The 144,179-nt window shown below is 38.7% G+C and overlaps 5 protein-coding genes and 1 long non-coding RNA gene across 6 annotated transcripts; 2 read left to right on the forward strand and 4 right to left on the reverse strand.

The window, feature by feature from the left end:
* Positions 1-6,302: 6,302 nt before the first annotated feature.
* Positions 6,303-46,193, reverse strand: pip4p1a (phosphatidylinositol-4,5-bisphosphate 4-phosphatase 1a). Its single transcript, XM_041803294.1, has 7 exons — positions 46,029-46,193; positions 44,399-44,592; positions 32,490-32,596; positions 28,956-29,061; positions 22,077-22,129; positions 19,351-19,441; positions 6,303-13,262 (listed from the first exon to the last, which is right to left on the reverse strand). Exons 1-7 carry the CDS (start codon positions 46,144-46,146, stop codon positions 13,119-13,121), a joined length of 813 nt encoding a protein of 270 aa, XP_041659228.1. The 5' UTR covers positions 46,147-46,193; the 3' UTR covers positions 6,303-13,118.
* A 2,548-nt stretch (positions 46,194-48,741) lies between these two features.
* Positions 48,742-54,293, reverse strand: dnaaf6 (dynein axonemal assembly factor 6). The gene is made up of 6 exons (XM_041803781.1): positions 54,046-54,293; positions 53,645-53,711; positions 53,433-53,538; positions 52,840-52,936; positions 49,129-49,214; positions 48,742-48,935 (listed from the first exon to the last, which is right to left on the reverse strand). The coding sequence occupies exons 1-6, from the start codon at positions 54,136-54,138 to the stop codon at positions 48,809-48,811; spliced, it is 576 nt and encodes a 191-aa protein (XP_041659715.1). The 5' UTR covers positions 54,139-54,293; the 3' UTR covers positions 48,742-48,808.
* Positions 54,294-58,097: 3,804 nt separating this feature from the next.
* Positions 58,098-58,979, forward strand: LOC121520371 (MICOS complex subunit MIC26-like). The gene has a single exon (XM_041803780.1). The coding sequence runs from the start codon at positions 58,142-58,144 to the stop codon at positions 58,724-58,726; it is 585 nt and encodes a 194-aa protein (XP_041659714.1). The 5' UTR covers positions 58,098-58,141; the 3' UTR covers positions 58,727-58,979.
* Positions 58,980-60,792: 1,813 nt separating this feature from the next.
* Positions 60,793-67,729, reverse strand: eif3f (eukaryotic translation initiation factor 3, subunit F). Its single transcript, XM_041803689.1, has 8 exons — positions 67,575-67,729; positions 67,067-67,137; positions 65,808-65,887; positions 64,952-65,089; positions 64,779-64,870; positions 61,641-61,777; positions 61,382-61,495; positions 60,793-60,948 (listed from the first exon to the last, which is right to left on the reverse strand). The coding sequence occupies exons 1-8, from the start codon at positions 67,684-67,686 to the stop codon at positions 60,871-60,873; spliced, it is 822 nt and encodes a 273-aa protein (XP_041659623.1). The 5' UTR covers positions 67,687-67,729; the 3' UTR covers positions 60,793-60,870.
* Positions 67,730-73,667: 5,938 nt separating this feature from the next.
* kcnj9 (potassium inwardly rectifying channel subfamily J member 9) lies at positions 73,668-98,595 on the forward strand. The gene is made up of 8 exons (XM_041804358.1): positions 73,668-74,059; positions 78,239-78,659; positions 82,170-82,383; positions 85,216-85,417; positions 87,630-87,822; positions 88,069-88,266; positions 93,767-93,897; positions 97,146-98,595. Exons 2-8 carry the CDS (start codon positions 78,359-78,361, stop codon positions 97,410-97,412), a joined length of 1,506 nt encoding a protein of 501 aa, XP_041660292.1. The 5' UTR covers positions 73,668-74,059; positions 78,239-78,358; the 3' UTR covers positions 97,413-98,595.
* On the reverse strand, positions 97,325-101,437 carry LOC121520753. Its single transcript, XR_005992798.1, has 3 exons — positions 101,334-101,437; positions 98,068-98,100; positions 97,325-97,408 (listed from the first exon to the last, which is right to left on the reverse strand). It is a non-coding gene; the product is annotated as an uncharacterized LOC121520753 (long non-coding RNA).
* Between the last annotated feature and the right edge of the window lie 42,742 nt (positions 101,438-144,179).

Genomic DNA, 144,179 nt, shown 5'->3' on the forward strand with positions numbered 1-144,179 from the left:
GTGACTCACATTTATCATGTTACTCACATTTATCCTGTTACTTACATTATCCTGTTACTTTCATCCTGTTACTCACATTTATTCTGTTACTCACCTTCATCCTGTAACTCACCTTAATCCTGTTACTCATCTTTATCTTGTTACTCACCTTCATCCTGTGACTCACCTTTGTCCTGTAACTCACCTTCATCCTGTTACTCACCTTCATCCTGTTACTCACCATTGTCGTTGCTCACCTTTATCCTGTTACTCACCTTCATCCTGTTACCCACCTTTGTCCTGTGACTCCCCTTTGTCTCGTTACTCACCTTTGTCCCGTTACTCACCTTTGTCCAGTTTCTCACCTTCATCCTGTTACTCACCTTTATCCTGTTATTCACCTTTATCTTGTTACTCACCTTTGTCCTGTTAATCACCTTTATCCTGTTACTGACCTTTGTCCCGTTACTCAGCTTTATCTTGTTACTCACCCTTGTCCTGTTACTCACCTTCATCCTGTTACTCACCTTTGTCCTGTTACTCACCTTTGTCCTGTTACTCACCTTTTTCCTGTTTTTCACCTTCATCCTGTTACTCATCTTCATTCTGTTACTCACCGTTGTCCTGTTACTCACCTTTGTCCTGTTACTTACCTTTGTCCCGTTACTCACCTTTGTCCCGTTACTCACCTTCATCCTGTTACTCATCTATATCCTGTTACTCACCTTCATCCTGTTACTCACTTTCATCCTATTTTTCACCTTCATCCTGTTACTTACCTTTTTCCTGTTACTCACCTTTATCTTGTTACTCACCCTTGTCCTGTTACTCAGCTTCATCCTGTTACTCACCTTTGTCCTGTTACTCACCTTTGTCCCGTTACTCAGCTTTGTCCTGCTACTCACCTTTTTCCTGTTTCTCACCATCATCCTGTTACTCACCTTCATCCTGTTACTCATCTTTGTCCTGTTACTCACCTTCATCCTGTTACTCACCTTTGTCGTGTTACTCACCTTCATCCTGTTACTCACCTTTTTTCTGTTACTCACCTTTTTCCTGTTACTCACCTTCATCCTGTTACTAGCCTTTGTCCTGTCACTCATCTTTATGCTGTTACTCACCTTCATCCTGTTACTCACCTTTTTTCTGTTACTCACCTTTTTCCTGTTACTCACCTTCATCCTGTTACTAGCCTTTGTCCTGTTACTCACCTTTGTCCTGTTACTAACCTTTATGCTGTTACTCACCTTCATCCTGTTACTCACCTTTGTTCTGTTACTCACCTTTGTCCTGTCACTCACCTTCATCCTGTTACTCACCTTTTTCCTGTTACTCACCTTTATCTTGTTACTCACCCTTGTCCTGTTACTCAGCTTCATCCTGTTACTCACCATTGTCCTGTTACTCACCTTTGTCCTGTTACTCACCTTTATCCTGTTACTCACCTTTGTCCTGTAACTCACCTTCATCCTGTCACTCACCTTCATCCTGTTACTCACCTTTTTCCTGTGACTCACCTTTATCGTGTTACTCACCCTTGTCCTGTTACTCAGCTTCATCCTGTTACTCACCATTGTCCTGTTACTCACCTTTGTCCTGTTACTCACCTTTATACTGTTACTCACCTTTGTCGTGTTACTCACCTTCATCCTGTTACTCACCCCTGTCCTGTTATTCACCTTCATCATGTTACTCAACTTTGTTCTGTTACTCACCTTCATCCTGTTACTCACCTTTGTCCTGTCACTCACCTTTATGCTGCAACTCACCTTCAACCTGTTACTAACCTTTGTCCTGTTACTCACCTTTGTCCTGTTACTTACCTTTATGCTGTTACTCACCTTTGTCCTGTTACTCACCTTTGTCCCATTACTCACCTTCATCCTGTTACTCACCTTTGTTCTGTTACTCACCTTCATCCTGTTACTCACCTTTGTCCTGTTACGCACCTTCACCCTGTTACTTACCTTTGTCCTGTTACTCACCTTTTTTCTGTTACTCACCTTCATCCTGTTATTCACCTTTTTTCTGTTACTCATGTTTGTCCTGTTACTCACCTTCATCCTGTTACTAACCTTCATCCTGTTACTCACCCTTGTCCTGTTACTTACCTTCATCCTGTTACTCACCTTCATCCTGTTACTCACCTTTGTTCTGTTACTCACCCTTGTCCTGTTATTCACCTTCATCCTGTTACTCACCTTTGTCCTGTTACTCGCCTTTGTCCTGTTACTCGCCTTTGTCCTTTTACCTTCATCCTGTTACTCAACTTCATCCTGTTACTCACCTTCATCCTGTTACTCACCTTTGTCCTGTTACTCACCTTCATTCTGTTACTCGCCTTTGTCCTTTTACCTTCATCCTGTTACTCACCTTTGTCCTGTCACTCACCTTAATCCTGTTACTCACCTTTTTCCTGTTACTCACCTTTATCTTGTTACTCACCCTTGTCCTGTTACTCAGCTTCATCCTGTTACTCACCATTGTCCTGTTTCTCACCTTTGTCCTTTTACTCACCTTTGTCCTGTTACTCACCTTTGTCCTGTTACTCACCTTAATCCTGTCACTCCCCTTCATCCTGTTACTCACCCTTGTCCTGTTATTCACCTTTGTCGTGTTACTCACCTTCATCCTGTTACTCACCCCTGTCCTGTTATTCACCTTCATCATGTTACTCAACTTTATACTGTTACTCACCTTTGTCCTGTTACTTACCTTCATCCTGTTACTCACCCCTGTCCTGTTATTCACCTTCATCCTGTTATTCACCTTTGTCCTGTTACTTACCTTTATGCTGTTACTCACCTTTGTCCTGTTACTCACCTTTGTCCCATTACTCACCTTCATCCTGTTACTCATCTTTGTTCTGTTACTCACCTTCATCCTGTTACTCACCTTTGTCCTGTTACTCACCTTCATCCTGTTACTTACCTTTGTCCTGTTACTCACCTTTTTTCTGTTACTCACCTTCATCCTGTTACTCACCTTTTTTCTGTTACTCACGTTTGTCCTGTTACTCACCTTCATCCTGTTACTCACCTTCATCCTGTTACTCACCCTTGTCCTGTTACTTACCTTTATCCTGTTACTCACCTTCATCCTGTTACTCACCTTCATCCTGTTACTCACCTTTGTTCTGTTACTCACCCTTGTCCTGTTATTCACCTTCATCCTGTTACTCACCTTTGTCCTGTTACTTACCCTCATCCTGTTACTCACCTTTGTCCTGTTACGTACCCTCATCCTGTTACTCACATTTATTTTGGTACTCACCTTCATCCTGTTATTTACCCTTGTCCTGTTACTCAGCTTCATCCTGTTACTCACCTTTGTCCTATTACTCACATCTGTCATGTTACTCACCTTCATCCTGTTACTCACCTTTGTCCTGTTACTTACCCTCATCCTGTAATTTACCTTCATCCTGTTACTCACATTTATCCTGTTACTCACCTTTGTACTGTTACTCACCTCTATCCTGTTCCTCACCTTCATCCTGTTACTCACCTCTATCCTGTTACTCACCTTTGTCCTGTTACTCACCTTCATCTTAGGATGGCAGCTTGCTGGGATTGGTTTAGTTGGGCACCCAACATGCCTGCAAGACTTAGGGCACCACCTCCAGGATGACCTCCCACGGGCTCAGCTGCTTGATGGCTGGAGCCTCCCGTAGCTGCTCCACCAGGATCTTGGACTACTTGCATGCCTGGCTTAGGATCTTTTCGTATCAGTAGGAGAGAGGGATGTTTTCTAGAGAGTCCAGCAGATTTTTGGACTTGGAACTACACATCCCTCTTCTGCATGGAGGTATTTACCTCCCAGACCACTTTGAGGAGGTGTTTGACGCCCTTCTCGTCAAAATCCTCCATCTCAAACTCCCAGAGCTGGACTCGCAGTGACTGCTTGTTGTCCTCAAATAACAGGTCAGTCATTGACTCACCCATGAGCTGAGTCGGAAGCTGGCCCTCCCGCTGCATTCTTAAAAGCTCGGTGACCAAAGCGACCTTCGCTTTAAAGAACTGGACCTGCCAGCAGATTTGCATGGCACGATCGTAGATTGGGGTGTCAAACAAAACCCTGATGGGTTTATAGAGTCCTTTACTCCCCTTGATAAACTCTATGTCAAATCAAATTCTTGATCTCAGACCGATGGGTTTGAAGCTCCAGGGTCTACTGAACAAATGTCTTGTCACCATGGCAACACAACATGAAAGATTAACAGCAGGTAGATTATTAACCCTAGTTTAAAACCCTCGGTTATTGGCCCTAATAATGATAATATCTGCCCCTGGAACAGACCTACACACAATATTAAAGCACTTTGGATGGACAGTTCTCCACAGTGAATATGAAACGTGAGATTTTTTTTTGTCCCAACACAAAAATGGGGTGAATCTTTGATCGATCAAACATTGGCCCTGGTCCACTGTCATCAATAACAGTCAGTCAGTTAGTTTGTCAGGGGCAGAAACAAACACTTCAAGTGCTGCCTGCAAGAAATTTTTTGGCAAACATTTTGCCTAATGAATTCTAACATCCTGAGTTAATACACAATGCAGTTTTTTTAAATGATAATTTAATTTATTATGGGAAAAGGCGCTATAAACCTTCAATCAGATTTTGGAGCAGGGTGTGCATTAATATCAGAAGCCTTGAAATAAATAAGCTCATAGAACAAGTTTACAGACAGGCTCACCTCTCTACGCTGTACTTAGAGGAAATTTATCTGTACATGATATAATTAGTTGTTCGATTACTAAAACTGTCTGTAAATTGTTTCTGCTTCTGAACAATGAAACTACTCTGCTGCAGTGCCTACACTGCATGTTTGGCATTGAGATATTTTGATATTTAGCACAAAATTAGTGCAAGATATTTAATCCTGCTGTTAGACAGAGCAGGATCAGACATTCCTTTAGTATTTTATTGATTTCTTTGATTTCTCCTTTGAAAGAGATAGAACAAGCGCATATGGATGACAGACTGTCATTACCCATGGTGATTTGATGAAAATAACACAACATGGCTCATGAAATAATTTGATTTGCATGTAAAAGAGTGTAAAGAACACTGTAGATCAGGCCTATTCAATCAGCAGCCCGGGGGACACATGCAGCCCAGAACCACCAACCCCCAAGTGGCCAAGCCTGTGGTCATGCCAGATATGCAGAGAGCAACCTGTTTCGCAAATTTTCATAAATTCCCACAGTATTACCATCCATGAATGCAACACTTCGCGTAGCCTAGGAACAGTCTACCTACAATGTGCTGCGTTGTTTAGAAGCATGGCCAGCAATGCTGACAGAAGTAGCCCAAAAATACAGAGTACAAAACATGTCCTTTTCAGCTGTAGCTATTTGCAAATTTAGTTTTGATGCATTCTAAGATATGCCTGGGTAACGTGAGCAAAATTATTAATAGAATTTCATTTGATTTTTCATTCTATTTATGTATTTCATTTTTATTCAAGTGAAAAAAAAAACATTTCTACTACCTCAGGTTATGTTTTTATGCACCTTTTTGTGTGCTTTTGTCATGTTGCCAAATTTAAAAGGGAGACTTCATGAAATAGATCTGTATTAGTTCAAAACCAGCTGCTTAGTGGGCACTGAACATGTCTGGCTGGGCAACATTTCTTGATTTTGAAATTTGGCCAAGTTTAATTTGTAATTGAATTGCCCTGCTCTAAGAGTTAAGGATGTAAGGTACAAGGTTTTAATAGGGAGGTCGAGAGATGGTTGAGCTTGCTAGAAGTAATACAAGAATGTTTGTATGGAGAAATAGGCACAAGTTAAGGCACAAGTTTTAGATTTCACTTTACAGGGGCTTTAAGAGAAACTAATAAACACTAAAACAATTTGGTTCAAGAACAAATTGTTGAAGTGTCAAGCTTCTGCTGCTCAAAGTAGAGGCCAATAACTCTGCTTAATGCTAACCTGACCAAACTGACCTTTGAAAACTTCATTTAAGTACATAAATTGGTAATTTCAGCACTTCAAATTGGGCTGTGGAGGTGCAGCACAAAAAGGAGGTTTGGAAATACTGTTGTACACACTCAAACTGCAGATGGCACAGCTGCAGGACAGAAGCAGCATACAAAATATGGAAAAAGAGAGAAGCTCCACTCGCTGAATATTTCAAGCTCCCATAATATTTATGATGAAACAGTTTGACCTTCAAGATCTTTCCCCGGCAGGTTTACTTCAACATGTTGCATCATTAAATTAAAGGTTTTGTAACATTAATATTTGAAGTTCTTCCTCACTACGAATCCTGTGTTGGTAAATAAGAAAGCAGTCACATGAAGTGTTTTGTACATCATCATGTCTTTATTTGTGTGTAAACAAACTCTGAAAAGAGCATCAGCCAGGTTCTTGATTATTGGCGATAACATGATTCATTTCATTTGCAGTCATGGATAAAACATGATCACTCTACAGCAGAAAAAAGGTCTACTTAATGTATCAGACAAAACACACAGTGAATATTTGCACATATATTTCATGTCAACATGGCCAATAGAAATGGCAATCCTGGATCACTTTTTGCCCTTTACAATAAGAGCAGTCCTTCTGAACTGCAAACAGGCACCTGTAGATGAATATATTAGGTTTAATCTACATTTTTATTCTCAGTGGCATTGGGAGAATGTAAGCGCTGATGTTTTGCAAGAAAGCACCCTTGAATTGTTCCAACTGAAGCATTTTTACTTGCTTTGGCCTTATGTAGGTAAAATAATTAGCCTTGATTTTGTCTTCAGTTGTGCTGTGCAAAAACCCATCTTTGTGTTTGTTCTGAAAACACTTGTAAATAAGTCATGTCCTACAATCTTTTTCAAACGCGGCTCCATCAAAGCCTCAAAAATCAATTTAATGGTTACCTTAACCTAGCAGATCACTGTAATTATTTGGGTAGTTGAAAAAAGCTTTGTCAAGTCTTGAGGTGAGGGAAATATTCTCACTTCATATCAGGAAAGATTCTAGGACTCTATGGATGACTTATTTGTCATAGTGGCCTTTTTTGCAGCATGTATAATAAATAACATGACACTTCCATACAAACTGTCTGCAACCCCAGTCCAGTCTAGCAAAGTAACTTTATCTCATCTTACTTGGTGTTTGCAGTGTTCCTCACTACTGTATAAGGTGCTGGGTGTGTGTTTGTGTATGTGTGAGAGAGAAATGTAACTGTGATTTGTTCGTTATGTTTTGTCGTTGTGAGTATCTTGATGTGTTCGTGATTGTGGTTAAGATTTGGACACGACTGCGTCCAGAGGCTTATTAGGTTAGTAGTTCAAAGAATCATTAAATATGTAACAGGTGAAGATTTGCAAAAATAACCTTCTTAAAAACAAGTAAAAGGTCCGCAGCGATCACAGCAGTAGTGTTAAGAACTGAGTGCAACATAATTCGCTTAGTCACTTCCATTGTACATAAACAACAAATATATTTACAATCAAAACAAAATATATGTAATTCATAAAAGAAATGGAACCACATTCAGAACCACAGACGAGCCATTGTGGGACTTAGACTGAGTGAGAATGTAAAGTGTAGTGTGTTACTGACCTACTCTGACTGGCATTAGGCTTTGTGAAGTAAGCCAAGTTCTCCTTTACAAATACTTAACTGGCCTTAAGTGTTAATGCTCCATCTGAAACCCACTGATATCAAAGCTCAGCACCAGCCTCCCTCTTCAATGACAAAAAGCAGACCAGTTTCACCATGAATGGTCCCAAAAGAGAATAAAATACTGACAGCCTAATTCATGGAAGGATTGTGCAGCCCTTACATCTGCTAAACCTGTGCAAATGAATCAAAACACAATCCAAATTCATGCAAATGGTTAAATGCCCCTAACTGCATCACACAGCAAACAGCTTCTCTGAGTGTTTAAATTAACCATAATGCAGTCAAAAATTCCCTCCTTTTGATGAAAATTAGTCTCATAGGAAGGTGCATGTAATTTACAGATACAAGGGCTAATAGTCACACAAATTGAGTGAAAAAAATTGTGCAGTTTCCACTAATTCAAGGCGAGTTGGTGGTAACTGTGCCACAGTATTTGTAATAGATGGCACACACAAACTTCCCAGTGATTAGGGAACAATTCTGCCGGTCTGTAGCTGTTATGCATGATTAGTAGGCATTTAAGTTGTCCTTGCTTGCTCCACTGATTTAAAAGCTGTTCTTTAAAGGTGCAGTGTGTAATATTAGTAATATTAGTGACATCTAACTGTTAATTCCAGATTGTGATGCTCTTTTCTGTCCTCTGAAACAAACTACCTGCTGACCTACTGAAACAGTTCTTTCAAAAGTGGCCTTAAAACAAGCCTTTGCCTGTCAGTTTATCTTTGTGTGCAGAACTATGCATGGATTTGAGTGTGCCTCTTTGTAGGAGACTCCAGCATTATTATGAAAAATGCTATACAGATTGGTGCATGGTATGTCTAAGCTCATTAATTATTATGCCTGTTTTTTTGTTTTGTTTTTCTCAAGTAATTTGTGTATCTTTGTTTCTGTTTTCATCTTCTGTAAAGCCCATTGAGTTTACATTTGTTAAAAAATGTGCTATATAAATAAAATTGAATTGAATTTCTCTGGTGGAAACTGTTGCAACCTGTGGAGTTTTGGAAATAATTTGTTTTGCTTTATCTTTACCAAGTTTGTTCTGCCAATTGCTACAAGGCTAAATATTACACACTGCACTTTAAATGGTGAAATTTTGGCCTCACAATTAAATTGAAAAAGGTTCCCTAGACACACAGATGGTGCTCAGACGGATAACAATGCAGCTCTTTCTGCAGAGCAAAGTTGCAGATAGCCTCTCTCCATTTAGATGCAAAGAAGAACAAACTAAACAAATCAGAACCTCTTGGTCTTGCACCTAAATACTATTAGGAGCTAATTGTTTTGTAAATTAGACTTTGGCAGATCACTGATGCAGTTTTGGATATATTTAAGGCTGCAATTCATTCTTAGAGAGTTGCACTAATATGTGCTTTTATATAAAGCTGCTTGATTATGGCAATAATCACAGTCTCAGGGATTTGTTTGTCACTGAGATCATGATTATAATATACAGTATACCACTTTGTGGAATAATTTAAAATGCTAAAATAAATCTGTTGTGTTTCTTTGAGTAGCAGCCACGTAAACAATCCATATTGACTTGAATTGTTCTGGGTCCAACTCCTCATGACCAGAGGTTTTATTTGACTGAGTTTATCTAACCTTTCTGCAAACCAGCTCCCTTTTAACCATCTGCTTTGGCTCTCTCACTTTTCAAACTAACTTGAGCACATGAAGTTGCGCTCTGCTCCTCACTTAATTTAAAGTGAGAGCCATGTTTGGTGGAAGTGGCAGGGTACACACTGTGCTGTAAAGGAAGGAGGGTGTGCTCCTTTTACCCCACATGAAAAATTCTATGATCTAAGAGAGCGCAACAGAGCATAGTGATCATTTAATCACAATTATCCTGTTCTTATATCATGGAAATTCAAAATCGTGACTAATTAAAACTAAATTAATCACCTAGCACTGCTTTCATACTTTGACCATGCCATCCCAACATTTTAGGGTTGCTACCAGAAGCTGTAAAAGCTTAAAGTATTTGTAAACTTAGAGTAGCTTTGTTTAACTGTAGCCGACGAACCAGGCCTGAGAATTTAGCAAAATTCTCTCTCAAGGCAGAAGGGTTTAGTTGGATAAAAACTTACAACAAATAGCACCAACGGCAACTCCACAACACGTCTCATACTTGCAGGAAGATATTGACTGTAGCCTCCAAAAGCCTGCATGTTTTTGTTTTATATTTTGGTGTTTTGGGAAGCTGAGCTGAACGAGATCAACTCAGGTCAAACCGTATTGATGCGTGAAAGAGTGTAAACCTGCCTCTTGAAAATGGGAGCGAGGATTATGCTGCATTTTGGAGTGTCCGTATGATATGTAAATTAGAGACTGAAGTTTTCATGGAGGTAAAATTGGAAAATGAATGAGAAAATAAAATTTTGAAAAAGTAAACCTGTTGGCTACAGTTCGGATCAAAGCAGAAAAAAGCTTCAGATGTGGTTATACTCTTCTACGACCGGCACAAAATCTCCAACTTTCATGCAGAGTGGCATGCATGTCACTTCACACTCCACTAGAATAAGGACAAGAGAACGGAGAAAATCTGTTTGCGAGTTTGTCTTTGGAGAGGGAGGCTGGAGTGTCTTTGACAAACTGGATACTGAGCTGTTGCAACTCTAAAAGAGCATCCTTCTTTTGTTGTGAGCTGTATGTATTCATATGTGTGTGTATATGTGTGTATGTTGAATCCTTCTATCACACCTCCTTTTAAGGCTTTCAAGCTGCTTTGGATCAAAGTCAGTCCCAGGGGATAATTCAGCATAAACATTGAGTTCAGAGACATCATAGCCTACCTTCACGTAGTGCTGAATTCAATTTTTCAGACACATTTCAACACACTTGATCTTCTGATTCACCAAAGGAGGCAGATGTCCCTCGAGCCGAGATAATATTTTACTGGCATCATTTTTTAAAACTTCATCACCGCTGTCAAAAAATAATTTGTTTCTAGGTTTGAAAAATGTTAAATGCTCAAATACTAAACCTAACATCAGATTAGGATTGAGGAGAGTGTTGTTAATAAAACAAGGGTGGTTTTCAAGTCTAAGACTGAACCTTCAGCCCTCGTCTTAGAAGTTGCAGGAGTGCAACAGATGTGCATGGAAGCCCATTTCTGCCACTAAATAGAGGAAAAATAAGGTATGCAAAGATGAAAAAAAAAATAAACATACAATTTTTATGACACACTTATGAGATCGTAAGTCAAAATTATAAGATAAAAAGTCATAGTTTCAAGATTAAAATATTAATAATTATGAGATGAAAAGTAATCTATGGGATGCCAGTAATGTCAGTAATGAGATTAATGTACTAATTATGGAAAAAAAATCAAAATTAAGAGATGAGGGGTTTAAATTTTGAGATGAACAGTCGTAGTTATGTGATATCAGATTAATATTACGATAGTGATTCATAATTGTAAGAGAAAATGCCCCTTGTAAGATGAAGTAGAAACTATGAGATACTAAAACAGAATCATGAGAAATAAAGTTAAAGTTTTGAGATAGCAAGTAAAAATGATGAGCTGAACTGTAATCATGGGGGGGAAGTAGGCAAAATATGAGAAACAGTTCTAATTTTTTAAAGAGGTCAAAAGTATGAGGTAAAAAGTCATATATGAGATAGGCACTAATAATTTGAGTTTAAATTTTGTGATTATGTAAAAAAAGACAATGTTGGGATAAAAAGTTGAAACAATAACAAAGTTATTATAATAACTGTGGTAATTATGGAGTAAAAAAGGAGAAATCATTAGATAAAGCATCCAAAAGTGGGAGATAAAAATTGAAATTATGACTTATTTCTAACAATCTCATAATTTTGATTTTTTTCTATCATACTTATGACTTTTAAGTTTATAATTTAGTATTTTTACCCAAAAATGTTTTCAAGTTATGATGTAATCATGACTTACCATTTCATAATTTTCATGTTTTATCCCATGATTTCAACTCCTGTTCTTTTTATTAGCTTTTAATCTCAATTTATCCTGTTAATTGTGAAACAAAAAGGTGAAATTATGAGATAGAAGGTCAAAGTTCTAAGATAAAAACATCAGAACCGTCTGATAAAACATGAAATTTTAAGACTTATTTCTATGTATCTTATCATTTTTTAATTATGATATAAAAATGTCTTACCATCTCAAAATGTTCATATCCCATGATTTCAACATCTCATATTTTTGCATTTTTTCATCTAATTTTGGCTTTTGTTAATTATGGGGTATGAACAGTGAAATTGTGAGATGTCAAAATTGAGAGATAAAATGCTTAAATTATGAAACGTATTTCTAACTGTTTCATAATTTGGATTTTTCCCATCATAATTATTCATTTTATGTGAAAACTTTAATTTTTTTCTAAAACTTATTTTAAACTAATTATGGCATGACTTACCATATCCCAATTTTCATCTTTTATCCTATAATTTTGACGTATCTCATAATAATGACGTTTTTAAACATCAATTCTGACTTTTTATTCCCATAATCGTGACTTTTTCCCCAAAAATATGCCTTTTTATTAGGGCAGTTAATGTTAGCGAGTAATCGCTCAAGATTAGTCAGGAAATCTTAATGTGTAAAAAAAAATAAATCAATTATCACACGAACAGATCTGACCACAACTTCCTCCCATAGTCCTCCAACTAAGTGTCTGGGGTCAAAGAGGTGAAAGCGGTGAGTAAGGAGATAGACCCCGGTCTGCTTAATGGCAAATTTCAATTAAAAAAAGTGTTTCGGAAAAAAACAGAAGGTTGTAAAGTTTGCATTTTTATGGATATTATTGCTTAGTGAATTAAGACATTCTAATTTAAAAACCATTACAACTAAGCTGATACGCTGAATAATGTTTAAAAAATTAGTTTACCTACTTGTAGCTATTTTATTCTTGCATGCAAGTTAATGGTAGTGTTTTAAATATATGATTAATCACAACATATTTATGTGATTAACTAATTAATGATCTTAATCAATAGTAGCAATACTTTTACTGCAATAGTAGGACTTTTAATCTTATCATTTTTGCCTTTTCTTCTATCATTAGGGATTTCCTGTGTCATATTTTTGACTTACGATCTCAGAACTTTGATACTTTAATATTTTTTTATCTTTAAATGACAGAAATGGGCTTCCATAGATGTGCCAAAGACTAAATCAAAAATGTATGGAGAGCGCAGGGGGAAAGAGAGGAAGAAAATCTGTTATAGTGTTAAAATGAACCCCACACTGGCCACGAGATTAGAACAGAGAAACAGTACATTAGGCTATACGCGTCGTCATCATAATTACTGATAGATATATAGCAGTCGCAGCCATCGCCGTCCAGTTTGAGAAACACGTTTGACTAAAAGGGAAGGGACAGGAGGAGGAGAACTTTTTCTTTCTGGCGTTGGATTTAAATAAATATTCTGTTTTTTTTTTTTGTTTTTTTTTTGTTTTTTCTTTAAAGCCATCTTTCCTCCTGCCTGGCGGATAAGGAACACGGTGCAGAAGGGTTTGAAAGGGCTCTATGTGAAGTTCTGGAGGGGCTGGCTGACCCTCATGCAGGCCCAGTAGAAAGCTCGAGCCATGGTGACGATGACCAGAAGCAGCAGCACGGCCCAAGAGGCGTAGATCCCCTGGTAGGTCTGAGCCTGCACCCATGTTCCAGCCTGAAGAGAGACGGCACAACAGAGGAGGTTTTAGAAAATCAGATGCTGCTTAAAGAGCCTTTAAAGGATTTATGAGCATCTTCGGAGTGTGTTGTGGTGATTATAATGAGACAGCTCAAGCCCAATCAGGCGTAGGAAACCAGAGAGCTAAAGCTACAATTAGGCTGGAAAATGTTTTATGTATTCATGTGTGACCCACTTAAGACTGTTGCAAAATCTTGCTGAGTATTTGTTGTAAAAGATCAACCAGTCTGATTTTATTTAAAGGATTACAGGATTTTTAAATAAAACAAACTCACTTCAGAGATGTTGTTGTGTATCTATAATCCCTGAATAATCCACCTGCTCAAGACGGATGCAGTGACACTGAATTTCACTGTTTAACTGAAAAACTTTCACGGACGAGTACATGTTCATAGCTTTAGAAGTGACTGAGGGGCAAGAGGGAAAATAGCTCTCCCATCAAGTATTGAGTGTGCAGCTGCTCAGAAGAAAATTATTTAATGAAGATGGTAAAAGTGACTTTGAAAGAACCCGCTGGGATTTTCAGAGAATATGGAAATATGAGTTTCTGTTTCAAAGTCACAACAGTGGAGCAAAGCTAATACGGGTTTTAAGAGTTGAAAGGAAATCATAACATTTGATTTGGGATTGTTTTTTTTTTTTTTTTTTGGAGCATATTGTACAGATGTCAAGATCAGGCCTGTCATGGTTCAGATAAATGAACTCAGACAGAGCAGTATCAATAAAATCAAACAATACCAATGCATGTTCTGATGCCCCAGCAACAAAATGAAAGTCCTAGGCACCCAATATTGGGTAAAAATGTTTTTTTTTTTTTTTTTAATCTTAAGGTAAAAATATGTGAGAAGATAAAAACCAAATCACAACATCCCAAGAAGACAACATCACACCAAAGCAAGTCTATAAAAATGAGTTTAAGAAGAGATTTAAAAGAAGTGGCAGATTCTGCATGCCTCATCTTAGGTCTCTCTAAAGTCGAGGGACCCTGATGGAAAACGCTAACCTTGCAAAGCAGATGGATATGCCGTTTCCGTGTTTCTCACTGGCGAATCCATCTTGCAAAGCTCCCGTCTGAACCATTTGGGCTCGGTTAGAAAGTGACAGTACCAATCAGCGACGAGGGGCAGTACCTTCAGGTGTGGCAAAGTTGTGATGTAAGCAAGCAGCAACAAGAGGCCGATGCCATTATGGCAGAGGACATTAGTGTGGATGCTGCTAAAGCGCCAGTTTTTTTTTGTTTTTGTTTTTTTAAAGGTTTATTTTTGGGCATTTTGTGCCTTTATTTGACAGAGGAGAGGACAGTGGATAGAGTCGGAAACAGGGAGGAGACATGCGGTGGGGGGCCTCAGGCTGGATTCGAGCCCGGGCCACCTGCGCCCCCTAAAGTGCCAGTTTTATCAGAACTTGACAACATTTCTTCGTTAAAAGAAGAACAAAGAACAGCAGCGAGTTGTTTTCTTTTCAAAAACAACAAAAGTTGTGTACTGACATGTCTACGGTTGCCATGGTTTGCATTATGCAGTTCCCTATGGAGTTCAGTCCTCAGTAGCTGCACACGCGCACCTCGGTAGCGGCTACGACGTCACGTGTTTTGTTGCCCAGATTGGCCTGTAAAGATGTGACAGACAGAACGTTCAACCAATCACCCTCTGAGTTTTTTTTTAATCAAACGCTCTGCCCTTTCTCAAACGCTGTTTATCAAAGGTTTCCCAGATGGTTGTGTGAAACACATCCATCTGGCATTGTCAGGTTAGGAAAACGCTTGTTCATCTTTAGTTTCAAGTCTTAACTTTGGAACAACCAGGCAGCCTCCACCTGAGAACTGAGGGCTGATAGGGGATCAGTAATACTGTTATATAACTAGGAGCCAGACCCTTCAGTGCTTTAAAAGTATTGAGTAAAATCTTAAATGCAATTCTAATTCTAAACTAATGGGAAGCCTATGTCAAGAAGCTAAAATTGGGGTAATGTGATGTTGTCTGCTATCACGTTCTGCATTTTAGACAGGTTGGAGGTGAGAGAGGGATTAAACCAAAGAGTGGTGAGTTACAGTAGTGATTGGAGATGGTACACAACTGATGGAAGCAAGCTTTTACAACTATTTTCTGTGTTGTTCATATGAGACTTTTTATCAAACTGGACCCCTAAATTTCTGGCAGTGGGTTCGATACTTGCTGCTGGGGGCCAAGATATTGATAGAAGGGGAAAAGTGAGGATTTAACAATATAATTTCAGTCTAAGTTTTTAAGCTGCAAGAAGTTTGGCCCCATCCAACAGTTAATATCACTTAGTCTATGACAGCAGCTAGGCTTCTAGGGCCCTCAGGTTCAGGGGCAGGTGTATCTGTGTGTCATCTGCATAACAGTGATAGGAGACTTTGTGATACTGAATTATTTAGCCAAGAGGCAGAAAATAAATAAAAAAGTAGGACCTATAAGCAAACCTTACGATACACCACAGGTAATGGTAGAAGTAGAGGAGTGGTTACCTAGAGTGACGGCAAAAGTTCACTCTAAAAGATTGACATGTGTCAGCATCAAGCCTTCATCAGGAAGTCTAACAAACAGAAACCAGGCAGCGGCAGGTTCTTCTAGAGTGGTATTCAGCCAACAGAACCAACAGATCAAGCACCACTTTAAAATAACCTACTGCTTCGTTGTTTCCGTTTGACTTCCAGGTGGAAGCTTGACAGCTAAACGCAACAAAGTGTGCCTTTAGGATCTTCACAATCATGTCGTGAAAATAAAAGCAGAGAGTACCTTGGAGTTGTTTCTTGTTCATAGACAACATTAACATTCCTTAAACATGCTCTCCATTGAGTCCATAAAGCACTCTTGTCTGCAGTTTTTTTGGGTAATATCCTTTTTTTAATCATCAAAAATTGCTGTTAAAGTCCTGACAACAGAGCATTAAAATTGCACCACTGCAGGTGTGAAATTTCAGGACTTGTATCATCTCTCTGTCTGCAAATTTTGAGTGTATGGCAATTATTTTTTCTTTAATTGGATAATGTAAAAAAGACATCCAAACAAAACTGACTGTATGCAAAGACCTGAAGCACTGGAGTTAAGTGACCACTAAAACCTTTACCCTTAATCCACAACCTGTGTAAAATAAAACCAATGACAGTGAGTGCTGATTTGTCAACAACATGAAATAATTTCACAATCCTTTACTAGACGGCCTATATGATCTCCATTCATAAAAACAAAAGCATCAGTCCAAAGAAACTCATCATATACAGTGCTTAACAAATTTATTAGACCACCCTAACCCTAACCCTAACCAAAGTAAGGTTTATGCCACAGCTGCCCTAAATAAACAGCATTGGTAATTACCAAAATCATTTTTTATGTTTCTGCAATGGTTAATACACCAATATGTAGAAGCTCTTTAACCCAAATGATATTTTTAATGCTAAAATATAATTATTGTTGTTATCCATGAATTTTCATATTTACTGATTTACAAAAAAACTGAAAAAATAGTAAAGCACATTAATATTTATTGATTATTATGTCAAATTATAGTTATTTACTTGCATTCCTGAAGAGAAAAATTAGTTTTAGTGCTTGAATGTTATGCTTGATTAATTTCTGACTTCTCTGAGAAGCCCAATGAGCCGGCTCAAATTTGGGTGAATTGAGTTTGAAATCCCTCATTCCTGTTCAAAATGGTTAAACATGGAGCGCTTACTGAATATGAAAGAGTCCGCATAAAAGCACTTCATGATGCTGGATGGTCTTTGAGACAAATATGACAGGTGGTCTAACAAATTTGTTAAGCACTGTATTTCTGAGGGATGTAATCAACCACAGAGAATACACTACTGACAGCAAACAGGTGCTAAAACTCTCAACATCTTTCAAGTTATACCACCTTTTCAACACCACGGGCATGACAACCGCATTTACCTACAACTTTACACATACTAAAAGATGGGTAGAAGAATTAATTTTAACTTAGGACTGCATTTGAACGATCTAACTCTTTCATAGGTTAGATCTTGTGTTCAAACTTGGCTATGTTTGGGCTTACACAAATTTAGAACAACCCACAGCAGGATTTGCCATTCAGATAGAGTTCTGAGTTCGGTTCTGAGTACAGGTACATTTCTATGTGATCGGTCACACAAAACATTGATGCTTCATGTTATTTTTCAAAGAAAAGAGGAACAGGCAGCCGAATCCAACCATCAAAACAGCTTGCGCAGGCTAAAAATATTAAATATGCTTAGAAATGTATACTTCATCCTTAAGTTGAATTCCTGCTGCTTCTTGTGTAAGTGATGTGTAAAGTTTTAATGACTCAGGCTGCTCGCAGGGACCATAACATTTTAACTGGCATCTTTAAGCTCATGCTGCTCGGCTGGGGACACGCCACAGCTGCTGCAGTGATGAATGTATTTAACGGATTCAATCCTTAACCACCTCTATGTTCCGTTGAACCCCTCATTAGTTATTCATTAAGTAATTTACATTTGATTGATTGTTTTTTGCCGATAAAGTTCATTGATGCAGGAATGAGATTAAACTATAACACTGTACTCTTGTGCCAATTTAAATCATTAAAAAACATCCTTTATATTAACATAAGCTGCTTTATGTTGTGACATTAATTGCCACGATGCCAGCATTATGCAATGCTGACAATACTGTGTACTTATTCTCTGCACATTGCTTACTGCTCTCCATGCTGGTGGGCACGTATTCCTTCAGTGTTCAGTGAGTGTAGTCTGTCAAGTGCTGTTTCATGTTCATCTTGCACCCTCTGCTGTTTCTAAAGAGGAATGTATCAACCCTCTGCTTCCTTCTATAAATCCACATCTTCTTCTAGACTTCTGTTCCTTGTTATATTATACTCATTTATAAAACCAAGGTGTTTTTTGAGAGATAACTCCATTCTTACACTACTTACGTCAGCCATTTATAAATAAGCAGCTGGAAACTGAATTGTTCCATGCATTAAGAGCTTTTTAAAACCAGAAAAAAAGGAAACAAAAGGTCAAAACTAGCCAAGATTTATATAATCTATTGTGTTGTTTAGTGGGTGTAGGAGCTGCTGTTGCAGCCTGAGCTCTGCTTACAGTCCAAGAAGGCCCTGTTTTGTTTTATTTCTTACAGACAAATAGAGGCACGTCAGCCAGTGTCTAAGGAACAGATGTGAGGTGAACACCCACAATGTTAAGTAAGCAGCAGCAAAAGGAGAGAGTGTAATTACACAGCTTTTTTCTCTTGTTATATCAGACTAGACTAGATCCAGTCGGCTTCCAGGGAAGCACCCAGAAAATGTCAAATCCAAACCACCAGCTGCTGTATCCTCTGTACTACAAACACAATTAAAAATCAGAATATTAAGTTGTACAATTTAGTCAACCCAAGCACAGAGCTGTTGCCACAAACTGTCTAGGAAGACAATGGCTAAGTGGCTTGTAGGATCCAAATTATTACATCTACGTCTTTAGACAGCACTTCTAGGTAATTTTGTTCACCTTGTCCAAACAATATTTGAATGTTTCACAGGCACCTTCAATGGTGGATTAATTGGTAATATGTTCACGAGTTAATTAGTAACATGTTCATGAGTCACCAAATCTATTTTCAGCCATCAGATCTAAAAGTAATGTGATTTTATTTCTTACCAGGAGAGAAAAGAAAATCTTTTGTCTTCCATTTGACAAGACATCTAGGAGGGATACTCTGGGGTATTAAGTTGGATCGTCTGTCCAGTCTTTTATGGCAAACAGACAACAATCCATTCCTATTTTATTAAGTTTATCAATACATAATTCTTTGTCTCCTGACGGAGGTGAGTTAATTTAGAACATTACAGCTTGTTAGCACTTGCATCAAAGTTAAACAATTACAAATTCAGGCTGTTGGAAAAGATTTTTTCTCCTATGGGATACCCTATGATGCAACACTGACTGGATTTATATCTTAATACAGTTAAATGTGTTATAGCTACATCTGTTTTTGTGGGCACAAATTTAGAGCAGGTGATCATATGATCAAGGTTTTATATAAGTTGGATGTCAGTGAGATAGCCTGGATTGGAAACTTACTATCAGCCCCGCAGTGGAGATGACAAATAGCAAGCAGAGTAGAAAACACCACAAGCTCCGCCTCCTGGGATACCTCTGACCAATGGAAGAGCTGCAGGATTGACAAAGAACAGAAATCGTTTTCATTTAAAAAATGCACAACTTGGTGATATGACTATGTCCTTCTAAACCTTTAACAAAGCATGCATTTTGACTCATTATTGACTGGCAAAGTGAGCCATAAAAACTGCATGTCAATTTTTATGCTGAAATGTCATAATTACTTCTAAAAATACTATTCCTTTATAAGTCAGATCTCACAAACCTCAAATATTAGAGAAATTCTTCATTTTTATAACTGTAAAGAACGTGCTGTATACGCTCCCCTTCCCCTGTCATTGCCATGGAATACTAGATGGTTCCTTAAAGACTGCCTCATAACAGGCAGCTGCCTTTCTGTTGCTGTATCTTTCTTAGGTTTTGTGCTGCTACTTCTGATAAGCCACGATTATACTCTGCCACAAGTTCAATCACCCAAGAGATTCTTTACTTCTCGTTTTGAATCGAGGACTCTTTTCAATAAAAAACAGCACTCCATAAGGACAATTTTACTAAACAGTAAACGGACAGTTTAAGTTTCATAAATGAATTTCTCACAATGAGGGAGAAAAGTTGTTAAAGGGCTCTCCCCGGTGCTGCAAGCTTCCTAAAATAAAAAAAAATTGCTCAAATGCACAAACAATGAAAGGCACTAGTAAAAGCTTTCCTCCCTTATGAAAAATTCATCAGTGAAACCAAAATGTTGGGTTATTGGTCTGTAAAGATGATTTTAATGAAAAGAGTCTTGTTAACCAGAAGTTAACAGGGGAGATGGGCGGAGCTAAGCAGCCCTGGTCCCTACTCATCATATTTTGTTTTTGTTTTGATTAAAAGCCCTCTGGTGGTGGAATTTACATACAGCCAACAGCTTCAAGGATCTTGTGCAGCCTCAAAGGATGCTTCTCAGAGCATTCAAAAATAATTTTAAAATAGTTTATTTGGTCAAATAAACAACCAGAATTCCCAGTTAACCTGACAAGACATACAAACTGTTCTTCACACCCATCAGCAAAAGCTCATTGATAGTGTTTGGAAGGGCAGATCCTTTCAAGTAACCCCTTAAAAACCTGGGGGCCCACCTGCAGGCCGGCAGAATTATTTTCCAAAATTATTAAGTTATTTAAAAATTGACTATTTATAAGTATGCAACATGCTATATAACACCAGAGAGCTCTGATTCTCAGGATTCTGGCCATGTTAACCATCCCAGGATAAAACTGCCACAGGAGCCACAATTAATGCATTAGCCAGGCTCCAAACAAACAATAATAGAAGTGGCACAGCTCACCATTAGAAGCTTTACAAATCAGAACGCTCCATCAAAAACCATCCTGATGATCAGATAGTGCCCGCATTCTAACCCCAGTCAAATTTTTAGTCAAAAAACATGATTACATCCATACGAATAAGCTGTTGTTCTCAATATTCCACCGTATTTGCTGTAATAATGCATTTTTTCCAGGCAATTATTAGCAATCCTATGTAGAAAAATATCTGCCAACCTCAATCCTTTTTATGAATCTCCAGTTTGATAAACTCTCTTTTCCTCATAAAAACAGGTGTAAAATCCTTATTCTGTTCTTTTTTGAATCAGCCCTGAACCTGAGCTAGTTAAGGCTTCTTGGTTTGGTCCAGTTGAGTTTTCCAGCAAATACCTCCCAGCTACAGTCATCTACAGACCTCTGTTTCACTTCACAAAGTCAGCCAGGAAAAAAAAAAAAAAAAAAAGAAAAAAAAAGAAAATTGTTGTATTTCTCAGTACCAGTAGCAGCTACAATGAATCTGACAGTTAAGAAATAAACTTCAGAGTGTTTCAATTTACCCAGAATTCCAAGGGGTTAAACACTTGGAGGGGGAATAGATGAACTTTCTGTCACATTCATTATGGGCCAATCAGAGCAATAAAAAAAATCATAATTGGTGTGTGGTGCTGCTGAGGTGTAAATTACAAAACCCCATTCTCTAATCAGGAACAAATGTTCAACAGCCGTTCACCTTAAAGCTTTGCAAGATGGAGCCGTCTGATGACAGACATGGAATATGGCCTATCAATCTGCTTTATAAGGTTAATTCTCAGTACCTTAAAACCAAGTAGAATTCTTCATCACAGATTGCATAACTTAAATCTGTGCTTTTCAACTGCAACTTGTCCTATTTTGTTGTTGATGGAAAGTTCCATTAAGTATTACAGATGGCGGTTTAAAATCCTTTAAAGACCAACATTTATATCTGGATATAGCTGCTAATTCACGGCCCCCCACAGCCCCATGAACTTTGCTCACACTGCTAAGAAGCTTACTGAGACAGTGATATAGGAATGTGGTTTACTGTGAAACTCATGGAAAATCCTGATGTTTTAATCCATCTGATCAGAAACCTCATGATGTTGAGAGACACAAGAGTTATGGGAAACATGTTAACACTGTGAGTAAATTGTGTTGCAGCATTCGAGGTCAGAGACAAAGTCACGAAAACAGGACGTCACTTCAGTGTTTGAGCTCTGTCCTTGAGAGAGACCCTGAAGCCGATACTGCTCACTCTTTCACTGAGTAAAGGCTGCAGCTCAAAGCCTGACAATTTAAAACTACAATGTAAACGTGAAGTGGGACTGAAGGAATATAATGGATGAATTGTTTATGGTTACTTACACTTTCCTGCAGTGTGGGCACCTGGCCAGCGTCCGGTCCGTGAACTCTGTCCACTGAAATAACAAAACAGAAGACATGCAACCTTCAGCTTCAGCAGAAAACCAACAATCATGTTTTTCTAAAAGTTTTATAGATAAAGAAACTTCCTTGAACCAATATCACATCCGCAGTACTTCCAATTAATCCGTAATCTGACATAAAACACAATTTTTAAACACATACATGATGACCATCAAAAGAAAGTGTTAAATATTCTGGACATTCTACTGTTCTGTCCAAAGAGCAGTAAAATACTTTCTTACTGGTTTTACAGCTGGAGAATCCTTTACTTCTTGTGTACGTATTAGCATTAGTTGATGTATTTGTACTGGCCTTGAACTATCTGCATTAGTGCTCTGATTGGAGGGGTTGGGTTGGTTTATGTTGGCCAAACCAGCATACAAATGTTGAAGAGTAATTATGGTAAAGTCTGAATCAATTCCCACACACAGATGGCTTTCCACGAGTGCCAGCTGTCAGCCAAACAGCTGACTTCTCACTTAATTACAGCCAGCTACTTTTTACCCCTTTTGTTGACTTTAAAAAAAGTTTGACTAACAAGATGCAACTCCATTCTCTTGGACATTTTAGATTTACGTCAACTTGAAAAAGGAACTTTTAACTTTTTTTAAGAATGTTTTTGGCTACTAAAACATAAAATGAAATCTCCTAAATGTGGTGATACCAATTTTTATATACTGTATAGTGTTTGGCTATTATGTAAGATTTGTGGCTTTGGTTTTAAAGTGCTCTTTTGATTTAAAATGATAAACAGTTTTCTCGTGAGATTGTCTTTTTTTTTTTTTTTTTTTAACCAAAAGCTCATTCTGAAAAGAATCATGTAAAAATTAACTAGTCAAATCTTGCACCATCAATAGCTTCATGCATTAAGTAGCTGAATATTTTGTTGATAGTAAGTGATTATGTTGCTCTTTTACATAATCAAATTCACACAACAAATGGCTTAAAAATTCATCTAGCAGCAGGGAATTAACCCTTAATTTCCACATGCTGTGCCTACACAATCTAGCATGCAGTGGTTTTGTTTTGACCTATGGTGCGTGACCTTGTCCAGAGGACCGTTCCTGGAGCACAGCACAGCAGAGTGACTCATAACAGCTACAGATGCAAGGTCAAAAGGTCACAGCAGTGCAGATGGGCTAGTGGCAAGGTCACATGCCTCATGTACATGGGCACCTTGGGTTCAAGTCTGGCCTGTGGCTCCTTTCTTGCATGTCTCACCTCCACTCTCCCATCCCTGATCCCAACTCTATCCCTCGCTCTCCTCTCTAGAAATAAAGGCATAAGGAGCCCAAAAATAGATCCTGAGGGAAAAAAGATCACTGCAGAACTTTAAGTTCACATGGGAAGTCTGTAAACAACTGATTATTTTAACTTTGATTTGACGTTGATTTGTCGTTCATTGCGACATTCCATGATTTCTCTGCCTCTACCATGGTAAGTCCATTAGGAATTTAAACAGTTTATATTTTCTAGGATGTGTGGCTTCATATAAAATTATGTGGTCTCCTACCTCAAAAGTTAACTTTTCTTCATCAATGGCACTGTAGTAACTCTTTGACCCACTGACCAACCAGTAATACATTGCTCGTGCCAAAGGGTGAGCCATAATGTTGATACAGTGATGATTGAGTATCGGGAGTCCATGCATTGTGTTGTATTTTAAATTAACCAGATGGTTTGCACATTTTTCCTGCTGTTTGGATCAATCTGCTTTACACAGATCGATTTGATTTGGCTGCTGCCAGCGCTAAAAACAGACCATGTGCACAACTCTAGCAGAGTAGAGCAACATGGAGTAGAAATGCAAAGATTGTCTAGACAAGGAGCGATTTGCTCAGGAGTGTGCGTCAAGTGTGGCGGAGTATGTGGAAACTTAGGGTTTTCCCAAGGGAGAACCTCCAGAAGACCTCTATCAGAGCTTTTTTGGACCACCCTAGCTGGTTACTTTTCTAGCAGGCTGACTCTATTGTGAAGTGGAAAGCACTGCATTTACTTAGGCAGGCTGCCCAGTTATATTCATGACTGTTAAAGTATACCTGCCAAACATTTTTTGTGACAATGACATGATTGCTATTGCCAGAATGTGCAAGGGAGAGGGAGAGATGGAGAGAAGAGAAAAGTCTGCTGGTAGACCCCAGAGATTCAATTCACAGATTAAGTTGTGATGTCGCATGTTAAAACTGAAGCTTCTTATGCCTTCATTAGACAAAAAAATGTTTCTGCTTGCAGCCAATGATGTCCCACACCCACAGTTTAGGAGGAATGTTGTGACACACATCATCATAAATGAGCCTACACAAGCAGATAACCTAATGTGTTAACACAATATAGAGTAAATACTGGACATGTTTGCATCCAAGTAGTTTTTAAATGTGTGGCTAATAACTATCATCAACAGAGCAGAATCACAAAAACCAAAGCTACAGCATGAGGCAGTATGTGACAAGATGCTGTGACAGGAGAGGTGCAGGTGTGTGAGTGAGTGTATGACAAACGTGGGTGTGAACTCCCAACAGGATTCGTTGAATGAAGAATATGACATATGAGTCATTCCCTGTTAGTGCCATTGCCCAGGTGCAGCATAATTGTGTGGGAAACAGCTGAATGATTCATAAAAAATACCTGTTACATTTTTCCTGCATTAAAGGTCATGCCTTCAAACTGTTTTTATTTTTTAACCACAATTGTATATATGTCATAGTATGTCGTAGTTTAGAGCACTTTGGCAGCCGATCTTAACATATGAGGAAGATAACAGTCTTGAACTAGCTAAATACAGTTTTATGAGTCTGTATGTCACTCACAGCTGCAGACAAGCTGACAAAGTTCATTTTTCAATATGGCAGTGCAAAGCAAAGTATTTTGGCTTAACCATTTTGACTGGTAACCTGACACACCAGATGGGATTGTTTCACACATCCATTTGGAAATCTTTCCATAGACAATGTTTGGGAAAGGGCAGAGCATTTGAAAAAAAACCTCAAAGGGTGACTGGATGAACATGCTGTCTGTCACATCTTTACGGGCCAATCAGAGCAACAACATGTGACGCAGCTGCAACTGATCATCTGCTTTGCAAGGTCATTTGACTGGATGGTCATTCCGACTTTATACGACCAATGAATTCCCATGGGATTTGATGAAATACATGTGGGAAGGGCATATGGGATAAAAAATGTCTTGCTTTGAGCCATATGTGCTCCCACTCAGAAAAGTTGGACAAAAAATCAAAGCTGAGGTCAAAAGCTGATGACCTGAGCAAAAGGAGAGACATACTGAAGCCAGTTTCACACAGTGGGTAGAGGGGGTGCCCATACAAAGGCTATACTCCTTGATACTCTAGTTGCAAGATTGATTCCTGGTCTTGGTGCATATCTTTCCCCCACTCTCTCTTCCTGTCTTCAGCTATGCTATCCAAATAAAAGGCAAAAACATAAAACTGAGGCATGGCATAAAGGTCAACAAGAGCAGTGTTTTATATAAGTGTTTAGACAAGAGTATTACCAGAAAAAACCTTGTTGTTTGATTATTTTGAAAAATATTAACGATCTTGAGGAAAAATATATTAATTCATAGACATAGCCAAAGCAAATGAGTTCCCCAGTGTTTTAATTTCATGTCTGAGAAACAAAGATAAATAGTAAATAAAAAAAAAAATAGTAAAAGCAAATGTTGAAATTCTGTTTTTCAGAGAATCTTCAGGTTTTGGAAGGTTGTTTTCCGACAGTGCTTTTTTAGGCAGCCTTTGGTCTGACTGGGTTAAATTTCTACACAATGCTGATGAAGCTGATGTTCCGCCTTGAAAGATGCATTGTATGTTTGTACCCCAGACTTGAAAGCAGTAATCAATAGACTCAGATGGTACTGATTTCAGCATTTTATAAAGTCGAGAGCTGAGTCTATACGAAAAGTTCTGAATCTCCATTTCTACTTGTTTGTTTAATGTTTCTGCAAACGCAAAATTATGTGGCCAGTATTCTGGCTGAATTACATGTCACATTGTGCCAAGAAATATTGACTGTACCCTGCTGCTGCCTGAACTGATGATGTATTTTTTAAAACTTTCACAACCATTCCAGTCCTGGCCAACAGGCGCTGCATGCTATCCAAAAACTGAGAAAGAGAAATAGTTTCCTCTTGGGGAGTCGACATTTATTCCCTCTCTAACACTGGGGTGTGATACATTTGTATACCCTGCAGAGCTGAATACACAGAGCATGCTGTACATTCTTCTTGTCCTGATAGAAACACTCTGTATGGGAAGCACAGAGAACATTATCACCAGATCTGCGACAAAAGGATCGCTACAACGCCACCCAGGGCACAGATTTGTATTTTCATTCGGCCGCCCTGTCTTCAAGCAGGTAGGAAAGGTCCGACTGAATGCTAAACAGCCCCAACCATCAATCTCACCTCTTTTAGCACTCTATTCTTCTGTGTCTGACTCTGCCGCCCTCCTTTCTTTCACCATATATCCAAACCATCTTTACCTGTCCCACACATTGTTAAAAGGGCAGTAAGTTAAATTTCTCTTCCCCTTTAGCACAAAATGGTCCCAATATATCAGCAGAGAGCTGATAGGGTTATTGATCTGCTCCAGTAACTCAACATTTACTTGGCCTAGTGCTAAGAGGTTTTAGCTTCTCAGTAATTCACTGTTCTGGCTGTGTTACAGTACGTTTCACAACAAAAACCTCAGACCTACTGAAACTGTCACAAGATATTTTAGCCACAAATACAAAGGCTTCACAACAAAGCCAAAAAGGGAAATGTCAAAGCACTTTTATTACTCTGCTACTTCGCATAAGAATACACAAACTATTGATAAACATTTTTATTGGATCCTGGCTTGCTGCAGCAAAGTTCATAAGGGACGGGGATCTTATCTAAAGGCTGGAACAGTATTTGGTATTATTGAATCATCCAACAAATAAAGCCAATACTACGTCGAGCCGTCATTATTTCTCATAGCCGGCAGGGGGTGATGTTGATTTCTATTCAAAAAATGAAAAAAGGCCTGATTGTTCCTAAGCCTATGAGAAAATGACCCTGCTTCTCACCTGACTTATTACACTATTATTTTGTTCATATAGCCAATTATGATCCCACCGATTGAAAAAAAAAAAAAAAAAAAAAAAAAAAGGATTATTAAGTAGGGTATGCTTCAGGGCACAGGTTTGACACCTGTCACTGAGGTCCACAGGCCAAATCCGGCCAACCAGCAGATCTTATCAGGCCTTCGAGGCATTTTGGTGAAAAGAATATTTACTCATTGAAAAATTTCTGACATAAAATTTCACTAATCTTTCATCAACTACGTCTAATTATAGAAAAAGGAAAGCTTAATATGATGCAATAAATTAGTTAAATGTGGCACGTTGGACTCTTTTTCAGCAGAAGTAATATAAAAAAAGATGTGCTGTATAGCGAACACCATACCGCTTCTTTATCACCTCAGCTCAGGAAAGCCCCTGACTGTAAGTGAGGTTGATAGACTGCAAATTATTAAGCAGTAAGAATTATTAAGTAATCCTTTAGTCTTTTTATTGAAGAATTTTACCAGAGCTGAAGAACTAACCACTTGTGCACAGGTGCACTCCTCACTCTCGTCCTAATGGAGCCCAGTCCTGTCCATATTTCTGACTTAACAAATGTGAGAGATTTTTGCCTTGTAAAACGAAGCTCCTTCCCCTGGGCGGGCCACAAAGTGCTGCTCTCCAGATTAAAAAATAAATAAATAAAAAATTGTGCATAAAGAACAGTCTGCCACATATGCGGATAAGATGTGTTCCTGGGTTTATCCCGACTATCTTTATGAGTCATGATGTCAGACTAATATCAACTGAATTTAGTGACATCAAATTTTATGTCAATAGAAAGTAACATTGACTGATCAGATGGCTACATTTACCCTCATTGTGGTGAAAATTTCTTTATAACAAAACATCTAATCCTAATACAGACACAGGCTGTCCAATGGCATGAGAGGTCTGCTTGTTTGGACGAGGAGCGGCGCTAAAAGGTTCCAAAATTCCGCACAGAAGTGGCCGATCAGGCTGCACAGCAGCACACCATTGCAGGGATAAATCTCTTTCTATCTCGTCTTCTCTCCCTTGACTCCATACTGTTAATGCACTGATCCTTGGTCAGGTAAAATAGCCTGGTGTCTCAGACATTGTTTAAACAGGTTGTTGCTATAGCCTTAAATAGCAATTCTTGAGATGAATAATTAAGCCTTAAAAATTCATCATCAATGGATGATAAAAACATTCAAATCTATGAAAAAATATTTTTGCTACACAATGTAAAGAAATAATGTTCATGTCTGACTTGTCCAGATTTATTGCTGTTAAGCCTTCTGCCTAAAGTAGCTAATTAACATTTTTTGTGTTAACATGCAGCACATGCATCTAACTCTTAATAATTTTATTCACTCAATATCTAGCAACTGATACATTTGTTTGGTTGTATAGATGTTACTAAAAAAATAGGTCAGCCCACAGGACGTCTCACTGGAGCAAGGCTGGCCCCAACCAAATATGAGTTTGACACCCCTGCTTTAGGAGGCAGATGCAATGGCATCCAATCAATCAGGATACAGATATAATATTGACCACCTACCCTCTAAACCAACTATGTTCTATTCCGATTTAAAAAATAGTTAAATTTACATTTTTTTGCCAAAAGTGGCACAGCAGATGGAAAACATGCTTTTATTTTTGCACAAAACAAACATGGGGGATTTTTCTACCCATGGAAATCCTATATATCTGGAAGTTTTCAGGAGTTTTGTGTATGTCTGAATGAGTGTTTTACCAGAAAGGTGTTGCTGCAGTGTCCACAGGAGACGCGGGCTCCGGCTGGCTGAGGGTCCGGACTGGCAGGGCCAGGATGAACTGGGCCGAGATTAATTATCCTCTTACTGAGAAAAGACACAAGAAAACACAAGGTCGGCATTTACACCACAGATGACTCAATAAAACATTAGCATAAGTGCAAGCTGACAATCCCCACCTGATGTTGAGAGTTTGATCCTGATTGTGTGGAAAGGCCAGAGGCTTCTCATTACATCTAACACTTCTTTTCCACTGGCAACTTCCTAACACAACTACAGTCGTCCAGAATTACTGATCAGACAGCCGCACAGAGAAGTGTCTGCTTTAGTCAGCATGTCTGGTTTGAATGCAAAACAGAGAAAGCGAATGTGAACTCTCTGGAGCATTTAAATGCAGGAAAATATGCCTTGGAGGAATAAACGGATAACCTTTGGTCAACTTTAATAAAGACAGGAAGGTCAACTGATCGAACAGCTGCAGAATATAAGCAGTCAGCTATGAAGGGAAAGTTTTTCTTTTCTGACAACATATCAAAGTATCTCTTACAACTTTACACAAATCTGTGACGGTGAATCTAAAGACTAACCTCAGTGTTTTCAAATAAAGTCAAACTGCAAAATCTAAGGCTTTTCTTCTTTCCTATAAGCAATATTGAACACAAATAAGCAGTTATGGGATGGATTATTGAATATTTTGAGACATATAGCTTGCTTTGAGTATTTTCTGCAAAATATCTAATTACAAAAGAATCAATGAGCCTTCAGCTTTATGCTATGATCCGCTCTAAAGCTGGCACTGAATTCTGCATATCAGAACATCATGACAAAAGATTTTTATGATGTGCAGTTTAAAATTACACACATTTTCTTAGCAGCAGAAAATTGCCCCTAAAAAAACGATGGCTAAAAATGTTTCTTATGCACATTTTATGCCTCAGGCATAAACAAGGACTCTTATCTGTCTTAGCAATTACACCAGGCTGCAGCAGCGTGATGTTCAGATGAGCTGCCAAGTCATTTTCTGTGACTGACATCAGCCTGTTTTAAATGACAGAAGTCCATACACTTTGGCATCTGTTTAACCTGTGAAAAAGTGTTTTATAGTTTTTCATTTAGCTTCTTCCTAACAGATGGCCTCTGAAAGTTTTCCTTCCTAAATTTATTTGAACTCTTGGCACAAGCTAATGTTTTCTTTATGAGCTGAGGAATGCAAACCCCACAAAGGAGACACTTACTACAACTACTGGAGCTCTTCCAGTTTTACTATCACCTGTTTTTGTTCTTGTGAGACTTTGTGCTCATTCAGCTCTCTGATATTACAATATGAATGAATATGCTACGTGTTGATTTGGTTAGAAGCTACTCTGCAAGAGTGCTGTGAATAATTCACATGCTGAATGATGTTTTTCAGCTTTACAGCCTCTAATAAGCTAAAACACAGAAAAACGTCTTACTATGACTTTTTCTGTGTAAAATTAATCCTGCAAATCATAAAATACACAAAAGTGCAACAACACCACTCTGCTCCACGAGTCTGCTCCTCTTGAATTTAAGCTAACTTTGTTCAGGATGGTCTTGAGCATGCTAACAATGTGCCATTGTGCTTTCTGTCTATCTAGCCCTCTGTACATCCACTGTTAAGGATTAACACTCTGTTAAAACTACAATGAATTTGGAAAAACAGTGGGCACCACTATGGTTAATCATTGCAGATTTACCATATTACAATCATTGCAAGAGCTCTGCCAAATGGTTATACATTTCAACACAAGCAGCCCTACCCTGACATGCCAGATAGACCTTTATGTGCCTATTGTATGGTATTATTTTAAATCCACCTGGGCAACAGCCCACAGTCCATGTGGGGGAAGGAGAGAACCATCCAAAAAATTCTTGAAAGGTGATTGGACAAATGCTCTGTCACATTCATTACAATCCAATCAGAGTAACAAAAATAGATGTAGCTGGTATGTGCAGCTCCTGAAAGTAAAGTACATAAATATGAGCTTGACAGGAAGCAGCTATGGTCTTTTACCATCAGTGGAGCCAGTTGACGAATCAAACTCATGCCCAAGCTGGCTGGGAGACATCTGTTTTCCCTAAAAAAGCTTGCAGTGTGGTTATTTGCTCTGCTTTTAATAAAGAAATTTTTCCCAGTTCTGATAACTGCAGCTATAGCTGCATTCCTGCTTCACCAATGGCCACCATTGATCACTTGCTTGCAGTACAACCAAACGATGTTCATAAGTACCACCTTGTTCTCCTTAAATAACATTCATTGTTCTACCTATTCTCAGCCTGGGCAAAAATGTTTTAAATTGGAGCTTTGCAGGATGGTTTTGCTGGATGACAGACATGAAAATTAGCCAAATCTGGCTTTGCAAGGTTAGAGCAGCCCTGCTTACATCACCTCAGCCTCCCTATCAAGTACAGTACCGACCCAATTTTATCACCACAATTTTAACAGAAAACATGAGATTGTGTCACCCTGGGTGTAGACTTTCAGATGCTGACATATGTTCAACTTTCTCAAGCATGAGATGCGTTGGCACAAACAAGGAGAGAAAAGTGAGACACCCCACCGTGTGTCAGTGTTAATTTTGGAAGCTAAACTTACTTTTTGTCAATTTTTATAGTAAAAAATGTTTTAGTCTAGTCTTCCTCAAGGGAAAAGGCAGTATATGAACATTTCAATCAGATTAGTTTAGCTTAGCTTATTTGACAGGGACCATGCACGACACAACTGTTAAGTCAGAGTTAGTTATAATGCTAATTTCCATCTGTGGTCCTTAAAAGGAAGATGTAAAAACATACAATACAAACCATTACAAACAACATACAAATGCATCACATAATCACAGTTTTAGATGACAAAAGTAATACTGCTGTTTGTATAAAGAAAAGGAAAGGAGTGTGGGCAAGAGAAGTCACTGGACAAAATGTTTCAAGTGAACCTGAAAGACAATAAATGGGTCATTCCAGTAATAATTCTACTCAGCGTTCCAACGCCATCTGTCAATCAAAATGTGAGCTGGCAAGCCCACACAGTCCTGAGAAATGGTCTATACTTCCAGAATAAGCTGCTGTTGAACCGTATTTGATCACAGTTATGAATGTTTATACTCAGATTCTTGTGGATGCTTCATGACACGTCATACTTTGAGAGCAATTTTGATTTTTATACATTTCAAGCCAAGTTCCCAGATACACCCAACATATTTTCCCCCCACATAAACAGACAATACATACTGTGCTATAACGTAAGCTATAGAGACCCCTCCCTTACTGCTGAGGTGAAACGCATGACGTGGCTCTTTTAATGAGGCTGTTATTTCCTCATCCGGCTCGCTGAGCACTGCATGTAAACTGCACTGGGAGCACAGCCTTAATTGAGGGACTGCTGCTCCTATCGCACCTGGTTACCTCTGCTTCATTTTGCTCTCACGCAGACACACAACGCTCTGGCAGCCCTACAGTTAACACACATACAGCCACACGCTTGGAAAATGTCTCACCAATATGGCCGGGGACAGGCGATCCTCTGGGAAGTGACTTTGCAGATGAGCAGACAGTTGCAGGGGCAGCGAACGTACTTCTTCCCTGCTGGGGCATTCTTAATGGGCTGCAGAGGGAAACAGAGGCACACAGGAGGAAGGAGATAAGAAACACGGTATAAGAATAGGAGACGATAACAAGCCAATTATTCCTGACGGACAAGAATTTAACCAATACAAAGTGAGGAAGAGAGGTGTTCTGGGAGTTTTTAAAAGTGGTTCTTCTGCAGTCACAGGTGAAGAAACTTAATTCATGATACTGATTATTGTCCAGATCAGTGGTTCTAGAATGGTCATGGCTCAGGACTCAGTTCTACCTCCTTATAGAGAAATCATGACTAAAATATCTGAAACTTTAATCTCTTTGACTAAAAGTGGTGAATTTTGGACCTTGGATGGAACAAAAGTATAACTAAACAAAGAGAACAAAACAAACATGTTTAAAAAGCACATCATTACATTAGTATGGATGACATGCATGTAGACATTTTATTTGGTGCATTTTGCCATAAAAACATGAAAAAATTGGTACAGTTACATGAGAAAATCAGCTTTGTTATCCGAATACAACAAGATAAATCAATTGAAATCTCAAGAAAATGACCAAAATGTAAACATTACGAAACAAAGTAAATGCAATATGTAGATGTATGGTTGCTTAGGGCTTCTATGGACAGAGAGGCCCACCCACAGAAACTGCAGGGCCCCCAAAGCACCTAGTTAATGGGCTCTCCTTAGATCCATCATCTACACAGCTTATCCTGTCTAGAGTCACAGAGGGCTGGAGCTGATTCCAGCTTTCATTGGGCAAGAGGCGGGGTACACCCTGGACTGGTTGTCAGCCAATCACAGGAAGAGACAAATAACCAATGAATGCTCATAACTACAGCCAATTAAGAGTCAATAATCAGCATATCTTTGGACTGTGGGAGAAAGCCAGAAAACCCATGCATGCACAGTTTGAACATGCAAAACCCACACAGAAAAGTCCTGTCCCACTGGGATTTGAACCAGGAACCTTCTTGTTGTGAGGCAGCAGCACAGCTCAGTCCTGCCTATTTACCCTCTATAACATCAAGAGGATTTACACTCTATAACATCAAGAGGATCAGACCCCACCTGACAGATCATGCTACACAGCTCCTGGTACAGGCACTAGTAATATCACACATTGAGTACTGCAACTTATTACTGGCAGGCCTCCCTGCATGCACAGTTAAACCTCTGCAGATGATCCAGAACGCAGCAGCACATCTGGTCTTCAACCAACCCAAGACAGCTCATGTCATTCCACTGTTCAGCTCTCTGCACTGGCATCAAATTCAAAACTCTAATCATTGGTTACAAAGCCTAAAGTTGCTCCAGTTTACCTAGAATCCCTCTTCCAGGTCTACACAAAAAGCTTCTATACACAATGTGCATAGCCTCTAGCACTGCATGGCAGCACCTTCTGATTGGACTTGGAGCACTTTGTGACACTTACTGATGTTGTTTCCTTTTGACTAGATGTTTGCTTGTGTTGTACTAACTGTCAGATGTAGGTAGCCTCAGACGAAAGGGTCTGCTAGATGACATTCTAACACTGCAACACTGTAACAGCCCTGTGCCAGCCTCCCTCCTCATATATGACCTTCATAATATCAACGCACTGATCAGCAATGTTAATGCTAGAAAGCTATTGACTTTATCCCTCCCTTTTGTAGCCTTTTTTCCTTTTGGAAGGGGGGTTGTTTGTCTTGATTTCTATTTTTTCATTTTTCACATAAAAAGAGTAACATATACCATGACATTATATTATGACATGATGACTAGAGAAGATCTAAATTAAACAAAACAGAAAATCAATCAACCAAAAGCCAACAATAACGAGGAAGAGTGTAGAAAAAACAGTTTACAAGTAAGTATACATATACACCACTACCATTTCTATGTATTAAGAGGCCTTAGGGGACCGCACACATATTTAATTATAGCCTGCCAGGCTACAATGAACTTTCTAATAGTCCCTGAAGTTTACATTTTATCTTCTCTATTTTTAGAAATTGCATGATCTCTAAAATCCCCCTGCCTGGCGGCTGGCGGTCACTCTTCCAATTAAAAAGAATGAAATATCTTGCCAGACATCATAGACTTGCCACAATATTTTTTTTCATGCACATTTGTGCTCTTTGCAGCCTGTTTCATGCACCAACCCACCAGTGCAAAACCACTGGTCAGGAACATTTCAGAGATATGGCTGTATTTATTTAGTAAGGCAATAAAAGCTCACGCTAACACAGCAGGGATCAAGTGCTCGAGCTTTGCAAACAAAAATAAATTTAATCAAAACAGCCCTGGATTTCCATCTTCACCTTTCATTTAAAAATAATAAAACTCTCTTTATCCATTACTCCCCTACTCTACTGCTGAAACCTTGATCCATTCCTTCATGACGATTCAAATTCAACTACAGCAACAGAGTTCCTTTCAGGCACTGTACTCTGACCACATCATCCACTGGCTATCTATCTTATACTGCATGAAGCCCTCCACCCAGTGGAGCCCCGTACCACTCCATCACTCCTTCCCGAAGCCTCTGTTCTTCTGAATTTGTTCACCCCCACGAAGAACCAAGCACTGAACCTGGAGGGACAGTTTTCTCCTTAACTGCACCCCCTCTGTGGATCTTACTCCAAACACAAGTTTAAGACAGAACTGACCACATCAAATTTATAACATTCCTCAAAATTCATCATTTTAACCAAGCTGATAAAAAAATATTAGGTCCATGAAGTTTTAGGAGAGTTGATGAGACTCAGTCCTGACCTACTTGCAGACTTCTACAGTATATCTAAAGATAACCTTTGCACAATGCTGTGTAAGGCATGCATAATATTTATATTAATATTAACATATGAGGATAGAAATTAATGGCTGATTCAAAATTGCCTGATATATGTGAATCAAAAACTTCCATAAGCTTTGTGTTTTGAGGCTGCAGTGTTTTTTTCTGAAAGCTGCACATTACAAAACAGCAATGTCAATCTTATGCCTCTAAGCAGTTGGAGACTTGGAACAAGAACATGACAAAGAGGAGGCAATAGGTAAAAAGCCCCTCTTTGTTTCATGATGAAAAATGGGAAAATTGTAGTTATGAGTAAAACAGGTCTTTTAAATCACCTAACTACTTATGTTACTATCATGCTATCTGGCTGATTAGATATTTGTGTTAGGAGCAGTTGAAACAATATACCAAATAACATTATCAGTGAGTGTATATCACGATTAATCACAAAATTGCTATGCACAATCACGTGCAGTTTCTTTTATACTGGTTCCACATTGTGTGCACAATCAGGGACAATATAAAAGTTACTTTAGAGTTTTAAAAATGCAAAAGGCCTCCTTTTGTGACACGTTACCCCCTGACCACCAAAAAGGGCCTTGATATTTAGATAATCATCACCATATTCTCATAGAAGACCACACTGCACATTACACTCATTGCTTTTAAGTATGGTCTTTTTGATTCACTTCAGTGCGCTTCATGAGACTTTGTGCTAAAATCAGCAGTCAAGGACAATGTTGGAGCTCACACAGAGAGTGGAAACTTTAATGTTAGTTTTCTCCGAGTACAACTAGAGGAATTAGACACCTTCCTCTGGGCTTAATAGAACATCCTGCTGCCCATCCCACTGATGGCTCTCTCGTCTGCATCATTAAACTCTGACTAACCAGATCAGATGGAGTCCTGCGGGTTTCCTGTGCCTTAATCAATTTCACTTTGAAAACCTGTGGGAGTCAAGTTTGTTTCTGCTCAGAGAAGAGTGGTCCAACAACAGGGAGTGAAAAAAATTGCTTTATATTTTTACAATTAGTCACCCTTAGTTAATGCAATTACTGCCACATGGACAACTATCAGTGTTCAAATCTTTTAATGCAGGACAACACTGCAGTCTAGTGGCCTGTTGCTCCAGCTCTGTATAACTTCAGTCTGAAGTTATCATGCAAGATCCACACTAAACTCTCCATTTAAACCAGTTAGTTTGTACCAGATTTATGATGACAGCCATCTGCTGAAGCCATGCTGGGTTTGGAAAGGGGTAGGGGGTTAAGGTCCAAGTCTGTAGTGCAAAAAAGCCTGAGAACAAGTGGTAAAATCACAGCTATCAACAACAATAACAACAGTACTCCATTTAGGGCATACTGAATAAGCGTCATCATATTTGTTGACCTGTGGGTGTTTTCATAGTGCATTTCAGCAACAGCTATGTAACAAAGCACCACTGTCATTCTGCGTTAAGACGTTCATATTAGGAGTTTGCCTGTGCACTTCCACGACAACCCTACAATAAAGCCTTAGGACATACTGTGAGACCCTGATTTTACACATCCCTGTCTATCAATTCACACTGCACGCAATGATGAGAGGGCACGGCACATTTGGAGCTCCACACACAGTTTTACTCACATAAAAAAATTGCGTTTTCTTTCTGGCTTTCATCGTTCTTGTGTTTAGGGCTAGAGATAAATCAATTTTATCAATTAATCGTCCATTTGGAAAATCTAGATTTTCTCTTGAACTTCCTCCATAACTTCTCCCAGGCTTTGCCTAGTTAAGTACAGGACAGACTGGTTAGAAATGCCTGGTCAGAATGAGACACAGTTGGATTATTTGTGCCCTGGCTGGCTTTGTCTCCCTCTCCTCAGCACATTCATAAAAACGCACCTGCCAAATGTTAGGGCATTTTTATTTTCTTTATCCACCTAAAGCTTCCATCAATGAACTATCAACAAGTGGACAATGTCTGTTGTTCTCTGTACTCCTTAAGTTTTACAGTAAAATCTGACACATGTGCTCTGCATTCTGCTCTGTTAGGATTCTTTCTTTACACTCCATGTAAATAGCAAGACTAGTATGTAGGCAGCTCACCCTCCCCTAAAACTACATACTGCATTTATAAAAGACAAGTTTACAGCTTTCAATATATCTCCAAAAAGGGAAATACAGTTCACTTTTGTTCATTATTTTTTGATAAAATGAAGGAAAACATGATCTCAGTTACTTCTAGGAATGCACAGTAGACAGTCTGATGGTTGTTTTATGTTTAGGGCTTTGTTCAAAATGTTGAGGGCCCAGCGGGTCACCTTGAGTGTGTGGCACCCATGCAACCACCTATATCTGATGGTACTGTTGTACATTTTTCAGATATTTACACCGGCTGTAAATATTGTCAGAAATGTAACCCCCATTGAGCCTCCATGACATTCATAGTGAAGACAAAACTTGACAGGGGCATAAAAATCAAGTCTGAAATGGCAGTGTGAATGAGCCCAACCACAGAGAACCAACTTGTCGACAGCTTAAAAACCCTCTGCACCTCCTCATCCCTTAAGTTATCTCCCCAAACATTACACCATTAAGAATAGTACTTTAGGGAGGTAAAAGCAAGGTCCAAGATTAAAGCTGTAACTTCTACCTATGTCAGAACTACTTCAGCTGGAGCAACACCTCAAATATAAGTAGAGCACTTAATTATGTCTCCTGAGAAACATTTGTTCCCTGAAGGATCAAAACGGGTATTAAAAGTGGTATGCTGCAGTTTTAGTGTTTAATGAATAAAGATATGCATCTACAGCCGCCGGATAACAACAAACAAGTGCACAGTCCAAATCAATTAAGTAACAGGCTTAAATTACACTGTAAGCCCAGAATGTGTTTGTGTAGTTAGGGCTTAAGAACTGACCTACAATTTTATGGAGCAATGAGTTCACTGGCCCCAAGTTTAACAAAACTATGAATTACTTTAACAGATAGGGAGGTAATGACATGATTTGCATACTTTTCTTGCTTTTTTTAGGCAGCTGAAGCTCCTGTGTTTGTTTTTACAGCAGCTGTCCTCACACCCATGCAGGTAGAGATGGGGTAATTATGAGTGTCACGTTCCTGTTAACCAGGCAGTCATACTGCAGAATTAAAACAAAAACATTCATTACTAGTGCTGATAACTTGGTATGCAGTGACACATTCAGCTTAAAAGATATTGTTATATGTTTTTAATATTTGTAAATGATTCAATTTTATTTAACCTTTTTATGATTTTCTAATTTACATTAAAAATTAGACAAATATACTTAGAAGACGTAGAAAATAGAGAAAATCTTACTAAATGATGCATAAAAAGGTGTGGAACCACTGTTCTAACTAGGGATGGGGATTGTTAATTTTTATTGATCTTGATACCCTTATTGATACCCCTTATTGATACGAGTCCTTGTCGATACCACCATCGATACTTTTCCATAGTTTGGCGGAAAAACAAAATGGAGACAAATATCTACACTTGAAGCAGTTTTAGCTGAGTAGAACTTGAGTTAAAAAGCTATGATTCAGTCTGTAACATCTATTTCATATCTCTCAAATATAAACACATTCTGCATGCTCACAACTGTATTTATTAAGGTTCCGTGTCAAAAACAAAATTTTCCCATTTTTATGTGACACTTGAACACATCGTAACATATAGTATAAAGTCCTAATGTACCGATTTTACCTGAGCGCATCATATTTCCCATCTTTCAGCTTGTTAAGTTTGCTGACTAACTTCAATTCTGCCGATGCCACCAAGGATTTCTACACTGGATTACTACTTTTACCAAACAGGACTTGCTACAAAGTTTTGGAGCACTTTTCAGCATTTATCTGAGCAGCTGAAGAAGAAAACTGTTCTGAAGCAGCTAAAGAGAGGGATATGGGAGCATGTTACTTCTAGCACAGGCGGATATGATTGCATGCGTCTTGCTGGCAGCGACTTTTTCCTGAAGCCGACAGATGAAGGTACATTCTGGTGATGCACATTATTGATGTGCTTTTAGTTTATGTTCCCCTGGAAAGAACTGATGTATGTTCATGCAGGAAACAGTAGCATATTTTCATCAAATGGATTGAAATTGTTCTTTTTAAATGGTACTGTGAGGTATTGTTACATCCTTACTGATTATTATCCAGCAGCAGCAGTGGACTCTCTCATGTAAATAAGATAATAACAGACTGTGTAACTGTTATGTTGGTGCTTTGCTCCTTCCCTCTGACAGGTGTTACAATCATTCATTCAATTTCATCACAAAATCAAATGTACAGTAAGAGGAAAGTAACTTTTCCCACGACACACACGTACAATGTCTTTAGTGAATAATAACGTCACTTTAAATCTTCAGTCTTGATACATAATCACTATTTCTGCCATCTCAGCTCATCTAGTGTTGCTGCTATTTAGCTGCTCTGCCTCAAGATTATAACCATTAACTGTGAAAAAGACAGAATAGTGATTTCAATTAGTGGCAGTGAAATAGGCATTTAAATTGTTTACTTGTAACAACTCAATGGACTGTCATCGCTCTATGACTGTTGAATTACAGCTTTGGCAGAGCAAAATGTTTTGTCACATTGGGATAAATTTATCAGCCTAATTAACTGAAGGAGAATGACACAGAACGGAGAGTGCCATTAACACAAAATAGACCCAGTAGATCAAACTTATTTACTTTAAATGTCATCCTACAGATATTACACAACTTACTTTGTGTCTTATTCAACTTCGACTAAAAATCTTCCTGTTCAGAGCCAGTACTTAGGTTTTGAAGCATGACAGTGAGATGAACCCTCCATCTGTAAAGTTAACTCTGTGTACATGCATCTAGACTCAATACAACCTCTTCTAAAGTTTTTTTTTCTTTTTACAGATTTCTGGTCTCATTTGCTCACCCTAGACATATTTCTGTACATATGTTCCTCCATCTGTAGATTGCTCATATTTTCACTTTGTACATCTGGACATATTTTCTATTTTTTCTCCCATCTGTGTACCGGTTTGCAGAGCTACTCGTGATGTACATTCAGGGTGGCCTTTTAACCTGTAAATCTGACAGTGGTGGTTTTAAATAACTCTGTTTTTGTCAGCACAGCTCTCTGTATCCCCCCAAAACTGTTTTTTTTTTTTCTTTTTGAAGTCAGTGTCCTTAAAGAGGTGATAAATTCATGTCAATTAAATTAAGCGTCGTGTTAGTTTAATAGAGTGAAAAAAAAATTGGGGGTGATAATGGACAGAAATTTTAAAATGGATCTACAGATAAATGCAGTTGTAAAATCCAGTTTTTATCATCTTCGTCTTTTATCCAAGGTCAAGTCCTTTTTATCTTTCAATGATTTTTAAAGGTTATGCATGCTTTTGTCACAACTCGTCTAGATTATTGTAATGCACTTTGTTTTGGTGCCAGCCAAACCTCTCTTAATCGTTTACAGCTTGTTCAAAATGCTGCAGCTCGTCTTTTAACTGGTCGACGTAAACATGACCACATTTCCCCATTTTAGCATCTCTTAACTGGCTTCCTGTGCGTTTTAGGATTGATTTTAAAATTTTGTTATTAACTTTCAAGTCTCTAAACAGGCTGGCTCCTCCCTATCTTTCTGACCTTTTAAAACCCCACATTTTTGTCTCGGACTCTCAGATCCTCTGATCAGTGTCTTCTGACCGTCCCAAGGTCAAGGTTGAAGCTCAGGTGTGACTGAGCCTTCTCAGTAGCTGTGCCAAAGCTCTGGAACGCTCTTCCTCTTCATGTTAGACTGTCCCCCTCTCTGCCTGTCTTTAAATCAAATTTAAAAACACACTTTTACTCCCTGGCTTTCGGCTCTGCTTGAGAATGTGGCTTTTAATCCTTTCTGTTTTAATTGATCCATTTATCTCCTCCAGTTTTTACTTTTGTCCTGCGTCTGTGTTTTATTGTTTGTTTTATTGTTTTTAATTTTTACTGAACAGCAATTTGGTAAGCATTTTGGTTTTTTTCAATGTTCTTTATGAATAAATTTGGATTGAATTGGATATTGTTGCAGTTCTGCAGCGCGTTTGATTATCTGCTGCAAATCACATCAGTTACAGTAAATTAATTAGTAAGAATATATGGAAACATCAGTCTTTACTGTCAAACTGATATCTACAACAGAAACAAAATAATGTTAGGATCACAACATTCTGACTAGTTTCTGGCATGTTTTCATTCAGGATTTCCCTCCGTCTGCATTACAACTGCTGCTTACACTTCAGTGTAAACCTCATACTGTCTGGTGAAGGGAGCAAGCAAAGTGGTAAACCTGCCAAACAAATCTGCTTGTAACTCCTCTACAGAGGGTGTTAATCTGTACTGCACTCATCATCATCTTTTTTATTTTTGTCTAGCAATTTGATGAAATTGGTTATCAGAATCAAATTCAAGAGGATGTTTACTCTTGTGCTTACTCTATAATATATGTTGCTGATGTCCACCTCAGAGGGCCAAAACTTTGTTTGGTGGAGCATAAGGGTGACGCTCAAAGTCCAGTTTTTGGACTGGTATTAGTATGCTTAAACAAGTCACACTTTCTTTGCTCTGGCACAGATAAAAAAGGTGTGCTTCGGCATGTTATAACTGATTATGCATACACAAGCACGGCTGGACATGACATACAGTCGATACGAGTGTTCCTCTTAACAAACATTTTAGACTTTGGCATAGTGTTAGAGGATTGTACCTGACAAAAAGACTCAAAATAAGCCACAGAGACAGTAATTAATGCCATGTTGCCTGTGTATTTCTCCATTGTGTTGACTCTGTGAGACCATGTGTCTTATAAGCTGTGAGTTTCATTTTACAACATAATGACGTTTTGTGCTCAGGTGTTGTTGGGTTTAACCAGATAGACTGTTCCATATATCCATTGCATGGATGTATTTAACATTCATTAGGAAAACCTCCCATACAAAGCATTTGAGAAGGGCAGAACTTTTCAAAAAATTCTTGGTAGATAAAGGTTTTGTCTGTAACATTCATTACGTGCAAATCAGAGCGACAAGACAAGATGGAGTAGAAGGCATGTGTGGTTGAAACATGAGCTTGACAAACAGGCGCTGCTGTAGTTTATGATCAGTGGAGATTGTCAACGGATAAAATTAATCCTGAGGCCAGTTGGGAGAAATGATAAAACATCTTCTCTGCTGAGAAAAACTTTTAGTGTAGCTTGTTGCTCTTGTTTTAATAAAGAAATGTGGGCTAGTTATGATAAAACTGCCACTATAACTATAACTACATCTAAGCTTACCACTACACCTTTGGCAGCAACTGCTACCCTCTCCCAGTACAACTCAACCTGACTACAGCTACAGTCTGTTCTCCTCTTATGACGCTGATTGGTTGGGTCCGATTTTGGACCTGGCACAATCGTTTCAGACTGGATGGATTTTCCAGACATGATGACAGACATGGACTCTGGCCAATCCAACTGCTGTGCAAGGTTAGGCCGGGCTTTGAGCAATGTGAGTGCAGGCCAGCAGAGGGCTGAGAAATAGAGACACTCGTGCGTCAGCAAAGTACAGTACAGGGCAACTAGCCTGAGTGTGAGTGGGCCTTTCAACAACACTGTGATCAGACTTTAAAACACAGTAATGGACTTGTATCAAGAAAACAAAGCAATAAAATAATGACTAGAGATGCAAGGATTGTGAAAATCAGGGCAGAAACGGATGACTAAAATGAGAATTTAGCAGATTTCAAAGATTTCTTCATTACTTTTTTGGTGCAACACTCAAAGTATATCATTAAATCAAATCAGAGTTTACCAAACAGGTCATGTTTTGTGCTGTAAAAAATCTCTAATTTCATTCAGCAGATAGATATACCAGATACTTGTCAAACATGGATTGGACACAAAAGACAAATACTGATAACTGATATCTGTTCATGCCACATAAATTGGCTGGTGGCCGATGTTTGTAAAAAAAAAGGTTGATATTGGTCAATACCAGTGTTAAACCCATGCATATGTGCATCCCCAATAATGACCCGATATAACCTTTTCATAATTCCTAACAGGAGGCAAAATCCTATTATTTGCCCTAAGACTTGTCCACACTTTCTACACTTCTGGAATGTTTTTGCAATTCCATATTAGGTGCAATGTTTATAATACAAACAGACTGGCCATCATGACTGTCATGATGTTGATACAATACACAAGGTACATTTGATTGTGTGGTTGACCTTAAGTTTGAACTACTTTCTAGCAGAAAGTTTTCAAAGGGAAGGGATCATAAGGACTGTACTTTGCCTCACTGTTAGTTTGGTGGATTATTCTGATTAATAGGGATAATGAAGCTGAAGACTAGGTGTGCTGAATTTATTATAACTTGCAGCAATGACATGAAAAATACCCTGGCTCAAGTTCAAGTCCGGCCTACAGCTACTGTCTTGCATGTCTCTCCCCCACCCTCTTATCCCCGTTTCCAACTCTTTCTACCATTCTCCTCTATAAATAAAGACATGAAATGCCCCCAAATTAAATTTGAAAAAACAAAAAAACAAAACAGAATCTAGTGTTTAACATGGTATATTTCAAAAACTGAAATAATATGACCGAAAAACTGTTTTCGCAGAGAAAGAGGAATGTATATCTGGGAAGAATATTCCAGGGAGGTCACAAGTGGGTGGTAAAACTGGTCCATGATATCACAGTCACCTGCGCCCTTCCCATCAATACAAGCATATCAAAGTGGTCACCTGAAATGCTGACTAAGTCTGCAGAAGAACTACAGTATGTATCTCATCATTTACTCCAGTTCACAAAAGACTTCTATTGTCAGGTGCTCTACTGTTTTGGAAATTCTATCGACATACTGTTGATTGGAAATGTAAAATACATGCTATGACTACCTGTCGTCCAAAAGTCAAATGAAAAACAAGGGAAAAAAAGACTATTGTAAAATGTTTTTAGCTAAATTGAACTTCATTGAGTGTGGGTGTCTGCCAAATACTGACAGTGGTGTGTGTTGAATGTGGCTGCACTGATTTCCCTAAACACCTACCGTAGCTTCATTGCAAACCCCGCACTTCACCACGTGCTGGTGGATCTTGCCCTCTACAGAAATCAGGCTCTGGCACACTCTGCAGCTGATAACCGGGGCGCTGCCACTCTCTGGGGAGGTGAGCGGGGAGTAGGGTGGAGGGTCTTCCCCTAGGAGCACTGAGGGCTGGGTGGGGCTGGGGAAGGGAGGGAAGCCTGCACGTTTAGGGAGACAAAAGGGGATAATTATTAGTAATTAAGCAAGAGAACAAATGAGAATCAAATTAATTTTTGAGGAAACAGTCACAAGAGTTTTGTAATGGGCTGAAAAAAATCCACAATACCCATGACAAGAAACCTCAACGTTGTGATTAACAAGATAATAAGATTTGGTCTCGAGTTCAACTGAAAGGAGCTTTAGGAGGAAAAACTCTCCTGGAATGCAGAGCTGGGTTAGTCCCAAGCAATAAGAGTCTTGTGAGAAACAGAAATCAGAGGAAGGACAGATTAATCGAGAAATCTATTACAAAATACAGTACAGACTGCTCTACATTTCTAGTACGCAAGATAATTAACTGTTGATAGCAGGTTATGGGAGTAAAACACAATTAGTAATGATATCTCATGCCTTTTCCATTAATGTATTACACATAATCCCTCCCTGTGTGTGCTGTCATTGGTTGCAGCTCTCTAGTGGAGCATCCCTCAGCAGCCTCCGTGGTGGATTTCCCATCAGTCAATCAAATCAGGTGTTCCTCTGATGCTAGCTAGCTAAACCTTACAGTTACAGAGCAAATAGTGCAGCGCCTAGTGTTTGAAATATAGAAAATGAGTCGAGTTGGAACATGTAAAAAAATTACATTAAGACTTTTATGAAGCGAAAATGCAAAGCTGGAGGTTTCTGAGCGCTATGCCGGTGCTAAGAGGGGCTAGCTTCCAAGCTAACACAACGGCTGCTGATGTAACAGTTTAAATAGTGACCGTGTTAACTGAAGACTTTCAGCCAATGCGTCGGTGGTTGTCGTAGTTACAACAGACGTTGTAGTCATTTAGTGTGGAAGCTCTTGGTAACGTTTTGTATTATAATGTGAAAATATACCATTCAAACATGTATTTAATAATAAATCAAGAAAATAGGTACTTTTTTATTTTTATTCCGAAAATATCTATAAAATAAAAAAATGCACGAGGAAAAAGCGATAAACATTAATGAAATGAACCAAAACAACTATGTGCAAGCAAACAGTATATATCGATATACCTATCGAAAATACAATTTTTCTACGTAAAACGAGGACTAATCATTTTCTACAGCCGTTAAGCAACGACAACGGCTGAAAGTCATCACTTAGCACGGTCACTATTTAAATTATAACACCAGGCTAGCTTGCCAGAACAATGCTAACTCCTTTCAACCTCTCCTTCACGACTTGTCTGCTGACAGCATATTTAACCCAGCAGGAGATGCTCATTGAAAAAGCTTCCTGGAAAATTGAAGTTTGTCCTCAGAAACACAGTCATAAACTGCTATCTGACAGCAGGGCTAGCAGGTGAAGCAGAATGCCCAGTCAGTGGAGGCTAACGTAAGCTAGGCTAGGTGAGGCTGGAGTAAGGTGGAGGAGAGAGAGAGAGGGAGCTCCATGGATACTCACTCTGTGGTTTGCTAGGCACACCGTAAGGCGCCGCACCCGGAGACACCCCGCCGGTTCCGCTTCCGAGAGCTCCTTCTCCCAGGTCTGATAGTAAGGGGGACCTCTCGCCGTCCGCCATACCGAGAGCGAGGCGTGGAGGGGGAGAGTGGGGAGAGTGAATGCAGACCGATACGGTGTTGTATTGTTGTGTCGGAAATGCAGGCGTCACATGATCACACCACCAATACTGCTAATGCTGCTGCTGCTGCGGTAACGGTACTCGGAGGTGTGGCTCCGTCTGCACTCTCAGGGATGCTCCACAAATTGGGAAAAGGTTAGCACTATTGCAACCAGTGATACACAAGTCAAATCAAAGCACTTAATGAATTCTTGTGTACAACACGATGTAAATGAAATAATAGTTGCTCATTAGTTTTAATTTCTCACTCAAACAAAAGTTTAATCTTTGGCACCTGTTTATCTCTAACTGTTGATCAATTTCAGGTTAGCCTACCCGTCAAATAATCCATGATTTATAGACTGTTTTTATTATTATTATTAACAAATTAGAATACCAAAGAAAAGTTTATTCTGTCGACAATTTGATTCAAAAAGTGAACCTTTTATTTATATTTTATATTCACAACACATGATGTGAAATAATTCAAGCCTTTTTTTTTTTTTTTTGATCTTGATGATTACAGTTTACAGTTCACCCATCCATCCATTATCACACATTATCTCCCTCATCCCACTCAGGGCAACAGGGGGCTAGTGATTATCCCAACCTGGAGTAGTCCTCATTCAAGCACAGTGCTTATAAATCTGTACATTGAGACAAACAATCAGACATATGCACACTCACACCTTCAATTCACAGATTTATAGGCAACAATTAACTCAATGAGCATGTCTTTAGCCAGTGGAAAAGCCAGAGTACTCAGACTGAACCCATGCATGCATGGGGAACACATGCAAACTCCACACAGAAAGGCCCTGTCTGACCAGGATTCAAACCGGGAACCTTTTTGCTGTTAAGTCACTGTACAAACATAAATATCCAGCATGTCAATATACATGAGAATGATTTAGACTAATAAAAATATGTTTTAAACATTGAATATTGATCAGTAGGGGCACAAATTAATCTGTGTGGGGAGACTGATTTTCTTTTCCAGCAGGACTTGGCACAAGCCCACAGTGAAGCCAAAATCCACCAGAAATAGGTTTGCTGACCATGTGCTTGATTGGCCAACATGCCTGACCTGAATCTTGTAGAGAATCTCTTGGTAAATGTCAAGAGGAAGATGAGAGACATCGGACTAAACGATACACACGAGCAGAAAGCTGCTATCAGAGCAACCTGGGCTTCGTAACACCCCAGCAGTGCCACGGACTGATTGGCTCCATGCCACATCATTTTCATGCAGTAATTTGTGCAAAAGGAGACTAGACCAAGTATTGGATGCAACATTGAACATCATTAGAAGAAGAAGGTCAACAATTTTTTTTTATTATAAACTTTTATTGTTTCTGTTATACTATTTTTCAACAGTTGACTTTCAATTTTTTTTGAGCTGTAAGCTGTAATAGTCAAGATTTAAACAAAAAGTCTTGAAATATTTCACTACGTGTGGAATAAATCTAGGATATATGGAAGTTTCCCTTTTTCCAGTCAAATAATGGACAATAAATTAAATTTTTCATGATATTCTAATTTTTTGAGCTGCACCTCCTTAAAACTGCCCAGCAGTAGGGTCGTGCCTTATGTACAGAGGTTACAGTCCTCCAAGCAGGTGGCCTGGGTTCAAGTCTGACCTATAGTTTCTTGATTCCTTGCTCTCTCTCCCATTTCCTTTCACTATCAACTAAATACTGAAAAAAGCCAAAAACAGATATTTAAAACACATGCAGAGCAAAAATAAAATCGCAAGAATGGATACATAACAACTCCACTTAAAGAAGTATTTGGAGCTATACCTGCCACTGGGTTGTGATGCATTCTTAGTCTCTGTGACTTTTAGCTGCTGACTCCATCTGCATGTTTTTGTGGTGTTTAAGTTTCAAGTATACTTCCTGAATGTGGATATTTTGCTTTCTAAAAGATAGGTTGTACCTAAATAATAGATTTTTTCAAGTCTAGGCATCCTTTTAACAATGTATACATGCAAGTTAATATTGAAAAGTGTGTTTATACCACTACTAGTCAGCTATGTATCAGTCTTCGTATATTTTAAAGCTTTTTGTCCCTGTATTTGTTTTTTTATCTTTTTATTGCTGGGTTAGGACTTGTGCATGAATGGTTTTATTTTATGTTGCAAACCAAAGGCCAAACTTTTTCAATATATGAAGTATTCTGAAACACAGTTTGATATGTGTTTGCTTTACAAGCCATGAAACAAGCTCTTTCTGTAGTCTGACTACAAGTGTAAGAGACTAAGTTAAAAATCCAAAGTCCAACAAAAGTCCAAGTTATTAGGCCTGAGTACAATGAGAGCCAAATCAAGTAGGCATCTTTCCAAAGAAACCTAAATATTGCAGTAATAACTCTTTCAACATGCAACAGATTGCTAAAGCTTACCAGTCTTTAACTTCTTACATCATGTTGTAATCCAAAAATAAAGCAGCTGCATTATTGTGCAAACAATTTGTAGAAAAACTGAGTTTATTAGTCAATGAATTTGTAAGAAGAGTTGTAAAATTACAAGAAAACAACTTGTTCCAGAAATGAAGAACATTGCAGATTATTATAATCTCTTTCTGAACTTTTGCACAATGTTTTCACTCCAGCCTGTGCCTTTTTAATACTTGTTGATGATCATGTCTCGTTTTATCAGCAGAGTCAACTCCAGCTCCTCCCTCTCACTGAAGAACTGAGCCTTCCCCCTGTGGCTGTCAACGGGATGTGGGAGATGTAGACCCAGTTTACTGAGGAGGAGGGAGGAAAAGGTTGAAATGATAGAGAGATGTTAAAAGTGAAACAGATATCAAAGCAGAGATTATGATTTGAACTCTGATTAAAAGGACAGATCTGGAAATGGGAGCTTTTGGTCTGAACTACTGATGCCCCCTTTTTGAGGGGATTAAAAATCAAAGAGACAGTTTTCAAAGCATCCCTTACTATTTTGGCGTCCTTAGATCAAGGAATTTTTTTTTCACGTCCAGGAACACATCTGTTGCTTTGGTCTCTGGGAGTTTGATTTTCACCTGTGAAAGGGGGAAATGAGAAAATTTAAACAGTATAGAATGAGCAGATTCAATCCGTATCTTTAGCAGAGAAAAAACTCATATTTTGATTGATTGGATGCACAGTGTTTCATGTACGAGTCATGAACAGAGAGTACCCAACCCTAAGAACCCTAAGAAGTACAGTTACATTGGTCCAACAATCCACAAGTCAGTACAAAAGGGCTTGCTTAGACAATGCATTATCACAGATTTATGTCTGTTTTGGGCATTCAGATACCAAATGACTGCACTTTACCACATGCATCCATATAATATGTTAACAACAGGTCTTCATCAGACCAGATATTAGAGCTACGAGGCTGCATGTTAAGTAAATGTCAGCCATAACATCATCTTCATGGTTCTCTCTCTGGGGCTTGGTATCCCTGCATGGTGTGTGCTTTTAAGCTGCTGACAATAAGAATGAATGGAAGCGAATCAGTCTCAAGCTAATAGCACTGTGGTGCAGCTTGAACAGCTTTTCTCCTTCATTTTGTTATAATCATTCTTTGAAATGTATTACTCTTTAGCAAAAACACACTGTGGGGTACACCTAGTTAAATTAAAATTAAAATTCTAGGGCTGACAGCTTCCATTCGATTGGTCGATTTGTTTGGTCGAAAAGCTTTTGTTCGACCAAGACCCCTCTGGCTGGCAAACCCCCCCCAAGGCACTAGTCAGGGGGAAGAAGGGTAGTGCGCAGCTGACTGATATAGAGAGACGTGCTTCTGGGGGCAAAGGAGCAATGCAGCTCTGGGAATTACAGGTAGAGAAGCACACAAAGCTACACATAGTGGGATAATTTCTGATATTTAACAGCACCAATGCTCAGAAACAACACATCAACTCGTCACAAAGTTGCAGGCTGTGCGTATTGAAGTGGAGCTGCTGAGTGTCTCTGCTCTGCCCTCCTTCACTGCATCAACTCCCGCGGTCAGTTTAATTCACCTGTCGGTAAATAGGCCGTGTAGTATCATCTCCTTTTATAATCTCCTTAAAGTGTTCACGTTAGCATCTCTTACAGACAGACAGAAAGCAGAGGACATAAACGGCAGTGTCTGCTGGTAATTAAGTCCGGATGAGTGAACTTTTTCCCTCTCACCTCCATAAATTAACGTTGCATGCTGTCTGCTTTATGCTCGAAAATGACACAGCACAGGCTGGATCAAGTGATCCTGTTAATAATTACCGTTATAAAAGAATGAAAAACAATGATCAGAGGTTATTTTGTAGGCTGTGTGAGTTTAAAGAGTTGCCGCGCTAGGACCATGGAGATCGAAGGCAGGTGCGCGCTGATCGTCTCTCAATTAATTATTTTTTTAGTACAACATGATGAGCCTAAAAAAATGTATGAACGCTTCCAAAGGCTTGTTATGTTTATTTAAGGATCATTTAGAGTACCAAGCAGGTGCAGTAAGAAACCTGTATGGATTAAACTGGTCCCCAACGAGGGGATATTTTAAATGTATTTTTATTATTTTTTTTTTTTTTTTATCTGAATGACCAATCGATTGGTGGGTGCCTGGGTGCAATTTTAGTCGACCAAGTTTTTCTTTGGTTGACAACAGCCCTAGAAAATTCAAGTTGACAAGATATGAGGGAGTCAGGGTGCGCAAATAGCCTAGCAGTTTAAGGAGCTTTAAGACTCATGTATGCAGACGGCCCGGGTACGAATCCGGCCTGTGGCCCTTTGTCGCATGTCTCACCCCACTCTCTTCCCGTTTCTGTCAATCCACTGTCCTTCTCTATCGAATAAAGACAGAAAAGCCCTAAATAAATCTTTAAAAAAAAAACAAGATATGAGGTAGTCGTGTTCTACGAGGTGGGTGTTTTTGCTGACAGTGGGAGCCAGCTTTCATTTCAGAGATGGGCTGAAAATATTTTCACCTGCAAAGGGGAGCCCAACAGAAAAAAGTTTGGGAACCACTGACCCAGTCTAATGTACCCATCACAGATGTTGCTGAATTCATTTGCCAACAGCTGGTTTATAAATTTAAATAAAATGTTCACACAGTTCATTTGTCAAGTGAACAAAGGCAAAATGAAAATAAGTACATTGCGGCTGACTGTATTTATCCAGTTTGAGTACTAGGTGGAGCTACCATACGAATGCTGTACATTTTGATCAGAAATTTGTTTTTTGGTAACTAATCTGAGAAAACACTGTGAATGTTTTGATACTATTTTTCTTTACAAATGTAATACATTTACGAATGGGTGAATCCAGATGTCATATAAACTTAGATGGAATCTAGAAACTGTGGAATTGTGAAAATGAGTGACTGCCCCTTTATTAGTCCTAAGAAGGTACAACTGGAAGTTCAAAATAATTGTGTTTTTAGGAACATGGAATAAAATTAAGCTTTATTTCAAACTAAAGAAATCATTTTTTAATTTCTGGCACACATGTGGAGGAATCCAGAGTCCCTACCACCATGTCAAGACTCAGTTTTTAAGTTTTGGCAGGAGAAACGTCTGGGCTGACTTGTAAAACTCTTTGATGGAGTCATCTGAAACACCGAAATATAAATATAGTTTAAAAGACACTCACTTATATAGATATTTACAGATAAGGTATTATATACCAAAGGACATTCACACACCCAAAATATTTTATTTTGGAAGACATTCTTACACGACCTTTGCCACAAAGACTTATCTATTTATTTGGTTTAAATCTCATCTGCTCTACAGATCACAACAGAAAGCAACATATCTGGGGAGCTAAAGTGGACAGTGTGGAGAACAAGAACACTGCCAAATTGATTAGAAGTGATTAGAGGTAGGGGAACCTGTTTTAGACACAGTTGATCCTTCTGGACTGGATTTTTCCTTATGAATTGAAAAACACAGGAAATCAGATATCAGCCTGAAACACTGGAACATTAAGAAACAAGTGTGGTGTTGTGGGAGTGTTTTGTTTTGTTTTGTTTTGTTTTGAGTAATGTGAATGTCATACCTTTTCAAGTTCTAAAAAATGTGCTGTATATGTTATGCAAAAAGTTTACCACTGTTGGAAGAACCTTAATGAGGAAAATAAATTACATCCTTTAATGTTATCAGATATGAATAAGTAACAAAGAAATGACTCTCTTACTCAATTTCAATTATCATACCCAACAAATGAATGCTTCCTCCTGTGGAGGAGTGGCGTTATCCCTGCAATTCTCTAAAGCTAGAAGTAAAGTTCCTGAATTTAAGGGTGCTCAGAGGAAGGTTAGGTTATAGTTCCTTATACTTACACAACTCAACACTCACTTTCGTTCATGAGAAAATAAGCTCATGGTTTTTGCTTACTTGGATCATTATTTAAGTTTTGCAAAAAGCAAGATTTCTAGTTTTTTTTTAATTAAATTATCTGATTTTCTGCTGTCAACATTTACAATTTGCCGATCCTTGTCTGCTTACATTAAATTTATACTGTCAAAAAATGTCCACACCTGGATTAAAGTTGATCAATTTAGTTTCCAGCAGACTCAGGTTTTTTTAGACAGGTTTAGTTTCTATTTGTGAATTTGATTCACTCATTCCTCAAAATGGGATTTTTTTTTTAGTTAAAAAGAAGCTTTGAAAGTCAGTTAAAAAATGAAAGTGGATAAGTTACCAGCATGGCTTCACAGCACATAGATGATGGATCCTTTCCATTCAGGCCCAAGAAAAGATCCTCGGTCCCTACGCTCTGTTTCAGGATTATTTCATACCTAAACAAAAAGGTGACAAATAATAATAACAATAATAATAATAATCCAAATTACACTCTTTGGAATCATATTTTCATATTCAAAAGACAAAGGCAATGACAATAAAGAAGCAGACTTAAACTGGTGTCAGGTTGTATCAGTGGAGAAAGGAAATCATGGTGTCTAAAAATATTTCCTCACAGGCAGTGTTAACTTGCCTTGTACTCTTAGATTTTTTTTTATAATTACTTATATTTATTTCTAAGTGTTGTAAAAAAAACTTGTCTGGCAGGTATTTTTTAAGACAATGTGGAACAGCAAAGTGCAGATGGCCTAGTGGTTAAGTTGGGCCCATGAACAAAGACACTATAGTCTTCTAAGTGGACAGCCTGTGTTCAAGTCTGACTTGCGGCTCCCTTCCCACATGCCACTCTCCAGTGTCACTGCAATTTCAGCAAAAAAGAGAATAAAGAAAAGAAGAGGAGTTGGGTTGGTACTTTCTGTCCTTTACACTCACTCAGGCTGTGGCCGTGGGTCAGCAAGATCCTCATACTGAGAGCCCTCAGCCACCTCTTCTTCACTCCAGATGTCTTTGCTGTCCTTCTTCATGTAAGCAGTTGTTACTGAATGAAAACAATGACCAAAATGGCATTAAACACATTATGATGCATTTTACAATGCAGTTATTACACAGATGGAAAGGTTATGTGCAATTGTATATTGCATTACCTTCCTTCTCCTTCTTGGGTGGAGGACCAATGTGTCCAGGTCCAAGCTGTGCAGAAGATGGCCCACTCTGTGGAGATTATTGGATAAATGATGTTATTGATAAAAACTATGGGATAGTCTTTGATAGTCACTTCAGGGCAACCCGTATTTCAGACTGTAGTTATAATAAGGCAGATAAAAATAGCCGTCACCATTAAAAAAAAAACAGTAAAAAATAACATAGGCAATATAGGGCTATTTGCAAAAATATATTCCCTTAAATGGGCTACTCTTCTTACCTGTCTGACTGAGCCTTTAAGCAGTAGCCTTACTATATATTCTAAAGAATTAATATTGATTAAGCTAATCAAAAGTTAAAGGAAAGCTAAATGAGATGATAGCTCATGTGTATATCAACTTACTTCACATTCATCATCCTCCTCCTCTTGTTGACCTGCTAACAGGGCAGACAGAGCTTGTAGGTTCTGCGCGGATGACACTCCAAAAGACTCCATTCAGAAAAGTAGAAAGTTCCGATATGTCGAATCTAAAACTAAAACAAAACAAGAAAGAAAACACTTCTACGGCCTCGAAGCAGACACTAAAACAACACAAAGATGGCGAATAAAACTTCAGTAATGTAGCATATTGCTCGACAAACGTAGGGACAGTTTCAGTTGGCGCTTTCCGTTTCCATGGAGACAACCAGGCTTTCTGGCAGAAAATCAATGACGTCATGTACAAAAAACCCACGAAGGTGAATAAATTAATAAATAGAATGACTACTGAAATAAAAAAATTAAAACCTCATATATTTATGTGTTCATAGGAGTATAAAGTCTATTTATAGATGCTAGGGAAAAAAGAACGCAAACAAATAAAATCATAAAACCTGACTTCCGGTGGTCGAGAACGCTAAATGGGCTAAAACAAAATCAAGAAACGTAACCGTTCAGCACTCAAAGTAACACCTGCTGTGGGATATTTTGTCAATATTTGAGTTTTGAAGGTTAAGATTGTGTAAAAATATGTAGGGGAGAGTGGGGTGAGTTGTGCCAGTTTTTACTCAAAGTGACTTTAAAGGGAGGCCATGACAGTAATGCCTCCAAGTTAAGTATGTACATATATTTCAGGATGTGGTGCATTCCTGAGAACAGTAACTTTGGATCTGAAATAAACTGTCTAAGAAATATAGCTTTCAGAAAAAAAGTAGTCTCCTGGCAAAACTCGCCCCCGTACGGGGTAAGTTGTGCCTATCGGAAGAATATGCTGGGGTAAATTGTGCCAGTGATTATTGAAGTAAAACAGAACATTTTAATCTCATAAACTGTAACGCTATATAAAAGCATGACAAATTTAATACAAAATTATTCTTATAAGTTTTATTTAGATATCCTCACTCTATTAAACTAATGGCATAAGTCATATTTTCTAGTTTTTGGGAAAACACACACACACAAAAAACTAAATACACATTATATATTTGTGAATCATTTCATACATAGAATGCTGTCTGTCAATTATATAACATACATGAATAAAGTGATTTAGGCCGATTTCTGAACATCCCATTGTGACTTAGGCCACTTAAAAACTGAATAAAACTGCTTTTTAACAACAGTGCAAACTCTAAACTGAAATCAGTGTTAGCTAAATTAAACAAATGGCAGGTAAATCAAACACTGATGAGGCATGCCCATCTCCTCACTCCTCCAGCTGTTTTTGACCCTTCTTTGCTGGGTTCTAGGTGTGTAGGTCTCGGTGTGTGGTTGTGTGGATTTGTTGTGTTTGTGTCTGGGTGTGTGGGTCTGGGTGAGAGGGTGTGTGAGTTAGGGTCTAGGTCTGTTTTTCTGGGATTTGTGTCTCTGGGTGTGTGGGTCTGGATTTGTGGGTATTTGGGTCTGGTTGTGTGTGTCTCTGGGTCTAGGTTTGTGGGTGTGCCACTGGAACAACTTAACTCAGGCCCTTTGGCACAACACACCCCAGCCCCACTATTTTGAAAAACTAGCATGATCCAGCAGTTTACAGCTAACATCATGCTAACTGTATAGACTCACTGTGTAGCCTACTAAAGCACTAAAACATGTGTGAAGTGTTTTCAAACTTGTCTAGAATTGTTCAGACACAACAATAAAAAAACCTTGATCATAGAAATTTTACTTTGAAAGGCAAAAAACATTTTTTTGAGCTAAAATGTGCTTACCTCTCATGCCATGTGTCTCCCTTTTATGCAGAATGAGTAAAATAGATGGCTCTTCAAAAATATGTGGTCACATGACTGATTTCTTCTATGGTTTTCCATAAACAAGGGGTGGCACTACTTCCCCTTTGGCACAAATCACCCCACTCTCCCCTACCTATTCTTTCACTCTTTCATTTTTATTAACATTCCTGAACACTTTGAACATTTTCACCCTAGAATAATCCACAAGTGAATCCTAGGATGGGATACTAATTTGGCCTTAAAGAGCTAAGTTTAATACAATACTTGCCATTTGATAGGTAAGTGAATATAGCCTTCAATTTGTTTTCCTACAAGATTTAAGAAGATGGCCTACAGGCAGACGTCTAGGACTGTAGCCTACTGATACCAAAGTACTCAAAATATTTGGAAAGTACCCTTGCAAAGATGGTCAAGAGTCACTTCAGTGTAGACCTACCAATATCCCCTCTTTATATCATGAATTATATTTCAAAAGTGCATTTATTGTTGTTGTTGTTGTGTAGGCTAAGTGTCATGCAATGTAACCACAGTATCAGTTTCATTTGTACTGTTGTGTTGTAGAAGTAAACCTGGTTGTGACTTGTTATTCACTCTTGCAGATTTAACTAACACCAGAAGGTGACTGAACTAGTGAAATGCTATTTTTGTTGTCCATAACTTTGAATTTTAAGGTTTGCTGCCTTTTATTTTGAACTTTTGAACATTTTTTTGTTAGACTAAGCGCTCTACTGATAATATTCATTGATGTGAAGTGCGACACCCTCCTTCAACTGTATTTGTGGCATATTATATATGTTGTTACAAAGAAAGTTGAATGTTTGTAGAGCATTTCAAATTTCCCTTTTAATGTATTGTTTTTGTGATTTTCACACTTAAAATCTCGAGTATGCCATAACTATTTTATATAAATATAGGCTATTTTCTGTTGCATGCACATGTATTTTATGATTGCAAATTTAACCTCATAAATGATATTTGATTTCCACTTTGAATAAATGTGCAACTGGACAAATGTCCTTTAAGTATATATTAATTTGACCATCACATATGAGAAAGTACACATCCAATAGCATAAAATAGTTACATTTAGTTCACTAAAGCATGCTAATTCTCTAGAATTGTTTGGATTCCTTTGGTAAAACTGAAGTTTATTGTAGTACAAAATACATTTTGTGCTTTGATACATTTTAAGAATATTATTTCCTAGTCCAATGGCAACCACACTTTTGTGTACTTTAGTACACAAATTATTAGTATACTTTTTTTTTTACAAGAGTAGTACAATAAAACTTTAAAATATCAAAATAAACCAGACATTCTCTCTATGATAGATAAATACAGTTGATAGAGAAACAGACAGATACTTTATTGATCCCAGAGGAGATTTGTGTTTCTGCTGTTCCATTTACTCAAAGAGGCAAGAAATATAACAATAAGCACAACAACAATGACTGAGAAAAACACAAGGTGGACAGAGTATTGTTAAGTTAAATGTACCCAGTATAAACATATGAAAAAGTAATTTATTTAACAGCAAATACATGCTTCATTAACAGAGCTAGAATTAGTAATGTCTACTTGGGTAGAACTGGTGGAATAGCAGGTACTGTGATATCGAAATATCTGTGAGCAGAAATATTAAAATAAAGCAACAGTGGAGAAATATATGATACATACTGTCAACAAAAACAGTGAAATATAATCTAAACTACTTTAAGGTGTATGGTACTATTGTGGTTTGTGCAGCTGCAAGAAAATGTTACACTTATAACTCCTTTGTAGACTGCTTAATTTGTAATTGTTGTAATAAACTTTATGTATATCACTATGTATATGCATGCACTTAATAACTGTGTTTGTGTGAATGTTTTTTTTAAATTAAGATTGGTATTTTGAGATTAATTCATATCTTGTTTAAAGACAAATGTTATGATTACTAACATATAGTAATAAGTCTTAGAGAATTTCTGGTCTATAGTCTATTAATAAGGAGATAAATTCTTAAGTATTGATTACTTATGGAAAGATGTTTGATTTAATACACTTTCACTTTCTTTTGGACATGTTAACCAAATCACTGAAGTGTTACTGTTTTCTTGCTTTTCATTATGTGTATTTTAAATGTTTTTACTCGACTGTAAGATAATTTGCATTTTTTAAAATATGTTTGAAATCAATGTTTCAATCGATAAAAAAGCGCAATAAATAAAGTCGAGCGTGTGAGTGATCTTCGCTACGAGAAGCGTTCATGTCCCTTCCCGGACACCGTAGTCAATGCATGGCCAGCGGGGATCATGTTGAAGGTGACAGGTAGCGCAATGCCGGCTGCTCTGAGTTTGTTACCGACCACCGTGTACGCCGCAGCCGCTGACGGGGACAAGGAGACGACCACCTTGATCCACCGGGACGAGCTGTCTCTGTACGCCGCTCCTCCTCAGCCGAAGTCCCGGTATGTGGAGCCTGAACCGGGTCAGCTGGAGGAGACTGTCGCCACCCTCAGGAAGTTCATAGAGCCGTACAAGGACTGGTGTCAGGGAACTTACGGTAAAATTAAACCCAAAGTTCAGAGTGTGGTCCAGTTTGGGAATGACACCTACGGCTTCCTGAAGAACCCACCCCAGGACTTCCTCCCCCGGGCAGGAGTTATAACCTTCACCGGTGTCCTGGGGCTGTTTCTCGGAAGGGGCTCCAGGATTAAGAAGCTTATTTACCCGGCGGGCCTGATGACCGTGAGCGCCTCCCTGTACTACCCCGAGCAGGCTGCGGGCATCGCAAAGTCAGCGGGAGACTCCGCGTACGAGCGAGCCGTTCAGACCTACGCTGCTGTGGAGAAGATGATAAAGTCTGAAAACAACCCCGAAAAGGGCAAAGACTCATAATATAAACCCAAAGGATCTTAATCTCAACAAAGCAATAAGAAATCAGCAGCATTTCCGGATATTGTAGATCGACATGTGCTTCTTAGACACGCAGAAAAGCAGTAATGTGACTTCCTCATGCCCACTTTTTGCACTATGCTTTTACATGTAACTCAGGCCGGGCATGGCCTGTCACATGGAGAGTGAATAACTTCTGCCTCTGATTTGAATGTATATTTATGTAGTGAATTATTAAAAATCAACTGTCTTACTTAAAAAATCTAAAGACTTTTTCTGTTTTACATACACGAGATGCTATTAATTTGACTGATTAATGTCTGAACAAGTCATCTTTTTTCATAATACTCCAGTTATAAATAGGAAAAACACCAAGTTCAAAGTAAACAGAGTTGCTCCCCTGTCTCAAATCATTGTTAATCTGAGTGTTTGGGCTTTTTGCCAAACATAACTTGCAGTTAAAAGACACCAGGATGGGTTCTACAAAATTGTTGAGCCTATTTTTGCACAAACTGTTGGAAAAACCGTTGATGAGTAAATTAAAAATGACATTAATCATTGGTTGTAGCTAGGGCTGGGCATTTTTGTATATTTACATATAATCTAGGTTAAGTGGTGTCCAAATAGAGCACCCTGAGGCAAGTTCAGGTGTGCCATGGGAATTTGATTTACCATGCCTGTTTATAACTACACAGCTATTTTACATGGGTGCACAGTGCCTACAATGAATGTTTAACCCTTTTAAATCAGTCATGGTCAATATAATTTGACTTTATGGACAAAAGAAAAAAAAAACTTTGATGTCAAAGTGAAACCAGATTATTACAAATTAATGTCACTAACAAGATACTTGGGTCCCACTTAACCAGCCGGAAAAAGTTATCATACAACTTAAAAAATATATTTAAATAGGCTGATCTTCACTCCTCATATAATTTATTCAAATTTGATATTGGAATACAACTCAAAACTTAAAACTACAATTGTGTAAAGTCTTCACCAATCAAATCAGACCATTTTATTCTCTCCAGGCTTGGGTGGCAGGGGAAAGAGACAGGAAGCCCAATATTTTTACTTGCATGCTATAAGTTAAAGTACTTGTGATTATTGGAGTTATGCTGAAGAATGTGTAAATACATACTATCTGCTCTTGTGTGAACAAACTTAGTGCCACTCTCACTTCAGTGCAAAAATCAGTGTCCCCAGTTCCAACAAAGTTCAAGATAAAGAAAAAAACACATTTACAACTTCAGCAATGACCACCTCAATCATAAAGGACATGTCAGTACGCTGCTGTTAAAGGCTTACACTAGAAATATTTTGCTTACTATTCTATTCCAACTAGTTTGATCACAGTCAACTAAAAAGATTCTTCTAAAGATGCAGTTTTTGGTCTTTTTATGCCTTTATTTTGGAGAATAGTGGATAGAGTCAGAAACAGGTATGAGACAGTTGGGGAGAGACATGTGGGAAAGGTGCCACAAGCTGGACCAAACCCAGACCGCCTGTTTACATGAGGAGCAGCCTATCCACTGGGCTATCTACGCACAGGGTTTAGTTGTTAGTTTTAGTTAACTTTAATAACCTCACGCTGATAAAGCTTGCCCATTCACCTGCTGATGTTGGACCAGGCTGCTCAGGTGTCGGCTAATCCCATTCATTCACATTCACTGATGCAGCAGTGGGAGCAAATTAGGGTTAAGTCTTGCCTGAGGACACCCTGACGTGTGGCTGCAGGACTGAGGGTTGAACCCCCAGTCTTCCTTGAGAAACAGCTACCACTACCACTGAGCTACTGTCACTAGTTGTTGCTGGAATTTTTCAGCATTAAAATATGTTTGAAAGATCAAACTGGAGCAATATTTGTGGGAAAAAAATGATATGAATCTTCATTAATCATTGGTTGCAGCCCTAAGATGAACATTTTAATACTTAATGCAGTCATTAGTAAAATGCTAAGTTTGTTAGGAAATAAAAAATGCAAAATAATGTTCCAAGTCCAATTGGGAGAAACTAATTTTCATCACCCAAATATTGGATAATATAACCAAAGACAGTGTCTGGAGCTGTTTGACTGCTTTAAACTTTTATTCACCTCAGCCAAAAAGTATACAAAATTAAATATGAATCACTGTAAAGAAATCCTCTCAGAGAAGCACCAGCTTCTCATTAAGAGCAATCTGTGCTTGGGTGAGGTTAGCCAGGTAGGTCACCATCAACAGATCCTGCAACAACAGAACAAAACATTTACATTAGTTTATCATAATCTCATTAGTAGTGATGTAAAACGATTATCACAGAAAGATGATCCTTTAAAAGGTGTTACAGGCAAATTAAAATCCAAAACTAAACGGTGAGAAGACTAAATCCTCACTAAAGCTAGAACAGCATAAGCTTTAAGGGTTTCTGTTTATACTGGACGAGTACTTAGTAAACAAGTATTGGTCGAGTTGAGCCAGGAGAGAGCTAAAAATAGGAAGCAAAGACCAATTAAATGCTATGAAGTGTGTTTGCCAAAGAGCTAAGAACAAACCGGAGAGCAGCAAACGGTGAAAGACTAAAGGAGATACTACAATAAACAAGGAAACACTAAGGAGCAGCTTTTTATTGTTGTTTGTGAGGAACTGATTTATTTTCCAGCTGAAGGCATGGACTTACATTGATGTTGGAATTGAGCATGTTCTCAAAGTCCTCAGGTGAGATGGTGGGCACCTTGTTGACCAGGTCCATCAGGAATCGGCCCACGCTGTTATCTGCTGTCACTTTACCAGACTGAGAAATAGAAGACAGTGAACCTTACAGCTACTATTAGTTTAATTACTCTGAAAATGAACCCAAGAGACAGAAAGGACTCATGCAAAGTGAAATGGAGAAACGTTCAATTCAAAAAGATGCTGCTTTAACAATGAACACTGACCAGCACATCCTCAATGTATGCGAGCACAGTGGTCAGCATGTCCTGCACTCTGGCTGCAGAGCTGGCCACCTGGGACAGATCAGATGTAAGACCCTTGGTGCGACTCGGAGTTACTCGTGTCCTCATTAGGAGGTCCACTGCAAAGCGAGACGGGAGGGTTAGAGAACATCACCACTAACTTTTACCTCAGAGACAGGGCTGAAGAAAATTAGATTGGCAAGGAAAATGTCCTATAGGCAGTACTCCTGTTATAGTTTGGGAGGAGTGTTTGTGAAGTGAGGCAGGGGTTGTGCCATGCATTAATGACCCCCCTGCAATATTCTCCTCAAACAAATTTTCTTCTTTTACACGAAAAGAACATTTTAGTCAAATTAAGTACATTTCTGTGATATTCTGCGTTCAATAGCATATTCCGTCTTCAGTGGCCAATTCCATTTGCAAATCCGTTAATGCAGAAATCACAGGGCCCTACTATGCACACCATAAACCTCTTTTCTACACTATAGTCAACAAGTTTTCCTGCAGACATTTTCACATATGCACTCCTGAAAATTTAAAACCCGACAGACGACCCCTAAAATCTTCTCAAGTTATATGTTCATTTAAGGAAATGGGGAGAGGGTCTTGGTAGTATAAAAAATAGTTAAAAGGATGTAGAAATGGCAAACAAAGCAACTGAGTCTGATGCTATGATGGCAATTGTCTTTGTGTCAATGCCAGTATGTGTAGTATGACATATTCCTTGAATGAGGAGAACATGCATGCAAACAGCCATATAATGCAGTTACATGCACAGAATTCGCACCATTTGCATGCCAGTCTCTAGGGGTGTGATGAGACTCTTATTTCACAAGACAAGACGAGACAAGATTTGGGCTCATGAGAACTAGACGAGAAGGGTTTTTTTTATTTTGGAAAAAAAAATACTTGAGCAGAAAATATGTCCTTTATACAGCTGAAAGTCATGATTGCAAAGCATTTCAGGTCTGTTTAGAAATGTTTAAACTAACTCCTCTTGTACTGAATATGGCTAAACGATTTGGGAAAATAATCTAATTGCGATTTTTTCCCCCAGTATTGCTATGCGATTTGATATGCGGTTATTTCTGAAGTTCCTTATATTATGTTTTTACCAACAAACACAGGGAATAAATCATTCTATAATATAACCAACACAATATTGGATAAAACTGGAGCTGAATAATTTTTTAAAATACCCAACTGTGATGATTTAGACTCTTACTGCAAATTGGACAGAAATTGATGTATTGAAGGGAGTTATTTTTTTGTCATTCTTATATTTAATAGGAAAACTATACCAAAAAAGTAGGATTATTGTAGACTATTTAAAAAATTGCCTGTGGATGACTGCATGATATTTAATGCATAACATCTCTGCTGCTGCAAAAAATGTAAACTGGTATTTTGATATAAATGTCAGATTAAAAAAATATTGCACCTTCTGCGATTTGAAAATTGCAGCAGGAAAAACTGCGATTTCATCTAATTTGCGATTAATTGCCCAGCCCAAGTACTGAATGGACTATCAATGCTTACACAGCTTGTCTTGTCTAACTCTGACTCAAACTGTACATTTTACTACTCTTTGAATCTGACTTTTCATTTTGATAGTCCACCACATCTTTAAATTATGCAGTCATTGCTGCAATTACAACCATAAAAAACACTTAGATTATTTAGAAAGTACTTTAAACACTGTTTACAACAAACTGAGAGATAAAGAGCTGCAACATTAAAATTAAACTATTTCTCATCCTCTTTAAGGACATCCATATTTAAAACACTTAAAAGAGTTTGTTTTGCTAAGTTTTAGCGCTGCATTTTACAATGGCCTGTTGCGCTACACGTTAAGCTTCTGATTGATGAAGCACACAGCCAACAGCTGATAAATATGTGTCTGACAGACGGTGAGACGAGAACAAGACATGATGAAGCAGCGACTGAATCAAAGTTACAAAGTCACAAATAGTGACACTATGAGTGAGTCTGTGAACAAACACAAGATAAAAAAACAGTTTTCTCCTCGCAGAGACCTCACAGGTTTCCAGCAGCAGTAATCCAGCATTTCACACTGTTATGATGGACTTATTATGCATTTGCAGAAATGCAGCTCTAAGTAGTAAAAGGAGAAGGGGGGGTGGGGTTGGAGCAGTGATCACAGATTTGCTCTGTTTCTTCATTAGCGTCGAACAAACAATCTAAACTGTCCAGGGCATCTTAGTGATCTTTTTTAACTTCCAGTTTGGTATTACATTCTGACAGGAGAGGTTCTGCTCCTGGTGTCCGCGCAATATTTTTTTTATGTCAATGAGAAATCTCGTGACGTTTTGATCTCAATATTAACGTCATTTTCAAGCTGCTTTTTAACATCAGCCCTCCCTGACATCTTATGCAAAACTGATTAAGGGCTGGCAGGAAAAAAATGTAGGATACGTCAGTGACATATTAATTCAATGTTACATACTGTGAAATCTGTCATATAAATTTCACTGAATATATGAGATGCAGACTGTTACTGGGGATTACTTAGAAAATGGTTTAAGTTGTGTTTCTGCATTATAATTTCCATTCCATTCAGCAAAATCTACATGTTGCTGTGCAGCCCTTTTAGTACTGTCTGTTTTCACCGTGTGGAATTCGCCCCTGTTCTAGCTAGTGTACAGTTATTAAGCTCTCAGTAATTGTTGTGAAGTAGCCTAAGGACTTACAGCCATTCTACACACCTCCTCATGTCACCTATCATCTCTAACCGAGGAGTCTTTTCAATCAAACCAATGCTCCAAAAGGTTTGTTTACATAACAGTTTAATATTGTTGTCTTAAAATGAAAGATTACAACCTAATGAGGGAGAAAAGCTGTTAAAAGTGGCAGCAACCTTTGCAAGCTTGAGCTGCATCCTTTTGTACCTCAACAGTGAAGCAGCAGCATGCTATACACAATGAACAGGAGCACGTTTTCAAAAGCATCAAGTTGTGAGCAATATGTAATAGTAGTGTCTGCATTTCACAGAGGTAAATCGGCTGAACCGGCATAAAGGGCGCAGCAAACTTGCATTTAGAGTGTGTCATTTACTAAACTTTACAGCAGATTTGGTCGCTTCATTCTCTGTTCTCTTACCTCCTATCCTCTCAGTGTCATAGTAGATGTACTTGACTGTCAGGGGGGTGAACATCACTCCAACTGTCTTTCCTGGCACACCCATCTGTGCACTGTGTGGGAGAAATATAAAAAATGTCACTTGCTCTGTTGCTGACTTTAAGAAACCTTATATATCAGGAATATCAGCCAACCTGACGTAGGCACGGATGTTCATCTTGCCACTCTGCAGAGCTGTGTCGATGGTCAGGTGAATAGGGTTGGTGGCCTCACGGCTGTAGTACTCATGGATTAGCACTGAGTGCTCTGTGATGTCAAAGCCTGTGGCATACCTGTGAGGACAGACAGAAATAGCTTTATTCATGTACACAATAGTCTGATTATGATCATTATGACTGGGGAGTACAATTTCACAGTTTACCAAGATGCTACATAAAATGATCTGCTAATGAAGTGACAAACAGGCTTCAAGCATTTGTCAGAAGGAAAGTGTTCTGACATGTGCAGAACTGTACAGCCGGTCCAATCTGCCATGAACAGCAGAAGAAGAAGCTGTTCCCTCATTAACATGAATGAAAAATATGCTTTAACATTTACAAAACTGAATTAACTGTTCAGTATTTACTCATCTACAAAGACGATAGTGTTAGCAGCCAATGAAACAGTCTTGTTAAGTACAATTCAAGTATGTTTTACTGTAAAGGGGGCTTTTATGGGAGAACGAAGGTCTGCAGGAAGACCTTAAGATATGCACAGTTAAAGAGAGAGAGAAGCAGTTTACCCAACTAGTAAGACCAGGCCAGAATAAGGATGGACACTGAATTGAAAAATGAGCAGTATAAACCATCTCTCTCTTGTTCAGAATGAATTTTCTGTCTTGGACCAGAATCTTACTACTATTGTGCTTAGATTAAGCATTTTTACTCTGATCAGGCTTTTATCTCAATCATGTATCCAGGTAACCAAAGTTTATAAAGCTAATATAGCAACAGGGAACTACCTTAAGTACAGTAAAGATATCTGAAATCAGAATGTCACCAACTGACATACCATCCAATGATGACTTCAGTGGGCGACACCCTCTTGTGGAGCTCATACATGTTCTTAGCAAACTCCATGTCCACAGCAACCTGTTGGCAGAGGATAAAATCTGACTTAACAAAACAGCCGGGGAAGCAGCCGGCTAGGTTTTCAATTTCAACATAAATTCATAGTTACCATAATAAATCCCAATTTTTACATTCGCTTGGACAGAATAACTTAAGAAAAAATACTGGTATAGTTTTGGGGAAAAATAAGCTGGAATTGTGTGGATATGTTGCATGCATTCAATCCTAATACTTTAATACTTTTTTATACCAGGTGTTTAAATTTCAGAGTGCTGCATGTAAACTAATCTCTTACAAACTACATCTGTTGCATAAGACAGGTGCACAAGAGAGGAACGAATCCATCAAAATGTGCAGGTATACTTTTGGAGACCCTTTAAGAAAGGAGGTTCAACAAAAAGACTTAACCCTGCACTCTGCATTGATTCACCCTGAGATGGAAGTTCTTTCATACCCACTTTACCTTGACCTAACCTCACATAATCAGGGAGATATGTAAAAGAGAGTAGAAATAGAAAATAATGTGATAACAGAGTCTTAACGCACCATCACTATGTGGATGGTAGCATGTGAAGTGGGTCTGCTCTGCAAAAACTACAATCTACAGAAGATTTGTTTTACAACTCAATCAGCTGTGCAATATGTCTTCAGTACCTCACTTTACTCAGACTAACACTGAGGAGTGAAGGATTTCTCATTTGGTAAATGTCTTTTCCTTGCATCTTCTTTCAATTTCTACCTGTGAACAAACACTCAAGAAATTCATACAAGCTAAGGGACTCAGGGACGGATCTATGAACTTCAAAAGACTCCTAGAGTTTCCCTCACTTCAGGGTTAACCAACTCTGAAGTTGCAACAGGTCTGCCTTCTGCATGCTTTCCATATTGCACAAAACATTAGCAATAATTTTGTGCTTAAACATCATCTTTTCACTTTTTTTAGTTTTGCCAATAAGTTTTGGCTGCATTTGTGTCAAAACAGGTGTAGTCCTCATTTGCTTTAACTAGTTTGATTAAAAGTTTAAATTCTGATAATGTCACAGCTTTAGCATCCAGTGCAAAATGTCCTGAAGGTTAAAACTACTACCCCGTGAAGTTTTAGGCTACCCAGCAATAAACTTTAATATCCTGCATAACATTTGAACTATTAACAGATTTATATACCCTCAATAATGCTAAATAAAAACTTGGACAACATACCTCATCTTCAGACTCATTGTGAGGGACAGAGAAGCAGTTGGTCACCTCGATAGAGTGCTTGTCAGTGGTACCTGAGGACAGACATTATAGAAAGGGGATATTGTTGTTAAGCTAGCTGTATTAGCATTGTCAGCAAGCTAACAACACTGAATGGGCTACAATAATGAGGCACAGCAGCACCTGATTTCATTGTAGCCAATAACTACGTCTATTATCAGCCAAATAAGTCATGAGTGCACCAAAACATATTAGAACATTTTTGTTGGCTAGTATTAAAGCCAATGTATCAACTAACTGGACAGTTTGAGAGCGGAGCCAGCTGTTAGTGATGCTGTACTACCACAAGCTAGCAGTAGCCAGATGCAGGCTAGCTCTTCTGTGTTACTTAACCAGGCTGGCGGCATGCGTCAGTTAGCAGGGAAGCTAACGTAAGCTAGCTACCCATCACCTCTTTTATCAGGAGGCCGTCTATTCAACGGAGAAAAATATATCTAAAGTTTCCGCTTACCCAGAAGGGTCCCGATCACACGGCTCGCTCCCTCATTTCTTCGTTCGTAAGAGTCGCAGATAGAAGCGAGAACCACGGGGTGAATTTTCACCACTGGCCCGTACACCGACATCTTGGAAAAGGAGGAGTGGGAACCGGCGGCAGTGAAAACATGTACTGCCACCTAGAGGCCGGCGGAATAGCCTTCAATAGGTATTATATTAGTCAATGATAAAATCATTGAAAGAAAAACAAAGGCTCATTGAAACAGGACACGATAGACATATATCAGCTATACTTATGAATAAGAATGAAATATATCAATCAAATAAAAGAATAAATATGTGATTATATGAGGTCTATATCTGTGAAAATGTGATGTTAAATAGAGCAACATCTTATTTTGCCCCAGTAACAGGTGATAATTGGGCTTGGCAATAAATCAAATTTAAGGTATGTTGATGCATTTTTAAACTGTATAAAGTGTTAGAGACAGTATTGTTTCAATAAAATTTAGTTTTATTTTGAAAATAAAAGATGCCAAGTGTTTGTTTTTAATTTGACAAGGTAATCCCTTGAGACTATGATCTCTTTTTGAGGGAAACTTGACCAAGACAGCGCACAAGCTACAACGAGAGAAACATCAAAATATGACAAACATGACATAAAAATATTAGAGACATGAAAAAGAAAAGAAGAAACCAGCTGAATGAAGCAATCACATTTCTTTAGGTAAATAGCCAGATAAAGTTTCAAATAATCTTGTGGTCGTTATTTATTGGTAACAATATGGCATTTGAAACATTTAGTCTAAATTGAGAATGATCATTTTATTAATTTGATCAAATTTCCAGGCATTTATTTTGAAAACATTCAATCATATTGATACCAGAGCAACTAAAATAAGTCATACCAATACTGCCTGTGGTTTAAATGATCTAAAAAGGCTGGCAAACTGCTCGTGGCTGTCTAAATTGCACAAATACACTGGCAACATTGGAAAAAGTGATTAACTCTTTGCTAGTTTTACCCACTTTTACAAATATTTACAACATATTTGTGCAGTTTCACAGTTTATATCTTTTTAACAAAAAGTATCCAAGACTAGGTTCACACTGCAGATCTTCTTGTTTATTTTGTTTGGCTGTTCACACTGCTGTCAAATTCCAAAAGATCAGCTATGAATCTGATTTAGTTCCACTTATGAAAGTTGCCTGATTCTGATATGAAAAGATCATCTTCAATGTCACTTGCACTTTTACACAGCCACAAAAATATTACATTTGAGTCACATATAAGCAAAAGAAATCAGGCTTGGGTCACCTTTAACTGGGTGAACATAGCCCCTAAGTATGTAAATTTGCAGATATATTGCCAGTATTTTTGCACTGTTTAGACAGTGTGTTGGCCTGCATTCTTTGATGACTACAAATAAAAAAAGTCTAATATCGAGCGTCTTCAGACTTCTATTTTTGTTGCTGTAGAATCATACAGGCCTCAGTAAAATTTCAGGTATTTTGACCAACATTTGTTATTTATTTGCAGAAAATACATTGATATCTATCATGCATCACAATTCAGATAAAACATACTGAGATATGCTTTTTGTCCACATCACCCAGACTGAGCTTCTTAAGGCAAAGCAGTATTTTAGATTTGCAAAGGAAAGCAATAATTGAAAAATACTCACATAAATTCAGTCCAAGAAGCAGACAGGGATTCTCGTATTGTTTTTTTGTCTTTTGCATGAGTTATTAGCTCATGAATAAGAGCAAGTGTAACTTTTATAATCTCTCTGCCCTTACAAGTATCTTAAAAGTGATTTAGATAAATCCCACACACAATTCAGCATGATCTGGAGCAGTTGTTCTCAACTAACAGATTAGGATCCAAAAAAAAAAGGGTCACAAAGCTGTTTTTTTTAGTGAGCCTGCAAATGTCTCTCTTTAAACTGCAGACCAAAATCTGATCTTTTTGCTCCTACTATGTGGCCTGTATTTGATATTTTTCTGACAGTATAAACAGCACAAGTCATCCTGAACCTGACATTTTTGTTTCAGATGGCCACTTTGATATGTGGTACTAGATCAGATCTGATCTTTTGGACCATAGTGTGAACAGCAAAACAAGGAAATCAGATCTGGGCAAAAGATCAGGACTGAGCATTACAGTTTGAACATCGCCAAAGAGGTCTAGGATGTATGAAAAACAGCAGCTTCACATCCTGCTGTTACAAACTAATTGGACCCACAATACAGATGTGTATAAAGGCATTCAGGATGTGCCAGGAGCAGAGTTCATTGAGAATTAGAACGATGCAAGAGGGTATTTTCAAAAACATACTACACTGGGTAAAGGGATGATCTGGAGATGAGTGGAGGTCTGAGCTGGCTTTTATCCTGTAGAGCAGTGTCTAAAGAGAGACAAGCAGCAGGTGTGGAGGCTTGATTGGCAGCAGGTGATCTCAGCTCAGCTCCTGATTACCACACACACACACAGACACACACACACACACACACACACTCACACCAACAGGAGGGGGTAAAGGAGACCTGGATCCTCACACATCCATACATTTACTCACTTCTCCTACAATAAGATGTTAATTTAGGTTCTCCCAAAATTCTGACTAATGTCCCTTGCTGAGATGACAAAGTTGGCTTTACCAAGATAATGAGGTAATTCCTCCAGAAATTAACAAAATGTCCCACTTTCTCAGGAAAATGGAGTAAAATTAATTGTATGCATGTTTGTTCTCTAAGGAATTCTACTGATTCTTTGCAGATGATGTCACGCAGCAGCAGAGAACTCCCGCTGGGGGGCAAGAAGTAATTTCTGCAGAGGAAATGCAACCAAAAAGGCCATGAATGAGCTGTTTACGGCTATAACAAGTATTCAAAGTGTGAAAATATCTAGCATTCTTAATTCTTAAGCTACTTTTGTGCCTCCTTCTAGTACCCGGACGAGCATTGTCACACAGCACTTGAGCATGCTCTCTCAAAGCGGTCCAGTTTGATTAAGTACAGATTTGTCACAGTTCAGCTCATTAAACTCTGATCTTATCCATGTTTCCTCTGCTGATGTTGGCCCAGTCTCCCTGATGGGAAATCCGCCTGATCCAGATCATTTGGCTCAGCTCAGTAGAGCTGGTTGTTTGGCTCCCAAACAGCTCTTCATTTGGTAACAGTTTGGCTTTTTAAATGTGGCTTAAATATTTGAAAAGGATGGTGGAAAGGAACCTGGCACTCAAACATGGCTCACACTGAAGAGCCGTTTAGAAGCACAGGCTTGTTCATAATTGGCTAAACTTTACTCGGTCGCTTAGCCCACAAGGTTTATTCTGTTGATTGTATATCTCAGTTTTGATGAAAACCATGTTTGTGACAAAATGAGGATTTTTCATATGTTTAGGAGGCTCCACTAGCCTCTTGGCTCGATTCAAGACTCCTCAGGACTCTTGTCTTCCTTCATCTAGATAGACAACGCTGCAGGTCTGCAGGACTGTGTATTTGTGATAGTGATCGCCTCCTCTCCAGTTAAATATAATAGGTAAAAATCACCTTTTTGTAAAGTGTAGGGATCACAGCCAATGTAAGCAGAAATGCTCTGATGATAATTGCAGTGTAGAGGTCCATTTAGAGCAGTTACTTTCCTTCATTCCCATTTATTCCTAATGGCTGTTTCCTACTTCCCGACCCCCAGAGGACATCTGGGATCATCATGTGACTGCAAACAATCTCTAATGATGCACAGGGATGCACAGATACTACCAGTTCTTGTTCTCTTACTCATAAAACACTGCAGACACTGGACTCAGTATCATTTTAAAGCAGTGACTCTCAACTGGCGGGTCTGGACCCAAAATTGGGTTGCAAAGCTCTTTCAAGTGGGGGAAAAAAATCCAAAAAAATGTCTATTGTATGGAAGCCCTAAGGGCACATACATGCATGTATTCTATAGGCTTTCCTATGATGAGTAAATTTCTGTGTTTGTCTCAAGATTTCAATTTATTTCTTTTCCTGTCTTTGGAGAACATTAAGTTTTCTCAGTAAAGTTCCTCATGAAATTACCAAATGTCCATGCTGTCTTGGGAAAAGGGGGTAAAATTAAATGCATGCATGCATTTCCTTCTGTAATTATGTTCTTTTAAAAATGTTTATTTAAGCCTGGCTCTTTGATTGATTGTGTATATTCTATCAAGGGTCCAAACTACAAAAATCTTTATTAAGTAAATTTGAGTGGTTGAAAATGTTCAATAATTTGGGTCTTGATTTCTTTTAAGAAGGTGGTGGTGGGTCCTGATACCAAGCAGTTAAGAACCACTTTTTTAAAGCATGTCAACCTCTCATATGTGAGTACATAGTCAAAGTCTGAGCCATGTTGGTGATATTTTAACATCAATGAGGATAAAAAAATAGAGGAGAATGAAACTTTTGCACTAATAAATTGCCAAGAGGAGGGATGAAGATCATCTGATGAAAACAACAAACTTTCAAATTAATTTAAGAACAGTTATGTTATTATTTAGTGCTCATATTTGATTGAAATGTAAGTACTTGTGCATGAAGGGGAGACCGGTGGCAATTGTAACACACTCAATTCCTCCAATTAGAAACAAGCTAGAGGGATGAAACCAAGTCTGCACATGCTCAGAAGGATTCTCTCTCTGCCTGCTGAGAATGAGCAGGAATACTTCAACACCACAGAAGCTGTCCATTAAAAAACATAATTTTGAGGTACGAAAGTTACTTTTTGGTTTGTCAAATGTTTTTCTTCTGCTGTCTAAAGTTTAGATGATAGTAAAGTCACACTCTTTAATTTTATCCCTGACCTTTTGGTAAAAAAATCAACCTGAACAACCTATGCTACCATAAGTGCTAGTAGCTAGCATGAGAGACTTTATTATGGCTGCTGAGTCAGGGGCAATTGTAACACTGCTACAATTGTTTTCAGTTGCCATAGACTACTATAAGCCACATTGCCTTAATTTTTCTTTTTAAGAATAGATGTATTTCACACATTTTAAAAGAAAAAAGGATTATAAGCAATCTTGTTCATGTAGCGATGTTAATGTGTCTATTTTCCATTTTTATTAAAGTTTGGCTACAGAGAGATCTTAACTGATGAATCTGATATAGTTTGAATAGATCCAAATAATAAAAATGTACTGAGTAGAAAATAATTCTTACTGTGATTTATCAGTGCAATGAGCTGTGGTGTGTCTATAAACAGATATATCTTTACTTTGAATTCATATGACAGCCTACTTGAATTGGGGAAAATAAGAAACCATGTTGAAAAAGAACTTGGTAAATCTACGTGATACTGTAGCAGAAATGGAAATCCTTAAGAGTTAACCCCAATCTGAAATATAGAGGGGAAATATGATGTTTCTGGTCATTACGGGGTAATTGTAACACGAACAAAACAGACATGCCTTTATGAGTTAACATACAGTGATAGCTTTATTAACTAGTGCAAAAATAGATGTTTCTTATATTTAAAAATGGTGTCCGTATTCCAAGTTATCTGTGAGTTATGGAGAAAATTGTGAAAATTGTTACAGTTGTTCCCAGTCTCCCCTACTTTGTCTGGAAAATATATCTATATGTTTAAACATATTCAAAAATGATGGTCACAATTCTGATAAAGAAGGTAGTGGTGAATCCTGAGATGTGGAGAGCAGCAGTTCAATGTTTTAAGGTATTTATAGCGGAATAGTTATGGGATATTAACGTTTTTATAGCCAGATGGGAAAATAAATTTTATTGGCATTATAAGGAACAATAGCCTATTGAATTATCTATTTCATACCGGAGATCTGAGTGAAAGTGTGAAGTCTATGAGATTTAATTTGCGTGATAAACCGCCCTTTATTCCCTCCAGTCTGTGGGCAGATGTTGTGGGTCTGCCTGTGAGCGTGGAGGGGGAGCTTCTGTCCCTCTGTTGTGGAAATGAAGAGTGTCTGATCCTGGCTGGGCTGTTTTTTTTTTTTTTTTTTTTTTTTTGGAGGGGGGGCTGGGTCTGGCTTTTTGAGGGGCTGGACTGATGACAGCATCCTCCTTCGCTCAGTGGCTCCACACCTGTCTCCATCAGATGGAGAGATGATGGAGCTCTCCGTGCTGCCGGGTTTTTCATCCTGTTGCCACCATTTCGCTCGTGCACTGCCTGACACATGTTCTTCAAACGCCGTGATATTTTCACTTTGAAAGCTGCTTTCTTTATTTGCAGGGATTTTTCATGTCAGTGCTTGAATGATTTAGTGGATGGGGGTGTTCGCTTGTTTTATTTATAGTGAATGCTGAGTGGTCGGATCGAGGTGGTCTATTGTTTTTCCTGGAAAAAGCGAACAGGAGTGGACTGATGCTGCGGCGCTGCCTGGTAAACACCAGAAATGGGAGTCATTGAACCAAGACTGCAAACCGCGGTTAGGTCTTTGACGAGAATCCCGCTTTTCTCATGAGAAAACATCTGGTCTTCTATCTACAAGTTGCCACACTGAGCAGGTAAGAATTTTCATTTCTGCTCAGATTAATTTAAGGATTAGCGTTTTGGTTTCTCCTGGCGGACTGACACCGAGTAAAAGCAGCTATTTCTGATCCATCCATCAGGCGTAGTGCGTCATCTTGATTGTCACCATCAGTCTCCTTTACGTCCATCCGCCAGTTGTCCAAATGGACGCACATCTTTGAAGGCTACAGAGGGCTAGGACTCCATTTTGCCCTGAACACACCACGTCCTAGTCTCCACATACATATTTAACTTAGTTTCTTATACATATATGGGACTTATATAAGAAATCTGGGCAGGCCTGCAGCACAAACCCACCACATTAAATATAGCTGCAAGTGCACACTTGTGAAACACGCACGCACATTGGCTTAAAGCACACACACCCACCCCAAGGTGCCTTTTGAAACATGCACACAAGCATTGTGGTTCATGCAGCACTGTCCTCCAGGATTAAGCTACATTTCTTAATGAAAGATGATGAAAATTTAATAACACTTGAGAAGAAATGAGAGGCTGGGGTGCTCTGAAGTTCAAACTGTGTCGGTGTGGTCTCTGGTGGGAAACACAGGAATGGAAAAGGGGGGCAGAACCAAAGCTAGGTTCTAGAGAAGGGAAGGCAAGTTTATTTATAGAGCACCATTCATGCACAGAGTGCTCTACAGTTAAAAATGGAACAGTTATAGCATTCAAAGCATTAAGAAGACAGAAAAAGAACAGTGTTAATGTTGCCAAATAAAACTATGACCAAAAATGTTCATTCATTCAATATTTTCAATGAAGAAGACCAGACTAAGACGAAGTAAAAAGGGATCTTTGGTGATAAAAACAGAAAAAGTACAACAATGTTAGTGCTGGACTGTTGGACACTGAAAATCCATGATATTTATCTACTGTTAGTATTTTCATCTGTTATTTTAAATCAAATAAAGCAGTGGTTCTCAACAGGTTCAGTTACGAGACCCATCACCACCTCTTTAATAACAATTCGCAACCCAAATTTTCAATCATATGTATTCATTTGAATTTATTTTACCAGGAAAAACCTCACTGAGATTAAGAATCACATTTTTGGAGAGGCATCTGGCTGCAGACCTCTACAATGGGGCACCCTCAATCATTGGACAGGAAGTGATGTATTAACCCTTGTCTAGCTTTTAAATTACTTTGTGGTGTGCTAATTTTAGTTTTACCCCCCTCCCCCTTATCCCAATCCTAATCTTTAGGGCAGTGATCATCAACTGGAGGCTTGGGGGCCACATCAGGCTCCCCACATCTCCTCATTGGGCTCCTAGAAGATTTATAAATGCAGAAAATGTGCAGAGAAAATGTTGTGATATTTGGTGTATCTTTGAATCCATACAACCCCCAAACTACTGAGGTTGAAACAACTTTTATTAGTAGTGACTTAACATTTTACTGAAATCCCTGTCAGCTAATAATAAACAAATATGACGCATGATAAGCACTTGCTTATTCATCAACTCTTGACTAAAACTGCAGTTTTCTGCATTAACTTCCTGTTTTAGTTCTTGCTTGAAAATCAAAATAAAAGGTCAGTTTCATGCACATTCTTCACCAATCACAACACAGCATACTAGCATAAAACCCAGTGATGGCAAACATGACAGTTCCAGAAATACGTAGCCAAAACATCTCAATCACCACGTCATGTTTTGATGAACAGGCAGTCTGGCTGATCTCACTGCTAAAAGGTTGTTAATGTACATTTGGAGGAAAACACAAATATTTAAACATAAATATGTTGATAGACTAAAACGTTTCTTTCTTTCTTTATTTGAAAGGGTCTGTCAAGGAAAAAGCTGGCTTTTGTACAAATGTAGTTGATGACCACTGCTTTAGGACCTGGGTGCCTAATCCTAATCCTTTTTGGGTTTTCCTTAGATTGTAGTGTGTTCAATTTAAATGTATCCTCCTCAGAAAGTTTTTAATTTTTGTTCGTACAATTCTGATGTTGTGAAAAATAGCCTCTATTCTATTTAATAGAGTATATAGTATATATACTATATATAGTATATAGTAACCTCTGTAATGTACGTCACTTTTCGCCCCGCTGGTCGCCCGGTTGTAGATGTCTGCAACTGATGAGCCCAAACGCCCCACCATAGAGGTCTGCAGCCAGATCCTCTTGAGTCTCCTGGCCAAGACAGACAGCAGCTTACAGACATGAGACATTCAAAATAAAACCACTACAAACACAAATCAACCAACTCCTGAGTCACAGATCAGAAAGTCGTCTATCAAAACATCTACAACCAGATGCATCCTCGTCCAACACCCTTAATCTACTTTCGAACCTAGCTCACCCAGACATACATTTTCATGCAGAAGATTCCAGGAGCAGCATACCTGAAACTCAATTTACCCATTTCAAAGTGAACTTTGGGTGCAGATATAAAAAGCAAGTCCTGTGACTGAGTCACAGAGTGAAGACCCATCTGTGACCAACTGGAAATGGCCTCTTAAACCTACTTCTGGGCCCTGACCCATGCACCGCTTTAGAAAGAAGGAATCAAAGTATTAGTTGTGTGCTAATCTGAGTGTTTTATATTCATATTAATTGTACAATTTGGCTAATTTAATTAGTTAAAATTAAATAAATGCCTTAACTACAAGAAAAGACTGAAATAAAACAGCTTTCTATGGCTACAGCTTGACTAAAATGTTTTAAAATCTTTGTTGACTAAAACTATAAAGGTTGAAAATGACTAAATGTGACTAAAATTAAAGAACACTTTAATCTAAAGAAATGAACCGCACTAAATATAAAATAGTTAACAAATAAACACTGCTAAGGAGATGTTGCAGAGTGAGTCGGTGTTTATAATGGCTGCTGGTGGTGCTATAAGCTCAGATTTAGCCACAGTGCAAGTTTAATCAGAATTGTGCCTCAATTCTTTATTAAAACAAGCGTAACGAGTCGCACTGAAAGCTTCTCTCTGTGGAGACTGAACGTTTTTGCTTGTCTCCCGACCAGCTTTAGCATGGGTTTTATCCACATCAAGCTCCACTGCTCATAAACTGTCAGTATTTCCCTGTCTAGCACAGGTTTGTACAAGGTTATGCATGCATACAATCTCGTGTAGTCTTGTTACTCTGATTGGCCCATAATAAAAGTGGAAATCACCCTCCAACTATTTGCCCTTCCTAAATGCTTTGTTTGGCAGATTTCCCAGATAAATGTGAAATGTATCTATGCAATAAATATATATGCACAGTCTATCTGGCGTGTCAGGTTACTCAACTGGTAGGTTGAGACCTGAAAGTGAGTTGCAGGTCTGTTCAGTTGGTCGAAAACATGTTCTTTGAAATAAAAATTGCACCAAAAAGTCCATGAAACCCTTTTAAAACATGCTTGATTAGTTCTTTGTCTTTTATTTCTCATATTTTGTACCATATGTGGTCCAAACTGTTCAATTTTCTTATCAAATAAACCTTATTGGTAGAAAAATTTAAGAAATTTGAGTCACAATTTCTCAGTGAAGAGTTGATGGTGGGTCCTGAGGCTGACACCAGTTAAGAACCACTGGATTAAAGAATGAGATAAAAAGGTAACGATATGAAGCCAAAATAAGAGCGTAAAAAGTACCAACTGACTGGATTTGCCAAATTGAAATTGATTAGATTCAGATTGTCTTCCAGAGGATTTAGGCTCACAGTTTGCTCTGTCCGTGTCAGATAAAGCCCTAAGCTGCCTTGGAGACCCCTGCAGAAGAATTAAAAGTGGCCAATGAAACAGCCACTGGTTGCAGAAATGAGAAAAATACATTGATAATTATGTTAAAGAACAAGTCGAGGTACTGCTGCTACATGGCACTAAGAAAATTGCTGTTTTCTCAAATTGTTTTTTTGTCCTTTTAAACCCTGCTTTTCACTGATTTAGTAAGGCTTCCTCCACTATGCACAGACATTGTAATATCCTTTATTGTATGCTGATTTCCCCATTAAAGGATGACATTATGAAACAAGCAAAGACAAGTAAAACAGGACCTATAAGCCTGCTTCCATCGTATAAAGTACAGAGTTGGAAGTGTGAGATAAATGAAAGGCAGAGGGGCTGCAAATCCCCTAAAGAAGATCTTCTTTCTTTTCAAACATCAATTGTCAGTAAATTATGGTGACAGATCATTGTGTTCTTCTCTATTTTATTCCAGGCTTCAGTCAAGCAAACAAATGGTCCAATCAATAGCCACTGGACAGAGTGTGCCATAGGGAGGCCATCAATAACACGCTAATACACCTGACACGCACACTTGAGTACACATACACGAGTCATGGCGCTGGAGAACTCGGTCTTCCCCTCCCGCCCGGACTCCCTCTCTCTCCCTGTGGAAGAAAAGAGGGAAGGGGAATACGTGGAGGTGGCTGATGAAGCCACTGCCTCTCCTGGGGTCTTCAACCTGTCAGAGGAGCTGGGCCACGTCGTCACCACCACAGAGACGACACCATCCCCACCAGCTCCGGCTAAGGTCAGCAGGTCGTTCCAGGCCAAGCTGGCGGAGAGGGAGGCCAAAGCCAACCAGCAGAGGAAGAAGACGCAGGGGACGGAGAAGGAGAGGGGGCGATTTGGGTGGGGTGAGTGTCTCTAGATGTGGCTTCTTTACTTATTCACACATTTCCTGTTTTCATTCAAGCCTTGAGAGACTGACTGAAGACTGCAGGTACACCATTAACGACTGCCTTAAATCCCCCCAGAGATGGGACTCTATTGACAGACTCTGGACTCTATTTATTTTCTTTCACACACAGAGACAGGAGAGAACTGAACTTGTAGATCTTCTTCCTGTCTCCATCTCTTCTGCATTAGTTGTGAATCTTCTCTAATTTGCACCGTGGTGTAGAGCTTCACCACTCAGCAGTTTTGACAGTTGTGCACATTTTGTTTGCCATAGTCTTTTCCAGTAGCTCAGCTCTACTCTGCACTTGCTCCCTGACTTTCACTTCACTATACAATACATTTTTTGTGCAAGGAAATCCATTCAAACCTTAAAACAGAGATACTTAAAGAACAGAGCATTTATTAATGTGCATAGGACTCATAAAATAACATCCAATAAATAATAAAATCCCCAATGAAATCTCCATCTAAGGACTTTCCTGGAGCCATCATTGTGCTCTAAAATAAAATACCACAATTTTATAAAAACAACATTATAAGCTGACTGGGATGCATATTAATCAATAATCATTATCATTGCACCTAACCTTCTTGGTTGCTTGTTAGTGCTAATGTGAAAGCTATCAATCAAACCCTGGTCCAGCTCAAAAAACTGTCCTAAGAACACTTGTAAAGGCTGGTCTTGACTTGCTTTTTGTCTGACTATGCTGAAGTAAGACCACAGACATACCTGATGGATATTTGGAACAATAGAGGGGGATCAGCTGGTCATAGTTCAGGGGGATTAATATACGCCTTGTCCTGAACTGCCTTGAAAAGCCCCTGTGGTGACTCCAGAACATCAACGTATTGTCTTCAAGCTGCAGTTGGCCTCAAATCCAGACTGTAGCATCTACCTACAGTGGTAAATGCAAACAATTTAAAAATCAATGACCACGGCTAATCACAGTCAGACAGGAGTCAAGCAGTCTTTGTTTACTTCTGAGAGTTTTCCTGCTTGAAACTCAGGCCAATCAGAGAGCATTCTTCCTGGTGCATCACTCATTTTGGTCAAGTTGTAAATGTGTGAAAACAGACTAAACTTTTTTTGCCTTCATTCTGATAGGACAGCTGAAAAGAGACAGGAAACATGGAGAGAGGAAGGGGGAGGACTTGCACCAAATAGTGCCAAGACCAGGAATAGGTCTCAAGAGCAGTGTGTCAGGACTAAAGCCTCTGCTTTTGGATGCCTGCTCCTCCAGCTGAGCTAAACCAGCACCCAAAACAGACCAAACTTGACATGATCATGCAACAGTGTAACAAACTGATCGGTGGTTAGCTTAGTGGTTCACATCACTGACTTTGTCACAGGAGATTCAAATCCTGGTTAGGGCACAGTGAGAATCCAGTGCAGGTCCTTGGGCAAGGTCCATAATGCCAGGAGCAGATGCACTTTTTTTTTGGATAAAGCCTCAGCTATATGACATTGCAATGTAGAAAAAGCATTCAACACCATGTCCTAAATACATGCAATACAAGTTAACATTAGCAACAAAACTGGCTTGTCTCCTATTGTCGTGTCTTGACTAGGGATGGGCATTTGATCCAAATTTAGATTAAATTGCAACATGTCCAACTGCAAGTTTCAATTTGCAGAAGATGCAACATTTATTTCAACTGAACTGTTTCATAATACCAGTTAATACGTCTGTTAAAGGAAGAGAAGGCATTTGCATGATGCACTACACATCATGCAAAGAATAATTTGCAAAATACCTTTCTCTTTGTTGCTCGGCCTTAGTTTAATCTACCAAATACTGTGTTCATTATAATATAGGATTATTTTTTGTGCTTGTTTGTTGAGTAATACATAAGCTGAAGAACTTAGAGAATGATTGCATTTTAAATCGCAATTGCAATATTGAGGGAAAAATTACAATTAGATTATTTTTCCAAATTGTTCAGTCCTAGTCCTGACAGCATGTTAGCAATACAGCTAGATGCAGTGCAGCATTTTTCCACTGTCACGCTGTTTCTATTTTCCTTTATCACTTGTGTTGGGATGAGTGCAGAACAAAGAAAGAGGAAGATGACAAGGTACCAGGAGTACCAAGGTACCCTGCTTTACAAAATGGGGAAGAAGTGCATTAATAATGTCAACTCAGAGGCAAAACTATTTGGCACAAAGCTGCCAAAGAATCGTCAGTACAAAGTGCCGCATTCTTCTTTTTCCACTTTCAAAATAAAAATGCTTGATGTTAGACTATTTACAAGGGGAAACTGTAATTTACAGGGCAGAGGATTCAATATTTCATGGATCCAGTGTGGAAAACAAATATGCCATGCTGTGTGACGCCATGCTTTGTGATGCAGTGCAATATCTGATGCTTAAGGGCTGTCAGGACAGGGTGTAGGAGGCAAAAACCGGGTACATTTAGGTCTGGCATTTTTCATACACTGCTTTAACATTGAGTTTGCACTCATGAAAATGTCTTCAAAGTTTTTCAGGCTGCTCCTGAAATCTTTCTGAGATGCTTGCTCACATATGCAGCTCAGAGCAGAGAACTCTGGCAGACAAAGCAACAGAGTTTGATGCTTTGATGTTAATTGTTTGCCTTCATATTGGTGCCACATGTAATTCAACACTAAAAGGCCTCAACAACAGAGCAAAGAAGTACAACACATAGGCTACTGGAGAACAGAAAATGAATGAAGCAGTTCCATTATTAGCAGGGTTTGCAGGAAAAATTCCCATAATGAAAACTCCCAAAGTTTCTCAGGAGTTTTGTGTGCATGAAAGCACAAACACTCTCAGTTTGTTTGGTGCACCCCCAGCTAAAAAACTCTACAAAGACAAAACAAATATCAGCAGTTTCCTTCCAGGTCTGTACAGTAACCAAAGTCCAGCCTTAAAGCTTTTCTTCCCTGAGTGTTTGATGAAGCTCTCCCATCGCTCTTCATCTCCTCTCTGTTCCTCACCTGTCTGTTCTCATTTGTGTTATCCCTTCTTCTCCGGCCTGACTTTCCTCTGAGCCTCACGGCATCTCTCTGAGCACTTCTGTCCCCTGACACCCTCCTCTGTTTACTTTCCAATCTCCCCGTGTTCCTTCATTCAACTCGCATCCTCCGCGTGCAGTTGGAGTTGTATCTTCAAACAGCAGAACTTTTCAGAAATACAAAGAGGAAGCCTTGTAGAATTTGTGTTTTTGAAGTTCTATGAGGTTTTGAAAGGATTTCTCAGAGCATGGGGCTATGAGGCTAAGACACCTGCAAAGACTCATCGTCAGCTTAGTTTAAAGTAAAGTGAAGAAAAACACCAGAACTTCTGCTGAAGGTGTTATCCACAAGGGCAAAATGTCCCATCCCTTGTGTATTACTTCTTCAGGTATTAATTTGCTGTATTTAAAACTTCTGTAACCAAACGTCTTCTCCTCTCCTCTCCTCTTCTGCTGCTTCCCCCTTATCCCATCATCTCGTGTCCTCATTAGCCCGGACTCGGCGTAAGAGGCAGCGCTATGTGGAGAAGAACGGTCGCTGCAATGTACAGCATGGTAACATCAGGGAGAGTTACCGCTACCTGACCGACATCTTCACCACACTGGTGGACCTCAACTGGCGCTGCTCGCTCTTTGTCTTTGTCATGGCCTACGCCGTCACATGGCTCTTCTTCGGGGCCATATGGTACCTCATAGCCTACTGCAGGTAAGACTGATGAGCAGAGATCCAGAAAAAGTTTATTTATTTAGTTTGCTTCCTTCAAGAGATTTTAAATCTGCTCAACACTGAAGCCTCTTTATCCCGACTGCAAAAACTCAAATCTATAAGCAAGTGCATTTGTCTAATTCCTCACTTAAGTATCTCACTACACCTTTTTAAGCCACTTCCATCTGGCAAATTCCTAAAAAACATCTTATTTAAAGATAGAAAACGAAAAATAAGGCCTGCATTGCTTACAGTAAGTGAAATATCTGCTAATTTGGTATTTTATCTCATATCAAGACAATAATTGAAAAACAATATATATTTTTTTTACTTTTGCTTTTACCTTATTATCATTATGTTTAAATTAGAGGCTCTATTTAGGTACATAAAAATGATCACTGCCCCATAGCGGTTATCAGCCTCTGTGAGGTATACATCAGCTACACTGTTAAAATACAGTTATGGGGGGGCACATCACCTAGAGGATTTTGCTCTTCAAGGCTGCCATGAGAAATGTGATGTACAAATTTATATGCAGACTGAAGGACTATCAGAACTCCATTAATATGCTGCTGACCAATCCCAGTCATAGTGCTGAACGTTACCAGTTATCCCTATGGAGACACTGGTGTAGATGCCTTATAATTTGGGAGGTATTTTGCATTGACTTCTATTCCTGTCAGTAAAGATGATGATGAGTAATGTGAGTAAATGTAATTAGTTACTTTCCACCCCTGGTAAATAATAACAGGAACATATCTTATTCTCTTCATGTCACACATTTGATCAGTTTTTTGACTATAGAAATATTCTTATACTGCCTAATATCTAAGTACATTCATATGTGCCAGTTTTGACACTTTTTCCCACATTAAGCCTATAAAAATGTTATATAGCATTTAATTGAATTAAAATGAATCAAAAATATTTACCTGTATAAAAGTTCAGTAATCATTCTACCACATTCACCAATTAAGTGTAGATAAATATCACAAACATATGAGCCAGTGGGACAAGCAAATACTGCTCTAGAGATGACTTGTACCATCTAAAGTACTCAGCACATCTAATTTCAAGACCCTTAACAACTTAAATGAGAGATTTTTACTTATTACAGGCAAGGCAGGGCATTTTGTTTTATATGTTTTTATAGAATCATCTGGACTTTTCAAGTACACTTGGCTTAAAATAAATTTAATGGGATTTTTTTTTTAAGTTTATTTTTGGGCTTCAATGGTTTCATTGTAGAGATAGGACAGTGGATAGAGGTGGAAACCAGAGGAAAAGAGTTGTAAATGGCAATGTGGAAAAGAAGCCACAGGTTCTCCAACAGCCTCAGCATAACAACAACCTCAAGACCTGGGGTCCTCAGACTTTGCAGCCCATAAATAATAGTGATTTGAGTGTAAACACAATGTTGTGCACAGCCAAACACACTCACTAATAAGCCTTATCCCAAAACAGGACAAAAGAACGCAGCTGCCTAAAATCTTTGAAGTTAATATGATTTCATTTTATGTTTACACTTTAACAATAATCAATAAAACATAATATATAAAATCATTATAAAAATGTCTTTGCTTTTGGAGGGCATTATGTGAACCACAATTTGGAGTCTCATGGCCCACACGGGAGCCCTGACCCAAACTCTGGGAGCCACTGCTACAGGCTACCAGTGCCCCTTAAATGGCATACTTTGGGCTAGAAATTAAACAAATACACTTGACTAGATTTGACTTTTTGTAGTGAGATGATCTTTGGTGCTGTTGCCCAAAATCCAAGAAGTATTTTGTACCTAAAGTCGAAATTTATGCAACTTAAAGAAGGGCTTCCTGCACTTGTTTTCCACTTTCCTCCTCTTGAAATGCTTTCAGATTTTGTGAGTTATGCCTCTTTTCTATCCCATTAAAGCAGAGTGACTGATACCACCTGCATGATAAAAATAAAACTACAGCCAGCCGGTACTTTACTTTACATAACTTAAACAGTCAGTGGACAGATATGAGCCTGGTATCGATTCTCTCATTAAAGTTTTTGTAGAGTAAGCGAAAAAGAAATCCCCTTCAAAATATCAAACTATCTAATTAATGGAACCATCACCACGCAGCTGCTCAGAGATGGATGACGATCCTCTGACTAAGTGCAAGACATTTCTGCAAAGCAGGCAAAAAAGATGTCCAGACAAAAAAGCAGATGACAAAGCAGTATTGATATAACGGCGTATTTGATCATGATGTGTTACCTCCTCACTAGAAGATGTGTCTGCTGGATCCCCGGTCCAATTAGCTAACGTATTCTTCTCATAAAACCGTGACCCCTTTATATCAATAAGAGGCCACCTGGAGTCGGTGCCAGAGAGCTGTCGCTGTTGCTGCAATATCTCGGTCACCAACACAGGTCAATAAAAGTCATAGATTTTATAAATGACTTAACACCACTTTCATTAATTAGCTCTCCCTCTCAGGCTGGAGCCGTGTTAATCAGGGACATTAGCTGTGAATCCGGGAGCTTTAAGGGAAATTTGCAGATTAGCAGATCTGCAGACAAAGTGATGCAGTATGGGATGATGTATGATGGATAAAAGCAGGATTTTGCAGCTCTGCAAAAACTGACAGCATGAATAGCCTCATCAGCACTATTAATCTGATTCATTATCAAAACTCACTGAGAGGAGATTGTAAATAAACATGGAGGGATGAGACGCCATACGTATAACTTGGCACCTCTGTTCTAAAAATGTCTGCGCTCGGTTTTTCCTTCTTGACACCCACTTTGTCACCCTCCCCTCCCTTCCTTTCCTTTCTCACACATTCTCCGCCTTTTCTTCCCAAGGGGTGATCTGGACCATCTGGAGGACGAGGCGTGGACGCCGTGCGTCAACAATGTCAACGGCTTCATCTCTGCTTTCCTCTTCTCCATCGAGACGGAGACCACCATTGGCTACGGCCACCGTGTCATCACCGACCAGTGTCCAGTGGGCACCATGCTGCTGCTGCTACAGGCCATACTGGGCTCAATGGTTAACGCCTTCATGGTGAGTACTGGGGTGAGAAATGGAAAGATTCAGACACAGGGTTGTCACAAATAGCAGGAATCATCATTATTTATGGTGAACAAGAAATGCTTAATTGTATTTTTTCCTTTACTTAGACAGGATTGCTGAAGAGAGAGCAGGGGGAAGACAGCCACCGAACACTACTGAGACTAGCCTCTGTAAATGGGTGCCAGCTCTACCCACTGAGATAAACTGGTGCACTTAAGTGCAACTATTTTATTTGATAATGAGATCACATTTATAAAACACTGATCATATAACATCTAAATCACATACACTTATGAAACTTTAAAAGTAACAACACTCAGACCACCTTTTTGGAGGAAAACCCGTAGAAATATAGCCATTTAGTAGTACTGTTCATCACATGGTGTCCAAATCTTCACATTTTAGCACAAAGTGTTAAAATTATCCGTTTTGTGTTGAAAATATACATAGCCACTGCCCTCTACAGGTTGAAACTGCCTACTGCAGCTGCAATTTATCTATTGGCTGATTGGTGGCAAGTGGTGCCAAATTTAATCACTCAACAGTCACCACCAACCAACAGAAAATTTGCAAGTCACAGCGGACTCTACCAATCAGAACGTTGCAGTAATTCTCTGTATTGTAGATAGTGTAGTGCTTTAACCCTATATCATGCAATGTGCTCTCATTTAAATAGGTTAATAACATACAAGCATGTGTTTCGTATATCACCATATATCATAATTTCTCCATATAAATCATCTGAAGTTAAAGTCCCTGTAAAGTGATTAAAAAAATCTGTATTTTAGGTTTGTTGCATGACATACCACTGTGCAATAAACCATCAAGACAAATTTCAGTCATGAAACAACTGCTCAGTGATTTTATATCATTTTAGCCTTAGGGGTCACATCACTGGTCTGTTTAAAACCATTGATGTGGGCTCCTATATTTGCCCTGTTCAAATTAAACCCAGCCGGGAAAGAGACTAAACTTTCTAAACATCTAAATCAAAAGTATATGTATGTAGCTTTTCAGGATATAAACATAAAAAACTGAAATAAAATGTTTAAATAGTATTCTATAAGACAAGAAATTAACAACCTTACTTGAAAATTGTTGTGCTTATTTCTAAATGTATCTCATCAAAAACAAATAAAAATAATTTAAATTAGTTGAATTCAATTAAAGGGTTGCATTATTTTTAAGTGGCAGAAAAAAGACATGAAAAACATGTGAATTTTACATTTTTAAGTATTTAATGAGTTCTATGATTACATTAAGACATCAACTGAAAACTTTGATAAATGTATGTATTTTCTAATAGCAGAAGTTTATGATGCCCAGTGGGAACAATGTACCTCTACCAAAAATCAATAGTCTTAGTTTATTTCAAATAAAATCCATTTAAAGACTGAGCCCATTGAGAAAGTGTTGAGTGAAGTTCAAAATAACCTTTTCAGTTTATATTGTGCTACATTCAGCAAAGCATCCCTTTACCTAGGTGAGCTGTTTAATTGAGAACAAACAAATCAAATATTTCACTCCCAAAAAACCCCCAAAAGAATAAAAAACGAAGAGCCTATTCTGTGTAATCTCTGAGTATGTGAGAGCATGTCAGTTATTGCAGCAGTATTCTTAGCTCAAATCTTCAAATAATCTAATTTCCTTTAGTAAAACCATAATTCTTAAAGGAACCTGAGTAAGCAATAAGAAATAGAAAGGTTAACCTGATATACCTGCATCAGTTTGATTAAAATGAGGCTCTACGTCAGACTTCATGCATGAATGCTATGCAGACAAAATGACACTAATTCAGCGCTGATGTTCAGCTTCCTGTAAAAGAAAATACTAAGTGCTGATGAAGCTCCATTTTTCCATGAAGTAAGCACTCTTTTGATGAAGATGAATCCACACATGGACGTCTGAGCAGAATCATGTTTATGCATGTTTGAGTTGGAAAAATGCCATTCTACTAATAACAACAAGGAAATGTGGGCTATTCACTGTGCACATTAAAACATAATGGAGTCTGAGGTTAAACCAAGATTCCATGCTATTTTAAAAAACAGAAATACCACGCTTTTAGTGAAACAAATGGTGTTGTATGAATTCAGCCCTTAAAACAAATTTACTTCTTGTATTAATAATTAATAAAGGATTTGATAATAGTCCTTTGCTTTGTCTGTTAATGCACCTTGTATTTGTCAATCTTTCTACCCAGGTGGGCTGTATGTTTGTGAAGATCTCACAACCAAACAAGCGGGCAGAGACGCTGGTGTTCTCCAAACACGCCGTCATCTCTTTGAGGGATGACAAGCTGTGCCTGATGTTCAGGGTGGGTGACCTGAGAAGCTCCCACATCGTAGGGGCCAACATGAGGGCCAAGCTCATCAAGTCCAAGCAGACTCAGGAGGGTAAGATACCCTGATTGGACAATACATAAAAGCACTGGTGCAGTTTTAACTTACTGCCAATACTCATGTCAAATCTGAAGAATTTAACTCCTTATCTTTACCTAAAATTTAAGAGATTTTAAATCCTTAATGGTATCCATTGATTTGGATGCCGCCTTTGTAGAAACCTTGAAAAGCACAGTAAGAAACAATGACAGATTCAGATTTCTTCCCTTTCCTTTCTTTTCACCTTTGATTCTGATTCAGGTGAGTTCATCCCACTCGACCAGACAGATATCAGCGTGGGCTTTGAGACCGGTGATGATCGCCTCTTCCTTGTGTCGCCGCTCGTGATCTCTCATGAGATTGATGCACACTCAGCCTTCTGGGACATGTCACAGGCCCAGCTGGAGAAGGAGGATTTTGAGATTGTGGTCATCCTGGAGGGAATGGTGGAGGCGACCGGTGAGAAATGGCTTAAATAAAATACTTTTTTAAAAAAAAGTGGAAACACAGACACCAATATCGTTCATCCATCACCTTTATGCTATTTTTCCTTCAGCTGACAAGTGTTATTCAATTAGTAATCTGGAGATATTGAACATAAACTTGCACGTAACCTTAAAGAATTAGTGAACTTTTTTTTTCAGCTGAACACTTCGGTATCTGACTGAATTAGATGATAAGATAAAACACATCAATGCTGGTGTTATTTCTGATATTTGCACCAGACTGATAAAAATCTGCATTTAAGACTTTTAATTAGTTCAAACAGACATCTGCTTTGAAAAATCTTTTCTGATAAGACGGTGCTTATGTTTCTGTTGGTACGTTTCTACATCACAAACTTTATATAAAAGGTAGAATATTACTGCCTCTAACTGACTTTACCATTCAGAGATCACTCCCATCCTCTCCTGCAGCTCTGAGAGCTCCAGCTTTAGTAGTGCTTGAGCAAACGGCCCAAACATGTAGTGCACAGCACCCCCATGGTCCGGCACCACTCCACAGCCTGCTTCAGGGGACTCTGGAGGGGATAAATCCTCCACCTCAAAAGATCACTGTGAGGCAGCAGTACTGCGGGACTGTGTCTCTTTCTGGTAAGGGGACGTCATTGTTACTCCTGCCTTATCTGGAAAACCCCGTCCTTTAAAAAAACAAAAAAACAAACAAAAGAAAAAATTTCCTTTTCCCCTCCCTCCTCTTAGTACCAAACTGCTCACTTTCTGTGCATTTTTTTAAACTTGAAGTGGGTAGAGTTAGCTCTGAGATGGGGGTTCACTTACACTTTAAAGGCTTTTCAGAGCAGATTTGCAGACTAAACAAACACTCTCTGCAGACACACCTCCTTCATCCCTCAGCTCACCTCTTCACTCTTTTTCACCCTTCTGTTCTTGTTTCATGAGAAAGTTTCTGCATCAAGTCAGGCACGATTAAAAACATCAGATTACAGAAACATTTAGACTTATGTTCTCTCTGTTTTGTGGTAAATGTAGATTTAATACACCGATATGTGTGGTAGCTTTATTCCAGTTCAGGGCCTTTGTCCACAGCCTGCTCTTTTAGTGCTGGAAGCTTTCACAACCTTAGTTCCATAGTGCTTCTCACTGACATTTATTGTTACAAGGCAAAAGAAAAAGAAACACAAGGTTCCTCGGTAGCATGCGTAACATTATTTTTCATTAGCTCCACACACGTAATAGTTTCAGTGTTTCAAGGAAATATCACCAAGAAAATGTAAAAACAATGCATTGCTAAAGACCTGGAAAATTTACCCTTGCAAAGACGAGTCAGATTAGTTTTCTTCCACATTTGCAGTTTACAAAGCTGGTATATTAGGCTTAAGTCCCACTCCTTCTTGCTTTTTAGAGACTAGTGAGGGAGAAATGACACTGATGAGTGTGATACTGTTCTAAATGTTAGACTGTTTTCAACTGAGAGTGCATGTGAGGGCTGTGAGCAAAACAGCTGGTGCTGAGGTTGGTTTAGGTGCTTTGGACTCTGAGCATTAAAATGACTGCACTACTATGATTTTGTTTTTAAAATGAGTGCTGCTAGAGCTAAAAGGGCCAGCTGTGGACACAGGCACTAACTTTAGCAGTCTGTATCTTGTTTATCATAGCCTGCCTAATGCAGAGTGAGTCAACTCCCAGCAGGTCAGAGCTTTTTGTTGGTGTTTTGGAGAGGTTTTAAAAGGCACAATCAAAGAAATCAAACACGCTTCATTTTGGAGTTTAACTTAAATTCTTTTCAAGAACTTCAGAGCAACTTCTAATGCCACAGAACTGCATCCAATTAGTTTAACATGCCAACTCTGCCGCAAGCTTGTTGCCTTTAATTTTTTCTTCACGACTTAAACTTCAAGTTTCATTAAGAATGCACTGCATACAGTGTGTTTTGTACAAAAGGAAAGAGTAAGAGTGAGTGGGTGTGTTTGCTTCACATGCAATCTTGAGGCATGTGAGCACTGTATTTGGAAGCAGGTACACACAGGTGAGAAGAAAGAACATCTAGGCTGCTGGGACAGTGCAGTGGAAGTACCTGCTGCTTACCTTTTCTGGTGGACTGGTCTGGTCATTGGTAATTGTTGTTGAAATATATGTTATAGCGTTTTTAATAAAACACTATTCCAGCATTTTTATACGATTACTGCACATCCTTAGTTTAAAAAGTACAGCAAAGAGGAATATCCAGTATACATTCTTTGGCCATGAGTAGCTTTATCTCACTTGATACAAGCTAAAAGAAAGTAATAACCCACCGGTTGTATAGAATAGGATTAAACCTGTAATAGTAATACACAGTACTGTGTAGAACTTAAAGGCAAGTTTAGGCCAAAAACTGAAGCTAAAATAAGGTGTATAATGGCGAGTAAGTCCTCCTTTCTGGAGAGGAGAATTGACACAACCCAGGCTGTGCTCTGGATGTCTTTGCACATCACCAGGGGTATGGGAAAATAATCCGTAAAAAATAACGAGGTCCACACCTTTAGGGTACAGTAAGGGGTGGATGTAGGGAGTAAGCATGGCCAAGGGCAGGAGTTCTCAAACTTTTCAGCCTGTGACCCCCCAAAAAAGGTGCCAGAGACCAGGAACCCCCAAGGTACCTGAGGGTAGTTGAACAAAGCCATGCACATTCAAGAGACCTCATGTCCAGACAAGGCCATAAAGGGGGATAACTGGGGGAGTTTTCTGGGGCCCATCCAAACTGGGGGCCCATGGAGTAAGCAAAGTCATGTTCCATTTACGTTAGGCTGTGATAGCCATATTTTTATATTTTTACCTGAATAATAACCACTCTTATCAAAGCAACAAATATCATTTTTATTAGTTTGTGCCAAACTATACAGCCATCTTAAAAAATTTAAATCCCTTTTGATGAAAACAGAATTTAATGAGTTAGAGATGGCTAAAATGAGCGAAAAATGGCGAAATAGGCAAAAAAGTTAGTAAAATGGGACTTAACAGTAAGTGGAAATTGATTAGAAAAAATTAGATAAAAGTAGCAAAAAACAAAACAAAGCAAAACAAAACAAAAAAACAACCAAAATAGCAAAAATAGGCATAGAAAGTGCTAAAAGGAATTAACAGTGGCAATATTGGCTTAAAAGTGGCACACATTGGCAGAAAAGGTGATGAAAGTGGATTATAAGGTGTCAGAAATGTGTTTAAAGTGGCAAAAATGGGTGGTAAAGGTGATGAAATGGGATTTAAAAGTAGGGGAAGTTTGGTGTAAACTGCAAAAATGGGTTAACAGAGGCAGAAAAATAGGCAGAAAGTGGCAGAAATATGTTAAACTGGTAAAATAGGCATAACAAACAGTGAAATGGGGTTAAAATGGATGCAAAAAGTGATGAAAAGGGGTTAATAGTGGCAATAATGGGTCAAGAGGGGCAGAGAGAGGCAAGAATTTGTTAAGAAGTAGCAAAAATGGGCAGAAAAAATGTTGGAAGAGGTTTAAAAATGACAAAAATGGCTTAAAAAGCAAAAGATATAGGAAGAAAAGATAGTGAAATGGAATATAAAATGTGGCAGAAATGGCCACCAATTGCTAAAAAGGATGTAAAGTGTCAAATTGGGCAGGAAAATGGTTATAAAGTGGCACAAATGCGCACTTTTAACATTAAATCCAAAAATAGTTTGACAAGCTTTTCAGCTCTATTTTAATTTCAGCATAAATCTCACCATATGACCACGTTTTTATTTTACATTTAACTAATTTCATGCATAAAATAGGTAATACATACATAGTTTTTTCAAGGCATCTGGTGACCGCTTCACGGTGTTTTGCGACTTCCTAGGGGGTCCTGACCCCCACATTGGAAACCATTGGCCTAGGAGTACTGTTTGGACGGGCAGTAGGGTTCCCATGAGCCCCTACTTGTGCTGTGAATGCCCCAAGGGCCCAGAAACTGCTAGACCTATCATCAGGGGTGAAAAGGCCTGGACAAGACATACAGATAAGCCAGCCACACATACATGTCAACATGTGTCAACAATGACTAGGGCTGCCCCCTCCCACTCTCCAGCCCAGGTTATGGCACATAGAGCCCTGTGATAAATCCTTAGTGCCCAGCATACATAAGCTTATGCACATGACTGTAGTTACATCGGTATATTAAATTTTGTTCTGTATATTTATAATCAGAATGTCCCATATCATTTCTTCAAAAGTTATGCAGCTAAGTCTTCAACACACAGCAGATCAAATAATCAAAACTCAGTATGAAAATGACTGAGCCAGAATGCATTTCCATGTTTGCACATGAAATGAAAATGTGGGCGACAGTAAACATGTGCTGCTAAAGAAAAACGCTGCAGTGAATGAAAACATGGTTACTCACTGGGAACAGTGACAGAAATAAATGCAGTGACAATTAGATGATGATGTTACAGCTTGCATAAATATTACCATTTATAATATTTTCTTCTCAGAAGTTTCATAAGATTAAATTTAGACATTTTTGCAACTTAAAACAACAAGAAGCTGATAAAACATAACCCAACAGCGCTGTATTGTATGTGAAATAATGCTGTGCAGTTTAATCCTCTCTGTTGTAAATGTATATTTGGCAGCGAAAACGAGAATGGAGCATTAGGAGATTAATCTTGCAGATGCATAAAACTGTCTGATATTACAGTAATACTATCACAGCTTTACAGAAAGCAAACCCTGTCCCAAACTGTCCATTAGAAAATGAAATTCCCCTTCAAGGATGTCCAAGTTTAGATCTGCATTTTTATCCGTTTCCTTCCTTGAATCTTCTAGAGCCTTACAATATTGTGATTACGTGGGAAATATTCATGTATAATTAGAAAGGAGTGTGTAAGAGAATGTGTTATATAACAGAAAACATAACTGAAGTGAAATCACAGCATCTTTAAAGAACATGCTGCTGCTTTTATGTTCTTCTGTTGTAAAGTCTCATCTCTAAATGTGTCTTTGAAAATCTTTGCATTAAAAGCTGTTACATCACATAGAAAGGATCCACTACCAGTGACCAAATCCATCCCCTATGTGTGAGTGAACACTTATCCACACTTAAACAAGGCTCTCACTCTGGATAAATCATCAGTGCAATGCCAAAAATATGATGAATGTGTCATGTTTTACTTACATAAACTGGGCATAAAACATTCTGTCTTTTCTTTCTAAAGCTAGACCTCTCACACCACCTGATGTGAAATTTAGAGACAAGATAATATACTCCACTGTTCCTGGCTCTTTGGCAGGACTACAGTATATCAAAGCTATTCATGATGCGTCTCTGTGAGGTAAAGGTGGCCTCTCTGCCCACACCGAATATTGATTTCCTTAGTCAGAGAGCTGCGGAGAGTTTCAAAGAAGTAGCCGACGGTCATAACTCAGCTGAAGACAGCTGATAAGTTACATTGGACTGGTTACTTAACAAGTGAAGATGAAATTATACTATACTGACTGGTTCTGATTGTGTTTGTACATGCAGGGATGACGTGCCAAGCGAGGAGCTCCTATCTAGCAGAGGAGGTGTTGTGGGGTCACAGGTTCAGCCCCATGATGTCACTGGCAGAGGGTTTTTTTGACGTAGACTACGGAGCCTTTCATCACACCTTTGAGGTAAAGTCCTTCAAAGCAGGCTAATACCATAAACCATTCATTCCCAAAGTCTGGGTCAGGACCAACAGTCACAGGGGATTTTTTCAGAATTCCTTTGCCACCGCATTTAGTGTGGCATTTATGTCTTCAGTACACATAAAAGTCACCCTATAACTCTCACCCCTTCCTTCCTAAAAACACATTGAAAAGGAACACGTTGTTCCTGACCAGACAACCACTGAAGGCCCAAGGGGTCAAGGTGAAGTGGCTTCGTGCAGACTCTGCAACTCTTTCAAAGCACAACATACAAAAATCTCAAATCTTAACAAAAATTTTTGCAACTAACTTCTTCTAAAAAATAAATCCTTGTATGTATTTAAAAGCAATGACAAGCCTGGAATTATTTTAAATATCTGAAAATGATATTTTATCTAGATTTGTCAGGTGAATGACGCCAAAGTAAGTGTTCAGAGGTATTTCTGACTAAAAAAAAAAAAAAAAAAGGACTGATGTCCGAGTTTTTTGCAGGTGCTTCTCCTTACTATTATATTAATGAATTTTAAAAAATAGCAGATCAGTGCAAGTCTTGACCGGTCTTGATGGAAAATCCTGAGCCAGGCCAGCCCGAGACCAAGACAAAGCCCAGTAAAAAGACAGGTCACAAGACCAAGACTGTTCTCGAGTACCAAAACACTACAAATTACGCTACAAAACACCAATGTTAAGCTCTGTTTCAGGGTCTAACCATGAAAACATTGTTGTGACTACATTTATCAGGTCACACTGAAGAAAGCCAGGATGAATTCCTACATAAATATCACAAACATTAGTATATTCTCAGTCCCTTAAAAGAAAGAGGGTAAAGGCTTCTCTGCAGTGCTGCTCTGTTAATATGCATCAACAATATCTGCAAGTGTTTAAGTAAGAAAACTCATGCTGTTCTCCCTATTCCTGTCTCCACCTACATGAAGCTGAATCCTCACACTTGTTCCCTAGGGCTTGATGAAAGGCATGCAGGAAGTCTGACTTTATGTATTTCATTTTAATTTGGTTGGACATTAAATTAACCTCTGTTAAAGACCAAAACTTCTTTGGTGTATGCCCATACATGCACTAACCTAACAGGGACACAATCACATATTTAATGAGTACCAACACTTAAACAATGCAATGCATTGTTAAATATACTTAAAATCAAATCCAGCTCAACTACATTAGATCATCCTATCTATACCTGATGCCGGATGTCCTTATTTATATTTTTGTAGGAGAGTTTCACATAACAATTTTGCATCAAAGACATCTACATTTGATATAAATGCACCTAGATTTGCATAAAAAGTTAAGACAGACTCTTTCTGATGTGAGAGGTTTGAAGTTAATGCAATAAGGGTAAAAACAGGAAACCAACACAAACAGTGGGTCATCTTAACTTGGTGTTAAACTGTTAAAGGCTAACAATGGGGAGGGCAGATTTTTTTCAGTCCAAAACAAATGCTTTCTTCAGAGACACCTCCGTCATCTTTCAACCCCCCACCCCCGTCCTGTCCCTTCCCTGCTGCTTCACCAGCCTGTCTGTGAGACTGAAAGTGGCAGACGTGCTGATAAACTTCTGAAAACAAGATTCAATGATCAGTTTCAAGTTACAATGTGAGTCTCAAAGTTGAGAAGTCGCTCCAGAAGGCAAGTGTGTACCAAAGTTCTGTAGTCATTTGTCTTTTTTAGGCCAAGAAAATCTCTTCTTTGGTTCAGAGGGTTGTCTGCACTTCTTCAGTTGTTCTCTTACAACAATACTCAGTCATTATGCCCCTTACATGGTTGTAGGCACAACCAGTTAAAGAGGAGGATGTCCACAAGTGAGTTCAGACTAGTTTTTAGTTTCTACCAGGGTTTTTATATTTTTATTTAACTAAGAAGTTTTGTGGCATAGATCATTGTGGTTGACTTGCTCAGCGAGGACTACATTTTCAGATAACATTCATCTAAAGGCTGGCCCAGACTATCCAGATTCAGCCAGATTTTGGCCCGGCTGCATTGTCCCAGCTCATTGTGAAACCTTGGGCCCAATTATGAGCACTGGGGACAACAAATGCTCTTGTAGTGTGACATCAGACCCCCCATGACTACGACTCAACAAGACTAGCATGTCAAAATTTTTCCACATCTTCCATCTGGTTTGACACCCTGACCTGACATCAGTGATGTGAATCCTGATGCCTACCAATAGGAGAGCATTTTCCCCTTATCTTTGTATAATCATTTGCTTGAGTGGTACCATAAGAGTCCCAACATTTTCTCCCTCCACGGATGCAATGAGTACATACAGTGAAGCTGTTTGTATTTGCTTTGTTTGCCTACCAGACAACCTGTGAATTTGCATACAGTTGCAGAGACAGTGGTGGTCCAACCTTTAGTATGGCAAGTCTGTCGGCTAAGCAAGGACAAATTTTTGTTATAGTCTGACATGGTTCCATCACAAAAAGAAAAAAAAATGCAGTCTGAGCCAGCCTTAAACCATTCATCCACCAGTCCAAAAAGTGCAGAAAAAAATGCTATGTAAAATATTTAGATGGCCAAGATTGAAACCATCTCTTTTCCCACAATCCAGGTCTTTACGCTAAGCTAACCTAACAGCATGAAAGCTCTCGCTCCATTTTTACTGTGCAGTCAGTCAACTAACAGGTGAAAAGAAAGCAGAATATGTATTTTCTCACTTGCAGGATGAAGCTAGCGTTAGTACATGTAGGACATGGTAGTCATACGCCCAGCCGTGATCAGCTGATGGCCAGCTTATCCTAATTATTGCCTCTAAGCTCCCACAGCCAATCACAGCTCTTTCTCTCAACACTGCGGTGTATTAAAACATGTCTTACTTCTCACTAATCCCTGCTTGCTTTAATGCTGACGCACTGCTGCTGATGAAAAAGCTCAACCTCCTCCACCCCAGCCTCCTCCTTTATAGCATAAAGCTTGTTGCATACTCATATTTAGATTGGTGCTGTTATGGATTAATTGCTTTTGAGTTAATTCTATTGTATTCAGTACACACTGTCTTAAATGTATCTATCCATATGGGGGTTAAACAGTGAAGTGAAACAGTAAATCCTTTTTGCAATAAAATGGTATGACAAGAGTGTTCCTGGCTGAACTAAATCTTACTCCTGAAATGCCACGTCATCTGCATATCTTGATAGTTTTTTCTAATCAAGTCGATATCTTAAGAGAGAGCCCAGAGAATTGACCAACTGTAATTTTCCCCTTTCCTTTAGGTGGACACACCTGCCTGCTCAGCACGAGAGCTCTCATTGGCCGCAGCCAGGCTTGATGCTCACCTCTACTGGTCCATCTCCAGCAGGCTGGATGAAGAACCCACCCTGACCAATCAGGCAGCCAAACAGCCGGACAGCGGCTCGGCTAACAGCAAAGTAGGGGAGCCGACCTTCATTGTCGGGGAGATGACTGACATCCAGGAGCAAACGGGACTGGGCGAGCTCAATGGCAGCGTTGCCACCGACCAATCCGAATCAGAGGCCTAGAACAGAGAATGTTTACAAAGACATTATGTATATTTTCATCTCACCACGACTAGTGTTTGCAGATATTTTCTTTCAAGGCAAATAAGTAGTTTCATAAGGCTTTACAGTATTCTCTATCTTATGTTTCCGTTTGAGGATGTTTATTTCTTAAACTTCTGCCTTATTTTACTCTCATGTCAGTCTTTGTTTCAACTGTACTGTCTGTGTGATATATTTTCAATATGTTGTGTTAGCTCTTATCACCCTTGCCTATATCTACATTTAAATGACAGTACTATGCTTTAGGTTGGGGTCAACAATAGTATATCCTGTGGACCAAGGCTGACTTTTAATCACATAGAGGTAATTAGGTGGATGTTTGTGTGCACATTGTGGGATTGTTCATATTAAAATAGGTTCTGAGCGTAGATGCTTTAGTTTCACCAGAGCATGTAATCATTAGATGATACTGAGGCGTAGACCAAAATTATAGAAACCTGAAATTTCTTTAGATGCATTGTACAGCCATCAGGTGTTAGGGTTGGTACATAACATCAGCCCACAGCTGCGGGTATATCTATATTTAGCTAGAACTTCACCTAGAAAACCATGTGGTGCTAGAAAACTATGTTTGAGGAATCTTTTTGGCTAAAAAATGACAAAAAAGTCAACAAACCTGGTTTCCTGCTCTGGTTGTAAATGGTTCCATCTGTTCCAGAGGTGCAGAATAGTATTGTTTTGTTAAATATGATGGAAAGAAGAGACAAATTAAAACACTGCAGGTAAACAAACAACCTTTCCAGTGAGTGTCAAGTTCCTCTTCTGTACAACATTCCTATCTTCACTGTCACATCATGGTGACCAGGGTATCTGCTTTAACTCAAACCTTTGACGTAGAGACACCTGAATGTGTCTGTGGCTTTGTTTTATGTACCGTGTGTGTAGCACAAGGATAATCTATCTTTTGTCCCCAGCCAAGTAGAAATTAAAAGCACAACAGTGTCCTGCTCAGTTCAGCCTAAAACTCCTGCTTCTGCTGCTGCGTACACATGTGGCCATTTTTTCTTGATGTTTTTAATAGAGCACATCTATTAGAGTTAATAAACTGCAGTATATTCAAGACCAAAGGACTCAGATTGTGATAAACTTTGTGAAGTGGCTACTTGCATTAAAGTATGTTATATGTACAGACTGTGCATACTAAAGATTTGAAGTGAGTGATAAAATATTAAAACACTTGTACAATAAAAATATACAAACACACATGCTCTAGAACTTCAATATAATATTCAGGAAGTGTCTATTTTCATACATACCAGGTGAAATTTCAAATAGGTAGAGCTAGAGAATAATTTGTAAAGTCATATTTCAAAGCACTCACAGTTCACATCATTGTTATTCCTTCAAATTTCCAGCATCATTACAGTTCAGACACTATTATGGACTTTACTATTATATTAGGGCAAACAAATGATTAATTTCTAGAATTAATCCATGACTTTGTACAATGAGCAATGATAAACTGCATTGTGACAGCCATATTAACAAGCAATTCTTGGCATTTTCTTGAGTTGGACATTAAATAAACACATCCATCCATTCCTTTTTCTACATCACTTCACCCGTTAGGGGTCACAGGGGGGTGGAGCTTATCCCAACTGTCATTGGGTGAGAGGAGGGGTACACCGTGGACTGGTTGCCAGTCAAATGCAGGGATAGCATACATAGACAAACATCCAGGCACACTCACACTCAAATCTACGGCCAATTCAGAGTCCCCAATTAACCAAACGAGCATGTCTTTGGTTTACAGGAAGAAGCTGGAGTACCTGGAGAGAACTCGCGCATGCATGAGGAGAACATGCAAACTCCTCACAGAAAGGCCCTGACCAGGAGGCAAACCAGGAACCTTCTTGCTGTGAGGGAACAGCGCTAACTCCTGCACCACGGTGCAAATTTTGTTGACTAAAACTATAACTTAAAATGTTCGTCAACAGTCTTTTTTCCATAACAAAAACTAGACTAAGACTAACCAAAGATAGATCTGTGATGACTAAAACTGACAAAAAAGTAAGATTAGTTTTCACCAAGATGACTAAAACTAGACTAAAATGTTCTTTAGTTTTCATCGGACATTCAAGATCCATGATATTTCTCCACTGTGGGTATATCTGACAATGCATCTGTGTCTATTTTGCCTCTTGGCAATAAAAAAGGATGCAGAGAACACACTAACAGGACTTGGTACCAGATTTAGTCAAGAAAATAAATGCTTGAAATAAAAGTAAAGACTGAAATATGAGGACTTTTTATGGACTAAAATGTTTTTGAGTTTCTGTTGACTAAAACTAGACAAAACCTAAAATGGGTAGAAATGACTAAAATGTTACTAAAACTAAAAAAACATGATCTAAAGATTAGACTGAGATTAAAATTAAAAATAGCTGTCAAAATCATCTCTCCTGCACCGCCATGTAGCCCTTAATAAATAAAAAAGTATTTTATGATGTTGACTTTCATGGTTATTATTTAAATGTCTGCTGCTCTGCTACGCTACTGAGGTCTAAAACCATGGCTTAGAGGTAGAACACAGCTTTAGGATGCTTATTTGTCAAAAAACAGTTTTTTACACTTATACATTTAGAAAAATACAGGAGTGCATGTACAAAATGACTCATTGAAGACTAGTGCTTCTGGTCAATGTTCAAGCATTTATTTCCACTTTTAAGGAGTTCAAGTTTAGTTTCCTTCTATTTGTTAGTGATGTAAGAAAATGTTTTTTGTTGTACTTTTATTTTGAAATTTATCTTAAGCTAAGAGTGCTTTACTTCCTGTTCAGATAAAAACGTACTTTTACTTTAAAATAAACTGAAGAACTTCAAGTAGCTTGAATATAACAATATTTGCTCTGTCATGAAAAAAATACATTGTAATGGACAGAAAAGTAAATGAAAATAGCAAAAACAAATGGTTAAAAGTGAAATGTTTAGGGTGTTTTTAGGCTGGTTCACTGGCTGTCTGCATGTTTTCAAGGTAAATTTGAGACATGCAGTGGCACAGCAGTGTTTATTTTCTATCACTGTGAGAGCAGGAAGACGATAAAGTGAGCAGCATCCAGCTGCTGCCCTGCTATGTTAGCTTAACCAGAGACCACATAGGTGCTGCATGATTTGGTAGTAATCTGTGATAATACAGGACAAAATTGCAGAGAGAGAGAGAAATATGTAACAGCCCAGCAGTAAATCACAGAGCTCAAAAGCCTTACAATTACTAATTTGAATGTTAAACTGCTGTTGAAAAATCACACGACTGCATAATGCCTTGTTTTTGTTTATGATATACTATAATAACAATAATAACCTTTCCACACTCTTAAATATCTACCTTTATGTTAGTCTTGACTGTAAAGGTTCAAGACTTCTGTAAAAAAACAAAACCATGTAGTAAAATAACAACACCATGTGCATTTTTCAAAGGCAGTGGACAAGTTAATGCCACATTTATACTATTTTACTGTAAAAAGGCTCTTGCACAATTTCAGTTACTTGTGGACAGTGTAGGAGGAAATATCCATGGGCAAGAGTTGAAATAACTCCTGCACACTTTCCTTTTACTTGTGGTGTATTTTTCTTTTACTTATGTAAGTAACACAGCTGGAAACTCTCCATAGAACAGAAGTACAAAGAAATCAGTTGTTTGAACAGTGAAAAAGCACATTTAGTCTAAAACCAGTTATATATGGAGCATGTCTATGATATAGCCAGGGTTAATGTTTAACATGAAGAATTTTCTAAGAATCATACATAAGTAGATAATGAAAGGGAAGATGCTGATCATTAGGGTACTAATTGAAATACTTTTTAAAATCAAGGACCTTCAAAAAGATCTGCACCTCAGACAATGTCTCCAATTAATGATGACTAAAATGTTAGCTTATCTAACCTTATAAGACTTTATGTCAAGGAGGGGACTCATCCATCCATCCATCCATCCATCCATCCATCGTCTTTACTGCTTATCCTGTTTGGAGCAGCGAGGGCTGGAGCCGATCCCAGCTGTTATTGGGTGAGAGGTGCAGTAGTCAATCACAGGGCTGACACAAAGACAAACATTCATGCTCACGTTCACACATAAGGACTATTTAGAGTCACCAATTAAACTAACGAGCATGTTTTTGGGCTGTGGGAGGATGCCAGAGTATGTGGAGAGAACAAGGGTGGGGATTAGAAGATTCATTTACTAAATTCACACATTTTGGCAACAAACGCATGTTATCAATGCTGCAAAATACTAAAATCTATGCAAGTATATTTGTCCAATTTCTATTAAAAAATACCTACTTGCAGTTATTCTAAGCCCCATATACCAGATAGTTTCTTATTTCAAGATTTAAAACATGAAAATAAGACCTGCATTACAAGAACAAAGTAAAAATGAATGAAACTTTTTCAAATGGTAAATTTCACTTCCAGAGTGTCCTGAAATGTTCTGTGAATTAGTCAGTATATGTCTTATCAAGACCCTCAACAAATAGAGTTTTCTTACCCCACTGGCATTTTTTCACGTGCATAATTGGGGGTATAGAGTTAGTTCAGACAGACCACCGAGTCAAGTTCTGCCATATACTCAAGATCAGCTGATACCTAGCTAGCCTTCATCAACTGATGCCCAGCTGATTCACCCTGAGCTGTAGCCTGGCTAATCACACTCATACTGCCATATTTAAACTGGTCTAGCCTGGCTAATCACACTCATACTGCCATATTTAAACTGGTCTAGCCTGGCTAATCATACTCACACTGCCATATTTAAACTGGTCTAGCCTGGCTAATCATACTCACACTGCCATATTTAAACTGGTCTAGCCTGGCTAATCACACTCATACTGCCATATTTAAACTGGTCTAGCCTGGCTAATCACACTCATACTGCCATATTTAAACTGGTCTAGCCTGGCTAATCACACTCATACTGCCATATTTAAACTGGTCTAGCCTGGCTAATCACACTCATACTGCCATATTTAAACTGGTCTAGCCTGGCTAATCACACTCATACTGCCATATTTAAACTGGTCTAGCCTGGCTAATCACACTCATACTGCCATATTAAAACTGGTCTAGCCTGGCTAATCATACTCACACTGCCATATTTAAACTGTTCTAGCCTGGCTAATCACACTCATACTACCATATTTAAACTGCTCTAGCCTGGCTAATCACACTCATACTACCATATTTAAACTGCTCTAGCCTGGATTATCATACGCATACTGTTAATTTAAACTGCTCTAGCCAGGCTAATCACACTCATACTGTTAATTTAAACTGCTCTAGCCAGGCTAATCACACTCATACTGCCATATTTAAACTGCTCTAGCCTGGCTAATCACACTCATACTGTTAATTTAAACTGCTCTAGCCCGGCTAATCACACTCATACTGTTAATTTAAACTGCTCTAGCCAGGCTAATCACACTCATACTGCCATATTTAAACTGCTCTAGCCTGGATTATCATACTCATACTGTTAATTTAAACTGCTCTAGCCTGGCTAATCACACTCATACTACCATATTTAAACTGCTCTAGCCTGGATTATCATACTCATACTGTTAATTTAAACTGCTCTAGCCAGGCTAATCACACTCATACTGCCATATTTAAACTGCTCTAGCCTGGCTAATCACACTCATACTGCCATATTTAAACTGCTCTAGCCTGGCTAATCACACTCATACTGCCATATTTAAACTGCTCTAGCCTGGCTAATCACACTCATACTGCCATATTTAAACTGCTCTAGCCTGGCTAATCACACTCATACTGCCATATTTAAACTGCTCTAGCCTGGATAATCATACTCATACTGTTAATTTAAACTGCTCTAGCCTGGATAATCATACTCATACTGTTAATTTAAACTGGTCTAGCCTGGCTAATCACACTCATACTGCCATATTTAAACTGCTCTAGCCTGGCTAATCACACTCATACTGCCATATTTAAACTGCTCTAGCCTGGATAATCATACTCATACTGTTAATTTAAACTGCTCTAGCCTGGATAATCATACTCATACTGTTAATTTAAACTGGTCTAGCCTGGCTAATCACACTCATACTGCCATATTTAAACTGGTCTAGCCTGGCTAATCACACTCATACTGCCATATTTAAACTGCTCTGGCCTGGCTAATCATACTCATACTGTTAATTTAAACTGGTCTAGCCTGGCTAATCACACTCATACTGCCATATTTAAACTGGTCTAGCCTGGCTAATCATACTCACACTGCCATATTTAAACTGTTCTAGCCTGGCTAATCACACTCATACTACCATATTTAAACTGCTCTAGCCTGGATTATCATACGCATACTGTTAATTTAAACTGCTCTAGCCCGGCTAATCACACTCATACTGTTAATTTAAACTGCTCTAGCCAGGCTAATCACACTCATACTGCCATATTTAAACTGCTCTAGCCTGGCTAATCACACTCATACTGCCATATTTAAACTGCTCTAGCCAGGCTAATCACAGTCATACTACCATATTTAAACTGCTCTAGCCTGGCTCATCACACTCATACTGCCATATTTACACTGCCCTAGCCTGGCTAATCATACTCATACTGTTAATTTAAACTGCTCTAGCCTGGATAATCACACTCATACTACCATATTTAAACTGCTCTAGCCTGGCTAATCAGGCTCATACTGCCATATTTAAACTGCTCTAGCCTGGCTTATCAGACTCATACTGCCATATCTAAACCGTTTAGCCTGGCTAGGCTTGCTGCCTCCTCTGCAAGGCACTTTTTGGAGCCCTCCTCCACCCCAGCCCTCCTTTATCCTGCCTCTCATTTAATCCTTATCGTTCTGTTGTCATTGATGCCTGCTCCACTGTGGTTTTTACTCTCTTCTCCCTATCTCAAGTTTTCTTTGTGGGCACAGGAAAAGAAGGCAGTGTGTTGTTCCTGGGCGATTTAATTAGTAGGTCAGGAGGAAGTGGGAAAAGAAATACTTTGTGTTTTTATTTCATATTTTCAATTTTGCATCTCGCAATTTAAAATTTTAAGTTATATTTTAACCTTTTAAACTCATGATTTCTTATTTTATCTTAATCTCGACATTTTAAACTACTGATTTCAATTTTTTTCAATTTCTCGTATTTCAACCTTGTAAACTCATGTTGAATTTTATCTGGTTTTTGACTTTTCAAACACATTTTTTTCGAATTGTGTCTCAGTTTTTTGGCCTGTTAAACTCATGATTTCTTATCGTATCTTAATCTTGATCTTTAAAACTCACAATTTTGTAATTTAATTTCATATTTTGACCTTTTAAACTAATGATTTTGACTTTAATTTGTGTTTTGACTTTTTTATCTAATAAGTTTGCCTTTTATCTAAGATTTTAAACCTTTGATCTTGCCATTTTTACTTTATTAAATCTCAAAATCCCTGTTTTTTCATTATTCATTGCTGGTGAAAATGAGACTGACATTGTATGGTTAAATGTTGACCCTGTTGAGCTTTCAGGTCAATCCTAAATCTAGAATCTGGCCCCTGCTGTGACTGAGTTTGAATACTCTGTTATATGAATTTCAGCCTCACGTTGCATCAGGATCCCAAAATGCTTTGCATGTGGCTCCCATCAGCCGGAAAACATCAGCACTTTGATATGAGCTTTTCTCTCCAAGTATGTTAAATTCATTCACTCAAATGAAATGTTGGTTAACTATTTTGTACCTTTTCCTTTTTTAATGTAAAAACATCTCGATTCAGAAAAGATAGCAGGCAACAGACATGGGCAGAGGACTACGCCCCATAGGATCGTCACTTATACATCGCTGCTTAGACGTGTTCAGTGGGGGCTGTAGATTACAGATGTGCATGTGCTGGCATGCTTTTATGGATGTCTGCAGTCTGGTGCCTCTCAGATTTTCTGGAATATTTTGATTTTTCTCCAATTTTCTGTGTTCTCCATGGTTGGTAAAATGATCAAATGTTTTCCAGGCCTTCCAGGGCACATGGTAACCCTGCATTGTGTTTTCTGACAAAGTGGTATAATATTATATATGATATATTTTCCCAATAGTTTAGAGGATTATCAAACCAGGGAAACTGATCTGTAATTAGAGAGAATGTGTTCGACCCCTGCCTCATATCATGACCTTCACAGTTTTCATTAAACTAGCAGAAAATATAAAATGCTGAGGTAAACAGCATGGATTATGTGCTAGTACAGCCCCTGAGGGTAAGCACTTAGTCAGAATTGAGATGGCTCAATATGTGTAGAAACTGTTTAAGATTTATTTCCTGATGTATCAGAGGACAAAGCATGTGATAAATGGCTCTGTTACAGGATTAAGTTACATTTACAACGATCAATCACTGATTACACATTAAGCTCCTATTCCTTTAACGGCCCATAATAAACGTCTCACTGTGTGTATAGCGCCTATAGCATGATGTATCTCATTATAAATTCAGGGCTGGACTTCAGCACCACCAGAAGTCAGCATATTGGGTTACCAGGCAGAATCTTGGCTTTGAAAAAAACCCACATTGCATGTCTTTCTCTGTCTTGGCTGCTAGATGGCGATAAAGATCCCCTGCAGCCAGTCACACAGCCCTATTGGTGTGTAATGAGATGGGGTCCCCGTCTCAGCTGTCTCCAAGGCAACCAGGGCTGGGGACAGGGAGAGGGCAGAGAGTGTGTGTTAATGTGTGTGTGTTTTTTTTCTGTGATTTTGTGTGTGTTAATGTGTGTTTGAAGTGGACCTTCACTACTGATGGGAGACTTTATGAGGATTGTCAGTCAGTTGGTGTGAAGCTGTAGTTTGATGTTTGTGAGGGAGGGTGGTGATGATGCACAGCAGTGACCTTCAAATGGAGAAAAAAAACAAAAAAACAAATGTCCTTGACATTGAAAAGTAAGTCATGAAGGATATTGACGTGTTTTTGTTGTTTTTCTCGACTCTGTCACAATAAAACAACAGTATAACTCAGATAAAGGGTTTTTAGATCAAAATAAGTCCTTTTTTGCTCACTATAAAGGATGGAAGAACACAGGATGATGCATCAATTGTTCTCTAGAGAGACACAGCTGGACTACAATACAAGCTTCAGCAGACACCATCTTTCAGCGTATGTTATAGGAGAGGTCACGACTGCTTGTTTGGGAGTCAGAGGCTAAGAGCAACTTTACTAGTTTTCAGGGATTTTCAGTTCACCCCACACTTTAACCCCGTGTGCCATTTCCAAATTCAAATTATGATTTTAATGAGAGGCTGTTTTGCATGATCCCCACTGAGCTGAAATCAATGTTTCTCTTCATGTGAGGAAGTCATGACAGTTGTGGTTCAGCCTGGGCAGGCGGACAGAGGAGAAGGGGGGATGATTTTAAAAATAGAAGGAAGCAGATATTATCTACGACACACTGACCACCAGTTTCTCCAGGACAAACAAAAAACTTGGAGCAATATGTGGTTTTAAACCAGTGGCCAGCTCTAAATACAGAACACAGCAATAGTCCCTATTTGTAAGATTTTATGATTTTGTTTTTAAGAGTATAGGATATTGAAGGGTTGTCATTGTCAAGAAACGCTGGCTAAGACGATCAGTTTGAGTCTAACAGACTTACTAAAATAATATAGTCTATTGTTGACTACGTAGATTAACACTGCTTTTTGTAATGATCAAAATAATTTGTGTAATCTGAAAGATCATTTATAGAGTTTAAAACACAGTTAGATTACATCAGAGGTGGGAAAAGTACAAGAGTATTGCACTCAAGTAACAGTAGAGCTATTCTTGTAAAAATCTACTTCAGTAAAAGTATTGATCAATAAATCCACTCAAGTAAAAGTAAAAAGTATTAAATTTACAGTTTACTTTAGAGTAAGTACTGAGGAGTTGTACACTAAAATATGATCTTTTTCTATTGGAAAGAACAGAAGAATAGATCTTCATCCAGGTTGTTCAGCTAAAGTCACACATCTGATATGGAAATAAAGCACATGACTTGCTATCCGTTACTATGACATTACAAATGTCCGAAAGAAATTCATTCCTTGGAAAGTATTTTCCAAGGAATGTAAGGAATTCAAACAGTATATCTGTGCAGGCCAGCCCACAGAAATGGCTGGGCCCCTGAAAAACCCAGTAAATGGGTGCTCCCACATTGTGTTTTGTTGTTGATATCAATGCATGTGTTGGATTAGTAGCATTGGTGCTAGTGCCACGGCTAATAGTTCCCTTATTTTGGAGCTGAGAATTTGATGTTCAAATAATGTGTTCATGATGCTTTTAGACCAATTTTCATCATTCTTTCACCCATGTTACATTTTTTTACCTAAAACTTTGACCTATTTTTGCCACTTTTTGCATATTTTTGCCACTGTAATCCATTGTTGCCACCTTTTAATTGCTTTACATCATTTATTGTACATTTGAGTAATAATAATAACTTTATTTGTATAGCACTTTCAAAAACTTGGGTTTACAAAGTGCTTTGACATGTGCAGAAGCAAACAGAAGAATAAAGCAACAGACCCAAACAAAAGACAAGAAGACAGAACTTGACATGCAAACAACATCAGCAGAATCCAAACACTTCAAGAATCTCACCAAAAATATGATCGAGATAATTCAACAATATCAAAATACTTTCAAACCTAGACGTTGTGTGATGCCATGCAAACTAAGACATCACTGACACTAATCAGAGGGCAGACATCAAGCCATACTACACTAAGACATCATGACATCATCAGGATGCAGGCAAGAGAGTTTAACCCCTTATTACTACTTTGATGCCCATTTTTGCAACTCTTTTGCCATTCTCAACCCATTTTTGCCACTTTTCAAAACACTCTCAAAACGAGCTGTTTCTGTGTCTGTTACTGAGCTGTCTGACTCCGCCCCTGACCACGCCCCTCTCAGGAAATGGATGTGGCTCTCCTTATCATCCTCTCAGGAGAGGAGGGCGGAACTTTCTTCCAAACAGGGATGGCCAACTGAACCTGGGGGTGGTGCTAACTCCCCATATGACATCATGAGTTCTGGTACTTCAGGGGAATGTGGACAGGCCAGGGGCACATATTTTTGTTAGAAAAGCCTGAAAAAGAGATTTATGTCCCCTCTAAGAGAGAGGTTAAAATTTTGAAAAAAAAAAAAGGCTATACTGTAGTACCGCATAAGTAAATAGATGAATAAAAATTGTTTATGTTGCTTTGATAGGCGTGGATATTATTCAGCTTAAATATAAAATATGGTTACACAGTGTAACTTTACAATGGACCATGATTTTCCTGTTCTCCATGGGTCCCCTATTAGACTAGGCCCCAGAGAGCTCTCCTCTTTAGCCCCACTCATGGGCAGCTTTGTGGCCTTGCAATATACATGTATTAGGGCTGGACAATAAATTCAGTTTTTAAGATATAGTTTCAAACAAGATATCGGGTAAGCCAATATCCTACATACTGATTTAGTGTATGTTGATTTGAAAAGGTAGAAAAGAAAATATATTCCAGGCCAAATGCCCAGTAAAAAACACTAAGTCTCTACTTCTTCATAGAAAATAATGCAGATGTATACAGCATATTGTAATTGAGATAAAAACATATGATTTAAGTCTATATGCATAAAACACCTGGAGCTAACAGACTGAAATGAAACCAAACAACTGTGTGCAAATTCAGTTATTGAAATGCCAATATGAAGGCTTTCACTGTTGAAAAAGTCATTCAAATTCCCCCGACTGGACTGATTATTTTCCCTGCTGCTTTAATTGTCCACATCCATTTGTCTGTGTCCATACTGAATGAACCACAAGGTTCCCTTATAGCTGTGTAACATAACCACCAACCTTCTTACAGTCTGAAACAGCTGACAGCAAGATCTTTCCACCTCCTGTCCCACAGATGTGAAAAACATACAGCAACACCTCGTGTATGTGCAATGACTTCAATCTAAAGTGAGATTTTCTCCTAACAGCTGCGCTAAGAATAAGCACAATTAAAGTGCAACACCTAATTAATGTATGGCCTGTTTGATGTGATGCCAAAAAGTCAGCAGTTTACAAATTTTAAGAGCTGATTTTTCCCCGAAAGATGTTCAGAAAGTACAGTCACTTCTCCTTCACATGTCTCCAAGCCCTTTAGTCAATTATTTTAAACACAGTAAATTAAAACCAAAGGCCTCCACCCAGTAAAAGTCAGCCTGCCATGTGAAGTAGAGCAGAGCTGATATGGGTGTTAGACCACCCACTGTAGCATGCAGCAGACTGCAAGACGAGCCTGGAAATGGCAAAGTAATTTTTAGCCTGCAATTGAAGTGATTCTACATCACACTGCCACAGCAGGTAGACATAATTCTCAGGACTATTTCTAAGTCAGTCTCCAGATCTCAGACACCTCAGTCACGTCTACAACTTCAGCTGGTGTAAATATAAAATGACATATAATTAGATGTAATCATAGAAAAGCAAGTAAGTCAAGATAGAAGCCACTTGGAGAGAACAAAAAAAGCAGTAAAATGACCTGCTATTCATTTCTGGATATTATGCAAAGAGTTGAAGGTACAAAATGTATAATCATCACACCTCAATGCCTAAATTAGAATTTAAAAAAGGCTGAATCTATGTGGATACATACTATACATTACTACTAAGTATTCTGTACATAACCTTATATTTCCAACGGTATTCAAAGCCAGCCTGTACTGATGCTGTACCAATACTGTCAAATCTCATCAGGAACTCACAACGTTATGGCATGTAGACCAGACTTATAAAAACAGTTGCCTTTAAACAAGAGCAAAACAGATGAATCAAGTTAATCCATCCTTCATTTTTCGTACAAGATATGTCTGAGCAAATCTCTTAGACTGTATGTTTATCTAACATTTATTTCACCTGGAGCATTCCCACTCAGATGCTAAAATCTATTTTACTAGGGATTCTTGGCTAAGACAGCAGCATGAGAAGTTCTACACATAACAACAGACTATCACAAATAAAGGTTACAATAATTAACAAATCTGCAGCAAAACATGTGCATGCACTGGTTAAATGTTTTCTAATTCTGATTTCAAAATTTCTCTAACGAATATAACACTAAAGTTCAAGGGGATCCTAGGATGATGGAGCAAGAACAGTAAGGGCCTGTATCCATAGCCACCTTTTTTCTTCTCTGGCAGCGCCCTCAGCATCAGTTGTTTCTCTAATCACAACAAAAGCACTTTCAGTTGAAAACAGTTCAACATTTTGGAACAGCACTGCACTCGACAATGTCATTTCTCCCTTGCTTGCCAATCAAAATCAAGAAGGGGCGGGACTTCTGTCAATAGTGGAAAAGACACCGATCTGACTTGCCTTTCTTTGTCTTTTCTTGAGGGTAGTTTTCAGATTTACAGCTGCTGCCTGTGTCAGGACAGGATTGTCTGCACAGCTTCTGTTATATTTCCCTAAAGGGGACATATTTTACCCTTTAAATAGACATTTATATTGGTCTAACAGGTCCCCAAAACATGCCTGGGAAGTTTGTTGCTGAAAAAGACACTCCAGTATTGGATTTTTGCATGTCTAAAAACCCCTCTGTTTCAGCCCTGCTCAGAATGAGCCGTTTCTGTGTCTGTGGCTTAAAATGTTACTGAACTGACTCCGCCTTGACCACGCCCCTCTCAGGAAATGGATGTGGCTCTCCTGATCCTCCTCTCAGCTGGAGGATCAGGAGAGAAGGGTGGAACTTTCTTCCAAGTAGGGCGGTCCAACCGAATCTGGGGCCGGTGCTAACTCCCCACATGACCTCATGAGGGTTAAATCTGAGAACAGCTTGTTTTAGCACATATTTCCTGAAAGGTGGAGAAGGGGGGTGGGGTGGGGGGTTGTGGACAGGCCAGGGGCACATATTTTGGTTAGAAAAGTCTGATAAAGTGATTTTTGAATAATATGTCCCCTTTAAAACACACAAATATGAAGCACATACAGCTATTTAAAAACAAAATTACAGATACTGAGGAAAGCTTCTCTTTAGTAACATAGGAAAGTAAGCGCTGGTGAAAAGCACTCTGGATTTGAGGTCCTGAGTGCTGCCAGTGCAAAATAAGCTGGCTATGGACACACAGCGTAAAAGCTTAAACACAAATGAGTTTGAGGAATTTTATATGTAATAAATCTCTGTGAAAGGAAGTTACAGGTACTACAAGTTTTTGGAGTCGGTAGAGAACATAAATAGAGTAATTCATGTAGATTATTTGGCTTATAAAGGAAGATAACAATGTTCCATCCCTCTGTTTTAATGTGTGTTTGTTTCAGACTGCGTACAAGTGTTTGAAAATAAGGCCAGTGCAAATGTACAAAAAACCCCTGCAGTTCCTCAAGTGTCCACTAGATGCTACGTGCAGAAGAACTGTAAGTCACATGCACATCCCATGTTAACATGATGATTTTCAAAGCAGAAATAAACATGTCTACAACATGGTTCAAAAGGGATTTTGCATGAAAAAGTTCATGTTTTATTGGCACTCACTTTATATAGAGATTTTTTATAACTCATCTATTTTGGTTTTAAGAAGAATGTGAGTTGTATATTATTAGGTACACAGCTGATACGACTTCAAGCCAGTGTGTTTTAGCTGTTTATCAGGAGGCTTAAGGCCCTCCCCAGCTCGTCTTCCTTGTCAGTGACTAGGTTGACCCAAAGGTAGTTTGAGACAGCAACTTCAACAGGGAGACCTCTGTAGATTGGCTTCTGAAGATGGCCTCAGTAAACGAGTGATTCCAGTCAGACTTTCATCCCACACTTCTTAAAATCTGTTTACAACCAACAAGTGTGATCTTCAAAAAAACGTTCATCTTTATTTCATCACTATGTGCCCTCAGAATCAGGTTTATTGGCCAAGTATGTGAGCATACAACTTGTGCATTTTAGTTTAAGTAATGCAGGGGTGGAGAGTAACTAACTACATTTACTCAAATGTCTGTGTTTTTGAGTAATTGTTTTATTTTGAGTGCTCTTTAAAATTCATTTTACTGTTTCTAAAGAATATTTTGAGGGTAGTTTTGTACTTCACTACATTTCAAAAAGCACCAAGTAGTGAGTAAAAAAAGATGAAGACTCTAAGCCAAAAGGAGGAGGTCCAACCTTCCTGCCAACAACAAAATAACCAGTAGTTTGACTTTTAAAACACAAGTCAGTAGCACATGGCTAAAGAAAGATCCCACCTTTCTTCCCCTAACAGCTGCTGCATTTTCTTTTAGGCTGAGTCTTGCCTTTTAGGGACCGAGTTAGAGATCCAGAGTCTCTTGTATTTTTTGCACACTAAGCTAAAAACGTATTCCACTGTGAAAGACCCCTGGGTATCAGAAGTAGCTATGCAGTACTTTGAGTAAACTTTAAAGGATTCACTTTTTACCTGAGGAGATGTACGGTGTAAATACTAATTCTCAAGATCCATCAGATTTACAACAACAGTTCTACTCAGAACCTGAGTAATGCTGCGTTCCATTTGTCATTGTAACTTGTATTTAGACTTATTTTTCCAACTTCTGACTGAAAGTGGCAAACAAAACGTCTCTCCAAGTCGTATTTACAACTCGTGAACTCGTTCTTTCACAGAGCACCCTGACCTCCATATCACAACATGGTGGCACAAAGCATTAACTATAGTAAAAACTTTGATTTTGACCTGTTTTCAAAACCTTCTGCTGTTTCTCAAAGCATTTTTAGAAATAGTGGACACAGCACATACCCTGTGGTTGCATGTAGAATGCAGCAACAGTCTTTTAATACATGATGTGCAATGCAAAGTGTTGTTTTAAAGCACAGGTGTCAAAGTCAAGGCCCGGGGACCAAATCCAGTCTGTGGTACAGTTGTATCCGGCCCACAAGAACGTAAGATCTTTGTAATTCATTATAACTAGACCACCAGTATGAGGTCCATAGATTTCCTTCAGTAAACATGTAAACTTTACCTTGATGATTTAAAATATCCTCGTTAAATTATAAAAATCTGAAAAATTAAAGCGTAAAAGAAGTTAGATAAAAAGTCAGGAAGATGGGAAAATAAATTAAAGTTTTCATTTTATATTTTCAATTTTGCATCTCACAATTCTGACTTATAATTTTGACTTTGTCATGTTTTGACTTTCAAGATTCACAATTCAGAATTCTAAGTCATATTTTTACCCTTTAAACTTGTGATGTTGACTTTCTGTCTCATTTATTTGCCTTTTAAAAACATTATTTTGCCTTTAAATTTAATGTTTTGACCTTTTGAACTAATAAGTTTGACTTTTTATCTCAGACTTTTAGCCTTTACACTCATCATTTTTACTTTTATTATCTCAGAATGAGTTATTATCAGTGTTATTTATATTTTTTCATATTTTTACAAATGGATAAATGGAACCCAAACAACTTGGAAATCCGTTTCTTCAAACAAACATGACATCATTCCCAGTTATGACATCTGACTTCCGAGGTAAATGGAAGTCCTTTTAAAGACCTGAGCTGAGAAAAATGAATACCACTGTTTATGCGGCAATCGGTCAAAACTGAGTCATGTGAGATTTCTCAATACACTACCAGAGCTGAATTCTCTAATTTAATGCACTATTAATGAAATGTCAATTGATATGAAACATTTTTGGGTTGTAAAAACCCAAATTTGATTATTTCTTATTATTGCACATTTGATGCCTCTTTTCTATCAATATAACACAGCGCTTTTAAAGATAAAACATGCTATGAGATAACATGCAAGCAAGACGAACAAAATATAGCGAGGAACAAAGATTGGATGATGGCACATCTTAGTCAAAGTGCCCTCTAAAATCTAAGACCTCTTTACAAGAAAAAAATCAGACTTTTTAACACTTTTTATGGCCTTAAATTCAAAAGGCAGATTTTAGACTTTTCAAGGATATGCAGGAACCCTGTATACTGACCTGGAACTTTCATTCCAAGCATTTATCCTTAAACTTACTTTGCAAATCCACAAACTTTCCTGAAGTTACTATTTCTGCAGGCACTAATAACCTATAATAGGGAAATAAGCTGTGTAATTCAATGTTGTCTGGAAGGAATAACTGAGGGTAGAAAAGACGTCCGGAAAAGAAACAACCCCCAAATGTCTCCCATCAAAACACAAAAAAACTCCAACAAGGTGCAGACATATAGACCCAATGTGTAAACTAATGACTCTAATCAAGCATAAGCAAAACACTACAGTGAACATACTCCACTGTATTTGAACACATCCTTCACATTATACGTGTCCATTTCACATGGCCTGTAAGCACAATCATTCCCAAATCCATCAGGCTGACAGTGACATCGATACTGGGGGAAAATATTTTACTAAAAACAAAAACTTTTCCCCAGTGTGTCACCACAGTTTGGATATTTAGATTTTCTCCCCAATATGCATCCTTTAAACTTTGTGACTCCACAAACACTGTCCCTCTATCATCTAAGTCTCTAAAGGCAATAATAAATTCTTATAACACAGAAGCCAGTAATGTAACGGCATATTTAACATTATTTAGAAGCTAAACAAGAAGCCACACCCCTGGTTAAGACAGCAGCCAGTTTTAGCAAAGATAGGTCAAGGTCACCTCAACTAAACACAGTTTAAATTAAACACCATCACCATTTTTAGACCTTACAATAATGTTGATCTAAATTTAGCTGCAAAAAACACTTTAGAGTCTCTAAAGTGACATGATGTTAACCCTGACCAGAGTCAGACCTTTATTTTTCTTCAACATTCATACTAAAAAAGGAAGCACTCAGGTACTAAAAGACAGACGAGCATCCATCAAACGCCATGATGTTATGTTGCCATAGAGATGGGAAAAGATGACAGAGCCTTGACATTGTGGCAGGAAGCAGGAGAGGAGCTGATGGTCTGTGTTCAGCAGGTTTTGACATTCAAACAGACCAGACATCTAACACAAGGCCGCTGCATAGAGTGGTTGGATATTGATTTTATAAAGCAGCTCTTTACTAGACCAGACAGAGTCTAATTAGTCGAGGTGTGACAGTACACTGATTCTAGTTTCACTCACAATCTTTAATTTAAACACAACACTTTTTAAGGTATTTAAAACTAAAGCTGCTGTTCTTAAAACAGTAATCAAACATGTAGGGACTACATTACAGGTTTTTGAATTCTATTTTTGGCAGTAAGAGGGATGGACTGGCTTTTGTAGCATACATAACGCTGACAGACCATCTGTAGATGTGATTTAATGCAGATCCTCCTGGCTTACATTAAATTTCTTGTCTTTTTAATTTTGGTCACACACCTTTGAAGGATAGTTTTATTTGACATCTGATTGTGATTTTGTGTTAGAATGGAATTCACTATTCTCACTGGCTGGTACAAAATACAGCAGCCCAAAGCTGATTTCCAAGGGTTGTAGTAAAATGGCCAAAGTTTTCAAAATGTTCTATTTTGATACTTTATACCACAAACTATAAATGAGTAATATGACTCATGGTATAGAAAAGAACTCAAAATATTAAATACAAACAAACATCTATTTCATGGGACTGGCATAAATAAGAGGAATAAATCAGTCAACTAAGCAAAGTTTAAAAACTTAAAAAACTACAACAATCCACCAGAACATGAACAAAGGAATCCCAGCAATGATTGCTGTGCAACAGACATCATCTAAACACAATTCAAAACATCTAAAACACAAATAAACACTCTGCGTGAGGGCATCATGGGAAAACTACGCAGATTTGAAATGGAAGTAGGCGGAGCTTATCTTGATTGACTATCTGCAGAGTTGATGGGATCAACACTGTCAAACAGCTCCAACACTGAAGACCACATAACTCAGGACGGAGTTAAAATTACACTTAGGGAGTTCAATCAACTTAACACTGAGAAATTAACACTCCAGTTTTTACTGTGTACTAAGGCAAGCTCCTTCAAACTGTTGAAATCGCAAGGAAACATGAATTTCTGAACAATTTAGACAGTTTGATGAAGTTAGGCCACCATTCTTGGTTGTTAAAAACAGGAAAGAACTTCTGTTTTTCTAATGTTAATGAAGCAGGTATCAATATAAATTCATCTTTATCAGATTTCTATCAAAGTTTGGAATTCATTTAAAAACGTGGTATAGAAAAGTACTGATGTATTTGATACAATACTATTAAAATTCAAACAATTATAACACCCTACTTGCCACAGCTATAAGATAAGTTCAGGAACCAATTGTTTAGTGATTTCTTGTTTATTATTCAGAAAAAATTAAAGGCAAACTTCCCTTATTTCTTACACTGTCAAAAAATTACAACAGAGCTCTCTCTTTTGATGTAGGCCACCTTTGGTTCAGTTTTAGTTTTGGAAGTATTTCCTGTGATTTTGTGCATTTAAGACAGTGCATTTAAGAGAGTCTGCTTGAAATGACTGATTAATTTATTCCTCTCTTATGCACCTGTCTTATGAAATAGATGTAGCTTTTGGTACATTTCCATGCTAGATGTCGACTAAATAATGGATATTGTATCATTTTAAAGAACGTGGTACTGAAAAGTATCGAAGTAATACAAATCCTGACAACATAAGACAGCTTATGTAAAAATCTCAACAGTGCTTACATGTCTGCTATGAGATAAACAGTTCTTACTGGGCCCACCTAATTAAGGCCATAATGGACTTCTGTCCAAACAAGAGTGGAACTAGACCAATTTAGCATCTAAATGTGCTGCCGACTCGCTTAAACAGCCTCACAGTGACAGTCTACCAAACATGGAAATCTGTTAAAAATAAAGAAGTAAATAAACAACTTCTTACAACAGAAAACCTTGAGAATAGAAAGCTCTGTCTTGAAAGCTGAATGTGTGAATGGCAAAACAAAAATCTTCAAATGTTCAAATTCCACTTGCCGTTGTTTGTAGAGCTCTTAACCAACTCACACTTCACAACCAGCAACGTTTAACCTGGAAGATAGAAAATAAAACCAATTTATCCAAAGAGGCAGAATAACCGACTCAAATAATCCAATTCAGTGATATTGGTGGCAAAGACAAAATGACATTAGGTGTCCAAGAAAAACAGCAGACATTATTGAGGATCACAGTTGAAATAACAGACATGATTTTGGACATTTTAAAACATAGAAATATTTGTATGAAAAAATCAAAGGTCTTGAATGAAGCGGAGACTGAATAGGACAGTGCTCCATCTTTGCAGTGAGTTTCAAATATTTTAAGTCATTGCCAACAAAAAAAGGACATTACTTTTGAACCAAACAAAGTAAAGATAATGAATGGATGTTGCAAAGTTGATAAAAAGTAAGTTTCAAAATGTCATGTTTTCCTAGTAAAATGTGGTTTTGCTGGAGCCAATCCCTACGGGCAATTTAGAGTCATTAATTACCCTAACGAGCATGTCCTTCGACTTTTTAGGATGTCATAGTACCCTGGCAGAACCCAGGCATGCAAAGGAGAACATACAAACTATGCAGAAAGGCTCTGTTTGACAGGGATTCAAACCAGGAACCTTCCTTCTGTGACGTGTCAGAAATAAATCACTGCTCCATCATGCAGCACAACTTTATTGCACCTGAGGGAGACATTTATTTGGACAACAGAACAGGGAACTCACAGCTCTGGGCAACTTACACACAATAAAAACAAATGGAACACAAGACAGGCGGCCTTAAAATCTCATTTGGTTGTACATAAAATCCTATAAAATAGTTGGACAACATTATAAAAAACATTCAGAAAGAAAACAAAAGGAATGGTTCAACAGGAGAAAGGTTTAGCTGTTAGCTTCTGTTCCCCACACAAAGACAATATTCAGGTGGGCTTCTCAATGGCTGTGGAGGCTTAGTTACATACCTTTTGTAATTTATACATGATCACAATATGTGAGAAAGCAAGGGACAGAAGGAGAGAAAAACAGGGAAGTCTGCTGGTACATCCCTCCAATAGATTTACTGATTAAGTTGTGATTAGGGATGCATAATATGACAGCATGATGTTAATCATCGTCTGTGGTTTGCAATCCTGCCATCCAGAAAGTTAGGAATGAACAGAAGAAAGTTACGTCTTGAAAGCTGTTGTTTCTCCTTTAGCTTTGTTTTAAAGAATGCCAGAACGCTTAAAACTTGCAAAGCTCCTGTCTGAACCATTTGGGCATGGTAAAAAAGTGACAGGACCAAACAGCGTTGAGGGGCAGTACTTTCAGGTGCAACGACAAGAGGCCGGTGCAATTACAGGGGAAGACATTAGCGTGGATGCTGCTAAAGCCCCAGTTTTACCAGAACCTGACGACATTTCTTTGTTAAAAGAAGAACAAAGAACGGCAGTGATTTGTTTTCTTCTCAAAAATGACAAAAGTCATGTACTGACATGTCTACAGTCGCGTTATGCAGTTCTCTATGGAGTTTACTCCTTCGATAGGGGCGCAGCTCGGTAGCAGCTATGTCACATGTTTTGTTGCTCTGATTGGCCCGTAAAGATGTGACAGACAGACGTTCATTCAATCACCCACTGTGTTTTTTTCAAAGGCTCTGCCCTTTCCCAAATACTGTCTGAGTGGTTTACCAGATGGATTTGTGAAACAAATCCATCTGGCATGCCAGGTTAAGAATTGTTCACTACTTTCAGGATGCAAAAGCAGGTCAAGAATTAAGAATCTTTCAGTCATTGCCATTGGCATAGTTGGAAGCAGCTCAAAACATGGCCTTTTTGGTCGCATTTCTTATGTCTGACTTTCTACTTGCCCCTCATGACTATTGTGATACACAGTACATTCAGAAAGTATTCAAACCCAATTAACTTTGCTCACATCTAGAGCCCCAAAATGACAAAGTAAAAAACTCAGAGAACTCAGACACAGGATTGTTGCAAGGCAACACAAATTTCTGCAGCACTGAAGGAACCCAAGAGCACAGTGGTCACCATAATTCTCAAACAGAAGAAGTTTGGCACAACCAGAACTCTTCAAAGACCTGGTCGCCCAGCATAACTGAGCAATTGGGGATAAGGGCCTTAAGAAAGGCTCTGACTGAGCTCTAGAGATCCTGTGTGGAGATGGGACAAAGTTCCAGAAGGACAACCATCACTGTCGCCATCCACTTATCTAGGCTTTATGGCAGAGTGGCTAGACAGAAGTCTTTACTCAAAACACATGAAAGCCTGCTTTGAGTTTGTGAAAAACTCCAAATGAAAGCCAAGTAATTTACAACAGTTGGACTCCAGTCAAGGTGTTGAACCCCCCAGCAAAGAACAAGAGAAATGGGAGGAAATTGAGCTAAATTTTAAGTGTTTCTGCAAAGGGTCTGAATGTTAATGTGATATTTCATTTTCTTTTATACAAATTTGCCAAAAAATTTAAAATTTTGTTTTGACTTTGTCATGATGGGATACAGAGTGCAGATCAATGAGAACAAAGATGATTTTTTTTTACAACTGTAGCATCAAGCTGCAACATAACAAAATTTTAAAAAGTGAAGTGGATCTGAATACTCTCTGAATACACTCTGCATCATCATTATCTGGAAGTGTCAGCCGATGTGAACTATCTCAAAATGCAGCTAATGCAATTTGAGCGTCTGTAACCTACTGCTAAAAAATACTGTCAAAATAGTCAAAACAGCAGTAACACATGAGAAACAAAGCTATGAAATAAGGCATGGTGTGACAAGATCAATAGAAATCAGCCTCCCTGACTTGACTGCCCATGTACGGCATGATTCTGTGGAAAGCTCTGCTATGACTGATGTCAAAAGGAAAGAGAGCTTTATAAAGGTTACTCTAACACTTCAGGGCACTGTAACATCTGCCTGAAGGTAATATTTCTCCTTCAGTGAATAGAATATGTGAGAGGTCGTTTATAATCTTCTGACTGGATCTGATTAGTCCATTATGGTTAATAACTTGTTCCAGTGCTAAGTTGTTGGTAAGCTGTGAATATAGATGTATGTCAGCAGAACCCTGAGGTATAAAAAGAGAAGCAGAGACACCTTAAATCAGGCCGTAACTCTGTCATCAGTAAGTGGATCTGCGGGACGTGTGTGCTGTCCCGTCACTCCTCCAAACGAGGGATCCCTCAGAGTGCGGCATGTCACAGTTGGCACAGGAAGGCCTGAGCCCAGCACATTTAATTAGCCAAGCTGTCTTGGCATTGGATGGGAGGGGGGACACACACAGTGACGAGTCATCAACATCACCAAGGGCGCGGCGCTGCTCACTGCCGTACTGCACATCCAAAACTTAACAGGATGGGAAGGGGAGATTTGTGACTGGGAAATGTAGTTTTCATTGACAAAATGTTTGAGCGTTGCAGCAAAAGAGAGCGTTGCACAAGCAGAGAACAATCTGCTATGTAGGAAAACACCAGGTGTTCTCCTGTCAGGTTTTCATTTAACAAACGTGTAAGACAAAGATTTAAAAGACACAAAGAGACACAGACCTCTGTGCTTCATGAATGCAGTTAGCATTCAAGCAGAAGGGGTTTTAGTTATTTAGAAGCCCCTGGCAAACCCCAATATGACTTAAGGTTGGTTCAAGTTTGGGATGAACATACTACGGCTGATTGATTTGGGAAAATAGATTAAACTACGCCTGAACAATTCTGAAAGCATATCTAATTTGGGTATAATGACCCATATAAAGAACGTGATAACTGTATTGGAGGGAAGGACCATTTTATGCCACTTTAATTCTGATTAAGAAAAACATACAAGCAATGAAAGTAGGACTTTTTAAAAACTAGTCTTGTTTCTTATTTTCTTATTTGAAAATTGCAGTAATGATATAATCTGAATTCATATGAAGTAAGCAGCCTTAGTGCATACCCAAATACAACGGTGCTTGCTTGTACCTCTTAGAAGAGCTATACTACTCAAACTCACCTGTAAATACTCTAACATGCCTTTAACTTCTAAAATGAATTCCTGTGAAAGATGTTTTAAGAAAATAATTCTCACGAGTCCCGAGCCACTGAACCGAGACTGGGTCAGGTAGCAGTAAGGAGATGAGAGATCCACCACAGACATTATGTTGTGACATCTGTTTTTTATCTTTTGTGGGTTTTACTGGGCGTTTTAGTCACGTTTCTGTTGTTTGTTTTTCCCTTTGTTATGGTGTTTTTGAAGCACTTTGAATTGCTTTGTTGCTGAAATGCGATGCACATAGACACTTGCTTTGCCTTGCCTGAAAGTAAACTATATATGCTCACAATTAATGCAAATTTGATATGTGTATTCATTTTAACCATTTTACCACACAGTCATCCACCTATTCAATCTTTTGATGAGTCTGTAAGGCTCTTCCAAACTGTAATTACCTCCGCCAAGGAGGTTATGTGATCTGGTGGGTTTGTTCGTTTGTTTGTTAGTTTGTTAGCAACATAACTCAAAAAGTTATGGACGAATTTTGATGAAATTTTCAGGAAATGTCAGAAATGGCATAAGGAAGAACTGACTAGATTTTGGGAGTGATCCAGATCACCGTCTGGATTCAGGAATTTTTTAAAGGATTCCATACTATTGGGAGATAGGGCTAATGGTGGAGGTCTGCACTGCTACCACTTTACACCAGGAGATGACGGACACGAGTAACTTCAATCCTAGTGGAATGTTGGGTGTGTTTCTATTCTAAGTTTTGGAGTTTATAGAGTTTGAAAGATGCATGCCCAGTCGAGGAGATGAGTTGGAGCGTAACAGAGAGAAAGACAGCGAATTGTAGCGAGAATACTCACAGTGCTGGGAGGAATAGAGGAATATTCACCCTCTGCCATGACTTTCAGTTGTCCAGTGAGACCATGGTAGTGAAGCCAATGGTTTGCCTCACCATGTTTCCAACCACCAGGGAGGGAGTAATCGGCAAATGCCGTGGTGGGGGGCACATGGGGACGGATCCAGGAATTTTTTAAAGGATTCTTCACTATTGGGAGAAAGGGCTGATGGCAGAGGTCTGTGCTCTCTGAGTGCTTTTCTGGTTTTAATATGAAGACATTTTGTTGTTTCTGAAGGGCTTGGACCAAGGTTAATTCTGTTGACTAAAAATGTTCATCATGTGTTTCTCTGTAAGGAAGAGTAGACTAAGAGTAGCTAAAATACATATTTGAGGATAAAAACTGTGGCAAAAAAGTAAGTTTAGGGGACTAAAATGAGTCTAAAATATCAGTGCTGGACTGTTGGACATCCAGACTTTACGATATTTCTCCATTATGCATAATAAGCATGGCATGGCTGCTTTGGCTTTGGTGGAGTGGGCACCCATGTACAGGGAGTGACGTCCTCAAAGCACTGGTTATGGGATGGATACCCGGTCTTGGAGCATGTTTGGTGTATGTCTTCCCTCACTATCTCTCCACATTTTTCCTGTCCGTCTTCAGCTGTCCTATTAAACACAGAAAAAAACAATTTTAAAAATCTTTAAAAGAAGAAGGATACCAGTTTTTAAATCAGCTTGATTATTGATAATGCATTAAAATGAAAGGTGTACATTTATTAATTGCATAATTTGGCTAATAAAATTATTTATTTTTAATAGAACAAACATGATCACTAAATGACTTTTTATATGCTTAAACAGGACTAAAATGTCTTTTAGTTTGTGCCGACTACAACTATAAAGGTTAAAAAGACTCAAATGTGGCTAAAACCTTTGAAAGAAATGATCTGAATCCATGAAATAGAACTGACTACATTTAAAACAGCTGGCTACGACCTTGCTGCTGGGGCCGGGGGTCCTTTCCATTGATTTTTTTGGATAATAAAATCTGTTTTGGTGTGTTTCCATTCACTCCTGGCCCCTTATTTCCATTCACATCTTAATCTTAGACATAAAGCTCATATTTGATGCATCGCTATTATGCTGTCTCTTGGATCATAAGGCTCCAGACGAATGCCTGCCTTTATCCTAATGGTACAACCACCTATGCATTCAAGTCAATATGTCAGATTGAATGCAAAGAGATGACTGTTGCTATGAAAAAAAGCAAAGTTCGGGGAAACAGTTTGGAAGAAACCATTCTGACATCCCTCTCTATAGCTGCCTGCATGTGAGAAGCCCACCCCACCTCAGCTGTAGTGAGGAGAGCCCAGTCCAGGCAGCCAGCAACCAGCGCGTCTCTGCCTACCAATCGGCATGCTCGGCTCAGGCACTGTGCAGTGCTCTCAGTCTCAGCAGCTAAAGCTGGGCGCAGGGGAACTGCGACGGCCGCGCCAAGCATCATCCCAGGTATGCGTCTCTCCGCCGCTACGCCCTTTTCGTTTTTGCAATGTTATGGCATCTTGCTGCATGCTGTTTCTCTGTTTCCGCCGGCACTGGCTTAATTTCTAGGGAGGGGTTGCTGTGTCTCTTTTTTTCTCTCTCACGTAGCCTCCGTGGTAGCGCAGGGCAGCGGGTCTTGGTAAACACTCACAGTCAGCGGAGACGCATCTGCAAAACCGCCTCGTTAACCGCGCGTCAACTTGCACACACCTCAAAATGTTCGCCCTTCGACAGATCCGCGCCGAGCTGCCGCTGCTGCTGCTGCTGCTGCCGCCGAGGCGGGGATATGAGCGGCGCCGCGTGCATTTCATGAGGAAAATTGCAACGAGGTTTTGATTTGGCCAAGCAGCTTTCGTCAAAACATTACCGCTGACTGGATTTTTAAGTTACAGCGCGTCCAGGTAGAGGTTTTTCTCTGCGAGGCGCTGGACTTGCGGCATTGAAAGCTGATGTGAAAAATCATTTCATAGCAGTCAATTTCATGTAGGCTGTGCCATATAACACTGCAGCAGGCTATAGGAGGGCTACAGTAGGTCATTCTGTGTCTAAGCACAGACAGCTAGTCCTAAACCAGTGATTTATTATTGATAGCTCTGTGTTATGATACGACGGATCTATTTCAGATCATTATTCATTCATACAGTGAGTTCTCATCCATGGGGAGGAGGGTGTTTTTCTCACAATCAGGTGAACACAAAGTGCTCCTAAACGTGCTCAACTTGAGCTTTAAATGAGTTTTTTCTCCCTCTCTCGGTCTGTGGCGCTCTGCTTTCACTGTCACTAGGTAAGATGTAGGTACACTCCCTTAGCTGTTAGGGTGGTGCTGCCTGCTAGTGCTGATGTGTTACAGTGGCCACTACCTGTGCATGCAGTCTGCAAGGCCTGGCTGTACATTGGGGGCCTCCCTCCCTCGGCTCCAGGAGGGGAGGTGGTCTGCAAACTAAACACTGAAAAGTTTAAACTGAAGGCTGAACTGGGGCTGGGCAACATATACTGAATATTTAAGATATGTCGATTCATTTTCAACTGACAAAAGGGTGAGACAATGGTCTTTATATCCATATGATGATGTTGATTAAAAAAAACTTTTAGAAATAGGCACTAGGTGATCTATTTGAAATGTTCAATGGGAAAATATCATTGCATTTATCATTTAATTTAGAAACATTAATATTATTAGTTAAAATCAATTGATACTGATACTTGTCTGAGACAAATGCATCAAAAATAGAAGTCCTACATCCTTAATATTGTATGATTTATTGTTTCTAATCATCAAACATTGCAGTAAAACTCCTGCACACTGTCTAAAGTACTGTATCAGGTATTGGTGCTGATATCAAGCCTTAGTACTCATAAAATATTGCAGATACTGTCCTCGGTATCATTGTGCAGCATATCTTGTACTCATTACTTACATAGGTAGGCAAAGTTGGATGCATGTCTGCAGCTCAAACTGCAAACTATGCACTGCTAAACTGTTAAGATGAGCGGTTAAGAGCAGCTGATGAAAATAAAATGAGCTTTTAACATAATTTCAAGAACTATATTGGTATTGTTAAGTATTCAGATTTACACACTGTGACCTTAAGTATCCAAATGTAATGCTGCGTTTCATTTACATCCGGAGATGGAGCTGGGAATGACATCACACTTAAGTAGAGTCCCGATTCAGCGCTCTCTAGTTCCGCCAAGTTTACGAGTCCTAATTCAGAGTACAGGGAGCATTCAGGATAATGACTTATATTTTCAAATTATAAGAGTAACTTGAATACACCATAAGTACTTGTGCGTGATAAAAAATGGTATTGGTGCATCCTTAGTCTAAATTGCACAAACATGTTGGCAACATTTATGAAAATTGGTGGAACAAGCAAAAACCCTCGCTCTTTGCCAGGTCCAACCACTTTTCCAAATATTTGCAACATTAAGAACAATGAAAATAGTACTCTCTTTCTTTTAAATACACAGTGCAACTAAAAATAAGGTGAAACGTTGTCAGCACTTTTGTGCAATTTAGACAGTGCCGTCTTTTTTAGCGTAAAGATTCTTTACTTATTGATACCACCAATCATAAACATTGTGGAGATTTTAGCATCCAAAACTAAAAGTATTTTGGAGTCTATGAAATATTGACAAATTCATCACCAGTAAATGTTGCAAATGTTTTTTGGACAACTGAGAGAATGTCTACGAGTTTGTCTGAATTATGTTTAATGGTGTTATAAAGTGTAGATATTTGTACTCTGTTTCAGTGACTACCCAAGTCTTCATACTTGTACTTGGTCTGGGAAAAAAAAAAAAAAAAAAAAAAAAAAAACTTATTAGTGTATCCCTAGTCTAAATTGCACAGAAACATTGGCAGTGTTTTGAGGAAAAAAAAATGGAACTGTTCCACTCACTTTTCAAAATGTTGCCAACATATTTGTGCAATTTAGACAGTTCTCTGTGTCTTTTCATCATCTGGTTTCTGTACTTCTCTGAAACCAAGGTCGTTAAATAATGGAGATTGGAATAAAGGAAACATATGTTGTCAATATTTTTGTACAACTGGTAAGGGTCTGTCTGCAGTTTTTGACAATCAAAAACAAAAAAACTCCCCAACACTGGGTGTCTAATACTTCCATTTTTTCTTGCCATGGTATCAAACGTGTTTCAGTTTAGATTTTTACTAGAATTCTATCGAAGTTGAAAATTCTGTTACTATGGCAACTACTTGTTTCTTTACAGAAAGACATAATAATAAGTTTTACTTAAAAAGCCTTTTAAATCAAAGTGCTGTAAATAGATTTTTAAAAGAATAAAATCATAAAACAATGGATGATAAGAGCATTAAAAAAAATACAAAAACAAACTAAAACTAGACATTAAATAATTAAGACGTTAAAGAAAAAACTATTTAAGACTCATATGCAAAATTAAACAAGTGGGTCTTTGGCTTTGCTTCAGATACATCAATGGAACATCGATGTATTTAAAAGAATAGATATATGTAATGTGCAGGACAGGTCAGATAAAAAAAATCTTGAGATATGATTTCAATTATCTGAATGGTCTATGTCGCCCAGCTCTAGGCAGAACCTTAACATTGTGAATTAAATTTGCACCAAAAACTTTTTTATGTTTTAAATGAAATCTGCTCAAATTGAGTCCCTGTAGCAAAAAATGACTCATGCATTTATCATACTTCAGCTAGTAAACAAAAGAAAGTGCAATATTTGTATTCCTGACCATACTGATAAGGTGCATGATGTTAAGAGAATATCCTTTTCTTTTTGGGGTATATTGAGATTAAAAAAACTAAAATAAAAGCAGATAAAAGGTAAAGAAAAATCAAAACTGCTTAAAATAGCAGTTAAGTAGATGAAAAAACATGCATATCATCTGTACAGTAACTCAGTTTTTGCTGCAGTATTGAACACTTTTTTTTGAAGCACATCACCTCTGAATCCAAACATGTAAAAGTATTTATTTTTGCAACTAAAATGGCACCAGTTATTCTGAGGGTAGCTGGTAGTTAGTTAAAGCTCTAAGTGGTATGAAAGCAAGGTTATTAACCCATGTCTCTATCAAACAGATATACACGTCGCAGTGAGGAATATTTTCTTCTTTATGTGTTTATCCAGGCTTTTGTGATGTCTTAAGACTGATATTGCAATGATGATAATTTTGTGCAGCCCTACCTTATTGGTATGTCTCCTCACACACACAGCTATCCTATTATTAAGAGTAACCCTACTTAAATGTAAATATCTGGTTTTGTTGTCGTCACTGATGCCACCTTTGTTGTTGCTATGCAAATAAAGGCTCATGTGCTCTATTTCCACTGCAATCATTTGAAGCTGTGACCTTGTCAAAAAGGGCCACTGTGTGTCTGATTCTCTCTTCTTCTCTGTGATAAAAGTCTGCTTGAAAGGAAGCTTCTTGTTCCAGACGAGCACGACTGCTCTTAGATTTTGCAAATTCAAGAAGCCCTTGAGTTGATTTTTGCTGCGTTTACCACACCACCTATTCACTTGGAGAGCTGGGCTTCTACGTCAGAAGCTCTGATTTGAACACACTGATTTTTAATGTTACTGCAGAGTGTGCTCAGGCCTGTCTAGTCGGTGAAGTTGCATTCATAAATTTTCTAATCCACTTTCACGTGAACTGTCCCTAAAAATGAGCTCGGTTACACACAGTGTGGTCTTAAGGGGAAGATTTTCTGCTTAGTCTCTTACATCTGGATAGTATTCATTAACTCCAGGCTATATTTAAAGTGTTACAGTGAGTCATACAGTATGAAATAAACTCCCAGGGCACTAGCAACTTCTAAAGGCAAAGTTGACAAAGTTATACAGTGAGAAATGTTAAGGTCACCTTAAGGTCAAGAGAAAAGGAGGGACTATTCCAGACACTTCTAACCAAATATGTCTTTATTCAATTAAACCAACATTGTTCTGTTAATTTAAATGAAGGAAAAATATATTTTAGTGGCAGATTTCTCAGCTAAGTTAAAAATTTATCAGTGTCCTGTGCATGCAGCTGCAGCAATTGGTTAATGAAAAAGAAAATAAATCAGCTACTTCTTTGACTGTTTCTGTAATTTTAATGCAAATGCCAATTATTTCAAACACAAAGATTTTGTGCTTGTTGTCATGATACATTTCTACAAAGGAATCATGATGTGGTTTCTCATTTCAACAAAAAACACTATTAAAAGGTTTTTTACTGCGTATGCACATATACATGTCTGAAACTGAAAGCCTTCAGTTTTATAGCTGTAACAGGATGTGTCATGATGTTTACCAGCACTGGATATTACATACAAGATTACAACATGAGAACTGCCACTGGAAACTGCTGTTCTGTTGCTGTATCTTATTCATGTTTTGAGCTGCTTTCTCATGATGGACTATGATTATTCTGTGCCACTGGCTGTGTTGTTCAAGTCCCCCCGGTTGTCAGACTATGGTCCAACGTTTTCAAGAAGGGTGGTGGGAACAGTGGGGTAGCAGGCACTTACTCCCATGATTCCTTGCTGCGCTCAACGTCATCTTTTTTCATGGTTCTGAGTCCCCTGGTGGCATTATTTATATACAGTGGGCTAACAGAAGAAAAAAATAGAAGATGAATGAAATTAAATGTTAGCTGCAAATCAGCTCTTATTTCCCTGTATCAAAAAATATCTCAGTTTTTAAGCCCCTGTGTGGAACTTTGAGTTTATGTTCTCTTTGTTTGCTGCCTCTTGTGGAAAAGGTGACACATTTTATTGCTTTGCTGGTTTTGCCTAGTGCAGTGGTTCCCAAACTTTTCACAGCCCGTACCCCTTCAGACATTTGACCTCCAGCTATGTACCCCCTACTCTCACGCACTTATAGCAACTAGAAAAAAAATGTGTCTTTAAGCCTGCCGCCACCTCCACCACCATATTTAGCATGCATAACATACGAATTAAATCTCTTAAAGTGAATTATTTCTCACAAAATAGATTTAGCTAAGCAGCATTTTCAGTGAGCAACACCAGTTCACTTTTGAAAAAAGAAATTTACATTTCTAGGACATATTCAGTTATGAACTTGAAACTTTTAAGTACAAACTCACCATAGCTTTAATGAGAAGTGTGTCTGACTGAACATATGTTACTATAAGAATCTTGGACAATTCAGGACAGATTTCCTTCTCCAAGATGCCTCACGAATCTAACCTCCAGCTTCTCTGCCAACACTTCAGGCCTTTATCATAGCTCACAATACAAGCATTTGCCAATTTGAACTTTAACTACTGAAACAACTGGTTGAAACCTGACAGGTATTCAAGGGCCAGCATACATAATAAATAATAAAAAATAATATACAAATTAAATTTGAAAAATAAAAATAAAAGTGAATTATTTTTATATAATTTAATTTTTGGGGGGTACGAGTACCCCCGTTTGGGAATCACTGGCCTAGTGCATGTGTAAGCTGTAATTTTGGATTTAAAAAAATGTCATCCTGCTTTCTGTGAACTCCTTTTGACATGGAAAAAAGAAGACTCTTTCAGCCATGTGTACTTGTTCCGACAGCAACCCCACAGCAAATGTAAAAAAAGTAACTATACTGAAAAAGTTGATCACTCTGTTACTGGTCTTGTAGCTCAAAGAGAGTCCTCAATATTAGTTTTAATTGTTTTATAAATCAGCTAAAAATGCTCATGGATGCAATTAGGGCGGGGCAATTATTCCAAATTTAGACTGATTTGCAACATGTCCTACTGCAATTTTCAAATTGCAGAAAATTCAATGTTTCTTTGACCTGAAATATGTTTCAAAATACCAGTAAAATTTTTGAGGCAGAGATGTTATGCTCTACACATGCAAAAATTCAATTTTGTCAATTTTTTTCCACGCATAATTTGCAAAAAAAAAATAATCTTACTTTATTGTTGCACATTTTTCTTATTAAAAATTAGAAAGACAAAATTGTCATCGTCTTCAATAGAATTCATATTAAATCTGCAATGACTCAAAATATTGACAATTAGATTTTTTTTCTAAATTGTTTAGCCCTACCAAATATTGTTCTTTATAATATATATAGAATGATTTACTGCTTGTTTGTTGAGAAATACTTAAGATGAGAAACTCTAAGATTCCCATGTTAGATCGCGATTGCATTTTTGAAAAAAAAAAAAAAAAGAAAAGAAATAAGACATAACTTTCCTGAATCATTCAGCCATTCTTGAGGCCTTCTTTTAAATTATTTTCTAGACTTTTAAACTAGTCCCTTTTATTTTTATTGCATCAGGATTAGGTAAGTCCAGAAAAAAGTAAATGATTGCTTTTTGTGGATCTTCTGTATTAAAAAAAAATGCATCAGCAAAAAGAAAAACTATTCATTTTTGTTCAAATTTTTGAGGAAACAGTCTAATACATAGTTGTTTTTTATTTTACAAATTTAGAGCTTTAATGTTTGGCTACCTTTCTCATACTTTTCTAGGTCAAGTATAGTTGGTCACTTTGGCAAGTGTGTGAAGAAAGAGCTCTGTAACTCAAAAAAGCGTTCACATTCTTTGAATGTAATCACAAACAGTACTTAGCAAATAAAACTAAATCTGGGGTGAGTCCACCTCATAGACTACTCATAGGTAGGACACTTGTCTGTCTTCAGAAATAATCCCGTCCACACACGCAGTGTTTTAAAACCCCCTTTGTCTTCATGCACTGCTGTAAAAAGCACAACACGCCAACAGTAGTCAATCTGTGACTGGGCGGATGAAGCGACGTGCTCCCATGCAGCAACGATGTTCTCGACCTGCAAAAATTGTCGACGTTCCTCCATCATGACCAATTAATTTCAAAATTGTCCCATCAACCCAACCTACTTCTTGTCAAAACTCTCGCCGTCTTTCAAGTGTATTATGAAGCAGCGCTGTCTCTGTTCATCAAAGTCAAGTTTAGACAAATCTACACATAAATGCCATAAGTATCTAAAATCATCACCCTGGGAGGAGTTTTCAAAAAGGTGTGTTTTCAGTGGCTTAAAACGCTGTTTGCGTGTGTACAGAAGGTCAAAACACACAGAATAAACTTTGTTTTCTTAAATACCTGTGTGAACAAAGCCTTAAAGGTGCTATATATAAGTTTTTTGCTTTCACACTTCCCATTTTGTGTATATTGATGCGCTTTTTATCCCGCTGTGAAGAGCGAGGCTCTTTATTTCTTCGTTTGCCTGTATAAACCTGTTGGGACAAATTTTCAGCGAAATCTAAATGGATGTGACGTAGGGCACTACGTACTACATGCAACACCCTGCTCTGTTTGTATGCTAAATTACGTTAGCTTTCTTATGAAGATGCTATCCAAACAACACTAACTTCACGTTGCTCATTTAGTGTTTTATTTTGTTACTTCACTTACCTCCTCTGTAAACATGGTGCCAGTAAATCACCTTGGTCTGTGTGTGTATCAACTGATAAACCGAAGGCTCATTCATGGACAAGCAGCACAATACTGCTGTAGTTTGCTTAATGGCCGGTGGTGTCGCTACACTGATTTTTTTCTAAAAATGTTACATAAAGCCTCTTTAAACTAACTTTTTTGCAACCTTGTAACAAAGAGGTGAGGTTTAGATGGTTCTTAGGCCTCCTAACAAACAGCTACAACATCCTAGTTTGCTGTTAGTCACCCTGCTATTTAATGCATAACGTATTAAAAACATCAACGACAAGTTATCTAACTTGTTTTTACTTCCAATATAGTGTGTGTCCATAAAAACATGAACTATTAAGTTCCAAATTACCAGGCTGTAAATATGTTTATTTCTACAGTCAAAATGGCCATTTAAACATAGGGTGTGTAGGTGACTTCCGTTGCTTCTACATCCAGTCTCAAGTGGACACTTGAGGAACTGCAGTTTGTGCACTTTCACATTAGCTTTACTTTTTTTATGATTGGAAGTTTCTGCTCGATTCAATACTAACTCTATGGAGCCAAACAATTAGTTTATTTCCACTAAAGGGAATTAAATGTGGGGTACTGGAGAAATACTTTTAGAAATGTTTTCAGCTGTAGTTAAGTTAAACTTTGGGAGGTCAAGTCTTTGATTCAAAGGCATTTGTGTTGGGTCACATAACCTCATGCAAAAATTACAGCTGTTTAAGACTTACATAAGTAATAAAGAGAGATTGCTGTAGTCACAGCTGAACAAAATATTAAAGTGTTTACTGAGAACTTAAACAGTTTTGACACATCAACAGTCTGATTTAAAGTGAGGAGTGGCTCTTAAGTCTGCTCTAACACTCACCTCTTTGATTCAACACTGTACTTGTCCTTTTAGTGACACCTTCTTAATGGAAAATGAATAGCGAGCCACTATTCAAGTCCAAACATGATTTAGCCAAAATGCTAATGTGTGCAAAGCCTTTGATCACAGTTACCGATTTGTAAGCCCTCCACTGTCTTCTCCAGGCAGGACAGACTCTTATAGCCTCTAATTAATACATCAGACAAGGAGGGCTGCTTTGCATTCACATACACACTCAGGAGCACGGAAAAGGCAAGAGGAATTTAGGACATCTGTCCAATCTCATAAAAACTTCAAGGCTTTGTACAAACAGTCTTGAAACAACACTTTTCTCTTTTTACCTGCTGGTGCTATATTTAGATGTAGATTTATGAGGTGATTATGCAATATGTAGATGAAAAGAAAACATCAGACTGTCTCCCATCAGGACTGTCAATTGTTTTCACATTGATCAAGTCATTTACTAAGCAAAAATGCAATCCATTTCCAATTTTTCTTGCCTCTTAAATAAATATTTGCCAATTTCCTTTGTCCTTTGAGGTTCTGAACTAAATATTTGGGGGTCTGGGGCTGTTTGTTGAATAAGAAAGCAAACTGAAGGCGTTATTTTGGGATTTAGTAAATCATAAAGGGCTGTTTATAATTATTTTTTTTCACAGACTAAACAGCTATTCAGTTAACTTGGGAAATAATGGGCAGATTGCGCTATTGAAAAACAAAAACAACTAACATTGCTTATAAATCCTGAAAATACAGAAGTTGCAACTTTTTGCCAAACATCTACATTTCATAAGCTTTGCATAGAATTCATTTCACAGTGAAAACAGCACAGTCTGCGAGAAATGCTCAAATAAAAGTTTTTTTTTGGAGCAGGTTAAAGGATGTCTACACTTGGCATGGCCTGGAAAGTTCTGGTTCAAAGTCTCTGCATCAGAAAGGAAAAATATAATATTAGGCATAAATTACAATGTTACTGAAAAAGCATCGACAACATTGAAATATTTAAAGTTTTAGTTTTTTAACTTGAATTTTACTTTTAAATTTGGTTTGTTTTAGACAAACAGCAGTGCACAGAGCTTTTAGGCATGTTTGGACTAAAAAATGAGGCTAAAGTAAGGCATGTAGGCAAGTAAGCCCACCAGATGGCACCATCTGTTGGCAAGGAGGATTGACAAAACCCCTCTCGCTCTAGATGCCCTTGCATTTACCAGGGGCATGGAAAAACAATCTGTTGAAATAAGAAAGGGTACTGTACTGAAGGTACTGTCCAGGTGGGTAGGAGGGTTGTCATGAGCCACTGGCTGTGCTGTGGATGTCCAAAGACCCGAAAACTGCAGGCGGTCTCCGGGCTTATTATCAGGAGTAAAAAGAAAAAGACATGCCATTGGGCTTGACCTTGGCTGCCAATGGACACGTGTTAAAATGTGTCAAGATTTGGTTTCATGGATAACTTTTGTCATAATAAGGGAGAAAGCTGTTAAAAGTGCCCTGGTTAATGCTCTGACCTACTCAAAAAGCATTCTGGGATGGCTTGCAGTGCAAAGCAAGATAGCCACTTTAACTGCTTCTCTCCCTGAATATGAGAAATTCCTTCATGAAGCCAAAACGATGGTTTACTGTTTAGTAAATACAACTTAGCATGCCGCTCTTGTTGACCAGAGTCCACAATTTAAAACAAGACGTAAGCCACAGAGGCTGGTGCTTGGCAGGCGGCCTTTCACTCAAACCGAAAATGCCTATGAGTCCACAGCACGGCAATGGATGGCAAAGAATAAGGGGTCAACCTATAATAGTTTTCAGGGCTGATACTGATTATTAGTATTTTACGGTATTTGGAACTAATATGCATTTATTATGATGGACAAAATGGACTTAATGTGGCAAAATTTAAAACTGCATAATCAAAACAAGGTAAGAAAATACACAATTAAGCTGTAGCTCTATCACCATGAGAAACATATGCCTACAGCGTCAGTGGCACCCAGGATTAAGCGTTGACCGGCTAGTACTTGTGCGACATCTAGCCAGTCAGACTGTGTCAGATGTACAGGACATTTGCTTCAACTATGGTGATTGAAAATAAAGCCAGAGGAAGTACAATTTTTTTTAGTGGCGCCAAATCAGGGCACTTTATGATTAATTAGTTTTAATGAATATTGTCAAAATAAAATGCCAATACTGACATCAGCCAACTGCAAATTTCAGCCTTGAAATTGGTCAGCCCCTACAAAAGAATAACAGAGGTCGATCACAAGCAAACGACACCGAAACTGAATGAAACACAGCAACAGAACAGCAGCTTATGTAGTGGCTCTTCACATAACAACCAAACGTTCTAATGGCAAGGATAAATAAGTCGTGCCTATCACAGTAGCTCAGTCATGACAGCCAACCATATCAAGGATAATACTGTTACTATTAGTTTAATTAATCTATAAAAGCAAATGCAAGTCCTCAGCTTAAATGTAAATAACACAGGAGTAGCCATTCTTTAAAGGGGACATATCATGCAAGAATCATTCTTTCAGGCTTTTCTAACAAAAATACGTGCCCCTTGCCTGTCCACATTCCCCTCAAGTACCAGAAAAATCACCCCCATCTCCACCTTTCAGGTAATGTGTGCTGAAATAAGCCGTTATGATTTTCCCCTCATGATGTCATGTTGGGAGTAAGCACCGGCCCCCAAATTTGGTTGGCCCACCCCGCTTGAAAGAAAGTTCCCCCCTCCTCACCTGATCTTCCTCTCATTTCTAGCTGAGATGCTGGATAGCTCAGTGGGTTACCCTGCTGACTTTGATCTGGGAGATTGATGGTTCAAATCCCAATCAGGTTCTTAACTTTGGATAAAAGCGTCTGCAACACTGTAACATCATGAGTGCCACATCCATTTCCTGAGAGGGGTGTGGTCAGGGGCGAAGTCAGAGAGCTCACCATCATTTAGAGCCAAAGACACAGAAACAGCTCGTTCAGAGCAGGGCTGAAGTAGAGGGGATTTTTAGACAAGCAAAAACCCTTTACTGGAGTGTTTTTTCAGGGATGTTTTGGGGACCTCTGAGAACTTAAAGGGTCCCCAAAAAAGTCTTAAAATATGCCCCCTTCAATTCATATAGACATTTCTGTGAAAAATTTCTACATATTGTTGCTTTAACACTACAGTCTAAACTTAAACTTTTAATTTGATATTATGAGTCAAATGATGTTTAATATATTTTCAAACCTCCTGTAATTAATGTAGATTTTCTTTCTGATGCCTCTAAAGTTGAAGAAGTACTTGTAAATTTAAAGAAAGGGCAAGAAACATTATGTTCAGACATTTATAATGAGCATATTTTTGTCTGTGTGGCAATGCAGAGGGGCTGTATTCAGTTAGTATGACTGCATATATATGACGCAAAGGGAGATTACCTTAAGAGCATCTGACAGACTGCTAATGTATTGACGCACTTAATCTCCTCCCTTTACTTCATGTTGAAGAATTACTTTGTAGTTTCTGCTCTGTCATGAAGTTATTCTTGTCATAAAGAGCAGTATTGTCCATAGGCATAGATTAGTGCTGCTGTCTAAACATTGCTCTGAGTGTCTGCAGAACAATAGCAGTGATTGTAATGATTGATGACAAATGTTCCACCTAAGAAGTGCTTGTGTTTAGGTTAAATCACATTTTCCACGGCGTTTATCACAGACAATGGGTGGAGAAATCATTGAAGAGGCAGGGATTTTAAAGATGGGAACACATCTCCGTTTAGCAATTCTGCAAGGGAGAAAGGTTTTGGACAGTTTAAGATTATTAAATGTCTTTGGGAGGCAGGGTGTGGCTAAAAACACAACATTTATAGCATCTATAATTAGAGAATGGTTCATGTTAGGGAAATCAGCTGGGTTACAAAGTAAAAGTGAAAAGATGGGTTGTTAAATGCTGCATTTTATGCCTTAAAACTTGTGTTGTATACTCCAGAGTTGCCCTTGGAGACGATAATGGCTGCACAAAAGACAGTGATAAGTTTAGCAAATGTTTGTGTTTAATATAGAACACTCTGAGCTCTCAGCATTGAGCGTGCTAAAAGAGTGCTGCATTAACACATCTGAAAAGGTAACAAAGGTATCTGGAACACTCTGACATCAGTCGGTGTGTTGAGAAAGACATTTAGGTGCATGCAGAAAAGCTCTGCTCACATGTTATCTCTTCCCTCCCCTGTTCTCCCCTCAGTGATGGCCTCTGCTGAGCAACTGTGCTCCAGCTTCCACCAGCAGCACTGCGCATAAGGCAACACACCCACCTTTGCCCTCCTGCCCAGAAGTGAGAGACACCACCATGTACAGTGTGGAGGACCTACTCATTTCGCATGGATATAAACTGCCTAAGAGCGACCCTCCGTCTGCCACGCCTTATGACAAGCGCCCTGCTGATTGCCAGCGTGAACTTGTGGACAACCGGGCTGGTAGGGGGACGCTAAACGGGTATGAGGCGGACCGGGGGACATCTATCACAGGAATCTACGGCAGCAGGCAGGCACTGGTGAAGGGTTACCCTGCCACTGACAACGAGAGCGGGGAAAGAAACCAAAGGAGAAAAGAACTCGGCATTGGTATCCTAGGTGACGCTCAGCCCTTGGGTGATTCTCTTGCCACAGATAGTGGGTGAGTGATTTTTTCCCTCTCTTTTGCGATCCCCCACACCCTTTACCTTCCCTTTTTTTCTCTCCCTCTCTTCTCACTGGGGCCCTTCAGTATTGCATGCAAAACTGAGTCTGCACTGCGCAGGGTTTTTTTTTCCTCCCCTTCCAGAGCTGCAGAACACTGTGGCTGCAGCAGCACCACTGACATATCTTATGCTGGGTTATGAGGAAATATGAAAGGTGCCTTTGCAATCTTATGAGCTGTTTACATGCCTGCACAGAAGGGTGGCTTGTGTCTCTGTGGAGCCCACCCATGTGCTGGTTTCATCTCCACAGCCTCCACCAGGAAGGCAGATGTAAACAGCAGCACTAGACAGTCAGCAAACTGAGGACTGAACATGCCTCAAGACAGGCGCGTAATCACTCCACTGTAAACACTGGCACACTGAATCACGCCCAGCACGTGCTCTGTGATGTAAGCATGTTGCTGGGCAAGTGTGCACAGCGCGGCTCCCCTCAGCTATACAGTAGCATATGCTGCTGAGGATGATCCATTGACTTTGCTGCTTAAATGAATGAGTACAGTGACTAACGCAGTGATTCAGTGCAGTGCAGATATGATGTGAAGCTCTTGTAGAGCATCATTTTAATTCATTCTTTTTTATAATTCCATTGTAATTATTAATGAGACTTGATCTTTTACAAACCTACACTGTATTGTTAGATGATTTGGATAGTTTTTCTTTTTAGTTTTTTTTATTATGCACTTATTATGCACATCTTTTGGAATGATCACAAACAAATCAACTACTAATGCTGATTTGTTTCATTTAAATATTTGGTGTTCACATTTCAATGTCAACAAGGATTTTAAACCAACACTTGTGCTTTCTGTTCAAACTGACTGCCATCAGAGAGAGTTAAAGCATGCTTTGATGCAACCGATGATCCATATTTATCATGCATACCATGTATTTCTTATTCATTCAGCAGTGCTAAACAAATAACCATCTCTGCTTTAAAATTCTAGAAATTCTAAATTAAAGTATCATTTGACGAAAAGGGTCCACATGGACACAAAGAGCTGAAATCCTTTAAAAACATATTGCCTTGATTAACTATGCCATGTCTATGCTAATTATTTTGGCACTAAAACATGCATTTTAGCCATATACGGCACATAAGAGGTAAATATGGAACCATAGCTAAAATCCACCCCAGGCAGCACTGCTTTATCACCCCACAGTGGAACCGCTGTTTTGAACGTGCCAACAATAACTCGTCCTACACTTGCCATTTTATGTTAAATTCAGGAGGCATTTTAAAAATATATAATTGCCTGTGATGTTATAGATTCTCCCTAGCAACAATCAAATGCCCAGCTTCTTCTGATTTTCTCCTGAAGTATGTTTATAGTGTACTGCTAAAGCAGGTTGCTTTAAAAGTTTAATGTTTATGGATAGGTTACAAGGTATTCCTTTTAAGGATTCAGTTTAATCTCACTAATTTAGTTATGTTTTCAATCAAAAAGAGAGAAAAAAGTACTTTAGCTCTCACGTTGGATCAGACAACAGAATATTTTGCTTAGACACTGTGGGAGCCACAGTCTGGTCGTCCAGATGACCAGCTTCTGAGATAAGGTCAGCACAATTTAATATGCAGATCATATTGCAGTAGCATCACAATTTCATGGTTTCTTCAAGGGACTTGGGAGCCGCTGACTTAAGCACTTCTTTCTCTTATGTGCTGGCGCTCCCTGATTAAGTTGCATCACAAAGTATGTACCGCAAAAGCCACACCAACTTTCTTTAGGCTGAAATAATTTAATTACTCATATTACTGATTAAATTAGATTCAACTTTTTTGGTAACATTCATGCATTTAGTATAATTCATCAATACTAACCCTCTTTAATGTAGAAACTGCCATGAGATCAGAGTATTTTAATCAGAATATTACCTTCTCAGGTATCGTTAAGTGCTTTACTGTGTCCAGATCCAATGGCTGTGAGTGAGGTGGGGCTAGGGCTGGGAAATATGGACTAAAAATTATAATCGGTATCATGATATACAACATAAAGTGTAGTATGTTATTTTTTCCCTGAAGACATAACAAATGATTGTCACAATACACTGGATGTACTACCTGACATAGGAAGTATATCTGCTCACCTGTGACTGAAAATAAATGCCTTTATCTTTATCTATATGGCTATGAGTGTCATCTGGAATCAAATGGATAAGAAATTATGCTACAATCTGTTTTCACCTCTTCTTTTCAAAATAAAGTATCCATGATTTTGGCTGCACCACTTACATTTAAAAACTTAAACTGTTTTTTGTTGATCTTTTTAAATAAGATTAGTTTATTTCAAAGATTTCAACCACAAAATAGAATAAAAAGTACTCTTATTTGAATTTCTCACAATTAAAATGGCATTTCAATAGTGTTAATAACCTTATCATTTACACGGATGGTTGCTACACCTGAAATTTTGATGGTTCGAGATGCCAAAATATGAGATTAACTATATAATTGAAATATAATAAATGCAGTTTAATGCTAAAGGTTAAAAAATATTCATGCTATGAACTAATTAATTTCTTTCAAATAAAAAAGATTTCGACACAAAAATTTGCACTCATACATCTACTGAAAATCAAATACTTTTTGGATATCAATAAAAACAGAAGTCCCAGGTACTCAATATTGGGCAATTTTTCATTTTTTATGATCAAAGATAGGAGAAAGATAGGAGAAAAACTGTGATACAGCCTATACATACATAAAAACATCAGCTACATTTCTGTTCAGTGAGGCTGTCAACATTTTTGATTGCTTTTATACCATTTGTCTCTTAAAATAAAACAACTCAATTATTTTAATTATTGCAGGGATTAAAATTTGCAGAAAGTCAATGATCATAAAACCTATTTTTACAAAATAAAACACATTTGGAATTACACAAATACATTGACAACATCTGGAAACTAGCTCTACCCACTTTTGCAATCATATTCATGGAATTTAAACAGTTTGCATAATTTTGCTTGCAATTCTTAATAATTAAAAATAATAAATAACTCTATACTGGGAATCTAAAGCTGCTATTTTTGCTACCATATTATATAAACATGTCTCATTATTATTTTATTTTTACTTATATGAATAGTTCTAAATTGAACAAAGTAAAACGATGGTTGCTCTTTTAGAGTCGTCATTTCAAACAGGGTACCTCCTTGTCTATGAACCTATTATTGTAGGTGGTTCTTACTGTAAACTTTTTTTTTTTAACCTAGGATCAGAGCTTGCATCTACTGCTTTTGATCAACATTACACATACTGATACCAATTATATTGTCATTTTAAATTATCTTGATAATTCTTTAAAACTATTGCCCAACCCTAGTTGTGGCCTATCTTGCATCATCTTTTTACTGCACCCTGAGAAATTACAACAGCTCCTGTGTTTACCTAGTTTCAAAGTCCATCTAACTCTCCTTCATTTCCCCTTTAAATGCCCTTTTAACACTAAACCTGTCCTCCTTTGCAGGTTCTACGATGTTCCCAGTTTGACTTATTCTGAGCCACTAAGCTATGACGAGAGGGATGTTTCCTACTGGCGGAGGCGGGGTCAGGACTTCAGTATCCTCCTGGACTATGCTGATGGCAGGGAGCTGAGGGCCTCTGCTGGAGCTTGGAGGCCACAGGCCCTGATCTCAGCCGAGGAACATAGAGCAGAAAGGCAAGCACAGCAGCTATGGGAGGAAATTTCCTGGCTCAGGGACCTGGATGCAGCCCCTGGTCAGCTGAGGGTGACTGGGGAGAGGAAGTGCCAGAGCCTTGGCACAGAGGAGTGGAGGCCTGCTGTGGGACTGGGAAGGCAGCTCTCTGATGGGGATGGGGAAAGGTGGGCTCAGGATCAGTACCGCCTGAGGACACCAGAGGGTTTTTTTCACCCAAGAACTAAAGCAAAGTCTCAGTCTCTCCCCAGAGTTTTGTCACCTGATGGTACTAGCTGCAGAGATCTCATTCCATCTAGGCCTAGCCTTCCTGATAGACAGAGATTAAACAGTACTGTCTTCTCTGGGCCCTATAGTAGATATATCTATAGTGGTGGAAGGGACCGGTGGGGTAGGAATTCTGGGCCAAGCAGCCATGTTGCACTTTTACCAAAGCCCAGGTTCAGCAGGCCTTTAAAGCCTCCATCATATGAGATTCACCAGCAGACTAGGGGTAGCGCAGAAATGCTTGCTATTGACCAGGGTGCCAAACAAAAAGACAGGTCTCTCTATTTTCCAAGGGGAGGGGAACTGAGACATGACTATTTCGCACAACACTCTGCCATCACTGGAATGGAGCCACCTGGATACATCCCGCCTCCATCTTATAGAAGAGCTCCACCCCCAAGATCAGTCTCATTCAATCGCAATGACGTGGCAAGCCTACGATGGAGGTCAGAATCCTTTCAAATGCCCATGTCAGATCCTGGAAGGTGGTTGACCAGACATTCAAGTAGTGCTTCATGGCTGGAACATTATGGAGAGCGTGTTGCATCTTATCGAAAACAGGTACACTCTGGACATGAAGAACAACCTAGTCATGCCCGTCAATTACCCATTGAAGAACCAAGAGTGAAGCAAATCTCAGGAGGGCCTAGCGGAACTTCTCTTACTGACTCAGACAAGATACGCAACATCAACAAAGAGATCCCATCCGCTAAGAATTTAGGACAATCTACTCATGACAGTGCCTTTCCTCCCCAGCAGGGGCCAGCTCTCAATACTGACAACCGCAAAACAGCTCTCAATGACAATGACAGCAGTAATCGATGGTGCAACAGGGGAATCAAAAAAAGTGACAGTGTAGCTTCTGAAAGCCGAAGTCAGTTTTTTCCATCATCAATCCTGGGTAAACCACCACCTCCCCCATGCAAGCCAGCTGACCAGGGTGTCTCTGAGACTGTGCCAGAAGTTAAGAAGGTGGAACCGCCACCAGAACCACCAGAGAAGGACAAAACCAAGAACCTGAAAAAAAGACTTAGCGAGACAATTTTTTGTTTGGTGTCTGTTCCTGTTACCCCGCAGCTTACAATCCGTGATCAGAATAACAACAATGAGAAGTCACCAGACCCAGCGGACAGTCCAAGTGATAACAAAACTGGCCATTTAACAAACCAAAGTCTCCAAAGCACATCTTCAGCTGAAGCTGAGCTGCAAGCACTAACTGGTAGCATAGCGAGCAGCAAAACAAGCAGTAGAGCGAGCAGTAAAATATTTAAGAAAGTTCCCTGTAGACCCCCTAAGATAAATCACTACAAGGAGATGAAACTGTCGGGTACCTGGCCTGCAAACCAGTATCGAGACCAGGAGACACAAACTAGCCCAGAGGCCCGAAAGGCTGGCGCTGAAAACAAGGAAGCACAACAAGAACCTGTTCCTCCCGGAACTGAAGCTCCTCCTGATAGCAGTGGTGTAGTGGGCACTGCCTTCAGTTTTCCAATAAAGGGAGTGAAGAGCCTGAAACTCTCAAGCAACAGCGCCTTCTCCCTTACATCCACCTTCTCCAACCAGCTGAACAAGAGCACAGCTCAGCAGCCAGCAGTCCCACCCTCAGGAAATTCGGAGGAGACCAAACCAGCAGCAAACAGTGGGCAGGAGGCTTTTGATCAGTTCTTGCTGAAACCAGCCAGCCAACGAACATGGGATGCTGTCAAAGAGCTGGAAACCATCAAAAAAGAAGTCCAGGATCAACAGCAACAGCAGCAGCAGCAGAGCAGCAAACAGCCCAGCGTTGATAAGTGCATAGAGGACCTAAATGAGGCCTACAAAGACATCTTGGAGCTAGGCACTGCCAGCAATAAAGTCCCAAATGGTTCTGTTCAAATTCCAGAGCGTATCAAAATCCGATTGACATCAGAACCTCTCAACAAGCCCAGCAGCCTTAGGCGCAGTGCAGTGAGCTGGTCAGTTGACCCAGAATACAGGGAAGTCAAGAGCGCCTTCTCCAGGCCTGCAACAAAATCAGTAACCTTCAGCAAGCAGCTTAGGGAGGAGCTCCCTGTCCCACCTCGGGAGACAGGCTTCAGAGAATACAGGGTTGTGGCGCATCTTTCGCGCAGACGAAGTAATGATGGCAGGACGGTGAAACTAGACTTGCCAGATGAGCCTATCGAGACACCGCTTTGTGACTTCACTCCAGCAACGCACACTGCAGCAGCTGAAGTGCCATGGGCTGATAGACAGCCCATGCAGGATGCCTCCACACTCACTAGTCCTCCTGATTATGAGGACATCTGCCAGACTTTGCGTCAGTCTAGAGACTCTGCAGATGTCAAAGTGTCCACAGGCAATCTTAAATCTAATGATGCAGAGCCTCTTCAAGATCTCAGTGCTGAATCAGAGGAGGAGTGTCCTATTTGTAAAAGAGAGCTAGAGAATCAGATGAGACAGGCCCCATTGCCTCCACTTCATGAGGAGAACAGCTCTGACAGTTCGGCCAATCAAAATGGTAGTCCACCACAACGTGCTGCATTAGACAGTCCAGCAGAGGATACAAAAACAGAGGACTCAAGTTTGAATCAGGTGGGGTCTGCTGTTACAAAGGAACAGCAGTCTGTGAGACAGGAAAATGAGGAAAGGGTGGAAAAAACGGACAATGCTCAGGCAGAAAACTTGAACAGTTTGTGCTCAGTCAATCCTGCAGAGAGCATACAGACTGATGGAGCTACAGAGCAGAGCACATCCACAATATCAGAAACTGATGTGCCTGCAGAGCCCAAAGTTGCAGAGGAACAGAGTGCTGGTGAAACACTAGCTAAGAAAGTGGAAGTAGTCGAGAAGGAAGCCACTGCAGGCGAAAGAATAGAAGGCAGTACAGATAAAGAGACAGCTGAAGGGAAAAATGAGGGTGAGGAACAAGACACTAGAGTGAATAATAATGATAAGCAGGAGCAAGAAAAGAAGCCATCTGCTGTCCCAGAGCATAGATTTGGTCTATGGACTCATCTGGGGCGAGACCATCCAGGGTTACCAGAGTTTCCACCAGATAGACTGCCACTCTCAGTTCCCCCAAACCTAGACCGCAGGCTGTCTTTAAGCTTAGAGGGGGAGAAAAGGAGCAAGGGCCCCTCCCAACG

The sequence above is a fragment of the Cheilinus undulatus genome, linkage group 13, assembly GCF_018320785.1.
Source record: "Cheilinus undulatus linkage group 13, ASM1832078v1, whole genome shotgun sequence".
Lineage (NCBI taxonomy): Eukaryota > Metazoa > Chordata > Actinopteri > Labriformes > Labridae > Cheilinus > Cheilinus undulatus.

Coding starts and splice junctions, on each gene's coding strand:
- LOC121520371 (XM_041803780.1), top strand. CDS start 58,142: ATGTTGAAGGTGACAGGTAGCGCAATGCCGGCTGCTCTGAGTTTGTTA.
- dnaaf6 (XM_041803781.1), bottom strand. CDS start 54,138: ATGGAGTCTTTTGGAGTGTCATCCGCGCAGAACCTACAAGCTCTGTCT. Junction 53,712..54,045: donor AGGAGGATGATGAATGTGAA/GTAAGTTGATAT, acceptor TAATCTCCACAG/AGTGGGCCATCTTCTGCACA. Junction 48,936..49,128: donor GATCTAAGGACGCCAAAATA/GTAAGGGATGCT, acceptor CCTCCTCCTCAG/TAAACTGGGTCTACATCTCC.
- pip4p1a (XM_041803294.1), bottom strand. CDS start 46,146: ATGGCGGACGGCGAGAGGTCCCCCTTACTATCAGACCTGGGAGAAGGA. Junction 22,130..28,955: donor ACTGCAGCAACACCTTTCTG/GTAAAACACTCA, acceptor TTGTTATTTCAG/TGGACAGAGTTCACGGACCG. Junction 13,263..19,350: donor TCTCCACTGCGGGGCTGATA/GTAAGTTTCCAA, acceptor GTCTCTCTTCAG/GCTGGAACATGGGTGCAGGC.
- kcnj9 (XM_041804358.1), top strand. CDS start 78,359: ATGGCGCTGGAGAACTCGGTCTTCCCCTCCCGCCCGGACTCCCTCTCT. Junction 78,660..82,169: donor GAGGGGGCGATTTGGGTGGG/GTGAGTGTCTCT, acceptor TGTCCTCATTAG/CCCGGACTCGGCGTAAGAGG. Junction 93,898..97,145: donor CCTTTCATCACACCTTTGAG/GTAAAGTCCTTC, acceptor CCTTTCCTTTAG/GTGGACACACCTGCCTGCTC.
- eif3f (XM_041803689.1), bottom strand. CDS start 67,686: ATGTCGGTGTACGGGCCAGTGGTGAAAATTCACCCCGTGGTTCTCGCT. Junction 65,090..65,807: donor ACTGAAGTCATCATTGGATG/GTATGTCAGTTG, acceptor CTGTCCTCACAG/GTATGCCACAGGCTTTGACA. Junction 61,496..61,640: donor CATACATTGAGGATGTGCTG/GTCAGTGTTCAT, acceptor TCTATTTCTCAG/TCTGGTAAAGTGACAGCAGA.